Source organism: Sebastes umbrosus, chromosome 24 (assembly GCF_015220745.1).
Source record: "Sebastes umbrosus isolate fSebUmb1 chromosome 24, fSebUmb1.pri, whole genome shotgun sequence".
Lineage (NCBI taxonomy): Eukaryota > Metazoa > Chordata > Actinopteri > Perciformes > Sebastidae > Sebastes > Sebastes umbrosus.
This window is the reverse complement of record NC_051292.1, coordinates 6,178,477-6,322,655: the sequence shown is the minus strand read 5'-3', so window position 1 is coordinate 6,322,655 and position 144,179 is coordinate 6,178,477. Positions and strand designations below refer to the sequence as shown.

At 40.2% G+C, this 144,179-nt stretch overlaps 1 long non-coding RNA gene across 1 annotated transcript; it reads right to left on the bottom strand.

Moving 5' to 3' along the window:
• Positions 1–27,669: 27,669 nt before the first annotated feature.
• LOC119483433 lies at positions 27,670–141,458 on the bottom strand. The gene is made up of 5 exons (XR_005205682.1): positions 141,360–141,458; positions 139,498–139,619; positions 59,558–59,650; positions 42,699–42,802; positions 27,670–27,768 (listed from the first exon to the last, which is right to left on the bottom strand). It is a non-coding gene; the product is annotated as an uncharacterized LOC119483433 (long non-coding RNA).
• Positions 141,459–144,179: the final 2,721 nt, after the last annotated feature.

The following is a 144,179-nucleotide window of genomic DNA, read 5'->3' as shown; positions in this document are numbered from 1 at the left end:
GGTTTATCCAGACTACGGAGCCTGCATGTTATTACTTTATCACCTTCATAAGTATAGGTGCAATTCAGGCGCTACCCTCTTCCTTTGCGCCGTAAATGGAGCCATCATTTTCCTGGGATATCACGACCCCCGTGGCAGACAGAATTGCATAATGAAAGCTTATAGGGAGCCAATCTAAACGCCGATGGTGTCATTATTCTATAGCCATTACATTGTGCAATCAACATTTACTTCTTAATGATAAGTTAAGACAAAAAAAAAATGTGTCTATTGCCACTTTAAAAAGGAGAAATTGAACTCATGTGAGCTTTTCTGGAAAAATTCATTGAGTAGAACATCTGATTATCAAGCGTCAAGTGCCAAGCCGGTTTCTTTAAAAATGACCACCCAAGACTTATTTTATTTATTTAATAACACGAACGTTTCATTTAAGAAAACGCAATCGTTTCTCCACCGGGCTGATTGAAACCTCCACTTTTGTGCATTTCTGTTCCATTTTTCACCAGATTTATGATTACCTGTATGAATAAGTGTTTCATCAGGAACTATTTTTTACTGCTCATCAGGGCTCGGAGAGGCCTTGATTTGTGACGGGCTAGCGTGTAATGACACCGGCAGAAGATGAAGTCGCATTACGGCTGTCGGGCCGCGCTCGTTTGTCACCGGAATTGCGCCATTAACTAAATCTGGTCAGGTATCAGTCACCTGGCGGAGGCGCTTTCATCGTCCTTGTGACACTGGAGTGTCTGCGTAATGTATTGGGGGATTAAAGCGAGATCTAGCTTTGGGATGTTTTTTGTGTGTTTGAAGTACATACAATCAAAAGGCATATTGGACGTATTAACACCATGCAAGTGACATGGATTTCCCTGCTCAGGAAGTATCTCTTCACTTTCTTTGGGAGGGAAACACACACTGTTCCCATCATTAATTAAAGTCCCCGCTATGTCTTTACATAATCCAACGGGCGATGCCCGAGAGTTGAAACCTCAGTACATCGCTGAATAAATCATGGAGGGTAAAAAAAAGTGGAACTTGTCGTTCTTTATTTTATCTTGTGTGAATAACAAGACCCCGGCACCTGCTCGAATTATTCATGCGGCCGCGCGTCGCAAGAAGCCACTGCGAGGATAGTGGCAGGTATCACTCGCTCATGGCATTTTCATCTTCTCTGTGACATGAGATTGTGTGGGTGTGACACCACGCTGATGTATTGGGAGCGATTGCGCCTGGGCTCTATAAGTGCTCGCAGGGCGATTTCAAAAAGAAATCATTCTTCCCCGAGGCTGGATTTTCCTCGAATTATATCAACTTAAAAACGTTGCCTTTAGGAGTGTTATCCCTTTAAACTCCAACCTATACCTGCATGCGTTTGGTGCGATTGAACGGACAGGCTTTTCTCACATCACCCAGCGTTTGTATTTTAAAATGAAACCAGAGGTGCCAAAGGTTCCACCGGCAACAAATAAAGTTAAGGAGGAAATGTAGCTGACAGGGGAATGTAGATAATAAAGGTCTCCCGACACCTCGGTATTCAACGGTGATGTAATTGGCGCTAACATAACTAAATGTCAGATGTAATACATTGCTCGGTGCAGACGCTACAACAGCTTTGGTAAGACGTTAAAAACATGGCTATATATTGTAACTGTGGTTCAGTGAACACAGGGATTGTCCTCCAACAGGTCATTTTGATGAATCAGGGCAGTAAAAAATGCTTAGAGGTGACATTCACAAACTGTACTGTGGCACTAATGTGTCAACTTAAGGGCAGACACCCCGGGTGAATAGGGTAAAAAAGAAATTAATCACCATAAAACGTCTCCAGTTGATTGCTATTAAAGGCAATTCATTTTTATATGACAAGTTTTCTGAAAATGGATGTTTAAAAATGCAAATGAGCTCCTCCTTCACGACAAGCTCGTATGACATGGTTGGTACCAATGGATTCTCTAGGTTTTCACAAGTTGCAATAATGTGTTAAAGAAATGAATGGTGCTAAAACAAATTTGCGTTAAAGCGATAACTTTGACAGCCCTAGTTTTTACACAGGGAATTTGGGATATCTCTTTTCATCACAAACTGTCAACAGTCCATAAAAACATTTTAAAAAATCAATTTTTGACATGATTTTAGTAATAAAATGTTCTATAATTCAGGCTGTGAATGTAATCCCTCAGTAAAAACCTTCAGAATATAGAAAGGAATGAAACTGGAAAGTTTGGTGTATGTAAGTTCTACTGAAGTGGAGATTTCTGGGTCACAGTCTGAGAAAAATCTTATTTTGAGGATACAACTTTTAAAGATATGGATTGTAAAATCCCATACATACTCTGCAGGTGAATAGATGTAGGGTTAACATTTTAACTAATAGATATCACCGTGAAACCTCCCCAGTTGAATACTTACATTAAGAAAGTTATTATTTGCATTACAAGTTTTCTGAAATTGTATGTTAAAATATGCAAATGAGGCATTATCTAAAAATCTATAAACATATAAATGAAAAGTTTTGATGTTTTCTTTCCAAGCAAAATAGCCCAAAATCTCAAAAATGACCAGTGCATGAAAAACTATATTTTTGCCAGGGGTGTCTGCCATATTTCCATCTGTAATGACAGACAAGTACCTTTTAAGAATTATACTCATATTGGATGAAAGTGCAGCTCATGATTTACATCCAGTGCCATCTTCATACAGGATGAAAACGAGAGGTTCGGTGTGCAATGCATCCGGCTTTCCTGTGGGAGAGTTCTCCTACACACCATAAGAAGAAGAAGAAGAACTCAAACATAATGCAGGATTCTGAAGAATCATTCAATAATCAATGTCCTCTCCTGGCAACACGGTTGGTATTTCACTGTGTTGAAAAACAGTGAACTCATTCTTTAAAGGTCCCCTTTTGTATAAAGTGAGATTTTCATGTCTTTTATATTATAAAGCAGGTTTAAGTGATATATAAATACTGTGAAAGTATCAAAACATTCAACTCATGGAGAAATACACACAGCCCGTATTCAGAAACTGTGCGTTTGAAACAAGCCGTCAGGATTTCTGTCCGTTTGTGATGTCACAAATCTACAATATTTAGACCATTTCACAGTTTTAAACGTAAACAAACCGAATCTGTCCCAGTTTATTTCCCATTGCAGTGTATGTGAATGACATCAGCTGACAGGATGTAAACATGGACCCAAGCTGTTTCCTAGCAACACAATTTTGTTGCCATTCCGTTAAAATGCGCTAAAACAGAGCGTTTCAGACAGAGGGTGAATACAGGTATATTCAGACAGACAGTATGAGAAAAATAATGTGTTTTTTTTAACATTAAAGCATGTAAACATGTTCTAGTAGAAACCCAAAATACAAGTATGAACCTAAAAATGAGCACGATATGGGACCTTTAAATGATGTTCCTAACTGGTCAATCCTGAGTGGTCCGTCACTCAACAAACAGAACCCTGCTTGACTGTCACGATACAAGTCCCTGCACTCCACCCGCCCCCCCTGCCGCTTCACAGAAGGGTGTGGGCGAGCGAGCTTGACACGGGGCTCATCTCAGCACACAACACTCTCAGACACATGCCTCCGACACCCACAGGTCTTCACCGGGGCCCTCTCGTAGCTCTAGGAAGCGGCCTGTCACACGGCCTCGCCCGTCAAAAGGATACGCACACATCCTCAAACCACCCCTTTGCCTGCTGAGCAAAAAAGTGCGGTGACCTATCTCACACTGACCCAAGGAGAGGCACTGTCAACAAACATGCTGCTATCTTAATCTGACATCATGTTAGTGGCTAAATACCAACATGTCCTTGCTCTCAGGCTATCCCCTCTTCTTCTTTTCCAAAGCATTCATATCATGAACACAAAAGGGCATAAACATTCAATGATATTCAGAGGTATTCTGGGGCACTCAAAGCACGTTATGTAATTGTCTCATGAATATTGTTTATACGCTCTGAGATCTATAAAGATTTTTTTTTGTCTATGTTGACAAAGCGACAGATAAAAAGCCGCCCCCCCCGCAGTGTTTATCTTTTCTGACATTGGAATTCGATGCCGCGGTTCAAGTGTACAACGCTCTCAGGGCTGATTAAAAGAAATGAGTTTTGTTGGTTTCCGTGCTGCAAAATGAATATGTGTTCCGAGTATCATACGGGTGATAAAGAGTCGGCTCTTTGCTGTGCCATTTTAACGACAACATAATGAAACCTCAGCACTAATGCAAACAGGCCACATGGGCAGTACGTCTGCAACTGTAGTGGTTCAACATATCCTCAAACAACGGTCTGTATGACATCTCATGAAAAGTTATTCCTCTTTTTTTGTGCGTTTTCCCTACGAATGTCCAGCAACAAGCGGCACACGTGTCAATTTCCACTCATAACATGTATACAGACTGTAAAACTGTATAATAACCATCATTTATAAATGGAAAATTGATAGTTTATCAAACTAAGTTATTCTAGAAAAGGTCTTTGTAGTTCAAAGAAATCAAACCAAGTGATATTTGATGATATATACTTTACAACATAAAAATGTATATATGCCCAATAAAAGTTATCTACATGCTAATGTGCAGCCATTTATGAACTGCGAAAGTAAAACAACCTTGGAAAAACCACTGCTCACGCACAACTGCATTCCATTGCATTGTTGCTGTATTTCCATTTTACAATCCTCAACAGTTTTTGCCATTGTAAATATCATAATACACATCCTGCAAAGCATGATGGGTTGCTCCTCTTAAGGCTGTTTACCAGAGTAAAGTTAAGGAAAGGTCACGGGCAGAAAGAAAAAGAAACGTGACAAGGCTGTTGTGGCGGTCCAGTGTTTTTGTGGCCGGAGGCGTTAGCTTCTCCTGGGAGCAGCAACACATATACATGCACCTTCACAATCCCTGTCCACACTTGCTTTCTCTGTTACCTTACATGGACTGCCCACTGCTCGGGTATGATAGCATGCTCACTGGCTGCATCCCATCCCTCTAACTTCCCACTTTCTCCCCTTGTCATTGTACTGTCACTCCCTGAGTGGCTGACCAAGGCATGCTGTTTCTGACTCGTTTAAGACGTTACAGTTAAAATATATGGCTAATCTATATTGTTTCTCTTTGTCAAGACGTCCCATAAAAGGACCAAAGCCAACAATGTATTAGTCTGTCTCTCAACACTCACGTTTCCGCATAAAACGGTTCGTATGGTCTCTTACGATGGTCTTTTTTTCTACGAATGTCCAGCAACATGTGTCAATTTCCGCTTCTTACGTGCCTACAGTCTTTTCAAAATAAACTTCCGTTTTCACAGGAAACAACTTCCTACAAAACTATTTAGTTAGGTTTACTTTAGTTACCTTAAGTATGGAAGTTCCATGACAACAATCAATGTTGACTCATGGCTTCACACGGGGCACCAATATTGGTCTCCTGGGTGTATATTACCAGCCTGCAACACTTTATGACATTCCTTCCCTGCCTCTTCTTGTGTGCACTAACTGTGGGGTTATGTTCTGAAATAATACGTCTGTGAAACTTCACAAAAGTGAAATTAAGTCTGGTACGAAAAGTACAGGCCTTTCTGAAAGCAGGAAGCAAAAGTCAAATTCCAGTGGCTGACGGGCACACTGTCTGGTCGGTGAATGAGCTGCCGTCTTTGGTCCGATTAAGAGATAGGTGATAAGTCAAAAATGCAAAAAGCATTTTTTTTTTAGGTTGTACTGAAAGGATGGGGGTCACGGCAATCATAGATGTGCATCTCGAAGTGGAAATTGCTATTTCGCCCTGAAACAGCCACCGAGTCTGACTGCTACAGAACTGGGCTGGAAAATACTGAATTATACAGACTTGAGAGGTTGTTTCAACGGTGACCTTTTGAAACATGTTGCTAGATGATTGACACATTATCCCCCGTGTCATGGGCAATTACAGTCATCTATTTGTTCTTATGTGATATGTGTTCTTTTTTCCAGCTCATCATCTGTTAAGGTTAAAATGAAAAGTTTGTCTGAGATATCCTGTGTGCAAAGTTGACATGTTGACCTCAGGTTGGCACAAGAGGGAAAGCTTGTTGAATGTCCAGAATAAGAAAGGTTTGTTTTGGGAGCATGAATATGAACATTTTGACCTGATGGAAGGACTAACAGAAAGGACAGGGGGGTCACTTAAACATTAGAAATCATCCTGACTCCTTGTGAAATAGCCACTTGAATATCTCCCAAAGACGCCCATGCATGTTTGCTTACTGTGCGTGCAGCCAAGAGAAGCATGGTCCAACCTTTAGGCTACAGTTACGGTGCCAAAAAAACATCATACAAAGAAAAGTGGATGATATATCGTGTACAGGCAATCACACATATTATACAGAAGGTACCACACAACAAGTCAGTGGTGACACCTTCCAGTGGGGAAAATATAGCTTACTATAGACACCGCAAAACTATCAACTGGGTGCACGGAGACGATTTTGGCACCAACCCACCAGTGGCGGACCCCAGCTGTCTGAAGGGCAGGACGAAAAAATATAAAGGGCACCAGCTGCATGCAATCGAGCACCAGCATGCATGAAGTTTTCTAGCATCTAGGGCAGCCTTTATGGCACTGCATCGCGTCCTTTAAATTTGAAGGCCACCCTAGAGGGCAATGCATCATGTTTTCTCTACTGGAAGGGCACCCTTAAGGCCACTGCATCATGTTTTCTCCATTTAATGGCACCCTAGAGGGCACTTTATCATGTTTTCTCTATTTAATGGCACCCTAGAGGGCACTTTATCATGTTTTCCCGAGTTAAGGGCATCCTAGAGGCCACTACATCAAGTTTTCTCCATTTAAGGGCACCCTAGAGGGTACTTTATCATGTTTTCCCCAGTTAAGGGCATCCTAGAGGCCACTACATCATGTTTTCTCCATTTAAGAGCACCCTAGAGGATACCACACCACATTTTCTCCACTGAAAGGGCACCCTAGAGGGCAGTGCATTGTGTTTGATCTACCATAAGGCCATCAAAGAAGGCACTTTTGCAGCCTTATTTTTGAACATGGGAGCACCCCGACCAACCCGAGTCCATCAGTGCAACCCACCCATGCGCTACACTCCCAAAAAGCCAGTGTTGTACTTTACCTGTAACAGCGTCAATGCCTTCATTGGCCTATGAAGGATGCCTCCAAATGAACACTGGATTTATCTTTAAAAGTGTCGAGATGTGAGGTCTCTACATGAAGCCTGACTGAATGAACTGAAGGACATGACTGGAATGATCATGTCCAACTGTGCTGTGCTGCAACCCTTAGCGGCGTTATCAGAGTGTGCTGCCAATAAAGTTCCAGTTATGAGCTCACGTCATACACCCGGAACCGTCTAAGATGTGCCATTCGGTCGAGAGGAAGGCAACTCATCTATTTTGTGCTTGGAGTGGGTTTGCATCCGGACATCCATCATAGCCGGGGCTATTGTCTGTGTTAGTGTGTGTGTGTGTGTGCGTGCGGCATGTGCTGTTGCTGTCTTATCATCCCCCAACATCATAATATGGGCCAAAGCACATCAGCGAGTGTAATTGCACTTCTATCTGACTCCCCCGAACCTCTCCTCTTCCATTCCCTGCTTACTCACAAGCACAGAGAAGGTAGTGTGTGTGTGTGTGTGTGTATTTAAAAAAAAAAAGGGAAAATCACGGCAGTTACTTTTTTATGATGATATCACAACTGTGCCTGACATCTGTGTAATGGCAGTGTCCAGGTTGCGGGGAGAGAGAGAGCGAGGTGGCGGGTGACATAGTGTCAGATGTTTTATGGAGAGATCCTCACATACAAAGAGAGAGAGAGAGGGGGAGTTTGTGACAGAGCAAGAATCAATGAGAAAGAGTGAGAGGGAGAGATAACATCCCCCCCCCCAACACACTTTATGGTGTGATTGGCAGATACATGGCAGCTTCTCTACCTGCCATTCCACTCAGCCATCTTGTTCTCGACCATCACATAAAGTCACACTGGGACAGCGATAGCGATAGCGGCGCTTTATAGAGATCGCGCTCGCATTATCGTCATCGGAAATGCACAATGGCACTGTTGGTACAGTGATTATATTGCAGTTAGCCATATGAGTGCGTTGTATTTGCTGAAACACTGGGTTGTAGTCAGGTAAAGAGACTTTCCAGAACAGATCTTTCAATTACTACTTTGTATATTACAGCAATTATTGAGGTATTTTCATACTTTTGGGACGTTTCAAGGAGTTATAAAAACATTGTACTCGCAGTAATTGCCGTGATTTTTGGGAACACGGTGACCTTGCTATATCTCATTGGAACACCATGTAGATGTCATAACCAAAACTGTCTTGTTTCCCCTTGAAACTCTGCGCTCACTTCCGCCCATCCCTCTCCTTTTTCTCTCTGATGCATGCTGTCATTACATCCGGATGGTCCTACTGCAATAGCTTTCTTTATGGCACATCATCCGCGGTACGGCCAGAGCCGGAGTTCAGTCACTCACACTCCTGTGACCACATTATTCCACCTCCCTGTCCCACTACGGGGTTCAATTCGAACTCCTTCTCACGATGCCCTCTCTTTCCTCGCCGACCCTCTCCAGCAACCACACATTTCCCCCGACGCCAACCTTCTGCTCATCCGTGGACAAACACCGGATCTGGGGTGACGGGGCCTTCTCCATAGCCGCCCCCGTCCCTCTTAAACACGTCCGTGACAGCGCTGAGTGTTGCTGGTGTTGTGGCCTCTTCAGAATCAGACAAAACAACTCCCTCCAAACTAAACCAAAGTAGGTTCCTTCTTATTGAAAATTACCAATGTGAGTATTTTGTGATTTGGTTAAGAGAGTTTGGTTAAGATTAAGCAACTACAACTAATAATGCATTCCCCCTTTTCATCCTCTAGTAGTAGAGATAGTGCAGGGGCAGAATACATTAGTCTAGTCTGCCTGACTCATTGATCCTTTATCTGACTGAGGTTTGAGTAAGTTAGAATCTATGGCCCCGACCATGAAATATCAGTAGCCTGACGGTACGTGTCCAAAGGCTCCGTGCTTTCCACGCTCTCCATTCATTGTCTATTTAAGCAGCCGAGCAATGCATTCTGGTTGCATGGCGTCGCGATTCGAGAGACTAGGCGTCACGCCGCCCACTCCTTATTTGCATAAAGTTGAGGGCTCGTCTACTTTATGCAAATCACGGGCGTCCGACGCGACTCCGCCTCTCGAAACTCCCGATAATCTTTTAAAATAAACGTTGTCGATCCAAAATAAAGACAGATTCAGCAACTGCGTGGCTTATTTCTCGCCTCAAATGTTTTCATAAACACATTTCGGTGAACTATTTTTGTGAAATAAGAGAAGAAAGTTTCCAAACGAGCCTCCATACTGGTTCCGGTTTGAAAGCTGGGAGCAGCAGCCAACGGCGGGAAAGCGTTCGTCCAATCAGGAGCCGAGTGCCTTGATCTAGGGACAGCCCACTAAGCGTCCAATGTTGGGAAGCGTCGCGTCCCCTCGCGATAAAAAACGCCCCTGTGGACACGTACCATAACTGTCCTATGTAGTGATAAAGCCACGGCGCTGTCCATGGTGCTGAAGCTGTTTGGCTGTTTTTTTGCCACTCTGTATGTTTGTCGATTTATTAAGTTTACATTTTAGATATACAAAATATATATGAAATGTACTCTGCTTGATATTTTACTATTTGTATCTGGGTATTTTTTACCTCACACTGTGCATTATGGAAATTCTATTACATAAAGGTGTAGGCATGATAAAGTGAGGCTGAGCCCATTCCCTAAATCCCCGCGCAATAATTTGCCATTAATATTTGTGCCCCAAATGTTTGGTTGCGAGTTATTATTTATACATTTATCCCTCTTTTTTTTCATAAATGGGTTGGGTGGTTTTCCTCGAGGTTTTTTGGCCGCGGCCGTTTCTGTAGGAGAACTCATCACTCATGGCCCAGATCTCCATTTCCTCATGAATAACATTGACAGATGGAGGACAACTGTCTTGTTGCTCTGCATGGTAAGGAGTGTGTAAGTGCATGTGCGTATACGCGTGTGTTTGCGAGTGAGTAAGAGATAGAGAGGAGTCAGAAGGGAGATGGCACATGTCTGTATATAGACTTGGTGTGAATGCATGTCTGCGTGTGTCTAATCTGTGCCCACATGTATGCATATTCTTTTACATACCTTTATATTGCATGTGAGCACATTGCATTATGAACATGCAGTGTGTGCGTATGTGGCATGTGTGTAAACATGTGATGGATGCTTCCCTGGTACTCGCCACTCCGAGAAAGCATGCCGCCCTCCACTTGTCTTCGATGCAATTAGGTTAAATAATGATAGCACATAAATTCCCACAGCGGGGAAAAGGCTCCCCTGCCCTTGTCGCCCTCTGAAATATGGCTGAATCCTACGTGAATGGAGGTTGAGTTGAAGTGTGTGAGCATCTGTTGTGAGCACGTGTGTGTATATATATAGACTAAACACCTTAGTTACACTTAAAGGGAATCGTATACCTGATTATATTCTAGACGACAGTGTTTTTCCAACTTTATGGCAACAGTTTGGAGCGGGCCCTATTTTGTTTTCGACGTGAAATTAATTGTTTTCGGAGTTTGAAGACACAGAGCCCTGACATCCGCCCCGTCCAACCTTTGGGAGGGATTGGAACACCGGCTGCGAGCCAGGCCTAATTGCCCCGACATCAGTGCCCGACCTCAATGATGGCAGCGAATCCCTGCAGCCGCGCTCCAAAAAAAAGAGCCTTCCAAGAAGAGTGAAGGCCTTTTGGAAGCATATTAAAGCGGGTTATAATCCGGCCACTTGTGAACACGACATGTTGTGAAGTCGATGTCGCGACTTTGTTAACAAACTGTGTTATTCTACAGTTAGGGCAGTTAAAGCTAACACCATAATAATGCAAATTCGTTTAAACGGCACTAATTTCATTAATGCATCTTGTGTTTTTTAGGTTGTAAAGTGAAGATACTGGCATCATATGAAACTATGAAACCTAAGGAATCCATCGGTACCAACCATGTCATACTAGCTTGTTGCAAAGAAGGCTTAATATGGCTCCAAACCTGCGCACAATTTGGGCGAGGAAAAACTGTCATGGCTATTGTCAAAGGTGCCCTTGACCTCTGACCTCCAGATATGTGAGTGTAAATGGGTTCTATGGGTACCCACGAGTCTCCCCTTTACAGACATGCCCACTTTATGATAATCACATGCAGTTTGGGGCAAGTCATAGTCAAGTCAGCACACTGACACACTGACAGCTGTTGTTGCCTGTTGGGCTGCAGATTGCCATGTTATGTTTTGAGCATATTTGTTATGCTAAATGCAGTACCTGTGAGGGTTTCTGGACAATATTTATCATTGTTTTGTGTTGTTAACTGATTTCAAATAAAAAAATATATACATATATTTGCATAAAGCAGCATATTTTCCCACTCCCATGTTGATAAGAGTATTAAATACTCAATAATAGATGGATTGACAGCCCTAACTACAGTATAGGATAGATGGTTATATAGATCGATAGATATGTGGCCGTATTTAAACAAAGCAGACAGAAATGAGGTCTTTGAAAGACAACGTCTGAGGTCAATGTTTCCGTTTCCCCAGTGATTCACCTCGCTGCTCCGCTCAGAGAGGCCAGCCAGCCCACTCACGATTTAAAGAACCCCCTCTAAAGGATAGCGAGACGGAGCGAAAGACAGAGGGGCAGAGAAAGAGAGATGGAGGACGAGAGGAAAAAAAGAGGGAAGAAGGAGGCGGGGAGGAGGAGGGAGAGAGAGAGAGTAGATGCTGTGATGAGGTCGGTTGCCATGGCAACTACCGGAGCAGGGGCTCTGATATATATTGTTCCCCGCGAGGGGAGGAGGGAGAGCAAGTGGGAGACGAAGGAGAAGAGAGAAAGAGACAGGGAGAGTTAGTGAGGAGGGAAAAAAAAAAAAAAGTTGAACAGAAAGAGAGGAGTAAAGGAGACGCATCGGAGAGGGAGGAAACAAGACATGAAAGGAGACACACATGGACTGAGAGGGATTGCCATTAGTGGGACAGTAAAGGAAAAAAAAAAAAGCAGACAGATGAAAGAAGTCACAGTCTCTCAGGTGCTTTATTATTTCCTGGCCATTCTTGCGGCTGCCCGGCTCGTCCCTATTATGACAAATCTGTCTCGTTTCCGCATTATGAGGAGGGCCACTAGCTTTAGCTGGGCGATGTGAATCAGCCTCGGAGGTTAATGCCCTCGCTCTGCGCAAACGCACACAGTCATTTCAAAATTGACACGTGGACATGGGCGTGCCCGGCGGGATCGCGCAGACAAATCCTAATGAGGGCTGAGCAGTGATATTAAAAGGCGGAGCGGGGAGGGACACCTTGCGCTAAATTTAGCCTCAGACAAAAGGCAATATCCGAGCTGCGGTGTGTCCATGCATCTCCATAACAGTCGCACATTATATACATGTGGACACGCACACACACATATACACGTGTCCTATCTCTGCTGTGTCTCCACCCAAGTGGAATCCCAATTGACCTGTCGGCTCCTGGCTGTTTGCTCTGTCTATTAGGGAATTATTTACCGTACTCTTTGCCTTTTACGGCTCAGCCTCTCCTACTTGAAGATATGAATTTATTATATTTCCATAATCTCAACCTAATTGTGTGCTATCAGATGCATTAAAGGTGACATTTGCGGGCGCGCGTAGAGGACAGCGCCGACAGCGAATGGCAAAGGGCCTTTTAAACCGTCGTCGCCGCTCACCTTGAGTGTGAGCCTGAATGCCTCCATTGATGTGCTGAAGAGCGCCGCCTGGTCTTGAACCCGCACGACAAAGAGCGCGACATTGATGAAAAGCCTGACACATCGCTCATTTTGGAGGTTGAAACATGAGCGACACACGCTAAAGCACGTTATCGTGACTGATATGTGTCAGGTTCGGATGAACCTTCAAAAGAAATTGCTAACACTTTATTATAACCATCATTTCTAAATGGTAAATTGATAGTTAATTGAAGTGTTACCAAGAATTTATCTTTTCAGAAAGACGTAGAGTGAGGATTCAGTCGGATTTATACAGGTAAAAAGCAGCATACAGTAAGTTCTTGCCGTCAAATCAAACTGACAAACCGGGCAGGGATATTACAGCACGGTGGTGTTCTATGAGAGCCGTCAAAGCGTGGTGCGTCATCAATCAGCACAGAGCTGTATGAGCTGCCAGGACATGAAGCACGCCCCTCAGCATCCCAAACAGCAGCCAATGTAACATTTAAAAACAGCGGACATGCCAACGCATGCCCATAAAGATGCAAAGAGAGTACGATGAGGCGTCGCTCTACACCATTTGCAACGTGTGCTCCGTGGCACAACTACAGAGTGGCGTGTAACAGGCAGTCACGGGCCAAACGGAAATTAGCATTTTCATGTTTTATTTCCTCCAACTCGCCATCATTTGGAAGGATAAAATGATGCTTAGCAAAAAGAAACGTGTTTCTTTTAAGGCGGCCGGGTTGATGTGATTTATCATTGAAAGACGGCTCAGGTTCGACTCATTTGACTCTTCATTTGTATGGAAAAGCCACTGGCTATCAATATTATTACTCATATAATCCATCATCCACGGGCCTCAGAGATACGCAGCCCGTTGCTTCGCAGCTCGGTTGCTGCTCGGGGCTATGCCTCAAAACGTGAGACTAAAAAATGGTGTCTGCAACCTTCATATCACCTCCAGAATACTTCAGGAAATATGATGTACTCTTGCCTACTTGTCAACACCTTTCCTTACTGACATCACCTCTGCAGTCATAAACGGGTTTATTTTGTTTCACTTCTTCAAATGTGGAAATTTACGAGCTTGGAAATCCACATATTCCTGTGCTTTATGTATGACTTTCCATCTCCTTCCCAGCTCCATCATTCATCGCATTCCCCCTCCTTTATGGCCCACTGCTGCAATTTCCACCTCTGGCTCCGAGGTCGCGACCTCTCCATATCCCGGCGGATCGCACCGTGGAATTATAAAGACGGAATCACAACCTTCCTTACTGCCGGAGACCGTCCACCCGCCGGTGGGAGGAATATTAACGGAATGACCTCAAACAAAATGCCGGTTGCCCTCGGCAGCTGGGTAAACAGGTAATATCCCTCCATTTAAACAGACCATTATAGTAAGAAAACGCTCCCTCCTCATCCCCCTCCGCCTCCCTCCTGCACTCTTTAAACACATCTCTTTGGCGATTGCTTGATGCAAATGCGGGGCGCTCCCGTGCTCGTTTCACTTTGGCTTCCATTACGCTGTGCAAAGATTGGTAGGCTTGTCAGAATGGGGAATCGGCCTTTAATCATTTATGATGGCCATGTCTAAGTTGGGTATGCCCTGAAGTGCTCTGTCGTTTCCTTACCTCTCTGATGTTTCTGTCTCTGTCTACATTCTCTCTCTCCCTCTGTCTCTGTCTCATCTTTTTCACAGTTTGCTTAACTCCTCGGGGAGAGGAATGATTCCTGTTTTTGCCCTTTCCTGAACCACCTCTCTCCTTAGATGCAGAATCTCGAGGCGTGCTAACGCGCCGGGCCGAAAGGAGGTCGCTTTGTAAAACGCTTTGAAAATCTTTTCATGCCTTTAAACGCACCTGCGATTTGTATCTATTTTTTTTGTTTTAATTGCTGCATATTACAAGAGGATAAAAAAGTAGTTGGGCAATTTTCACTTTGTTGCAGCGCACCTTCCAGCCAGGCCTGTGGATGCTTAGCTTGATCAGCAAGAGGCTCTCTGCTTCCCTCTCAAGCTGAAATCAAAGCAGGAGCAGAACAGGTGGGCAAGCTGGGATTGCGTGTGGAGCCTTTTAGATACCGCATGCCACCTTTCTTTAACGCCGCCTTTGACAAAAGGCTACGGAAGGAAACACGCTCCTCTCTCTCTCTCACACACACATATAGACAAAAAACAGCAAACCCCATCATCCGGCATTGTTTTGCATGCCATTTGAGATTGTTTTCCCCCTGCCAAGTCGGACTGCCGTTTGACAATTTTCTATTTCCACATTGTTTCGCTTCTTCAATATTGACTTTGTTTTGTTTTCTTGTCGACACCGGAGCCCCCGCTTCTGTAACAGGATGGCATTTCCATTACTGCACTTTATCTTCTATCGTCAGGAGCGGCGGTGCCACAGCCAGTGTGCCATAATTGAGATCCTCGTGTGGCTGGGAAGCCAAGATACTCCGCCGGTGGAGTTTGATTGCCAGGTTCTTAAGTGTTTCTTAGAATTTTAGAATTAAATATACATGCTGGTAGAAAGCGCAGAGAGGTGGGTCAGGTGGAGTGTTCAAAGCAACACGGTGTCACTCTCAACTCGTCAAATACGGAAGGTCAGTGTCCTTACACTTCCAACTATGACGCTCTACATACCCCCACTAGCAAGTCACTTTCCGCTCGTTACATGCATAGTGTCTTTTCAAAATAGACTTCCATTTCACAGGAAACAGACAGTTTCAGTTCGTTACATGCAGTGTCTTTTCAAAATAAACTTTTGTGCTCACAGGAAACTTACAGTATCAGCTTGTTACATGTATACTGTATTTTCAAAATAAACTTCCGTGTTCACAGGAAACATAGTTGCAGGTCCTTACATGCATAGTGTGTTTTCAAAATAAACGTCTGTGTCCAAAGAAAACGTGAAGTTTTAGCTTGTTACACGCATAGTGTTTTTTCAAAATAAACTTTCGTGTTCACAGGAAACATAAAGTTTCAGCTTGTTACATGCATAGTGTGTTTTCAAAATAAACGTATATGTTCATAGGAAACGTAAAGTTTCTGCTTGTTACTGGCATGGTGTATTTTCAAAATAAACGTACATGTTCACAAGCAACGTACAGTTTACGCTTATTACACGGATAGTGTATTTTCACAATAAACTTCTGTGTTTACCAGAAACTTACAGTTTCAGCTTGTTACATGCTTAGTGTGTTTTCAAAATAAACTTCTGTGCTCACAGAAAAAGTGCAGTTTCAGCTCTTTACATGCATGCAGTCTCTTCCAACGTAGGGTTACATCGTTTTTAGGTTTAGTTACGCAACAAAACTACTTGGTTAGGCTTACGAAAAGATTGTGCTTTGGGTTAAAACGTAAAATAATACGTACGATAGTTACGTAAATGGCGTTAGTAAAGTGTGGAAACTACATAACAAAACTACAACCTCCCCTCCAACCTGCTCTAAACGGACTTTCTTGCTCTTTATACTTCATCAGTTGCTCTGACTGACAAAGTTCAATACATTTCCGATATAGGAGTTTAAAGTTTGGGGAACTGTTACGTTGTTGTTATCTCAGCTTCTTGTACAGTTGTAGGTATTTAGTGCAAGAACACCTCAGCCTCCCGGAAATGACTGATTAACACCGTATCAGAGAGTCTAAGACGAGAACTTCTTTGCTACTTTATCTCCTGCTAAGAATTTGCATCACTGCACTCAGAGCGTTTTTTTTTTTTGAACCTCCAACTGTAAATGATTCTTAATAATTTAGTGCAAACCGATGGCCCGTGTGGGTTTTTGCTGAGCACGGATCTGCGGTCCGGTTTATGAAGGCGCCTCGGTCCAGAGAGGTTTGGCTCGGCGAGAGAGAGAGAGGTAGCGAATATGAGAATAAATGAGACAAATAAGAGATAGTGATGGAAAACGGGACGAATGGGGCGACCGGGGCGAGCGAGCCGGTGCCAAGGAAAGCAAGTGTCCTGTTTAGGAGGGTCAATAAAGCGCAGTCTGGTTCGAGAGAACGAGCCCTACTGCAGTTTTTATGAGGCGAGCCTTTCTCCCTGTTCGTATGGGGTGGACTCTCATAACAGGAGGAAAACAACGAATCAATAATTGAGGAGAGCAGTAAACACTGTGTGCACAGCACCTCTCTGGGGAGATTCCTTCGCTGGTGAATATGTGGTTGCCGTGTGTGTGTGTGTGCATGTATGTTCATGTCTATATGTAACTCTAGTACATAACGTAGCAGAAATGCTACCTAGCTTCCCATCCCGGGGCTTTTGAAATGGCTCAATCGATACAGGTCTGTCATCCCGGTAGGAAAAAGGGGTCACTGTTTTGAGAATTTGAAAGGACTTTGAGAAAGTTAGCATGAATTGCACCTTTAAAACTGGTGCCTGTTGGTCCGGGAGACAGTGTCAAGCCATACTTTAGGTTGTTCGGAGAGTCTAGAGTTGGAGTCAGTTCAACGCTTTACTCAAGGTCATAAAAAAAACCTTTCTACTTCAGCTTTATGCTTTTAATGGGTGACACAGCCATCGATCTTGTTGCCAGGCGCTGGACACATAAGCTCGACGCTCTCTGTAAGACTCCCCCTCCATCCTATGGGCTTTTAAATATCCCCTAACTTCGTCCCCTGCTTCCAGCTGGTAATGCAATCGCACACCGCATGGATTCTTCAACAATATTTCCGCATGGAGATTATGATCCGCGCCAAGAAATCACACGCATACTCTGAATAGAAATGGAATTTCTCTACATACTTTGTCACCTGAGGGAAGAGGGGGGATAATAATATTTTAGAATAATTTTTTTTTTCTCTTCTCTCCATCGAGGAAGAATTACATCCATCGAAGAGTCATCCGCCGTGTGAGGCGAATGGTAACAGCGCTATTAGAGTGCTGATGACTTAGAGAGGGACTGTATGAGCTAATTTGCCCAGATATAATGTCTCCAGAGTGGAGCAGAGCGAGGTGTGTAGGTAAGAAGAAACGGAGGCAGGGAGGGATGGCAGAGACAGGGAGAGAGAAATGAGAGCGCTGTGGGCTGTTGTCGTTGCTCGAACCAGTCAGATTTCACCGCGGCGGTGTGGTTACTGTTGCAGGAATAACAACCAGGGTTGCTCTAGGACAAAAGAAAGGCCCAAATTGCGCAACTGACTGTGAACACTGCATCACAATGCTTGGATGTGTATGCAGTAAAGCATATGTTTCAGATCTAAGAGCATAGAATGTAACAAATGTGTCCAAATCAGGCTGTTCTCAAACACCATTCGTAGCTATACCTATGGAAAGTAATGCACTGTAATTTGTGTACATCCCATGAAATCAATTAGTATGTAATCCCCGTTGATCGGGGTGGATGGGTGGGTATAAAAAAAACAGACTGTCGCCCAGGCGACCGCTGTTCCTACCCCGTGTGAAACCAGAAGTCAACGTTGATTTATTTATCACGTAACTTCCGCACTGAAGTTACGCCACTTCTAGAGTTATTTTAACCCAAACCAAAATCTTTTCCTAACCCTAACTAAGTAGCTTTGTTGCCGTCAAGTAGCTTCCGTACTTAAGTAATGCCACTTCCTGAGTTATTTTAGTGCAAACCACTATATTTTGCTAAACCTAACTAAGTAGTTTGGTTGCCGGGACATAGCTTCTGTACTTAAGTTCCGCCACTTTCGGAGTTATTTTAACGCGAACCATGATCTTTTCCTAAACCTAACTAAGCAGTTTTTTTTTGCCTAAACCTAACAAAGTTGTTTATTGTGAAGACGGAAGTTTATTTTGAAAAGACTGTATTCATGTAAAAAGCGGAAATTGACACGTGTTGCTGGACATTCGTAGGAAAACGCACAACAAATTAGAAATAACTTTTCGTAAGATATCGTACAAACCATTCTATGAGGTTACATTGTCCAATTAGATGATTTATTCATGCAAACATAAATACAGGCCACTATTGTAGCTAAGTGGAAACTTGTACCACCTGAGGAGGAAAACAACCAAAAGGAGTTTTCTTGGGAGAATCCTATTTTAGACTCCGAGCCAATCAATACGCCGACTTCGGCTCAGCAAGGTCTCCATACTTCCTGATGGGAATTTTTCCAGACCTGCTTTGTTTGAGACAGTCTCTCCTATCTGCCCACTCACACACGCACCCGTCTCCCAGCTCACACATCTTGTGCACTGTTCATGTAAAAAGCTCGAGCTAAGGATACCGTGACCCTACATGATCTCAACCTGAAGCAACATAAATTGCCTTAATTTGAAGCTCTCTACCTGTGACATCTTGTACTCGGGTGTCTCATGTTGAGTGGCCGTTGCTAACCAGATGATGATTATCCAGATTGGGAAGTTATGTCTTCGTAACGAATGTTCTTGCCAAGTTGCCTTGGAGACACAAAAAAGCTCTCAAGTCGGACTACTTGAGGCCCTGCTTGTCATTTAAGACACGAGTGTTCGCAGCTGTTTCTCTGAAAGCCAGTTCAGTTGTACGGCGTCATTCTCGCCGTTAAGAAGCAGCCTCCGAGCCTATTTTTTTTTTTGCAGACTCTTGCTGTCAATCTGAAGTTATTTTGTTTCCATACTGTACTGCGGTTGTTAGTCGATAGACACACGCACGAACGCTTGGCGAGAAAAACCACAACCGCGAGTGGCGCTCGTGGGAGCGAGTGTGTACTTGCATATGGATTTCAGTGTCTTCGTGCGGCGTCTGGAGTTTGTGAATGCGGCAGACAGGCAGCTTCAGGTCAGCTGAGCTTTGTTTGGGAATTAGTTGCCTGTTGGCAAAGTCAGAGCCTCGGAATCACTTCGCCCTCGGGCTCTTTGTCACTCCGCCACAAACCGAAAGACAGACACGGCGACAAGCAGACGGCGGGGGCCTCTCGTTCCGTTCAGGGCCATTTCCTCTCTTCCATCCTCTCGACTCAATAATACTTACTCACCACTGCTGCTGTTTGAAAAAGCCCTTAATTCCAATTTTAGACTTTTTTCTAACAATGTACAGTACAGGCTGAACAGCTTTTACGATCTATAAAACTCCCCATTAAAATAATGTATGGTTATTGCTGACACTTTTATTTGTGTTGACTTTTTGGAGAAGTTTTGATGAGACATTAACATCATATAATATTCACTCATTAAGGTTGACTCATTGGCGGCGACTTGACAAAGCCTGTAATTGGAAAAGCATACTGAAAGATAGTCACTAGATGTGTTTAATTAACTCAAAGTGCTGGTGAGTGCAGCGCAACCTTTGCTTTCACACAGTGGGAAGGTCATAGTGCTACGCATGACGACGCGGCATCCCCTGCATTGGAGGCGAGCGCACACACAGAGGTGAAATGTGTGCGAGCACCACCAGGATCTTGTCAATTAACCGCTGAAAACAATCCCTCACTGCCTTAGGGGGTTTAGCAGCTAACTAGGAGGGCAGTGCCAGTCGGAGGGAAATTGGCCGCTCCACTAGGCTGCATGATGATGCTCAGGTGCAGCACAGAAATGCTCATTAATTCCCGCTACCTGGGGGTGGTGAGCATACATGATGAAGCCAGCGTTTGAGGAATTTGCATCACAACCCCTCACATAGAGACAAGTTAGTTAGTTGTTAGACGTAATGAGATTTATTTTTTTTTTTTTTAAATAATGATGAAACAATGAGAAGTTCTACGAGGTTAGATAAAAAAGAAAAGGTGTCAAGCGCCGTCTGAATAGAAGTCAGCGTTGATTTCATTCTGCAAATGTAATTGCGTGCAATGCACGTAGAAATAGTCTAAAACCGGGGGATAGAAAAGAGCTTGCTGGCTGTTGAAATTGGATCCTCACACACAAGCTCTTGCCATTATATTAGCGACGAGGCTAGCTATGCTGCTAAGCAATTTCAAGGTAATATAAAGGCTCTTTGGGTGAAATTGAATTGAATAAGCAAGATAAAACTGCCTTTTTTTTCAACTCAATAAAGATGTTGGAGCATCTCGGCTTAAAGGGCAATACTGGTGAAGGAGCTTGGAAGTGTGAAAGCAACTCAGGGTGCTTCGGTTGAAACAAACAAGGTGTGTTTGCCTGGTTAGTGCGTGTGAAAGCTGTCAATCAAGCCCTGATGCGGAACAAACCACGGAACCGAGGGTCTCGGTCTACTTCCAAGCGGACTCTGGGGACGTTCAATTGTGGTGTGGAAGCAAACAAACCAACTACATGATTTTGTGATGGCAGATATGTGATTTTAGCATGATTTCAAAAGCTAATAAGACCATCTGCTGATCGTGAAATCTGTTCAGGAAGCAATCTTATAATTGATCTTTAAAAGTAGGGTTAGTAATCATCTTAATTTTTTGTTTTTGTTGTTGTTGTATTTCTTGAAATTCTCTTTACATCCCGGCATTAATCAATAAATGAAATTCTTTGCCAAAAAAACAGGAGGCCGGTGTTTTGTTTTGTAAATTACGTTTGTTTGTAAGTGACATTTGTGACGTGTGTTCCATTCTAATGTTATGTTGTTTACATACTTACTTTAAGCCAAACTATAATGTTTTTTCTGAACCTAAGAGGTTTTGTTGCCTCAACTTAACTGAGGAGGTTACCGTATTTTTTTTGCATGGCTAAAATGCAACAATTTTATAATTCCTCCCCTTGGTCCGGACCAAATGGACCGAACTACAGGGGTGAAATCACCCTAAATGTATCATGTAGTAGAACTCAGTGTACTGTGAGCTCCGTGAGGTTAATGCTTTGGAAAAACACTGCATTTAAGAGTTAATTTATTCTTGCAAAAATATTGAATTTTTTGCAGAAATTCTTGCCTGATATGCAAAATTTTGTTATCCATGGTCCACGTCAAACTCAGTGATAAGAAAAAACCCAGAGTTTCCCTCTCTATCATTCACGAGTGATAATCTAGTGATCCCACTGTAGGGTGGGGGGCGGGGGGGACTATCTCATACCAGGGATTAATAAAGGCATTTAAAAGCCATTCCCATCGCTCCGCTCAGCTGCATGCTTGACCTCATGGATCGTCGTCCGTGCGCTGAGACACGGATGCAGAAGTAGCGCGTGTCCTCTTTCAAAGGAGATAAGTGAAGAATGTGAACCGTGAACATGTCCTTGTGATCTCTGCAAACTGGGAAACTTCCAGGAGTGTGAGCTCCCATCTGGGTGTTCATGCATGTGTCTGACTGATCTTACCACGAGGCTGTTAAAGTGCAAATCCACCGATTGTACACATCAAGATCAGTCATGGGGACTCCTACTCCCTTCTGCTACTACTACTGTGGAAATAGATGTCTTCTAGCTCTAGAGGTCCATCTCTAAAGTCTGAAAAAAACATCCTCTTGTGATGTCATCAAGGTTATCTCGGCTTTTTTAATGCTTTTATTAACGAGTAGACTGCAGAGAGCAGCAACTTCAACCCCTAGGCCACCAGGGCGCCCCCAGACTACAAACCTTTAATGGAAAGACTGACAGAAATGAGCAATTCCAGTAGCAGGCAGCGAACGCAGAAATGCTATCGAGCTGCTTTATGGGAAGTGAAGGATTCATCAGATTTGGAGCTTGACCCACACTACAAATGAGGCCTCTGCTGCAACAATTTAGACTCTTCATTGTCTGCTCATTGCAATGCTCTCAACTTCGTACTAACGTAAATACATACTGAGAAGAATACACGTTTAAGTGTCCCAGCCGAGCCACTTGACCAATGACCATCAAATTCATCTTTGTCTCGTAAGACTGCAGGACTCAATTTCCTGTTAAATTGACATTCTTTAACCTCAGAAATAGGTGAAGATTGATTGATGGAGCGCCTTGGTAGCCGAGTGGTTAGAGCCATAGACCGTATAAGTAGTGGATGTAGTCATCGTGACGTCCCCAATGGTTTGTGGACTGCCGTTTTAAAGCCTCGGCATTTTGACCGTCGCCATTTAGTTTTTTTTGGAACCAGAAGTTATATGAGAGGGGTGGAGCTAAACCCAGCTTAATAGGACAATTTTAGGCGACCGAAATGTTACAATTAACTTTCATGAACAGAAAAGGGGTTCAAGTTTTAAGACAAAAAACACAGACAACTCCCAAACCGGACAACGCCGTGATAACGACCTGTCAAACACCAGGTAGCCACGCCTCTACGGCTATTAGAAACAATGCAAGTTTAAGGCACTTCAGCATTGGCTTCACTTTTCAGACCCAGAGGTTGCCGCCTGGTTACCGCCAATGGCAAATAACCGCAAAACCCAGGGTACGATCCAGCCTTTGGACATTTGTTGCATATCATACGCCTCTTTTTATCCCACTTTCCAGGCTGTCATCATCTAATAAAGACTAAAAATCGTCTAAAAATGCCCCAAAAAATAATCTTTAGAAGAAAAAAAAAAAGATTGCTTGCTTTCTTTCAGAGCTGTTATTACAGGCCAGTCAGCTGCTGCCATCCTTTTTTCCCCCCAAATACTTGAACCTGAAGAGTTTTGACGTATCCCCGACTAGAAGAAAACGTACAACCATCACTTAAAAGTTGGTCTGGGGCAGTGGTGGAGGAAGTTAGTCGTCCCAAGTTCCCCAAAAGATTGGAGAAGACCACATCCCCATGCTGGCTTAAATAAAGGTCACTCTAGCTGCCTGACAGAGGCACCCGGACAGCCCGATAAGGGAGGAGCGACCGGCTCTCCGAAGGAAGCTAAAAGGTCACATTTGTGCTGTTAAAGACTCGGCGGGGTCGCAGCGGTGCCATCCGTCCACATGGGACCTCGGCGCGGCCCGGCTCCCTTGTTTGCCGAGGGAATGCACCGAGGTTTGGTTTGTTCAGAGAGGGGAATAAAATGAGTATTGATTTATGGAGTACAGCCGAGCAAAGTGGAATTGTTTGTTTGTATGTGGGTGTACGTTTGAGTGCAGAGTTTACGCTATGTCCTCTTCATCTCCAGCTTCCCTTATCGCTCTCACGCTAATATCCGCTGCTCCCTCTCACTCTTTTTTGCTTCCCGCCCTCCCCCCTTCCTCCCTCAGATTCATTTTACCCTCTCATCATTCTCGCTGTCTTTTTTTTCCCCTCCATCTACCTCTCCCGCTGTTTCAGTAATCTATCCGACGCCGTAGTGAGTGGTTAGATGAGGACGAATTAATCATGTTTCCAAAATGACTCATCTGCAGGAAAACAAGGAGTCGGTAAAGGGCAGATGCACTGCTGAGCTGTGGTGACCCCTGCAAAATGGCTGCACTGAACATAATTCATTACAAATAGCCATGATTGGGTGGTGTGTGTGCGCGTGGGTTTCATTTAATTGCGAGGTAGTCTTTGATTTCCATTTATTTATTGAATTTATTTATGTAACGAACTAAACATTTCCGAAGCTTTTTCTTTTGTAACGGATATTTTCCCTGCTAGTAAACAGGTCCTCATGTCCACAGAGAGTTGCTCATCCCTGAAAGGGTCTTCTGCAGAAGGGCCCTAATTGCCGGTTGGCCATTTTGCTTAGGGGACAAGACAGTGGCATGAAATATTAACCGAAACTCTTGGGATGCGAGCGGGGAGCCCATGACAGTTGGAGAGATTTATAATTAAGCAGGCGAGGATTAAAGACACAGACGCACACTCCCTCCCTCGACCTCTCTTTCCACCCCCCTGTAAGGCGGATACAAGCAGGCACGAGCGAGTATGAAGATTAATACACAGCTGGCCGGGCCAAACTGTACAGTCAGGAGTCATTAACGCCTTCACGCATCCCAGAGTGCGCCACAAGCATCGGGCCCCCATGCCCGGAGAGACACGCTGAAGGTCAGGGGTCGTAAACTCGCAGAATGTTGTCTTCATAGACAGTTAAATTCGGCCCGCCGTCCTTCATGCTCGTCGGGCTGATCCAGGCGGAGAATATTGTGGCGGGAGCTCGCTTCACCTTTTTTGGTTTTATCCGGAGAAACGAGCCGTGCGATCCAAAGCGGTTTGTTCAAGTTTAGAAAAGCAAACCGTCACATATTAATGATGTATGGCTTTTGACACATTTGTCATGTTATTATGGAGTTCTCTGACAGGAAGCAGTTTTATGAGGTGCGTGGCAAATGGTGCAAGAGACACATCCACTCAGACATGGCTCGCATAAAACAACTCTGGGTGGCTTTTCAACCAACATGGATGGATCATGGGAAATGCAGGGAAATTGTAACACCCAGGACTTTCAGATATGTTGGATCATTTGGATACAGCTGTGAAAATTGCTGCTTTTTGAGGTGAGGTGTCTTATAATGGAAGACACGTTCACCCATTTTCTACCGGCTTTGAACGAAAAAGAGAGTACTACAGTAAACGGTTCACTTTTATTCATAAAACTGTGATTGCATGCAAACGTTTGTTGTTGGTGCTGTCAGGTGTTCTTTTCAATAATTCACCCATCAAAAATGTACAATCAACAAAACATGCAAGTTGTTTTTTTGTCATTTACGATGGCAATCTTGGGGTCCTATGTGTAGTCCTCAATATCTCTCAGGCAAGTCGTGGCAAGAAGTTATAGCTCCATGTAGAGCTGGGTTATATAGCCTGCAAATAATTGATATTTTTAGGCTTGATCGTGATATAAGATAGATATCTTGATATTTTCATATTTTCTCTAAAATTATATAAGTGTTTGATTTACGATCGTGATCATTCCAGCAAACTAATCTGTAATTTCTGAGATTTTGTTCTATCATATTTAAGCAAATTTTTGTTTTTGGTGAAATGTATCCTTATTAAGTTTGACTAATTGTTCACACAATTTAAATTCAAATTTTCTCCGGAGTACAGTTTGCACTGCAGGCGCTAGTTTTTTTTTTAATTATCATTAATTTTATTTGTTTTATTTATTATTGACAGACTTACCGACTGACTTATTGAATTTATGTGAAATTACTTTCACCGGAAGATCACTTTTAATTTTAAGTCAGTTCTTGGTCGCTTTTATTTTGAAGCCAGTTTTTACACGCTATTACCGTAACGCCTAATATATAAATGTACCGCAAAATAACGCGGGGTGCTAGTTTGACCGTCTTTTTCAAAGTGGAAGTTGGCATATTCCATCACTTTTCCCGACCTCAACACTTATAAACTCGCTTCGGCGCTTCACTTCTTTGACTCTCTCCAAGCTCCTTCCTCTTAACCTTCCGGATACAAAAACACACGCCACATATGCACATGCATGCCCATACGACACACACACTTTCAAAAAAATTATGTGACAATTAATAATTGTACTCGTTGTTCGCGATATAGCCGTTTACTACATCCCACGTAGAACTAGAAGTGCACTCAGGGAGCACAGACCTCCACCAGTGCAGGATTAATAACTACACAAAGAAGAACTTTCTGCCACCTAATAAGACTGAAGGAACTCGAGGGATTTTAGACAAAACAAATCTTCCAACAGTTGTACGTGTCATTTTGTACTTCATCACATCAAGTTTGAACGCAGACGAATCCACTGTCCAGGGGGCCCTTTCCTAACTACCCACCAGATTTTGTGGAAAACCTCCTGTTTACAGTCAAACCGGAAAAAGACATAATTTCCCCATTGTGAAGGTAAAAAGGATTTATGTTGCTACAGTTACATAAACACATCCCCCTGAGCGAAATTAACACATTGCTCAATTTCTTTTCAAAAACAAAGAAAAACAAACAATTTCTGTGTCATATTCTATTCAGCTTTTAATGCTGCGTTTAGGCGACAGCTCTACCAAATCCCTCCCTCAGCTCTCAGTCAGAGGAACTATTATATCATTTTGTTTTTGTTGTGTGTTTTTTTTTGGTGTCTAAGTACAGATTGTGCCTTTAAACACTGCTGCCAACAGGCTTGCTGCATCTTTACAAAAGTTTGTAGCATTTTCTTTTTTGAAAGAGAAATATATCTGGTGGAGAAATGAGCAGTACGCTGTAACTCTGGCCTGCGGGGCACGGAGCTGTGAAACACAACACATTAGCTTGTCAAAGTGGACAAGGTAATTTGTTTTCTTTTATTACTGAATTAAAAGCGCTGGTGTGAAGTTGCGTTTTTTTTTCGTGCACATGTTTTTCGGGTCTATTTGTGCATGTACTGCTGGTTGTGTTATCCTACGTGTATGTCTTTAGGATGCAAAATGCATGCATGCATCTCCGTTTTCATTCATCCTACCGCTTGCTTTTTCCATGTGTACCGTGTGTATGATTGATAGCATACTTACGATACATAAAGAGAGAGAGAGAGAAAGGAAAATGCATTTTGACCCATTATGCAAGAGTAATGAATCTCCACAGGCCCTGCATTAAGTTTGCTCTGACTTCTCTAAAAAATTGTAAGCACAGCAAAAATGAGTCTGTGCATACTTACATGAACTCAGCAATATCTCTCGGTATCTCCAGCTATTTTTCTCGAAAACCAAACACACACACACACACACACACAGAGAGCCGTGACTACAATTCAACTTGAAGCAAGAGTGAAGAGAAAAAAAAGCAATAATGTTTAGAGTTTGCCAAGAATTTAGCAAGATTTGCATAGACGTTTTATGTCCCAGAGACATGGAGAGTTTAACGGCAATGTGCATGTGTCTGAACACTTTTAAAGGGGACATATCATGAAAAACTTTTCAGTGCTTGTGCACTTACATTTGGAGTGCAACCCACAAACTGTGAACTGAGAGAACCCAGTCAGTTGCATTTTTGTGGGCTGCCTGGATCAGAAAACATGTGATTCAACAAGCCAGTCAGATTTGGCTCCCCTTCTTATGTCACATGCAGGCTCATTAGAATATACGGCCCACAGTTTGAGAACTACCTTTGCAAAGGTGAACTACATTTTTCTCGCAAGCTATATATACTATAAAAATTGTGTCCCATGTGTGCACTATATGCATTAATAATTAAGGCTTTACCAAATAGTCTGACGCTTCATTCATAACGTTGACATTTGAATTATAATTATTAATAACTTACCTTAGTCCACCTTCTCTCTCTCTCTCTCTCTCTCTCTCTCTTGCAGCGAGCGATGCGGCGCTCATTCCTCATCTCTGAAATTGTCTCAGTCGTCACTCCTAAGGTGGAAATGGATTGAAAACAGATAGATGTAATCATTTCCAAAAATCACAACATGTTTTATCTAAAGAACTTTCTGCTTCAATCCATATTTGTTGGCATTTAGCCTTTCAAAAACAACACTTTGTTCCATATGCTACGTTATTACTATTACTACACTGGGTGGCAGCGTGAAAATTGTTTTTCTAAAGATTAGGGCTGTCAAAGCTAACGCGATGCTAACGTGATAATAACGCATTAATGCAAATTAGTTTTAACGCCACTAATTTCTTTATCGCATTAACGGAACTTGCGATTTTTAAGTTGTAGAGTACTCGGCTTTAAAGCTAAAGTGAAGATACTGGTGTCATATGAAACTATAAAACCTAAGAAATCAATTGTTACCAACCATGTCATACTAGCTTGTTGAGAAGGAGCCTAACTTGCACTAAATTTTGGCAAGGAATAACTGGCATGGACATTTTCAAAAGGGGTCCCTTGACCTCTGACCTCCAGATATGTGAATGTAAATGGGTTCTATGGGTACCCACGAGTCTCCTCTTTACAGACATGCCCACTTTATGATAATCACATGTAGTTTTAGGCAAGTCATAGTCAAGTCAGCACACTGACACACTGAAAGCTGTTGTTGCCTGTTGGCCTATATTCCCTTTAAAGGAGTAGTGAGGAATGTTAAGTACACCTGTTGCACCTTATGCCGTCAACAATGCTTTAATAACATTCATTTGCATGTTTCTAATGAAGCACACCAACACATAAAACTGAAATCTGTGCCAAATAGGCGCACACACACACACACACACATCCCACAGGAGCTCCCGTCAAGACATGTCGACTGCACTAGGACACACGCGCACGGCAATGCACCAGTGCACAATTTTTCTTGTCAGATGCCAAAGCAATCATGCCACATGCCAAAGAGCCCCAGACATATGATTTCAGAGCTGTTAGGTGTGTGTGCATGAGTGTGTGTGTGTGTGCTTGTAAGAAAGGGAGAGTGAGCTTGCTCTGTCACCGGATAGAGTTCAAACAGTCATATGTAACTATTGTGCTCTTGTCATATGTAACATGTAACATGCATGTACTGTATCTACTGTTCAGTGTACTGGTGCCTGATTTGGTCGAAGTCTAATCATGACACACCCTATCGGATATTTTAGCTCCCACAGAGTTTAGCAACATATCCTCATACGATATCTTACGATATTATTCCTCATTTTTCGTGCCTTTTCCTACGAATGTCCAGCAACATGTGACAAACGTGTCAATTTCCGCTCCAGTCTTTTCAAAATAAACTTCCATTAAGGCAACAAAACTACTTAGTTAGGTTTAGGAAAAGATTGTGGTTTGAAAATAACTACAGAAGTGGCGCTACTTAAGTACGGAAGTTACGTCACAAATAAGTCAACGATTGGGTTAAAATAACTATGGAAGTTGCGCTACTTAAGTACGGAAGTTACGTGACAAATAAATCAACTTTGACTTTTGGTTTCACATGGGGTCGAACACCAGTCTCCTGGGCGGAACAACGAAGCTAGTTTAGGTTAGGTGTACGCAACAAAATGACTTAGTTAGGTTTAGGAAAAGATCGAATTGGTTAGGTTTTGGCAACAAGAAAAAGAACACCGGAAGTAGTATAACTTAAGTACGGAAGTTACATGACAAAAAGTACTGAGTTAGGTTTTGGAAAAGATCGTTGTTTTGGTTAAAATAACTTAAGTTACGTGACAAATAAATCAACTTTGACTTTTGGTTTCACATGGGGTATGAACACCGGTCTCCTGGGCGGAACAACAAACTAGTTTAAGTTAGGTTTAAGCAACAAAACGACTTAGTTAGGTTTAGGAAAAGATCGAATTGGTTAGGTTTTGGCAACAAGAAAAAGAACACCGGAAGTAGCGTAACTTCAGTACAGTAGTTACGTGACAAAAACTACTTAGTTTGGTTTAGGAAAAGATTGAAAGTCTGATGTTTTTTGACCCACACATCCACCCCAACCTCCTCCCTACGCAGCGTTTGTTGCTCCTTATACTTCTTGGTTCACGATTACGTGGATTACATATGAATTGATTTTTCTGGGTTATATATGAATTACAGTGCATTATTTTCCGTAGGTAGAGCTACAAACGGTGTATGAGAACAGGTTTAGAGGGCAGACTTTAAAACAATTTGCAGCAGGTAGGGAACTAAATACAGGAAAACAGTAGAAAATAACTTTAATTGACAGCTCTATAATTTTCATTTGTTTCGTTGATTAAAATGTGTGGATTAAGCAGATCCTAGCAACAAATCGGGGGATTTAAAGATGCTGTCAATCTGTTTATTATGCGAAAACTAGTAAAACAAACTGTTAATGAGACTTTTTCCACAGTTTTAAGAAGGAAAAATCAATGTGTCTGGGTCCAGTACCTATAGAATCCACCGGAGAGGTAAGAAAATGTGTGTTTATGCATGTCTCGTATTCTGTCTTCCACTCCGTGTGGGTGTTCGCCACCCAAACTTCGCATTCATATGCAGCCTATGTTCCCCCTTCGCAAACTTTCCCAAAAAGTTCTGACCCACTTTTATGCCTTCTCTTTTGCATATTGGTAAACACATTTATGAACATGTAACTTCTGTATAATCAGTTTCCAGAGTTCTACCCCCATAAGGTCATCTGCTTCGCCAACTGCCTTATCTCTATCTTTTAGAACAAAGGGGATGAGAGAGACTGATTAGGGCCTTCAGTTGCGTCGGTATAAGCCTTCAAAACTTGTCTTTTGCGTGCATATTTCGGTGTGTGTGTTCTCTCTCGTGGACCTCTGGGCCTCGAGTGTGTGTCAGCCTTGGACCAGAAACATGAAATTTGCATTCTTTAATTAACATCCAAGCATTCACTGGTGGTTGTAATTCCGAACTTGGGCTGCTGCTAGTTTTTGGAATCACAAAGACAAACAACCCTGGAGGGGATTTTCCGGTTTTCACTTTCTCCCCTTTTTACTGTCTGCGAATAAAAAACAAACAAAAAAAAAAAAGCTGTGAGTAACTTGACTTGATTGGGTGACATTTGAGTGAGAGTTAGAAGCAATTGTGTTAAAAACAACAACAAGGCAGCACAGACGGATCGCCTTCGGGATTTTTTATTTTATTTTTTCTGTTGGAAGATAAAAGGGGCTCTTGTGCTAAATGTGATGGAAAAAAGAGTTTTTTCTCCCCGGTGACGTGGGCGAGAATGTAAGGTGGCACGAGGTGTCAGGTTCGGTTAGCGGCGGGGGGGATGCATGGCTATGATATGTTGTTTCCCTTTGTAATGACACAAAACAAGTAAAAAGCTTTGGGGGGGGAGCGGGATTTCCATTTTCATCCGCGCTTTCAAAAACATTGGCTGCATTTTAACTGCTGCTTCAAGTGACAGGTCACCAGTGTAAAAGCATTTTCCTTTCTGTTCTAAAAAAAAATAAATTCCAATTGTCTTTTCTATTTAAATTTGTGTGTAAATGACAGCTGGTAATCTTCTTAAGGAGGGAAAATGGTTTATTTCAAGCTGAAATAAGCACCATTTGTAAGATGCTGTTGGTGCTATTGAACACCTGACCTCAGCTTTACACATTATACTCAGCTCATAAGAGTCTCTGGGAAAAAAAATGTTCCAAATAGCATCTTATTAAAAGGAGAGCCAACATTTAGCAGCCCTGCAGCATCTATTTGCCTCAATATGTTAGGGTTGTAACCAAATACAAACAGAACACATAATGTGCTCTGAATTCGTGCAGTAATATTCATTTTTCTTGTTTATTTGTTTAACACGTTTGCCTCTAATTCATACCGGTTGGAACTCAAACAGACTCCACAAGCGCACTGCTGGAATCTCTGGGTTTTATAGCAGTGAATCCAATCATCCATAAACTAGAGATCATATAAAGGTGCTCCTTATGAATTCAGATGTTAACGGGTATCTAATTAGTAGCTCATTCAGCATGACTTCCCACAATGCTCATTCACAAAAATGTAATCCAATACGGGGCAAAAAACGGCCCATTTTTGCATATAGCTTTGTTATTATTTTTCCCTTTTCATAGGGAAATACTAGACCTATATATATGACACGGTTCAAATATTATTTTATTTTGTATATTTTGAGAGCAGCTAAACTCATACATATGAACAAGGAAGTATAAAGAGTGACAAATGCCGTGTACGGAGGATGTTGGGGTGGATAGGTGGGTCAAAAAACACTGGAATTTTGCCCAGGAGACCGCAGTTTGTATCCTGTTTGAAACCAGAAGTCAATGTTGATTTATTTGTAATGTAACTTCCTGATTTTAGTTCGCGCCACTTCCGTAGTTATTTTAACCCAAACTTTGACTTATTTGTCACGCAACTTCCGTACATAAGGAACGCAACTTCCGTAGTTATTTTAACCCAAACGTTAACTTATTTGTCACGTAACTTCCGTACTTAAGTTACAACACTTCTGTAGTTATTTTAACCTAAACGTTGACTTATTCGTCACGTAACTTCCGTACTTAAGTAACGCAACCTCGGTAGTTATTTTAACCCAATTGTTAACTAATTTGTCACGTAACTTTTGTATTTAAGTTAATACCACTTCCGTAGTTATTTTAACCCAAACATTGACTTATGTGTCATGTAGCCTCCGTACTTGTAAGAAATTGAGGGATAACTTTTCGTAATATACCGTTGCATGAGGATGCAGTGAATACAGATGTTTTTGTGAAATGAACAGATGCAGATGCAAATAATTCTTTCACAATATGCATCCATTTAACGTTTATAATGGCCAATCAAAACACTCCAATTTTGGAGGCCACAATCACATTTCTTTGCTAAAACACTGACAAGCCCTTACCTTTTAACTCATTTTCCTTGATGGTAATAGCCTGAATAGGATACAGTCTCCCTGCACTCTGCTTCTTTATATTTTTCAACATTGTCTAGAACTACCATTAATGGCGTAGCCAGCCTGTCCTACTGAAGCTTATTGTAATTACTTATCTCCTGGGGGGTACAGCCACCAGGCAAAACCAGCTCAATATTGTCCAACACAGTATGTGATCTCATATCTGCTGCTTCTACACTGGCTGACAATTTCTTTTAAACAAATAACTTCCAGTGCAGTACTTGCGAATCATTTGCATTAGTTTTAAGTCTAAATGGTCACATGGGAATCTAAGTGGATAAGTGGATCTTCGGCGCAGTGATGAGAGAGACTATGCAGCTTCTTTCTACCGGTGATGAGTCAGTCATCTTCCAGTCTGATTCATTCTACTGTTATTTGTGTGCCTGTTTTAGAATCAAGTCACAAACACCTTAGACCACGTCCACGTAATTTAAAGTGATTAAAGACTGCGGCAAGAAGGGAATTAGCCTGGTTTTCTTAATTGCTGACAGATTGAAATTCTGACTGACTGTATGTGTTCTCAGCACCTTGACGTACGTGATTCTGGCTTGTGGTAGCTGCGTGGATGAAAATGTTTATCTGTTTACACATACACAGTATTTATTCTGATTTTTAGACATAGGTCATTTTTGAATAATCTGCTGCAGGTAAATTTTTTTTTCATTTCTAGATAGTTGCAATTTGGGACATTCTTCTACCGACACATTTCAATATATTACAATACATATATATGGTATGTTGTTCTTCCTTTTAAAGAAAGCAGAGCATGCTTGGGTCATCACATTAGTCCAATGAGTGAGCTAGGATACAGTGTCACCTTTCTCTCTTATCTAATAAAAAACAAAAAACAAAAATGTGCCACCTTTTATGTGGAGGTCAAGTCAGCGTTGATGGTAAATGTAGTCAATTGAAGCAATACATTCCTAAATAAGTGCTATATTTACCCAGGAAACTGAGTTTTTCTAAGCAGACACTGTGAGGGCCAGATATTCAAATAATAAAAATGTAGGCTTAATTCGCCAATCACTCTTTAATACTTTCACTTCCTAACAAAATTGTTATTTCTATTAGCCTAAATCAGTGTGGACAGACTCCTAAAAAACATGGGAAATGCATAATGATAGACCTCCGCCAAGGAGGCAGCTCACTGAGGAATGATGGTTAGAATCTCGTAAACACTCATCTTCCTTCGTTTGTTCTTCTTAAATAGAAAACACACGTTTAATATTGTGATAGTTACTGAAAATGACACAGAAACAGCAAGGAGGAAACTTTCAGCTCTCTTTAGCGATCTCCCTCCAACCAGCTGACACCTTATTTAGGTTTTTGTAGTGAAATGAGGACGTATCGTATAGATAACCGGTTGCACCCAACTACATCACTGTCACATCAAATGACGGTGCTGGATGAAGGAAGAAAAACAGATTTTGCAGCTGCGAACTCAGCTTTCTTGAATTGAATTTGAATTTATTGCTTCAATCCAATACGCACATTACCATCCACACTGATTGGATATAAAAGGTGGCGGATTTTCCCTTTAAAGTTTTTTTTTAAGTTTAAGTTTTCTTTAAATGTAACTTCTGCAAATTAGTTTGGGGAATTTTATTTTTTCGGTTTTGGTTTCGAAAATTTGAAACTGTGAAGACCTCTAGTAAAAACAATTCTTGAGCATTGATTGAGCAGTTGTATGCCAGTTTTTAAAAATTAAATAGATCTTCAAAGAAACTCACAGTGGCTTGTTTTTACCGGTGGATGTTCAGTGCAAATATATATACAATTTGTTCCTTAATTTGTTCTTCCTAATTGTTCCATACTGACCTGCACGGTTACATAAAAAGGCTTGAAAAGGCTTTAAATGAAAATATGTGTAAGTATGTGGCGAAACATACCGTGAAGATGAAAAGAAGCAAACTAGCCAGAGTGATGCACTGATGTTGTTTGCAGCACAGCACTCGCAGCCCTGAAGCCTGATGTTAAATGAGCAGCTTTCTGCAGGGATCCTACTTCAAAATTGTGCTCCTCTGTGGCTGCTCTATTTCGGACTGATTGACATCACTGATGTGTCCGCTGCCGCTGATTACATGTGATGGTCATGACAAGGAGGGGGGGGATAAGACCTCGCTGGGAATAGATACACATACACGCGAACTGCACTCACACAGAAAGAACTGAAGGAGGATGATGTCGGAGTCATGCAATATGTAATACGTTTCCAGATATGTTGACGGGGCGACATCAGAGACACATCTTAAAGAACACAGTTGCACAACCACGCTATACATCTTCAAACACTTTACAAATCAAAGCTGTGCAGTTTCTTTTGCCACACACACGTACTGTTCCTCAGCTCAACATCCAGTTTATCTGACAGACTGAAAGTAAGAAAGTAAAAACGAGGCAGCGTGAAAAGAAAGTTGAGTAAAAAAAAAAAAGAAGATAAACAGAAAAAAAATGTGTTTGCGAGCGTATGTGTGTATGACAAAGTGGAGTTAGAGGGGGAGATGAAGGAGGGCAGAATCAGCCTCGGCACGGAGCGATGCACTACTAATGACGTAATATGTTCTCGCTGCTGCTGGTGGAGGCGCAGGAAAACTGGCACTAGCTGTAGGCTACAACAAGCAGCCTGTTGTTTTCTTTTTGTTTTTCAATGTCTTCAACTGATTTAAATGTGGTCTCTTCCTCACCATCATCCACCTCTTACATTAATTTCCATTGCTTTTTCGTATTCTGTCTCAATCTCAGTATCCCTTAATTTCATTGTCTTTTGTATAAGCATGTTTTTGTGAGTGTGAGTGTACATTTGTATCACAATATTCCTGTAATATACACTCACAAATCTATTGCATCTGAAGGTTTCCCACAGATTTGGATATTCTCTGAAATTAAAGTTGTAAATTTACGAGAAAAAAGTCAAATCACTATGCTGGCTACTTCTGAATAGGTCTAATTCACGGCAAACGTCTCTTCAAGTCCAGGTGCTTATTATAATATGGTGGTTCTGGACTAAATTCTAGAGTATTTCATTATTGAAAAGTACGACTTGATTATGTCATCCACTATAGGTAAAATACATGGTTAAGTGGCGGTGTCTGTGATGTGATGAGGTTGATCCAACCATGCAAAGTGAAGTGATGTGGTTCCTTGACAAAAAAAAAAGAAGAAAAAATCAGAGTTTTTATTTTTTTCTCGGAAATTTGTGACTTTAATTTTTGAAAATTTAGAGAGATTTTCTTGCAAATATATGACTTTATAATCTCAGAGAATATTCAAGTTTTCTTCTCGTAAATTTGTGAGTTTTATATCACAAATTTACTACTTTAATCTCATATAATATCCACGTTTTTTTGTTTTTTTCTCTCGCAAATTCACAACTGTAATCATGGAAATTAAATTTTTTTTGGAAATATTCCCTACTCCCCCATTTTTTTTCTTACCTACAATAGCCCTAATGTGCTGTCACAGCATGTAGTTTGGAGACATTTAAGATGTGATAAATTCACATGATAAAGGAACATGTTATGTTCATATATTTCACATGTGCACATAACAATTTCCAATATCATTTCATATGTAGAGCGCATGTGAAATGTGAAAATTCACATGTGCTCTTTTTTAATACAGGTATATCTGGTTTTATCGGGTCATATTTCACATATGATATTTAATATATGGAATGTGAAAACATACGTTTCATCTGTGTTTTTGTTTTTTGTTAGAGGTCATGCACAGTACCTAAAGTATTGTGTGTGTTTGTATTGCATGTACACTGTATGAAGTGTGTGTACAAATATTAATGGAAGCATTGACTTTTTTTTTTAATATTCCGCATTCACTTCAGACCCAAATTAGAATATAAATGTAATTAGAATATATATTTAAATTTTTAATTAAACTTACTCTTTTTCTCCCAGCCTCTTATTATGAGCAATCCAGTCTTTAATATTTCCATAATTTAATCATTTAAAACAATTTATAAGAGCCTGTATTTATATTCTGTGTCCCTTTCATCTCATTTTAATTAAATAGGATATTTTACTTAATTTCTGTTCTCATGCATAGTTCTTTAAGTCTTTTTAAATAATGATGCATATTCTCATCACCACTTCTCTAAATTTCTAAAATCAACACTCAAAACTTAATAAAATTAAATAATAATATGAACTTTTTAAAATGTCTTTTTATAGAATTTGCACATGCTTTGTCTTTAAAACAATTTTAACACGTGTAAAAAGCAGCGATTATTTTACCATAATTTCTACCAGCACTAAAAATATGACAAGTCATTCATTCGTCTATGATCCTGTTCTTCAGATTATTATATTTTTTATTGGGAATGTGTCTGTGTCACCGTTTCAGAAGGAATCAATAATTAGAGACATGTGACATCGGCAAAGTTATATCAGTAATTTCCAGTTGTCACTTGTCAAATGTGACTCGTCACTTTTTTTTTCTCCTCCAGTCAGACTGTGACATAAATAGAAAAAAAAAAGATGTTTCCTGTTATCTCTGTCTCACACCAGTGAGGAATCTGATTGGCTATTTGGTGCTGCGTAAGATTGGTGACATTGCCATTCATGTCTCTGGGGATTACGGGTCTCTCCAAAGAGAGAGAGAGAGAAAAAGAGAAGGTATGGTTTGACATCTTCACCATTATTCACTTAGTGCACGGCTTATTACCGGTTGTATAGAGAGCTGAGTGAGATGACAGAGAGAAGAAGAGAACAAATACTCTGACAAACAGCATACTGCGGTGGCAGTAATAGCATGCAGTAAACTATTTGTTGTTAAATATTATATTTTGCTTCTTGAATTGATTGCCTCTGCAGACAGTAAATATGCTTCTTTTCGTACTTACAATAGAAAGGAATAATCATTTACTTTGAAAAAATCTTTTTTTATAGGATCACTGCATAGTTTATAATGGTTTATTTAGCCTAATACAACCAATATAATTCAAGACTATTTATCGGAGCAGGCTGTTCTCATACACCGTTTGTAGCTATATACTTATGAAAAGTAATGCACTGTTATTCATATAAATCCCACAAAATCAATTCATGGGTGGATGGGTGGGTCAGAAAACACCAGACTTCCACTAAGGAGACCGCTGTTTGCACTTCGTGTGAAACCAGAAGTCAACGTTAATTTATTTGTCACGTAACTTTCGTACTTAAGTTGCGCCACTTCCGGAGTTATTTTAACCCAAATCACAATCTTTTCCTAAACCTAAAAAAGTATTTATTTTTCACGTAACTTCTGTACTTAAGTTAAACTACTTCCGGTGTTACATTAACACAAGCCACACTATTTTCCTAAACCTAACTAAGTAGTTTTGTTGCTTAAACCTAACTTAGCAATCTTTGTCATGTAACTTCCGTACTTAAGTTCCACCACTTCTGGTGTTATTTTAACCCAAACCACGATCTTTTCCTAAACCTAACAAAGTAGTTTTTGTCACGTAACTTCCGTACTTAAGTTACGCCACTTCTGGAGTTATATTAATCTAAATCAGGATAATTTCCTAAACCTAACTAATAAGTTTTGTTGCCTAAACCTATAAAAGTCTTTTTTTTTCACGTAACTTCTGTATTTAAGTTACGCTACTTCCGGTGTTATATTAACATAACCCACAATCTTTTCCTAAACGTAACTTACTAGATTTGTTGCCTAAACCTATCCAAGTCTTTCTTTTTTCCGAAAACTAACTAAGTTGTTTTATTCTGAAAAGTCTGACGCATGCGTCACGTATTGCTAGGTGTTAGTAGGAAAACGCACGAAAAATGAGGAATAACATATTCGTAAAAAATCATATTGTATGAGGATACATTGACTGTATTTGTGTTATAATATAGCTTTTCCTGCATATAGAATAATGTAATTAAAGTAAAAACTTGTAATCATCCATGCACTAAAATACCACATGATGAGGGACACTTAGCTACTGGATCACTGAGCTTATTTCGTCGAGGAATCAGTATTCATGGCAGGAAAGACAAAAAATAAGCATGAAAATGTGAGGCGCAGGGGAGGGAGGAAACGGACAGGGAGAGCAGAGGATTTGCTGCAAGTTTTGACTGGAAATCTGGAGATAAAGCTTTTCGATCTTGGGATTTGGCCCTTCAGAGCCCTTGAGTTCGCCGCCGTGTAGGGGCCAGATTAGAAAGAGGGCCTGACTCAGAAGGCCGGCGTGCTCAAACGTGTCTGTTGTTTGACTCGGCTCACCACTGTTGATCTCTGAAATCCAAGGCAAACTTTCAGATCTGACGCCTTCGTCATAAGCAAATGGTTTTGGGCTGATTAGCTGGTTCACACAAAGGCCACATACTGTAGGTTCATGCATAATAATAAATGTTATGTAACAAACACGGCAGCTGTACGACCATCTGTGATAATAAATGGACTTTGTGCTCAACCAAATAGAGCAATATTTACAGAGAGAATATTGGACATTATGGATATGAAGTTGGATTTTCAACTGCGAATGAAAAGACAGCTTGGTATTCCTTTGAGGACACAGGAAGGGTAAAACTGTACTTGTTGTGACAGACTTGTCTGTCGCCGCCTTTTACACAATTACTGCTCCATTTTCCAGCCGTTGCTAGGATACCCAAATCCAATAGTTTTTCGAGGTCAACTCCCGCGTGTCTCATCCAGAAACAAACGGGACGCTAGTAAATCAAAAATCTATCCCTAAATCCTCTATGACATCGTATCCCTGACTATCCGTTAATCCCCGGTTGTCACAGTCGAGGTAGATCAAAGTAAATAGGAGGCAATCGCCGTGATGAAGTTTTGCCAGGAGCAGGCGTGTGAACAGAGAGGGGTCCACCGGTGCTCCTGTTATCTGCCTGACTGCCCTTCAGCAGGGAGAGAATCCCCTTAATCACGATTATCATGTTGGAAAACTGACTTTTAAAAAAAACATCCTTAACATTCAACTAACTTAAGGGCTTTTTCATACACAAAAACTAGTCCTAGAAGCTGTTTTTGAAACTTAAAAAACGAATTGCTTTGTGGGTAATGTATGTGCCAAGGAAGAAGAATGTGGGGAATAAAAAAATAGGTTCTGCTGCTTCCATTTGTTCCTTTTTTAGGGTTTGAGATTAACCAGATGCTGCACTGCACGACTGAACTTTTGCCCTGTTTCTATCTATTCCTGCTGCACGCTTTCAAAGCGCCGCAATGGACGAGGAATGGCGGATTTGTCAAGTTGTTTATGAGGCGTTATCCTTAGGGATGCGATCCGGAGATTGGCATTAATACTTTCTAGACGCTGTTGGCAGCCGGTGGGCAACACAGTCCTGCTTGGCAAAATAACAGAGCAAACAGCTAACGGAGGTTCCATTGGTATACATTATGATGAATTTACATAAAACTACAATCATTTATTTCCTAATCATTTGAATTGTGTGTTTTTATGGGAAAAATATAGACTGTATCTTTTGTAGTGTGTGCACAAAAAGACTGTGAGAGAACAAAAAACGTATTTAAATAAAAAATTACATATTTTAATTCTGTTAATGTCACAGTTGAGGGTGTTAAGTTGAATTAAATTGCAGTTTACATCTGGGCCACCAGATATTTACTAAATTTAAAAATGTTAGTGTCTGTCCCTGCTTTTTTTTTTAGGGATGCACCGATATTGGATCTGATATCGGGCCGATACTGACTCAAATAGCTGGATTTGGTATCGGTGACACTCGGGCCGATCTTTTCAATTCATTTCGAAGTTTATATACCATATACATTATAGAAAGGAATTTTAATTCCTGTTTAAATTTTGACTAATCTGTTGCTGCATAAAAAGGCTTACAGTTGAATTGTAATTCCTGTTTATTTTTACCAAGTTGCTGGTGTTTGATATATTATTTTAATAATTTAACAATTCAAAAAGTGAATTTATATAAATGTATTTATTTGTTATGTTAATGTTTAAGTCAAGCCTGATGTTGCCTTACACATAAAAGAATGATCCCAGTCACTATCGGTACTCGGTACCGGCCGATACCCAAAGCCCAGGTGTCGCTATCGGTATCAGGACTGAAAAAGTCGGGTCGGTGCATCCCTACTTTTTTTTAAAACTGTCCATTGTGAGTTTGACAATGTTATAAGAGTTCAATGCTAAATTAATGGAGGACTTTAAAAATGTCAAATTGGCACCTCAGTCCCTCATACTGAATATAATATGCACCTACAGCACGGGGTGATTGGCCATTGTGAACGCTACTTTATGTACCGTGGCTCTGTAAATCCTCTGATGGGTACAGGTGTTATAATATGATATGAGCTGTCTTATACTTGCAGGAACAGTCAGGCCACTCACTTGTAAACACATGGCTCAGGGCTGATTGCAAGAAAGTGCACAACTAATGCTGCACATGCATGCAGAGAATGGCAAATTGGATAAACTTTAACCAGTCAGGACATACTGTATCACCTCATCATTGGAAATAGTGATGAGTTTATTTTATTTGTATTAATTTATTCCAGCAGTACAGGCTGCTTATTTTACATTCTTTCACTAAAGGCATACAATTTACAAAAGGAGATTTTTTCGTTCATGTTTTTATAAAAGCCGAGTAAAATCTCAGCGAGGCACGAGAAAAAATCTCCTTCAGAGGATTATAAAGACGGGATAATAAAACCTGGCGATTGCTATGACTCATTTGCATATGTTATTTATTGTCAGTGGTTATGGCGCTGCAAATCATCACGCTGTTTGCATAAAAATGACAAAACAAGGACACCCTTAAGAGGGACCTGCGCTTCATTCTTTGTCCTCAGGACGAGAAGAATCGTCTTTCTAAAGGACACCGTGACTCTGACCCTCGCCGTACTTGTCTGTAACTCTGGTCATGGGTGATTTTAGTAATCGAGTATCTAATTGCAGGTTTCTGTGGGGAAACACCCATCAGCTAAATGGCTAAAATGTAAATGATTGTAGGTTAGTGCTGCACTTTAAAATGTGCCATTAGTGGCTTTGAGACCGGCTGCATGTCAAAGCCGTGATGATCATTGAGACTGAATGAATGGACCAAGATTTAAAAGATGCACGATTCAAAATGAATCAAATATTTGACATGATTGTATCAGAAATGTTATTCATGGTTTTAAAATATGTTTGCGTAACTATTTTCACCTCTGTATATGTTTCAGTAATTGTCATTATTACATCCTGTTTACATTCCGTTTTCCTATCTGAAATACTGTCTTCAACAAAACTACAAATTGACATTACTATTTTATCTTTACTTATGTTCATATTTAAACCTGCAGTAGGCAGAATATGTTTTGGCATCATTGTGCAAAAATTCCATAATAACCTTTCAGCGTATTGTAATTCAAGTGTTCTGAGAGAAAACTAGACATCTGCACCTCCTCATGGCTCTGTTTTCAGGCTTGACGCGTGACGGGAGACTTTGACCAACCACAGGTCATTTCAGAGAGAGAGAGAGCGTTCCTATTGGCTGTTCGTTAAAAGGAGGCACCTGTCAATCACTCACCGATCAAACGGTCAAACTAGGCAGCGCAGATCAAATATTAACTGATATTCTGCTACTGTAATGCTTATTTCTCGCCTTAAATTATCATTTTGCTTTTAGTTCTACTTGTGTAATTTCCCCTAATTTATATACATATTTTATGAGCATTGTTGAAATGTCAAATAATGAACCTTGAACCTTATTGCTGCCCATTTTAAACTAAAATCTTCACTGTACAAAGTGGTTTAAACACATAAAATGATTCTTTTCTTTGACCACATTTCAGCAGTGGGGATGCCTCTTTTTACAATAGGCATGTTGGATTTGAATGTATCGTCATGTCTCTGATGTGATCCGTCTCAAAACCAATTTGCCTCGCACTGGCCAGCACGCAAGTGCAAACAGAGATTTCCACGGCCAGTGCAAATGAAAGAAGTAATCGCCTTCAAAACTCATAAAAAAGACGTTTTTCCCACCGGGACACTCTGAGGAGACGGACCTGTGCAAGCACGGCCTTTATTCATACGGCGCGCACGTGTGTACTGACCTCGGCCGTGTCCATGGGATCCAACCGCCTTGGGAAATCTGCTCCAAATTGGACCATAAGCAGACCTGAGTGCGCTAAATGTGTAGTTGATCAGGAGTACACACCTGTAGCCGGAACACAGGACAGTGGAATAGATTACCAAGCGTGAGCGATATTGACATGCAGGATTATTCTCAGGTCCCCTGTGATGTGGGAAATGAGAGTGATTGAACATGTACATCCTCCCCCCCATGCTTCCCTTGTTAATGTGATGCTGTGTGGAATTCAACCCCCAAGAGACTAGTGTCCCGTTAAGGAAGACGGAATACACAATAGCACACAAACACCCATGGCAAATAGAAACCATTTACACTTGTCAAGTCAAGTATCTGGATAAGATGTGAATCAATATATGTAGTCTACAAATCTGATTGCATCCTTCTTCATTTCCCTGTACTAGATGTAAATGTATTATTTGATTCATTCAGGGGTCAACCCCCGACGCAGAGCGGAGGCGTCTCTCATCGCTCTGAAGGGGATTCTTTCACAACAGTGACCCGCTAGCTATATATTATCCCGCTTATTATACAGATACTTACTGAAGAAATCAATAATTTGACACAAAAACGGTCCGCCAGACTTCGACATCAGAACTACGCCCATAGCAACGGTCTGCTATACAGAAATTACAGACCGCAGAACGCCGTGATTGACCAATCAGAATCGAGTTGTGTAATAAATAAGATTGCCATTATCCAACCGTGGATTCTGGCACGCAGCTCTTAGATCTGCCGTTTTGCTCTGACAAATAGTTCTCGTCTGCGTTCAACATGAGCGTCTGGGCGAAAGTGAAACATAAAAGGAGATGGTTGAGTTTTGACCTGGGAGTGAACCGGTCCAAAAGTCCAGACCTGGCAGCCGCTGTTGGGCTACGGAGAAAATCCACTATCTCCGTCACATATCAACGGTCAGCGATACACACCGCCTTCTTCCTCTCCATTAAGCTCCCTCTACGCTGTCTTTTACTCGATCTCTGTCACTTTCTTCCCCTCTTTCTCCTCTCCTCTTGTCCATTAAAGTCATTCTTTGTGTCACTCTTCCCCTTCCTCTGTCTCTCTTGTTTCCGGGAGACTGCCATTTGCCGCAATTGAAGCCTCTTTGCTCACAAGGTGAAAAAGAAAACAAAATGTTCCTGATTCTCGGAACAAAATCGCTCATTCACACCCATTATCCTTTACCCCCCCTTCTCCCGGTCTTCACTTAGCATCTCACTTTCACCTGAACCCCAAATGCCAAATTTTAAGCACAACTGTGTGTGATTATGAGAAGAAATCTCCCTCTGGCTGCTTTATTTTTACACATCATTATCAGCAGAGTTCATGTGGGGCCAAAGAGGATTTCACTTCTTGTATCTCCTCTGACGACTCATGATGCTGAGGCGCTGCTATCAGGCCGTGCTGGTTAATTGTATTTGACAATTGCAAATAGTACAGCCATGTTCTAATAATTATGGCTGGCAAATTAGAAGATGGAAGGGATACAGGACAAAAAAAAGAGGAGTCCCTTTTTTTTTTAAATTTGTCAGTCCAATTGAAGGTTGACCTGAGGGACACGTAATTATAATTAGCTAATTTTTTAATGATGTGTAAGTCCTGCCTCTCATATTGCACACGCACGGACAGGTTCAAACATTTGCATATGCAAAATATCACTAAAAAGTACACACACACACACGCTTGAAGCCTGACAATAAGTTTGGCTGCAGCTCAACAATCCATTATGCGTGGACTGACCCCGGAGGCTGGAGCGCCCTTTCTTTCTCTTTGGTGGTGACGGTTCCCCACAGCCCGAGCTCAAACTATGAAGCGGCAAGACTTCACAAGTGGGGGTTAAGAGGGGGGGGGAGAAAGTAACTTCAAAGGTCGGAAGATGATTTCCCTCAGATCTCCGCTCAGTGTGGTATCGCCATGACGCACGCAAGGCAATTGTCTGCGCCATTAGACCTCACAGACTCCGACCCTTGTGCCTTGAATGCAGATATGAAATACAATATGATGAAGAAGGCATATTGAATTGCAAAGGTTTACAGATGCCTGGTCAAATTATTTGTTGAACCTTTATGAAATAAGATATTAATATAAAATAATTTAATGCAAATAATTACACTTTTATTTATTTTATTTATTTTATTTATTTTATTTATTTTATTTATTTTATTTATTTTATTTATTTTATCAATTAACAAAAATATTTAAAAAAAAATTTGCAAAAATATGAAATTATTCTAGCTATTTTGTATGTATTATATTATTCTAGATATTTTGAGAATTTTTTATCCACTGATGGGTTAAGAAGAAATGTTCCTGTAAAGCGTAGGGGTGTAAGAAAATATCGGAAATATTGAGTATCGCGATATTATGTTTTGTGATATTGTATTGATTCTCAAAAACACTATCAATTTTTAATTAATAGTTTAATAGTAATTAATAGTTGAAGAACATGCTTATACCAAGATTTATATAATTATGGATAAACATTATTAAGCATCTAGAAAAACAACTATGTTTGATTTGATATAGCTTTTGTATTAGACTCACACATTATGTTAAGTTAAGCTCGTTTGACCACAACCTGCGGAGCCGTGGCTTTAAACCAAGCATGCACAGTTACGACCTTTAATGATTCCATTAGCTTCGCCTAATGTTGTGTATATACAGCGTAAAAGTAATGATCTATCACACTATTATGGTCCTGTTTTGAAATAAAGCAGATATGCCTGTGATAAAGCCAACCATGCCAATCATTCGGAGATGAGTCCAACGGAGCTTGCAGGCCACTGAGGCTGCTTCCCACGCAGCCTAAATATTGTGAATCTCTGGTTCAGTCCGAGGTTTCACCCATTACAGACGACTGCGACGGACACATATGGTAAAATAGACGGTAAATTGGATGCTGATGGAGCTTCTTGCTCTGATGAGGGCATTTGTTCCTTGCTCTGTCCCCTAAACAATACTTTATCTCGACCGTAGTGTACCAAAATAAAACTGTTTTACTATTGGACAGAAAGCGTTATGATGTTGCGATAACGTGCGGTCAAGCCAGCCGCCACTCGCATCTCCGTGGTCAAATCGGCCGACGCTACAACTGTAGGGAACCATATACTGACATTTATGTTAAATGCATTCAAACGGCCCCGATGGAGCTGACCATGGATGTATAAAGAGAACGGAGCTAGCGGAAGAGCTAGAGACGGACTTGGCAAAGTTAGGGGAAGTATACGCATGTAACTACGTCCGTTTTTCAAAATAAGGTGTTAACAAAGGGAACTGTATACAAAATACATAAATGGAAATAAAATTGATTGGATTATATTCACCAGAAGTATAAAACATTACATGCCCCTTATAAAGTAAATAGAAAATACCACTAATTTGTTATGGAAATGTCTTTATTCTTTGATTTTTGGGTTGCTGGAAAGAAATTCATAAACAATGCCTAACAATAACTAATATATATTTGACCTCAGGACATCTCTGACAACATACATGCTGAAAATATATTTTTTTTTACTGTATTAAGTTTGATATTTTGCAAAGTCCCCGGAAGTGTATGTTTCAGCTTTTTCCCACGGTCTAGTGTTAAAGAAAGTTAACAAAAGTCGCAATAAATCGCAATACTTGTAGAATCGCAATACTTAAAAATTGCAATACATATCAAATCGGCACCCAAGTATCGTGATAGTATTGAATCAGGAGATATTTGTAGGTGTATTGTCCTGGCCCTACTACATGTGTGTGTTTTCTCATGCAAAGCTAAGCATATTAAAGGCTTTGAATCAAAGCAAACCTGTCATGTTATGTGTCTCTCCTCTACATTGTCTTGTAATAAACACCCTAAGCAGCCTTTCTACTGCCATATCTAGCCTTTTCCAGTAAGGTAGCCTTGGATTAGGTCTATTTTGGGGTCATGTTGTTCCAGTCAGTGTGTATTTTTTTCCCCCACCTTCGGGATATTTGAACCTTGGCACCGTGTTCTGCTGAAAGTGGCTGATTGTTCCTTGCACAGGGTCATGGAGGGAAATCACACAAGAAGCGGAATTACATTATAGCTTATTTGGAGGCCACAAGGTTTCACGGGAGCCATCCATCAAATGTTTGAGGCGTTTTTTTTTTGCAGCCCATAAAGAGAGGGATTCTGCAAACACTGCATAGTCTCAGGTAAGTTCCGCTGAGCAAATCAAGTACAGAACACAAACGCTCACCTCTTTGCACACGGGCATGGCCGGCAGGCCCGGGTGAAAGATCACACCGGGAACCCGTGCCCTGTGATTACGACTGCAGTTTAGGGATGTAGCACAACACTTCAATATGCATTTTTAATGTCTTAGATGACCCAGACTATCAGCATATTTTGTTTTTTTTTAACTGGATATGACCTCTGAATGAATCCAGTACTAGAGTAAGGGACTCAGCTGCTCTAGGTACAAGTGTTTGTGGTGCAACAAGACAAAAACAACCACATAAGCTCAATTTACTACTCAAGCGAATCTTGCCAATACACAGCCCTATGTATGTTTTTACCTGACAACCGTGTGCGACTATAGGTCATTGGAATAACGTGAGAAATACTCAAGCAGCAGCCTTTTTCACAAGCTGCTTCATTTTGTCTTAGCATATGTTCTATGATTGAATTTGCATGGCTGATGTACTGCGCACACTCATTTTCCTTTTAAGAAGGTAAAACGGCGTCTTGTGTACTGAGGTGCTTATTAATAATGGGGCATGTCCTCGATTGCACTCAGCAGCAGAGAGACGCAGGCTGAGCCACACACCACAGTCAGCCAGTCGTGAGTGCCCTAATGGCGCTGCTGCGTGATACATGACATGAGAGTGGGCAGCATTTTACACTTTGGACTTTTTTATGCCTTCGGATGGTTTTACATCACGTCCGGGCGCGAGGCGCCAGTTAACACATTTACAACTATTATCCCCCTTCATCTCAATAAAAGTTTCAATTACAGGACAGAGATTGGATCAGATAAATGGGCCGTGGTGGTGAAATACTGTACGCTCGTATTCTGAGCGGAGAAAAAAAAGAGACAGCGGTGATTCACGTGCGATGAGGCTGGATTTTTTTGTTCATTAGGAAACAGGCAATGATGTGTACATGCATGCACAAACATACACAAGTGTGTTTAAGCTGGTAATGAAAGTCGTGTAAACGATGTGGAACCGAAGCACTTATGATGCAAAAGGAGTGTCTGATAAATTCGAGGCAATTAAGGTTTGTGTGATGGCGTAAATAAGCTGAAGAAGCGTGCATCAGTATTGGCAGGAAGAGATTAAAAATAGAGGTTTATTTATTTTTTATTGCCGAGTCATTTAAAGTGTGATATTAATTTTGCATCAAGAATATGGCAAGGGAACAGACTGTTGATTATGTTTCCTTTCTGCTTTGTTAAAAAGCTAGATTGACATTAACATAATCACAGATCCATGCACATGTATATCTATAGATTACACTTTGTCTTGGCGGATTTATCTCACAGCTGTGTCTTTGTGTTGCTTAACATGGCATGAGGTATCTGGAGGAAGAGGAGGAGTTAGCTAACAGAAAAAACTCTTTGACAAATAACGCTTTTTTTGTAGCGCAGCTAAACACGGCCAGCATGAAACCCTGGGACTTTAAATCTTAATGTTCAAAAAGGGAAAGATATTGCAGGCTCACGGAAAAGCTTTAAAGTAGATCCGACACAATAATGTTGAAAATCTGTGCACGGCATTCCAACTAGGATGTCTTCCACTTTTTTTGTGTGTTAAAAGCGCCAGTGTTGGAGCAGTTAGAGAAAGTAAAGAAAGAAAACTGATGCTAGAAATTCGACGGGGTCATCCAGTTAAAGTGCTGTAAACACCAGAATATTTAATATACACTCAAAGGATCTAATGGTGATTACAGGATCAAAGGTCTAAGCGTTGCCCACTACAAACAGAATTTATTAGAAACACTTAAAATAAGAACATGAATCATTCATGAAGCGGAGCAGGACACAATTACCTTTTCAAAAACAGCCACAGATTCAGCCACTCCTGAGCTAACTTCCCATGCAATACGTCAAATGATTTGAAACTAAATAAAATATTGTTACCATAACATTCAAAGCAAATCTGCTTCCTCTCTCTAACTGTAATCGCATCATGCCTTCAAGTACCCAATTCTGAATTTCTGTGCAAAAAAATTGAGCAAGCAAAAAAGGCTCTTGAGATATTCTGTCATAGAGTAATGTCTGTGGAGGATGAGGAATAAAATACGTCCCTCAGATCAAGACTCCAATGGGATTTAAGTGCTGCAATTTTGGGCAAATCATAATGCGTACAACGATTCCATATTCAGAGTTTTCTATTGTGTGGCTGACGTAATTGACAGCAGCTCACACACACACACACACACACACTTCAGTAGCAATGATGTACAGTACAGAATGTACTATATGTGTGTCAGATGTGTCCTTATAGAGGTTATGCTGGTTGTGCAATGCTCAAGGCTGTTCTCATACACTGTTTGTAGCTATACCTATGAAAAGAAATGCACTGTAAATCATATATAACAGAATCAATGCTTATTTAACCCATGTTACTGTGGACCAGGAAGTAGAAAGAGCCATAAACTCTGCATAGGGAAGAGGTCGAGGTGGATGGGTGGGTCAAAAAACACCAGACTTTTGGCCAGGAAACCGCTGTTCATGTGCCGTTTGAAACCAGAAGTCAACATCGACTTATTTGTCACGTAACTTCCGTACTTAAGTAGCGCAACTTCCGTAGTTATTTTAACCCAAGTGTTGGCTTATTTGTCACTTAACTTCCGTATTAAAGTAGCACCACTTCCGTAGTTATTTCGACCCAAACGTTGACTTATTTGTCACATAACTTCCGTACTTAAGTAACGCGAATTCCATAATTATTTTAACCCAATCGTTGACTTATTTGTCACTTAACTTCCGTACATAAGTAGCGCCACTTCTGTAGTTATTTTAACCCAATCGTTGACTTATTTGTCACGTAACGTCCGTACTTTAGTAACGCCACTTCCATAGTTATTTTAACCCAAACGTTGACTTATTTGTCACGTACCTTCCCGACTTAAGTAACGCCACTTCCATAGTTATTAAAACCCAAACCACAATCTTTTCCTAAACCTAACCAAGTTATTTCCTATGAAGACAGAAGTTTATTTTGAAAAGACGGTATGCATGTAACGAGCAGATATTAACATGTATTGCTGGACATTCGTAGGAGAACGCACGAAAAATAAGGATCACTTTTAGTAAAATATCATACGAACCGTTGTATGAGGATACGCTGAATGCTCATTCATATGGGATCATCCACTCTCGGTTCTTTCTTATACATTTATTTTGGTGCAGCCTTTGGAGACAAGTGGTCCTAATTCTCAATTTAGACTGAAAGTTCCAGCTGAAAGATTCAAGTTATTTTTTTAGATAAGTGCAGATGGCCATCAGGGATGGTAACATTCCCCTGTCCTTCACTCGAGAGTCCTTCTATAAGGGTCAGCTGGATAAAACAGCAGTGAACCCAATAACACAAGTAGAGTCTTTGCAACTTCTCTCCATTACAATTTCCATTTTACCTTCACACATGCACTCCCGGCCGCTTAAAGCTGGTATAACAAATCTCTTTATCCCTGCTGCTGTCTTTACAAACATAATCTCTAATTCAAGGAGGAAATCATTCATAATGCTGGCCAAGGTTATTTAAATGGGCGCATCAGTGGAGAACGTTCCTACTGTTTCGGGGCACTAAAAGCATATGCTTTAGTAGATATTTCAGCTTAGTGTACTAAAGTTTAAGTCTGATCACACGCTTCACCTGCAGGCATACACGGCATTCTATTATCTCTCATATAGTTCTACCATTCCCAGCTGCTTTGCTACCAGCTGACTAGTTATATCTGTAGCTATAGCTGTTATAAAAGAATGCATTACTTTTTAGTTGGAGGCCCCAATGACTCCTGCACCCCGGTAAAAGTATCTAGGACACAAACAGCTCTTGATTATTTCTCTAGCATCCATGATGACAGTTCTGTACCCTTCTCTATCATTTAAGATCAACATAACATACCGATTTTGCCACGCGGATAAATCTTTCATCATTCACTTCCGCGCTTTTATAAACACTGTCATACCGTACGCATCCTCTTAACCTTCCCCCAAGTCATCAGTGTCTTATTCAATAAGTATGAGTGGATAAATTCTAATCATTGGATACACACTCGATCTCAGGAGGACAGCTAAAAGCCCAGCCCGGTCGCACCAAATTGCGTATGAATGACACTGTGAGGTATTCCATGTAAATGAGAACGCCGTTTTTTGCTTTTGGCGTGCCATTTGACACCATGTAGTCCGTACAGACTGCAATGCAAAGACACTCTGCATAAATTTGCTACGCTCAGAGCTGGTGACTTAGAATAAAAAGTGAGGAAGACTGGAGGACTTTCAACCAGGAGGCCGGTGTTCATGTCCGAGTTATTTTGAAGTTACGTTAGTGAGTAAGTAAGTGTTTTACGTACTTATGTTATGTTGTTTACGTGCGTATTTTACTTAGTTCACGTAGTTATTTTAAACCTAATCATGACATTTTCCCTAAACCTAACTCAAATATACAGAACGCACGACTTCCACCAGGAGACAGGTGTTCATGTCCCAATGTGTTGTTATTTTGAAGTTACGTTTGTGACGTGTTTTACGTACTTATGTTACGTTGTTTATGTGCATAATTTACTTAGTTATTTTAAACCCAATTATGATGCTTTCCCTAAACCTTACTCAAACACACAAAGGGCTTTCAACCAGGAAACCGGTGTTAGTCTGCCGAAGTGCTGTTGACTTATTATGAAGTTAAGTTAGTGACGGGTTAACCCTACTTATGTTAAATTGTTTACGTACGTATTTTACTTAGTTTACATAGTTATTTTAAGCCCAACCATGATGTTTTCCCTAAATCTAACTCAAACATATACAGCACTTTCAACCAGGAGACTGGTATTCGTGCCCCAAAGTGTTGTTGAGTTATTTTGATGTTACATAAGTGACATTGTATTTATGTTACGTTGTTTACGTACCTATTTTACTTAGTTTACGTAGTTATTTCAAGCCCAACCATGCTGTTTTGTTGCCTAAACCTAACTGCAGCCATTGCCATAGTTTTGTTGCCTAAACATAACCGTGACATTAACGACGTGGTGTTAAATGACACGCAGAAATGCGCTGTCATGACACGTGGAATGTCTTTAAGATGTTGTGCTATTTATAGGCCTTCCCATGCTATCAGGTTGAAAAGCCACACACTGCATTGTTTCCTATAAGCACTGGCAAACTTTGACACTCACCCGTGGCCTGTTAAGCAAGGCAGCTCTGTGTGTACACCAACCACACATGTCTACACTTGACACTAAACCTGATAGTGTGACTTTTGACTTCTGTAATCTGAGGCAAACAACCCCCTCCTCTCTCTACCCCTCTCCCACTGCTTTCTCCCTGAGGCGTTGTGGAGACAGAGGTGGTGCAGTTCCAGCTTTACTGTCCGTCAGCGTGTAGCGGGCCCCGAGATCCTCAGTCAGCCAGACAAGGATCTGGGCTGTAATGAGCAGACAGTGGGCCCCCGCGTTAACACTGACGCTAATGGATTTCTACAGTTCAGGGGCACGGCGGCGGCCCCGTGGTCTTAATTCAAACAGGGATTAGCAACAGGAGAGGGAGCGGTGTATGACGAAAGGGAGCAGATGAGGGGAATCAGGGGAGGGAGAAAGGTGGTGGTGTGGTGGAGCGGTTGGATGGTGGTATAGGGAGTTCGTCTGACTGGAAGGTTTTTAGCGTACTTGAGTTTTAGTGTGACAAACAGGTAGAAATAATGAGTTAAACCTCAATATGCAGAGCTGCAGATACTTCCATAGAGTTACATACAATTATGTTAATCATATCTCATGGGTTCCAGTAACCAGATCTCAAACCAGTTGAGATTTTGGAGCGACAAGTCAGGGTCTTTTTTCAGGAATAGCTCCAGTAGAGCTGTGTTTTCTTGCACATAAAACACTCCCACCATGCAACTGGTCATTGTACTTTTTGCTCCAAAAATCAGGCCAGCTCAGTCGTGTAAGTTCCATACATCCCAAATGACCTCAACCTATTTCTAGTTCGCCTTATTAACACTCATCCTCGACGAGAAGTGTAACCGCAGCACTCGCCGCACTACCTGCCGCGTTCGCTGCCTCACGAGCCACATGTACCCAATTAAAGTGGGCTTCCACACCCCCCGCCACCGTGTAACACGCAGCTCCGCTGGCTCTACTTGCCCAGAAAATGTGCTAAAAACTATTCTCCTGCGAATAAGAATGTGCTTTTAGTCAGCTTGTGGTTTTTAAATAAAGGTGTTAAAGGGAAACGTATCATAAAAAACTTACTTTTTCAGTGTTTGTGAACACACAGTTGGGTATCTGGAGTGCATACCAACCCAGAAACTGTGAAATAAGACAACACAGGCAGATTTTGGTGGGCTTTTTGGCTCCCCTTCCTATGTCACATGCAGGCTCATCAGCTTGAGAACTACCTTTGCAAAGGTGCGCCATATTTTGAGAGCATTTTCAGAGCAGACTTGGCATTTTCGGCGCTAAAACTAAGCGTTTCAGTATGAGACAAAATAATGTGTTTTTTGAACATTAAAGCATGTAAACGAGTTCAAGTAGAAACCTTTAATACAAGTATGAACCTAAAAATGATTAGTCCCCTTTAAAGCTTCAGTAGGCAAAACATTTTTGGCATCATTGCGCAAAAAAGTCTATAATACCCTTTCAGCATATTGTAATTCAAGTGTTTCTGCACCAATCTGACCAATCACAGGTCATTTCAGAGAGAGAGAGCGTTGCTATTGGCTGTTCTCCAGCTGGTGGGCGGTGCTTGGTATTTCCTCAACACACAAACTTTCTCATTTTACAGCTAAACAGTACACTACAAGATGATTCTGAAAACATTTGAGGAGAGAAATAGGCATTACAGTAACAGAATATTTATTCATATTTGATCAGCGCTGCCTAGTTTGACCGTTTGATCGGCGAGTGATTGACAGCTGCCTGCGTTGAATGAACAGCCAATAGGAACGCTCTCTCTCTCTGAAATGACCTGTGATTGTCCAAAGTCTCCCGTCACGTGCTAGATTTTTTAAAGCCTGAAAACAGAGCCATGAGGAGGTGCTGAAGTATCTCTCAGAACACTCGAATTACAATATGGTGAAAGGTTATTATGCGATTTTTGCCCAATGATGCCAAAAACATTCTGCCTACTGCCACTTTAAGTCTGCCAAGGGTGCTGACACAGCTGTCTCTCACTCTGACTGTCACTGTGTGCTGATTCATGTGTGCCCGTTAATTTCTAATTTCTTTTTTTTCTTTTCTTTTTAACACTGAGTCCTGAGTTATTCAGTCGATAACATTGTCGTTGCCGGGTCGATCACAGCCGAAAAGACAGTTAAATCACAAGTCTTATTACTGTCTTCTCAAGTCTGAGCAGAGAGAGAGAGAGACAGAGAGTTTAGAGGGAATCCTTCACTGATAAGTCTGTGTCTGACACTCATCCATGTTCAGCAATTTGCTGCCTGAATGCTATATTTACTCCCACAAACATGCGCTTCGCTAAAACACGTAGCTGACGAGCAGAAATGAAGTAGATGGAACAGGGGGGTGGGTGCCGGCTGCTGCTATCGCGCCCATTCGGTCGCTGATAAAATTATTCAGCATGAATTGTTGATGTCTTGGATAATTGCACGTTTCCATGGATACGGTCCCAGTGAATATGGCCTGCTCTCAGAGTGGAGATGGGAGAGAGAGACGGGAGACGACAGCGGCGGTGAGATTAAAAAACAGCCGAGTACGTGGGAAACTTTGCACAGCGGGCTCGGTGTGGGATGCTATCGCAGTGCTGCTGCTCCAGAATAGCAGCATTAGCAACTGTACAGAAGTGCTACTGTGAGTCTGCACCTTGTTTCCTCCTTCCACACTGCGATGCGCACCACATGCTGGCATGACGGCTACCCCCACAAAACATGTGAGGGGACTACTATAGTACGAAATAGGGAGTAGATGTCAGTGTTGGGCTACACATAGACGCATTGAAGCAGTGGTTTTCAATCTTACGCACTGTAAAACCTTGATGACATCTGCTGATTCTTCTGCTCTTTATGTCTCCTTCTTTTACCTTTCTGCCTCTGCAGTATTTCAAAGTGAACCGCTGACAAAAAAGCACTGAAAATGTCAATAACTTTCTGTGTACAAAAGCAGTCAGCTTTAACCTTCAGTGACAAATTCAGCACATTTTCTGAAGCTGCTTCACAATAAAAGTCTCCAAATGTGCCAAATGAAAGGGTTTGAACCAAGGCTGTCAAAGTTAACGTGATAATAACGCGATAATACAATAAAAAGGCGTTTACGCAAATTAGTTTTAACGCCACTAATTTCTTTAACGCATTAATGCAACTTGAGTGCTTCAGTTTTAAAGCTAGAGTGAAGATACTGGTATCATATGAAACTACAAAACCTAAGGAATCCATTGGTACCAACCATGTCATACTAGCTTGTCGTAAAGGAGGTTAAATAACGCTCCAAACTTGCGCTAAATTTTGTCGAGGAAAAACTGGAATGGCCATTTTCAAAGGGGTCCCTTGACCTCTGACCTCAAGGTATGTGAATGTAAATGGGTTCTATGGGTACCCACGAGTCTCCCCTTTACAGACATGCCCACTTTATGATAATCACATGCAGTTTGGGGCAAGTCATAGTCAAGTCAGCACACTGACACACTGACAGCTGTTGTTGCCTGTTGGGCTGCAGTTTGCGATGTTATGATTTGAGCATATTGTTTATGCTAAATGCATAAGAAAGAGCAGAAAGAAGGAGTTGCTTTAAACCTGGAATACAGCCCCAGTACAGCCATAAGAGAGCATTTAGTTTAGTAAGATGTATCACAGTAGACATTTGGTGGCACCCACCTTGTAACTTTGGAACACCGCCGTCAATTTAAAATGTGAAACCTCGTTAGTATCGACTAAATTGTGGGCTTTATTATGTTTTATTCATGTAATCATGGTGTTAGATAGATACTTTTTTTTTTGCCACCTGTCTCTGAGGATTGAGCGCCCAGATGAGCATATCGAAACAGAACATACTGATTCATAATCATTGCATTGCGGGCTAATAGTGTCAATCAACACCCACAGTTAAAACTCAGCAAAGTGCTCAGCAAGTTTACTGAAATTACTGGATTTTTACATATACTTTGCAACTTTAAAAAAAAATGTTAATATCAATGTTTTAAAAATCACCATTTTTCCCTTTAAGTTGCTGACTATGCCAAGCAATTCCTCCCACACAACAAGGTTTATTTGCTTCTGTTGAGACATGTGCAGCTGCAGTCATTAATTTCAAATGGGCAATTAGCATGTTGCTGCATCATGCAACTTAACATGATAAATACAGCCAACAAGCCGTCATCATCTAGTCTCTTTAATTGTTTCCACTATACTTCTTTGTGTCAGTATATTATTTATATGTAACCATTATAACCCACATTGGTTTGTCGCAGAATCATCTTACACTGGACTTAAAGATAGGGTTGGTAGTTTTAAAAAAACAGCGAGAGTTTGCTACATTTTTTAAAATTTATCCAACTAAAAAACTTAGAGCAGCATTGCCAACCCTTTTTCAATGAAAGCCCTAAATCTAGCGAAAAAGTTGTCAAGTTGGCAACACTGACAACTTTTTTTTTTTTGTCAGAGCATTTAATTTATTGATTGCTGTCATGTAATGAGAATTTCACCAAATATAACACAATGTTTTTTGGAGATGATTACCAACTCTGACATTAAATTTAACAGAAGAAACACATTGAAATTTGAGTTTTTTGTTGGCTGACTGAATTAGATACAAAACTATTTTGTTTTATTGTACCCTGCCAAATGGGTAATTGGAAGTTTCATAACAGTTGCCAATGACATTGCGGTGTTGGATTTATCCAATTTCCACCCAGGCTTAGTCACAAAAGGGCGTCCTAGGCAAAAATCAGCGCCAGACTCAACACAGCAGAGATGTTGTTGAAAGGACAGAATGGAATGGGGTGTATGAAAAAGAGAAAAAATAGTTGGGAATGGAAAGGGCAAAGAGATGGGTCTGCGAAACAGCTAGTTAGTTCCAAATGCATCAATAGGCTCTCGTCTTGACTGAGGTGGTAAATTAAGGGGCAAGGCCCATTTTCCTCAGTGGGAGCCTTAACAGGAATTCTCTCATGCGTGGAACTGAGCAGCCTGATGGGTTTTCAAGCTCAAACTGTCAAAGCATTGGAGAGGGGAGTGGGGGCGTTGAGGGGGTTGAGGGGTTCGACCCTTTTTTTCGATGCAAATTGAACAGAGAGGAAATGTTCATGTGCACCGGAAAACTGACCCTCTGTCGGAGGAAAGGTATTTGTGTTTGCGCATGCATGGGAGTGCTATTGGACTTTTTCCGGGTGAGTTGAGGTGAAATTGTTCGCAGGTAAAATGGCAAAGGTTTTCACTGCAGAAGTATGTAGAGCAGATAAATCCATTATTGATTTTGGAGTAGGAGAAGGGGAGGAGTGGGAAAAAATCAGTTTTTCTAAGGCTAAAGTACAGTAGCAATGATTGTACGCGATTTAGTCGGGGACCGCACATGATAAACATGCTGTTTCCATGGGCCAAGATCAATCATAACAGCCTACAAAAGTTAAACACCCAGGGTTTTTATAATTCTATAATGCTCCATGAATCTAATAATGAGGGGAAGCAAAACCCCATAAAATCTGATTGTGTTTCTCTTATGAGTTCCATTGGCGGTGAATTTATCCAACAGCTGGGACCCGTTGAACGAAACCTGCGAGGACTCATTTGTGTTGAATATCAATTCAATGCTCAAATGCATTTCTGAAAGTAGGGGCAATTAACGGGCTAATTATCGGGACCGTGGAGAACATTCTAATCAGGGGAAAGAGCTTAAGTGAAATAGTGTTGTCAACATTGGTGAGGGAGGGAAATGTCTTTGACTGTTGCAACCAGGACTTGACCTTTGTTAAAAAACTTGTGAAAGTAATTAAGATAGTTTAGAAACGCTATATGGTTGAATATTTTGGTCAGATTAGATTTTCTTACATAAAGATAAGAACTCATCCTGGATTTTTGGCTAGTATAGAGTGCTCCAAGGATTACGTATTTTTGTAGGCCTACCAGGAAGTTAGCATCCTGGTTCCCTCGACAAAAGGCCAATGAGATTTTTTCATTGGGTTTTGGATTATTGCAGATAATAAGCTCTGTGGCAAACAAACATTTATGATACTTACACGTTTTGTTCAGCAAGAAAACTTCCACAAATGAACACCACTTCTATGATTTTTGAAGGGTGAATGCAATCGGCACAAGTAAAAATGTATAGCGCTAGTCCCAAATGGGGCTAATGAATGAATGACTTTAGCAAGAAGCTATCGTTTAGCCACCTAGAGCACAATCACTATTGTGTAATCTTTAGTACATCCTTTGTTTTGTGACCATCTCCGATTCCAAGCTGTTCTGCAATCACATGCCATAATCTATCTTTAAATTCTGCCTCTGTATTCTTTTATTTATCTATCGCAATATTTGTCACTGTTTTGTGTTGTTTATTGATTTCCAAAAATAAATATATACATACATTCGCATAAAGCGAGCATATTTGCCCACTCCCGTGTTGATAAGAGTATTAAATACTTGACAAATCTCTCATTAAGGTACATTTTGAACAGATAAAAAACATGCGATTAATTAAGTTTTGTTGTATGGGAATGGTATTTGTTGGACACCAGGCTGCAACAGAAAGAAGAAGCATGTGGTTGGTGTATAGGAAGACACTTTTCCTTAACAGTGTTCTGTTACTTTTCCAATATTCAGTGTGGATCTCTGCAGCTCCCTAGACCCAACTGTAACTGAACCCACCATCTCTCATTGCCTGTGTGGATTTCTTCTGATCTCCTGCCAAATGATACTGGGGCAAGGTGAAAAGTTTAGTTTGGGGGGGGGGGGAATGCATTTATTAAGGCTCTAATGAAAACACTTGACCATTTCTGGCACTGCACCAGGAATAGACACAATGAAAATTTGCTGGACCTGAAGTGGGAGATGGAAATGTTTCCTTCCCGGCAGGTTCACTTCCAGTCTGAGGTGATAGAATATATAGAAACTTTATGTAAATGTGTCTCATGAGGACTAACAATGAATTACATATTTAAACCCCATAACGCTACATTTATGTGTTTGCAGAATAGCTGTATTGGTATAGCCACTTGAGGAGAAATGTACCAAGCTGCTGGCAGTAACCCATTGCACTGAGCTCGAAATTTAGTTAAGCCTGATGGACTCGTTTGTGCTTTGTCCGTAATTTACCTTCTCTCATTTCCATAGCAGCTACGAGCCCTGGAGAAACAGTTAAACATGAGCATGGGCTTTATGCAGTGTACTCTCTGTTCATTTCGCTTTGCAAACATGAGTAGCCAGCTATCGGATGTCAACATCCATCTCTTCATTATGTCATTATGAACACGGTGAGTCGCTCCTTGCAGTTGGCTTGGATTACATTCATTTATCGCACTGTATTCACTCTATAGGATAACTGATACACATAATTCAGGCATTTTGGCTCCTCATGGTTTCTTTAAATTGATCATATGAAAGCCCTGATGCATTGATTAAAGGATTATTAACTCGCATTACAAAATTATGACTATCATAATCTGTCTTGGTGCAGGAGAGGCCTTTGGTGCAATTTTCATGCAATTTTCTTACCTTGGTGTGCAAATCCAGAGAGGAACACTTCTTAATCCGTAGTGGAAACAAGAGTCCAAACTGAAGCAGTCGATGATCACTTCCTGCCCCTACCTGCAGGTTAAGAGTAGTGAGGAGTCAGCAATTAATGACGGTATAAAACAGTCAATACAATATGTTGTCAAAAAGTGTGAATCACTGCAACCACGAGAGATCCTTGAGCATACAGTCATAAATGAGCACTACAAATATTAGGCCGATGGCTCCAGCAGTATGCGAGATTAGCCATGGACAGACAGACAGATGCACACACTCACGACCAAATGCATAATCTCCTGGGGGAGATAATGTCTGGTAGTGAGATTTTTTATTATATTTAATGAACAAATTGGTGTTGAAAAGACCCTTTAAACTACTCCAAACAAAGAAAAACTTTGTGCCACAGACTGACTGAATGGTTGGTCTGAAACATGTTACACTTGTATGACGATACCATAAGTATCTTCAACATTCTCACAAGACAAGACACACGTTTGTTCACAATGACTATGACCTGGCGTACCCTACATTTGGCTTGTTAATACGGGCAGGTTTGGAAATAATTATTCAGCATACTTGTTTATTTGTAATTTGTTGTGAATAGTGTCAGCTATTGTGTCAAAAAATACATTTAGCTTTTCAAAGTCTTATCTTGTCTCTGTGGCCACTCCAAATAGTTCTATATCGAGCTCCTTTCATTATACATCATATCCAGACACTAACAAGCTGTAGCGGTATTTTTTTTTTAGTTTCTCATCTGGCAGATTCAGGCTTCAGCTCCCTAAAGTTTATACCGATAATTAAACACCGGGGACACAATTAAGCGGACAGGTATGTGTGCCTTTGAGTTAATTGACTGATTTAAAGAGGGTAAGTGTACAGAATGATGTTATCTGCTTGGTTACTCATTCTCGGGAGCTGGCTGTCCACGCGGGGGAACATCGTTTATCTTTTGACGGCACATACATTGACCCGCAGTCTGCGGAAGTAAACAAAAGTTATAAACGTCCAGTAATCAGACAGCAAACAGCGTACTCGTACATACTAATTACACCCCTTTGCTGAAGCGTGGATATTAACAATGCAAATTTTCGCAGTATGATACTCTGGAGCTAAAGTGTATCTGTTTACGATGCAAATGTATGCTATGAATTATAAAAAAAAGGGAGTGTTACATTAGTGAACAATTAATCAAATCCACGCCCGATTAAACATGTGTTTGAGGCTTACATCCCATTATCTCAAACAATACAATTTACAGTCTATGTGCATTTTGTGTGTAAGTTATGGGTTTCAATGCGTGCTTACATTGCCAAAAAGTTGTATTAATATGCTTTTAATTCTGCAACTCAGGAAATATTCGACAAAATGTCTGCAAAAAATGGGTTTTTATTCATAGCACAGCGCAAACACCGCTCCCCAGGTATAGGCACTGAATCATTATTTACTGCATGTCACTGATTATTCCGTAATGTCTACACGGACAGAGTCCTGATTGTTTTTTCTTCTGTATATTGAATCACATGTGGCATTTCAGTGATAAAGGACCTTCCCACGCTGGGATCGATAAAGTAATACTGCTACTACTAATACATTATAGATGCTTGTCTTTCTTTATGTTACTGCTGCACACTGGCAATTGTTGGAAATGCAGTGTAGTGTAGTGAGGAGTTATGCATGACAGAGTTTATTCCCCAAAAAGCTCTAACAATGGCTAGAACCAACTTCAAAAGGTGCTAATTAGCAATTATAATTTTTTTACATTGGTCAAATATTATTATTATTAACCCTGGTTGAGATATTGAATGTTCTTGATGTCTAAGCTGGAGAAATTCCATTATTCTCCCTATGAGGTCCAAGGTTCATAGCAATTCCATTCTTTTTCAATCTCCACGTTTTCTCTTAACGCTCGGTAATATTGATTGTGAATTTTTAATAAGCCCAGATAAGATCGGCGTAAGCAAACACAGCTTTTTCAGCAATGAAAATACAATTACGGTTCCATCACGGGAGCCTTATTCTCGGTGTTTGTTTCTATCTGCAAATCCCCGAGTCATTAAAAGGCTGCGGGGAGAAAGGGAAAAGATGTACTTTGTTTGACTAAAGTCGCTATCAGGCCTGCATATGAATAAGTCTCTTTCTATCCAGATCAGCATGCCGCTTGGACGCCCCCATCGCGGTCTCATCAGCATTCAAATAAAGTGAGTCACACACTTCCTGGTATAGAAAACTGTCTGTTACACTTAATGTCATTAAGGGACCCAGATCTGAGTGGATGGGCAGTGAAATACTGGAATTAGCAGTAGCCAGGTTGCCTACATTTTTAACAATGTTATAATAATGTAGAACAGTTTTTTTAAATAGTTGCTCTGTTGGTAAATTGATCTTTTCAGTTCTGGCCATTGCTTTAAATTACAGTTTCTGCACACTTCCCAGCTTGAGCATTGATTTAAGTGGCAGAAATAAGGCTGACACACCGCAATGCTGGCTACCCCACTGTGAAAGTCCTTTTTCCCCGGTTTGTGAGTAAAAGCAGCAGACACATGCTCGTCTAGTAATGGATTATATGGCTGCTTATTAACACACTTGTGCAATAACACATCTGGCTTCCCGGGAGTGTGACTACTATTCAATCAAGCGTATATCCTGCAGCTTCCAATCCTGGACAGAACTGCTTTTACAGAGTTTATTTAACTTCTTTATGACTATGAAGAGTTCATGATTTTTTAGTTTGCCAGTTTCACATTTAATATATTCTTGAAGATGAAGAGAGTGTTGGATCTTCGCTGCACTATTTCTTATTTTGATGTATTTTCTCTTCTTCGCCAACATCCCAAGGATAATATGGCTTGTACCCATTTGAATAATTGCCGCGGATACTCTGCAATACCTCACGGGATCTTTTCAGAGCTTGGGTGACAGTGTTTTCCATAAAGAGCTTGAGTTATTTCAAAAAGAAATACCATTTAATTTATTACTCCTCAGATGTTGTTCCTATGGCCAAGGACAGTCTAACAATTATTTGTGAACATAAAAAACTCTCTCCTTAGCCTAGAAACAAGAGGATTTAAGGCTATAAACTACAGTATTGTTATAACAAAAGAAAATGTGAAGCTCTTGCCAGTGACTGAATGGCAGAAATAAAAAGCTTCTTACAGTTAATAATACCAGCTACAAACAAGAAATCCAACTATCCTCGAAAAATAACCTTGATTCTGACATTTTCCCATTAAACTGAGAACTTACCATACACTATGTTCATCATTGTTGAATGGTCGTGGTTGTAATGATGTAAAGCTGTATACACAACTTTGGATTGTTTTAATTTATCATCATGTTTCCTTCCATCAAATGCTGTAAATGCTCTAAATGTATATAATGCACTTCACAATACCTTTGCATTTCACAAGAGCAAATGCAACAATGTGCATCACTTCTATATTATATCTGTGCCACCTTAACAATTGAAACAATCACCATGATCATTATGTGGAATTGTTTTTGCGTTACAGCTTTTGACAATCGGTATTCTTTAATGGCTGAACAATTCAATCAATCCTGCATTTCTCTTCGCGAACAAGGACGCGCACCTCATTTAAGTTAAACACCTCCATTACTGCATTGCTTGGAAAATTATTTGTAATTCATAGCAGCATTTAACATTTATTAACAAGATTGTAAGTGACTGATAAAATGAGATCGCAATTGAAGTGTTGGGGAACTACCATTTGTTCTGAGTGGGATGTTCATAATAATGTGGGGAAGTTGCCTTGATTCATGCTCCCTCAAGTTGTTGTAGCTCGAAGAAGTATTGATTAAAAGGGAAATTCATGATCCTACAGTCTTAGAAGAGCATGTTCTGTGGAAGCCTGGAGGTGCTGGCAGCACCTTGAGTGTTAAAGCCAAACTCAGATGTAGTTGGACCCCATTTGGAGAACCATTTGTGTTTTAAATTTGTAACCCGTTAGAGCTCTGGAGGGAGCTGTTGTTGTTGCAGTTTGCATATTGATTGAACTGTAAGAGCTCTAGAATAGCATATAGAGTATAATCTTATTTTAGGATGGACATTACATTAAGTACTTACTGGAAGATTTAGCAATGAATATTATTTATGTCGAGCAAAGCCTGTTCAGCGGGGTCTAAAGGAATGACTGCGAGAAAGTGGAATCAAGCCTACCAAATATGCTTCTGGTATTTTGCTCCGAATGTTTGTAAGGCCTAACGCAAAACATGATTATTTGGAGACCTAATGTGATTAGCTTGTGAGAATGTAAACCTCTGTGGACCTTGAAGAGGAAGAGCGGGATCAGCTGTAATCGGATGTTTTTAGCCAAAGATGTTATGCATGAATCCTCCTCTGGTCCTAGAGTGAGAGCGAGGGAGAGGGAGAGAGAGATCACGCTTGTTTGGGTTACTTTTATTAGCTGTGCTAAGAGGGAAAAAAAAGAAAGCAGTATTTGGTTATTTTCTGCCCATGAAATTGCTTGCCTAAATTTCAAGCACACCAATGTTTATCATTAGCATTAAACTGAGCTGTACTGCAGGGCTTGGCAGGCTTTTAACCAAGACTCAAGAGTCACCAAAGTGGTAAGATTTAAGCCAAAAGTTTGTTGGTGGTTGAACTTGTTGTGAACCAATCCACAACCAACTGCAGAATGCTGATTTGTTTTGGCATGAAAAGCTACACTAAGTACGCTTCACATGATTCATGCTCATTTAACTGTAGAGCAAGTAATCTTTGTCTGTGTGTCTTTTGCGTATCTCGAGAACTGTGCAACCGATCTGCTTCACACTTGGTGGGTGTATTGCTGGGAGTCAAATGATGTGCAGTGTTGAAGTTGGTGCAATGTGGACCCGCAACGTATTCAATATAAAAAAAAGTTTGAATAAACAAGTGATAGCCTTTACAGTCGGCGACTCATTGATAGCAGTTCACTTTTTTCTACTGGATGTTGGATATACTAACATTACAACGAAACTCTTTTTCACTTGCCCTTGAGTCAACGAGCAATGAGCGGTTCCAAGAGATTCAAGATTCCTTTATTTGTCATTTTTATGCTCCACATAAAAACGAAATTGTGTTTCTTACATCCACCACTCAGAAATTCAGTGCAAAACAATTGGTGAAAACTATAACGTAATTAACTAATAATTAAGAGCACTAATAAATAAGCTAAAAGTACGCTAAAAATAGAATAGAATAAATGTTAATTTAAAAATATTATTAAAGGAACAGCACTTCCGGGGGCCAGCAGCTAAGCACTCTGTAGTCACGCGAGTCTTTAGTCATTCAACGTCACGTTTCCTAACCCTAACTAAGGGGTTATGTAGCCTAAACCTAACTTCCTGTGAAAATGGAAGTTTATTTTGAAAGGACACTATTCATGTAACTACCGTATATTGGCACACGGCCCCTGGCGCCAGTTACGTGCGTCGTTCTATGATGCCGTGGGGCACTGACCAATCTGCGGTATTTGACATTTGACGAGTTGGGAGTGAGAATGGGTTGCACTAATGGCTTTTTAGTGGTCAGGTTCAAGTTGTAGAGAATATCTACATCAAACTTGACGTGTTCAGCCCTTTGGTTAATCTGGTTTTTGTGTCCAACCTTAGATGTGCATTTCTGCAAAAGCCTAGGTCTCTGTGGTCTTGACATTAAATAACACTACTCTCTTAGGGAGATGGATGATGGGAGCTAACAGCAAATAGTCAGACAGGTCAGTCTGGGCGAGACAAGGATCAGTTTGACAAATCAACATTAGGTCTGTAAGTATCACAGAAAACGGAAAAAGCTTTAATGGAAGACTCTTGCTATTTTGACAGACACAGTTGGTACAGACAGCGCAGGCATACTTTTGAGCACAACAGATTCTGGCACTGTCTGCACTGCACTACTGAACCAGCTACCCCTTCCACATTATCCGTCATGCCTTGCCAACTCGCTACAGTCATCATCCGGGACAGGGCTGCTCAGCTTTAGCACCCTCTTCCACTTCTCTATTTTCCCCTTACACACCATTCAGTGTTTTGCTGGCAGTGCAAATATGGATGCGCATAGGTGGAAAGCAGATACTGATTTGAAGTGCTTATAGTCTCTAAGGGTACTGAAATAGAATTCAGATGCGCCATTATGTGGTGTTCTTGGAGAGCCTAGTCAATATTTGTGAACAACTTTGTCCCATAGACAACGAGGTTGTTACTGGACTAGAAAATGTGCCCACACTACCGGAAAACCCACTGGAAACTATCACAGGGGCTGTAAGAAAAATATGGCACTATTGTTTCCAGCTTTCTGACGGGAGTAGGAGTTCAATTTGTTTTTATTTCCAACACTGTCAGTATTCTTTTACACACAGGATCCTCTTAGGATCACATTTTGTAGGCGGTATTTTGTCATTCAAGATCCTTGGAATAATAACAATGCTTCATCTGAGTCTATGCGTAGGTAGAAGGAAGTTATCGCTTTTATTGTTGTAGTCTGAATAACGTGACGTCATATCTGTTATGTATCCGTCAACCAAAACAAATGGCGGAGGGTCCGCTGGGATACGACCCACACCCTCACATTTTAAATCCAAAGTGGTAAACACTGGATGTATGAAGAGAACGGAGCTAACGGGAGAGCTAGAGACGGACTTGGAGAAGTTAGTGGAAGTATACACGTGTGATTTCGTCCAGTTTTCAAAATAAGGTGTTAACAAAGGGAGCTGTATACACAAAATACATATATGAAATAAGATTGATTAGATTATATTCACCAGAAGTAAAAAAAAACACTACATGCCCCTTATAAATTAACAAGAAAATACCACTATTTTGAAAGAGAAATGTCTTTATTCTTTGATTTTGGGGTTGCCATAAAAAATATAGTAAATAATGCCTGACAATGACTGATATATTTGACTTCTCTGACTACATACATGCTGAAAATCAAACATTTTGACTGTATTAATTTAGAGATTTTCCAAAATAAAAGTCCCTACAGGTGTATGATTCAAGTTTTTCCCATGGTCAAAAAGTAAAAAAGTAAACAAAAATCGCAATACATATCGAATTAGCTCCCAAGTATCATGATAGTATCAAATCAGGAGATAGGTGTATCATCCCAGCCCTAAAAAAAGCAAGCTATAGTTTCCCCAAATAGCAAAACATAAAGCTTTCTTTTTCTCCTCAACCCGCCGTAAGAAAGGAATTTCCACAAGAGCGAGCACTTCTTCTCCTTCTGCCATCTCCACCTCTTTCCATTTCATTACGACATGTTCCGGGTCACTGCAGTATTGCTACACTGAGCTGCCAACAAGCATATCATTTTCCATTAAGATCCCGCTCAATGGTTGCAGTGGCATTATTGGTGGAAGGAGCAGACGGAGAGTAATGGACCTAAAGTGATGGCTCTGTCAAATAGATACTGGTGGAAAGTACCCTATAGAGCTGTAATAGAGCCAAGACTCTCTGAAGAGCCGGCGAAGGAGAATGGGAAATTTACTCAGTGGCAATACCGGATCAGTTCAATCTTTATGTAAATGATTTGATTTTCAGCAAGGGAAGGGAAAAAGACTGTGCATATACATAAGAGAAATTGAGTACATTTTCTTGTTTCATTGTACGAAATTTTATTAAAGAAATAATTTGAATATTTAAATATATTACTTCCTCTGTGCCAGTGCAAAATTAGCAATAATTCACTTGTGAATTCTGATCCCAAAGCTCGCCACCGCCTCTGTCTGAAGCAAGATTTACACCGAGTGGCACTCGCTGTAATAGGCTTGTCCACAATGTTCAGCAGTGATTGATCTCACCCATCATGCCTCATGTGTAAAAGTACTTTGATTTACACTTTGTTAATCTTTCACTACCGTTGCAGAGGCTGCGGAAGAGCTCCCCGGGCCTGATACTGACCTAACAATATGAGCATGTGACTTATGGGAAAAACTAGGTTCATAAACGGTCATAACTGTTGACTGTATGAAACCATATAAAAAGAAATACATCCTCTTCCGCCCGACAAAATTATGAAAAGTGAAGCCCCATTACAGAGGCTGGTAGCGTTAAACACCTCGTGATGGGCTAGAGTGGAGTAGTAATATAACTCTTGTAATACTAGTGTACTCAGATTAAGCCCTGTAATGTATAGAGAGAAACACATAATGATAGTGCTCAGTAATGTTTCATAATAACCCACATAATAACATAAAACACGTCATATATTATTATTTTTTTGACACCGATACTACTATGTATAATGTCTTGTTTTTCATCTAAATGCCAAAAGTCATCATTAAAACGTCATTAATCAAACCGCTCTTCTGTTATACAGGAGTTCCTCTGGGGCCCCATACAGGATTTATGTTAAGAGAGGTAATTACATTCAGAAAGATATTTTTACATAAACCTATGTATCCCTTTGGAGCTTAGGGATTTGGAATTGCCCATCATGCTATATATTGTTATTTTCAGGAAAAGTAAGACTACTCCGACAAACCTATGGAAGACAGAACCTGTCAAAATCAAAACTAAATAAATACATGAATAAATTACTCGATAAATAAATGTCATTAAATGTACCAAAAATAATATTAAAGATACATGCAATGATGTTCTGTTTTAATTTGCTTTATTTGTTTGTATTAATTCACCTATTCATCTACTCTTCTGTTTAATTTTCCTTTTTATTTATTTTACAAACTTAAATTTATTTATATTTTCAATTATCTCAAATTAATTTATTCATTGTTTCAAATGCATTTATTCTTTACAACATTTTGTATTTATTTATGTATTTATTCATGCATTATTATCCCTTTGCAATTTTCCCAAATTTATTTATTTATATTTATTTTCTTTATACATTTAATTTACATTTCTTAATGCATTTCTGCCTCATTATGCAAATGAGGGGTTTGTCATGGGGTCAACAAAGGAAAATAAATAAGCAAATTAAAACAGAAATATCAATTTATGTCACATTATCAATTAATTAATGCCTACATATATTTTTAGCATTGTTTTTAGCGCAATTATTTGCATAGTATTGTATTATTTATCGAGTAATTTATTGATTTTTGATTTTGACAGGTTCTGTCCTCCATAGATACCTTCCATTTGCCTGTCAAAGTTAATACACATGTTCTAGGACGGTTTTTATGAAGAAAAAATAATTTTCTTTTTAGTAAAATAAATAGTTTTTCGCTCACATCACTGTCAATATATTTGCCCTGAAGGTGATGTGTCTGCGTGTGTTCAGGGTTTAAAGGGTCGAAGTGTTTCTGTTGGAGCACCACCGGGGATGAGAGTAAAGCGCATCTAGATTTGGTTTTATACAAACAGATAGCCCAAAGCTGTGATTAATGGCTCAGGTTTGATACCCCGCTGCTGACCGCAGAACAGCGGATTTAAAATTTAAAGCGTTGACCATAAATCATTCATACCTCACATTGTTTACAAACAACCGCATGACTTACTGTAAGAATAGAGCCAATTAGGACTTTTTCTTACACTGCTTCCTGGTTTAACAATTAGCTTTAATGACACCGCATGCCTCATTGTGTTATTTAGGATGTTTTAAAAATCTTAAAAAAATAAGTGTAAAAAATGTTTCAATTTCTTAAAGAGGGTAGCCTTTAAATATCCCTTCAATCTGTGAACTCTGACCTAATCATGTATGAGTCATATGCTGCTGAATAGCTCCAGGTTGCCATTTGATCCCTCACTCTCATTATCCCTCCCTATTTTTATGCACCGCACACACACAAGCGTGCACAATAAAAGGGGAGTATAATTAACAGCGAGCGTTTGAAGACAAGTAGTCATACCCTCATTACAGGGCGGCTACATTGCTCAGAAGGATACGCACACACACAGTTCGCGAGGGCACAATCTCCGCTCGACAAAGGCAGAAATAAGAGTCGGTGACAAACGGATGGACAGCATCTGTTTCTCAGTGTCACTCGGCAAGCCTGGTGCTAATTGCAAATGCCAGAAGACACAAAACCATGGCAAAGGTCTCTGGCAAACTTCTCCTCAGCTGTTTTTTTTTTTTCCCTCCCTTTCTTTCTTCTCTCTTTATGCTCCGGGGGTAAACAAGCGAGAGGGCCCGTTGGCTAGAAAAATCACATTATATATGAAGCGCTTCATGCTATCACTGGTGTGTGTGTGTGTGTGTGTGTGTAATGAATCCCAACCAGAGGCTTTCTATTCCCCAATCACCCTCTAATATGTTTCTGACAGTGGCTGTCATGTTAGGCAGCACATATTGAACGGCTTGGTTCCTGAAAGGAGGATTTATCAGCTCGTGTACAGAATCCCTGGTAACCTTGGTGAGGCTGTGTAATGTATCACATATTTTGTATTTATTTTAATAAAAAATACATAGACGGCATACATTCACCCGAATGAACAGTTATCAAGACATTGAATGTGCATCAGTTGCTATAAGCACCATAGATGTGGATCATTAGGGGTTTACTACGTTGTAAAAGTGAAAGCGAAAAACAAAACACATTCCAACACATTGTAAACATGCATGAAACGTTACTTTTGAGCACAAACAAAACATTTTTTTTTAGGTTTAGGGAACAAAACTACAACTTATTTTGGATCAGGGAACAAAACTACAACTTGTTTAGGTTTAGGGAACAAAACTACTTCTTTAGATTTAGGGAACAAAACTACAACTTGTTTAGGTTTAGGGAACAAAACTACTTCTTTAGATTTAGGGAACAAAACTACAACTTGTTTAGGTTTAGGGAATGACACTATAACTTCTCTAGAATTAGGGAACAAACTGCAACTTCTTTAGGTTTAGGGAACATAATTACAACTTATTTAGGTTTAGGCAACAAAACTACAACTTCTTTAGGTTTAGAGAACAAAACTATGATTTTGTTTTAGGTTTATGGAACAAAAATACAGCCTATTTAGGTTTAGGGAACAAAACCACTCAGTTAAGTTATGTGAAAAATAATGTTTTGGCTTAAAAAAAACTACTTTTCAAAAGAAAAGTTAAACTTAACACCTGTGAACACAAAGGATGTAAACCGTGGTCTCCTGGGTGAAAGCCATGTGTTTTGTGTCACATCCATCATCACTTGACGGTGCCTGACATCTGCTTTTGCTCCTGTCATATTTTCTACGGTCACTAGAGGTCGTTGTCATCTTCTTTAATTCCTTCTTTCAGTGATGAACCATGTGAATCATTGATAAAACCTACTAGTGGGTGTAGCAGGCCCCTACTGACCCACATCTATGAGGCTAACCACTGATAATGCATATTTAATGGCCTGATAGCAGTCTAATCAGCTAATACATGATACAGTAGAAGCCAGGACATCTATCATATCTTTATTTCTATATGTGGATCATGAGTGTATCATAGTGTCTATACAATCCCTGATTTTCTTACATATATTCCACATAAATTATATAATTTATTCCTCTTTCTACACTTCAAAAATCAACTTCCAAACTGCATATCAGGATTTTTTTTTAATTTAGAAAAATTGTCATTACTGTGAAATTGGTACTCCTTACCTCCTCTGTTAGCACTTGAAGTGAGCCATAACGCCCTAATATAACACCACACTCCCAAATTTACCAATCTCATGTTAATAGCAGCTGCGCTCATTTTGCCTAAATATTGTGTAATTTATGTATTCATTACCCTGGATATCCCAGGAGCGATTAAGCGATCATCCATGATAGCCTCTGTGTTCATTTGCGGTTTAATTTCATGCAAGCCATTTATCAACCAGATGTTTCCAATGAGTTATAAGATCAAGTACCTGTGGTAATAAATGAGACTTTATCATTCGTGGAGAGATTTGTGTGGCGAGGAAAAAAAAAATTGCTGCCGACTGTGACGGTAGATTAATTATAGGTCAAAAGAAAAGTCAAGACTATGTGGAATTGTTTTATTAAGGTCAATCAGGGATGACGAAGTTGCTGAATAAAACCAGTTGATGGTTAATTGTAAAATATATATTTTGCTAGCTCTTTGTTTGCATACTGTATGCAAATCTTAAGTCTTATCTATAATGGTTTTGTCATGGACAGCGAACATTGACATTTGATGTAAATCACCTGGAATCATCCAATGTTGGTGTAATTTCTGTGGATGTCGGGCTTGTTCACGACAAAATAGCCATGTTTCCATTACATTCACGAGGTGAGACAGCCCACCAGCATGGCTTCTCAGCATGTCATAAAGGACGGTGGGTGGCCGTACGCTTCAAAATATGTGGTAGTAGTTATGGCTGAAGTAAATGAGGAAGTCAGGTGACGTAGTATAAAGAGCGAAATAGTCCGCTTAGGGAGAAGATTGGGGTGGATGGGCAAGTCAAAAAACAGTTACGCCACTTTTGGAGTTATTTTTAACCCAAACCACAATATTTTCCTAAACCTAACTTAGTAATTTTATTGCCTAAACATAAGTAGTTTTGTTTCCTAAACCTAAATTAGTACTTTTGTTGCCTGAACCTAAGTAGTTTTGCTGCCTAAACCTAACTATTTTTTGTTGCCTAAACCAAACCAAGTTGTTTCCTGTGAAGATGCAAGTTTATTTTGAAAAGCCACTGACCAAGTTGACCTTTTAGACGCATTGGGAGAGAGAGTGTGTTGCTTATAGCTATTTAAGTTCTTATAGGACTGAAGAAAAATTGTATATCATCAACAATTGTGCACCAGTCTTACTGGAGACCCACTTTCTTTTTCTTAATCTCAATACTGTCTGAAGTATTGTAAGTAAGTAAGTAGATGTCAACAATAAGACATTCAAGGAGATCTGTTCAAGTGGTGACTTCTATTATTCAACACTGTGATCCCGGCCCACCCACTCTTTACAAGTGTAGCGTTGGCGATTTAGGAATTTGGTTACGGTACAGTACAGGTCAGGTCAGAACGGTCATTGACTCATAATGAAGTGAAAATACATAATAAAGCTCTGGCAAGGTCACCTGAGCTCACCTGAGAGCAAATGTGGAAGTTTAGTCATCAATCTTTTCAATCTTGTCGACATCAACAATGTTGTTACTCATACTTTAAAGTCACTAATTTTAAAATGTATTTATTTAGTATCATCCATTTGGTCGCCAGCTGCTTTCGGTCATTTCACGCCGCCATGCTTCAGGCTATCCAAGGCCATTTTATGATTATGCATCCTATGATTACTGACATGAAAGGACTTTAGCCACCCCACGCAGCGCTGTTCAAAGGTGAGCTACTCGCAGCTTGACACCAGGAGGCTATTACGGCTCCGGGCTGGAGCACAGCGGCCGATACTGGAAGATTTAATGACCCTGGTGATATGGGAGGAACACTGACAGAAACAGCAAATATCATCATATCTATATATATGTATATGAGTTTATAGATGAGGTTTTTGATCTATAGATTAAAAGTATTATCTCCCTTGGGGTCCAAAGACTTGTGCTTTTTTTTAATGCAAAACTTGTCAGGGGGAAAGGATGTGAGGTTTTATAGAATAAACTAGGATTAACATCTGCATAAGACTAAAAATAGTCTCTTCAGGACATGGAGCTTGGGACGGATGCACGGGAAACAAGAAAATAGCAATATTTGTTAGAGAAAAAAATATATAAATCCAAGGTCAGCTCAAGTATTAATTCATAATTCATAAATGAGCTCAGTTACATTTCCAAAGTAGTTAACATTACGGTTAAGGGAGAGAGCGGTGCGCTCATGAATGATTGACAACCCTGGGCTTCACCCTCCAGCTTCAGAGTTTGCTTCGCTTATTTGGGCGTAAACAAGCATAGCATGACGTCGCACAAACACTCGGTGCTGAAGTTTGCCCTTGATTCTATGCCAGCGGTTGTACTTGTAAAAGAAAGTTACCCCGTTACAACCCAACCTACAGCAACTGCATTAGGATTGTTAGAATTCTACAGACGCGATGGTGAAAGAAAGAAGATAGACTTGTTTATTGAAGCGTGTCAATCCATTATTTCCATGTGAATCTATCAGCAGGGAGTGTGCTGAAGCTTGTACATGACAGCTAACACGTCCCCTCATCTCCATATGTACAGTATTCTATTCACACCAACTTTGATTCCTCCTTTAGCTCGGTCTGACAAGATCCGAGGATGCCGTTTGGACTTCACGATGTTAAGCGAGACGACCTTCTGTTTTCTATCGGCTCATCAATCATGCAAAACCTGTTAGCAATCCTATTTCACCGCTTGTTCTTGAAGGTTGCCCATCATTTCAACATCATGCTTTACCGGGGAATATTTTCTTGCTTGAAAGCTCGATTTGTAACATTAATTATTCAAATTCGATGATGTTTAATAACACATCATGCTTTCCTCTTCAACAGCATCTTCGAGGCGGAATCGTTTGAAGCTCTCACCAGCTTTCAAGTGTCACTTGACTTTATTCTAATTAATTACTTTAAATACCTGCAAAACTACTGACATTACAGGCTTAATTGTTCTTTATGTTTAGTGCTAATTAGAAAAATGTTAGCATCCTAACATCCCTGGAAAAAATGACCAGATTTTGGAGTGAATTTTTAAGAAATAACGGAGCCTTAATATCCGGTAGTCTTTGTATTCGAAATCCAATATCTTACTGTTCCCCTAAATTACCCACTAGTAGGTTTTATCATTGATTCAAATGGTTGATAACCAAAAGAAGGAATAAAAGAAGATGACAGAGACCTCTGCAACCGTATAATTATGACAGGAGCAGAAGTGGAAGTCAGGCGCGGTAGTATAGACATCTTTGTAGTTTGCTGTTTTTGTTGCCTAAACCTAAAGAAGCTATTTTGTTTGTGTTCAAAATGTTGCGTTTCAGTTGCAGTTTTACAACATGTTAGAACTAGGGCTGCCAATCGTTTAAAATATTTCATCGGGATTCACGATTAATTGCACGATCGTTCATAATTAAACACGATTAACCGCAAATTAAATGCATGTTTTATTATCTGCTGAAAATGTACCTTAAAGGAAGATTATTTAGGTTAATTAGAACGTGCTGCTTTTAAGTTTCACTTTCATTTTTACAGCATAGTACAGTAGGTGTAGTAGGCCCCTAATTACCCACATCTACGATGCTTAAAGGGAATGATAACGCACCATTTAGTGAGCTGATAACGGTTGAATTGGTGAAATTACAGTAAAATTTAAGTACAGTCATAAAATAATCCTCATTTGAAACCATAAGGGCAAACAACAAGGGCAAAAGCTCACATACAACTCAAGAGCATGGTACAGTGTAAGCACATACTCAAGCCAGTAAGGACTATAAATATCCCTCCACAGTCTCTCAACACTCTGAATCCCTGTGCTGAGCAGAATTATTAATTTTTCACAAAAACAGATGAGCCTGTCAAAAAGAAAGTCAAAATAAATTAAAAAGAAGATCAAGACTTATTTTGTGGTTAACATAAAGGGATGTTTTGGCATGTGAGGCGACGAGCCGCTGTGTTTTCGGTGGGTGGGCCGGCATTGTTCATTCATGATAAATGTGCATTACGCGCATGAGCGGCTGTAAAGCGATTAAACACGAGTTGAAAACGGCCGTCGGTTCCAACAGTCGGGGGGTGCCAAGTGAAAAGTGGGCTGAAGTCCCGACGTGTTAGCCCAAGCGTATCTTGAGTTGTTTTGATGTTAGCAGTAGTTAGGCTTCTATTTGTTGCCAGTTTCTTTTGCTGTTGCGCTGAATCTTGTTGCATTAATAGTTGGATCTTAAAGCTGAGCGCTACCTGCTCCGGCTGAGGAGAATCTGTTGGCATGGTGTGAAGGGATACTTGGGATTCCCTTACAAGTCATTATCAATCTGCTCATTTTCCTCGACATGGCTATAGGGCACACCATGGGGTGAAAGAGAGACCTCAGCTCTCTCTCCCATTCCTTTGTCTTTTCTCTCACATGCAGGCCCACATAAACACATGCATACTGACATTTGTGATTACAGTGATTACCAAGCGGTGAAATGAAGTCATATTTTGTTTCCAAATAACAGATTGTCAAAGCAACAAATGAATCTGCTCCCACGAGCGATGCGAAATAGACATATTATTTTCAAATTTCAATTTGTTTTCCTGTGAAGGCTGCGGTCTTGTGGGGCTGCCACTCACACGATTGTTTTGCTCAATAGCGTTAGCAATCAGGCGGCGAGACGTTGCCACAGTTTGTCAGGGAGGGAGGGGGTTGTGGGGGGGATTTTTCACCCGTCGCCGCTGTCGGAGAATGTGGTTAAATCACATTCAGACAGACGTTTTAGTGTGTGTTCGCATGAAACGGTGCGAAATTGGCGGGACCCCCCACCCGTGGAGCTTTGGGATCTCCCATGTTGCTTTGGTTTGGGCCCTAAATTATATCTCCTCTGGCCTTTTTTTCTTGCTGCTTCCACATGGGTAGCATCCACAGCACAGGATAAGAGACACTGTTGCCTCATTTTTGTATTTATAATCATATTTTTTAATGTTTTTTGGTAGGGCTGCCCCCTCTTAGTCGATATGTCATTTTTGTCTTAGTCGAGAGATCTTTTGTCGATTAGACATTTTTTTCATGCTGAATTACTTATTTCTAAGAAATGTTCAAGCACATCTCTGGTAAAGTGTGGAGGAACTCAGTTTTACATTTACATGTCTATATATCTGTTTGTACTTCTGTATATGAACACATGTGTGTATGTATGTGTACAATAAAGAAAGAAAGTCATACTATATAGGGAAAAAGAGTTAGAATAAACATCTTTCCCAAAAAGCCCCAAAGTACACAGCGGGCCTTGCACAGAGCAAACTGCTGTAAAGAGCGTTCTATCATCACTGTCAAACTAATGATTAAAAATGGATCTACACTCATTACAGTTTCAGGCGTTCCTCTGTCAGCAAAGGCGTTGTCACGGAGAGGTAATAAAAGAACCGTGAAACCGTTGACAGTTACCAAGGCAAAACAATTTTCTCTCTGCCTGAGATGCAACAGAGAACAAACAATTGATTTCAGACTTATACTTTATTCATTGCAAGGGATATGGAGCTGCCAAACTACAGGGTAACTTGTATGATTCCCAAATCCTCCAACAAAGCGATAAGGAAAAAATCCAGACCCATGGCCCGGTCTGATAATATCTTATCCGATGCTATTTTAACCCAAAGCAGGTAAAGATTCTATTCCCTTAAAACCCTTAGGGCTTGGAGAGATTGTTTCCTCTGGGGGAAGTTATTCTTTTTGTCCTGTTCTTCTGTTTCAATGTCACACAATCACAACAATCATTCATGTAAGATTAACTCTGCGGATGGAGATATAAAAACTATTTTAGTTATGTAATGATGATTCCCAAACCTTCTAATTCACCATATTTAGAAGTCCTGATTACCGTAATATCCTGTTATATTTCAATGGTAACTAAACTCAGAAGTGATCGAACGTAAAGTTGCTGGAGTTTGTCAGTAGTTTTTTCATAATTTAAGTACTACAAATTAATTGTTTTGCATTAGGAACACAAGACTGTCTTTAAAAATACAAATGTTTTTGCTCAGTCAAGGTCGACAGGTTGCAGTTTTGGTCTCAGGTTTGTTTACATCAGGCAGCCCCAATGTCATATTATTTTCTTTATACTTCTTTTCTCTGAATCATCACTCTTATTGTGCTGCAGGGTAGAATAACAGACATTGCAATGAATCATCTTTACTTCATCCTCCCTACATCTCTACTATATCCTATCTAATGGGCATCATTAAGATCTTGTAAAGGCCGAATTAAAGTGCAGATTGTTCCTCACAGTTTGGCTTTCATCTGCCTCTCCTGCTGTTCTGCTTTGACGCCTATTGTTCCGATCTATTGAACGATTGCATAATACCGATCTATTAGCCGAGCGTGTAAAATGTTCTTCACCGCCGGCGCCCACCTGTTTACTGCGGTTGCCAGTGAACCTTTTCATATTGAATGAATAGGAATGAATGGAATGTTATCCAGTGCGTCGATGAGGAATTCTACTGTAAAGGTCGACATTATCTGGCGTTGCAGTACCTCGAGCATTGTGTCAATAAAGTTTAAGGTGCAGGACTAGTAACCTGTTCTTTTAGCTTCCTACTACTTCTGGCATGTAAAACAAAACTATTTTTGATTACCTACGTGGAGCAGTTATAGAGCCTACTGTACCCTGTTCAATGTACAGATCAGAGTATGTACAAGTACACGCTAAGTCTCCTGTCTCTTCTCGGGAACCAGAACGTTGCTGCAAAAGAGACAGTTGGATCCAGAAATAGCATTGCTCTGTACTACAGGAGCTCCTTAATTTCCCGGGGGATGGCATCCACTTCTTTTAGAAAGGCCACAAGTGACTCACCCACTCCAATGAAGTGGCTTGGTACACAGTGTAACTGGAGTGTATAGGCCAGACCATGGCTGTGACAAACAAAAGCCTAACCCCTAAAGAAACATGCAGCAGCTTGAGCATCTTATACACAAAATGAGCGTGCATATGCAGGTTTTAAACATGGGATAACACGCTAAAAATAGGCGATAGAATCCTTTCCCATTTAGTATGCCAATGGTGTAAGTGATGCAAAAATCTCCTTCCTACACTGTCCACACTAAATCCGTTACATGCTCTTCTGTTACATCACAACGAACCACATAGGCTACCTATCAGCTGTGTGCTCAAGATCATACCGGAGACGTAACCACTTATCTTCCTTTGTTTGTTCTTTTTAAACAGAAAACACAGGTTTAATATTGTGGTATTAACTGGAAATGACATACAATATATCCCAAAGATGCACCGATACCGATACTGGATTGGATATATAGTGACTCAAATAGCTGATATCGATGACAGCGGGGCCGATCTATTCAATTAAATTCTATGTTTATATACTATTACATACTGGAATATGAATTCCTGTTTAAGTTTTGACCAATTTTTTTGCTGCATTAAAAAGGTTTACACTTAATTCCTGTTAATTTTGAAGATTTATTTTACCAAGTTGCTGGTGTACAAGTTATTATTTTGATAATAAATAATTCAATAAATGTATATCTATGTATTTATTTGTTACATTTTGTTTTACAAAGTTAGGAAAGCAATATTAAAGTCACACATAAAAGACTGATCCCAGTCACTTCCACACAGTGAGGCATACAGCTTATTAATTAAACACCGATATCCGATCTGTACTTGGTATCGGTCGACACCCAAAGCCCAGGTATCGCTATCGGTATCGGGACTGAAAAAGTTGTATCGGTGCATCCCTAATAGAGCCAACAGCAGTAGGGAACTTTCAGACGATCTCCTTCCAGCCAGCTGCCACCTAATTTAAGTTTTTGTAGTGAAATGAGGAGGTATCGTATTGAAACTCCCCATTTCAACTTCAGCTGCTGTCCATGGTGCTGATCTAAGGCTGGTTTGCAGTCTCATGGTGATCCTCTCCATGCTAGAACGGTCTAAAAATCTACTTTAAGATCTAAAATATCCCAAATACTTTCTTGCATCTGTTCAGAAATTGAATGGACTGAGGGAAAACCATCTATAGCCAGTTATCCCTGGCCTGTCCCTGGTCCTGAGGATTCCAATTCAGGTTTGACTTGAAAACCTCTGTTTGTTTCATCCACTCTGTAGGAACACTGTAGCGCTGCCACATCTGATAACACTCTATCAGGGCGTAAGGAGCTTGAAAGCTCTTGTCTTGCCTATGGTCCACGCTCAGTACACACACACACTATACAGGCAGTGGGTCATTACCTGTTGAGTGACCACAGGTAGCTGCCACTCCACTCCCCATTCTAACTACTAATGCTAAGGTGAGGGGTGCAACGAGAGAGAACAGCACCCTGCCACTCCTGAGTGTGTAAAGGGAGACATGAGAGGGCAGCTAGGAAAAAAGATAGCCGAGGCCGGCGGCAGGTAGCTCATTATTTTGTAATGCCTTTAAATGTTTCATCACTCTTCAGAACAAAACATTTGCAGCACTCTGGATTCCTTTGTGCACGTAGACGTTGATGTTTTCCTCCCCTTTTATAAGGTATCTTGTGTTTTTGCAGATAGGGGCTTAAGGTTAATTTGGCAGGCATCTTTTACTTGGATGAATTCTTATTTGATCCCATATATGAAACAACATTTTGGAGTTATAGGAGTTACATAAAAAATAATTAATCTGTAAAAGAATAAGAAAATACATATGAAAAATATAAAGAGGAATAAATAAAAGAATAAATAAGTAAATAAATAGATGTTTATATATAAAGACAAATAACCAAATATAAAATAATTATTATAAGAATTTTCATTTATTGTTCATTTATTTCTGAATATATTAACTTATATATTATTTACAAATATATTTAATTTTACTTATTCATGTTTGCATAAAAAATTGTTTTATGTAGTTTTATTTTTTTCTGTGTATTTATAAAAAAATGTGTATAATGTAATACACATGTTTATGTAAATATGTATTTAATTTATTTTTATCACTTTACTTTTCTTTAACACATAAACTCTATATTAAATTAAAAATAAAGTAATTTATATGCAAAAAAGAAATGTATATTTAAAAAAATATGTAAATAAATGTACAGAAATAAATGAAAAAATACATGTGAAAGAAATGAAAATGCTTATAATTATTATTTTATAATTGATTATTTGTCTTTACTGTATATTTCCATATTTATTTATTTGTATATTTATGTCTCTTTATAATTCAACATTTATTTCCTTATTATTTTACAGATTTATTAATTTTCATGGCATTCCTTTTGACTCCAAACAACATGGCCACAGGATGTTAAATGAAGATGTAACAAATTGAAGATCCCCACCAAGCAATAACATTAACTAATTTGTTTCTGATTGGCTGTAATCGTTGATTGGAACAACACTGTGACACAACAGTTAGTTATAAAGTAATAGCAGCAACACTGAATACAGGATTCGGAGTATAACACTGCAAAACTGCATATTTAACTTATTTTATTGATCAATCTGTGGATGTATGAATAAATTACAAGAAGCTCCATGCTGCTAACAAGTTAGGTGCTGGAGGGAATCTGAATGTTGACTGCTACTGATCTCTCTGTCCCTTATGGAGCGTGGTTTATACTGTATGTGCCTCCTCCACTAACAGTCTTTTTCTGTATTCTGCTCCCGTCAGTTCATCTGGCACATAATGTATTTGTCAGGCATGGAGGCCCCCAAGCTCGGCCAGGCTGAACTCCAGCCATACGTCTTTCTTTCATTACTTTGTCATAGGGATCCGTTGGCCTCCAACTCCGGCCATTAATCCTAGGCCAAGTCCCCACCTCAAAGTCCCATTTTGTTTTGCAAGTTGAGCCTTGTCTCGCCAGTGAAAATGAGGACTTCCATAGCCCTGAGCCCCAATAATTGTTCCTCTGCTCTTTTCTCTGGTGTTTGCTCGTCAACCATGCGAAAAGTTGCTGAAACCGACACTGCTCTCTCTCTCAGTTCCCGATCTGGTTATTGCCTGAACTGATGTCGTTACAGGCTAACAAACTCCAGCACACAAAAATGCTGTGGTCAGTCGAAGCCACCAACGGCTGTACAAATCACATCCAGTCAAATGAAACAACACTTTCAATAGGTCATTTGGTTGGTCCCAGACGAAAAGATAATCCCATTTAACCCCTTAAAACCCATCTACCCACCTACCCACCAGCGGGTTAGGGTTAAATGATGATCAACAATGTTCTGAATGATGGTAAAAGCTTTTACGGTCATCAAAATGCAGTATGTGCCAATTGCTTTTACTCACTTCTGTGATACTTGATAACATACTGAAGCATTGTGATGGCTTTAAGGCATTTTACCATCATTCAAACCATTGTTGATTATGATCTAAACCCTGACACGCCAGTGGGAAGGTGGGTTTTAAGAGGTTAAGTACTGCTCTCTGTTTGTGCTAAGCTTGGCTAAATAGCTTGTCACAAAGCTATCTCTTTATTGAGCGTACAACGGTGCCATTGATCTTGATCTTTTTCTAAGACATTGTGTCGACAGCTCTATCAATAAGTAAATTTCCTAAAATATAACAGTAACAAAAAGTTGCTAGACTCAATAGCATGAGCTATGTCTTGGTTTATGTGTTACCATCTGTGGCCTCTAAATGCAGAAGTTAATCTGCACACTTTGTTTTGTTGACTTTGAATCAATGCCAAGGAACATCACTGCAGCTTCATTAAAGACATTTCAACTTTCGGGGCCTAATGATCCCAATTTTTGGAAAGATTTCAAGGAGATTAATTAACCTGATAACCTGTGAACTTTATTTACCTCATTGTTGACCACAAAATAGACAGAAAGAAATGTGCCTTAAAATGAAGCTACTTAATCTTTGTTGCTGAAACTTCTTGCAAAGTTGGTTGTTTACTTGTCCTATCCTTGTTCATCAGTAAACAGTTGAAAATACAAGATAGCGGAGGCGGCAAAGAGTGGCTTGAAATTCCGATCAGCACAATAGAGAGCTGTGGTTTGAAGTTAGAAATGCCTCGAGTGAAGTATCCTTACTGATGAATAAACCCAATGACCCCAACAGAAGCACCAAAAGCCTCTTTAACATTACTAAATTGAAATGGCATCAAACAAATGTAGGGCGCGACTTAATCCGTATAAGTATGAGTGTGAATCCCACATTCCTATTTATTACTTTAGTTATATAATTAGGTCTTGCTGTAATCGTTAAATGTTAACATTTTCCGTGTGATGAATAGCAATTTGCAAATTGAGGATAAACATGTGGATAAAGCTGAGAAACCTTGTGTATATATCGGCTTAATCTGGCATAGAAAATCACTGAGAACGTTAATAATTACATTGTGTTGTCAGCCATACTTACTCCATCCTGTGTAATGTGATGGGTGAAGCATTAACGCTGTCTTAGCGGGATGAATAATTCATGATTTAGCTGCACATATCCATTAAATGCTTGTTACCATTACTTGACACTAATAAATGTACATTATGATTGGGCTTGATGGCTGGAATCACAAAACAGAGGGATGTGGTGGGAGAAAGAGTGAGACCTAGAGTGACACAAGTGCTCACGGGGATGTAAAGCGCTTTTTTTTTTTTAATAACATTACCGATAATTGCTTTGAGGAAATGATGATTATCCTGAGTAAAATTAAACCGTAGTCTGTTTTGGCCCGTTGCCAAGCGGAGGTCAGAATTAAAGCGATTTATCAGATTATTTCCTGAAATGTTTTCAAACTAACAGTACGACTTGAATATTTAATACTCTTGATTACATGGCATAACATTATGAAACATTGATTCAGAGAGCGCTCATTTAACTCGCTCGCTGGGAGTGATTGCCTCTGGAGATCATTTGTACATAAGTGGCAACAAATATGTTCAATCCTCTGAGAGGGGAGGTGAGTTGCATTAGTGAGCATTGGGATTATCTTTGTTTACCGCGTTGCTACTCTTAATCTCCCTTTATCCGGAATCCTAACCCTGAGTATGACAAATGTATTTATAATTTGGTTAATTTGTGTTAAGACGTGTGTGTACAAAGCGGCTCGATTTGCCCGAACGCCCTTCACTTTCCTCTCAGCAGCGAAAACAACTAGGAACACTCCTCACTCATCTGCTGTTTCCCCATGCATACCAATAGGCCCGAATCGATGGCATCTTTTAATTGAAAATAGATGGAGCCGTTTATATGCAGACTGATCTGCTGCACCTTTAGCCCCGCTCCTCTCACGCGCTGCGATTGCAGATACATGCTCTGCTTCCATTTTTTTTTACGTTTGTTTGAGGTACAAATCGTCCAGGTGTATTTCTGAGGGTATGGAGCGTTAATGCCATGAGGAGCTCAGGCCTTAATGTCATTAGTCAAAGACGGAATGTTTAATCATCCCCCCGCTCGGTTATTGATTTGCCATTAGTCGACAACTATTTAAAGAAAACCTTGAATAGAATCTCGAGCTTCAGCCGACGGCGTCTCTTAATCACCAATGGACGACCTTGGACTTGTTTAGTCGTATCACAGCACCTCATCACGTATCGCAGATACCTCGCCTCTGCACTTCTCCAGGACTATACATCATTGGGAAATGCCCAGAAGGCTCTCTTGATTGTGCTCCTGAGAGCACATAAGGGATTCATGAGGGAACATAAAAAGGTAAGAAGGGGAAGACGCCGCACAACAGCACAATGAAAACGCCCCCAGGTGCACCACTTGTGTGTGGCAACCTTTGTTTTTTCATCCCTGGGAGGAAACCGTAGTGGCTTTGTGAGCACAGTGGTGTGGAAATAATGCTGAGGTCAGAAGTCATTCTATTTAGGTTTCAATCCAAGGACTCTTAAAGATAGATTTGGTAGTGTTACATTAGTCAGGGCTCAACAATAAGGATCGCCCAACGGCAAGTGGTAAGAAAAGAATTAAACACATGTTTTTTTTCTGGAGCTGATGATGGAAGTAGTTAAGGAGTGAGCCATCTCACTTCCTTCCCATCTCTGTTGAGAGTTGCACATACGCAGCACTGATCGGACACTGGCGAGAAAATGGCAAATTTTAGTTGGATGGCGTTAGAGGATGTCGGTGAAACTCCAACGATGCCGCGAGTTTGAAAGCAAGGTGGATAAAACTGGGTTGTTTTTCAAAAGGCAAGTTTCCGAAAAACGGCGCTGGAGTGCCACAACAAGACCCAATAATTTGGAGAGTTATTTAGCTTCCTTCCCGACAAGCTAGTATGACATGGTTGGTACAAATGGAGTCCTTAGGGTTTTCATACGATAGCGTTATCTTTAAAACTGAGCCCGCTACAATCTAAATATCGCAAATTGCAGTAATACGCTTTGACAGACCTAGTATTGACACGAGTGTAGCTGTAGTGCATTTTATCAATGGGACTACTAGTTTGATTATTATTGCTGTTAGTGTTTCCATTGTTAGTACCTTTTTCAGTGTCAGACCTTCACTGTTAAGCCCTGTATACATTATCAGCACAGCCTAGTTGAATTGTTGGTGGTTATTAATAACCTGCTGTATGTATATTTTATCCCCTATGTGTTTCAGACCACACCTTCATTTGATACATGCTGTATTAAGGATAAATCAGTCACTTAATGGTAAAAGCTCCATCCCGTCTCCTGTCTAGTGCATTCTCACGGACATCCCAGGGTGAGTGCAATCCTAAGCATTTCTCAACCAGTTCCACCTATTTTTCAATTCATTCCCGCTTATCTTTTGCAGGGTCCAATCCCAGCGCTCATTGGGCAAGAGGTAGGGTACTTGCTGAACAGGTCTTGAGGGCTGACACATATAGACAGATAGCCATTAAGTGGCCTCTTCATTACAACATTTGGAAAAGTCAATAGTTTACATTTACAGCATCACCAATTATAAATAGCAGGCACTCTTTACAGCATCTTGCCCCATTAAGGAAAGTGGGACGCAACCAAATTGTGATGTCGCCATAGCAACATGCAAGAACAAGACAATACATAGTCAGTTTGTGTACAATTAGACCTCACTTAATACATTTATATTCTTAATATGATTCTGAATGGCTACTGTATATCTGCATCTAGCTATTTCAAATGTCAAATGATATACAATAAAATAAAACCTATAAATACATGCATTTAATGATTTATCCTATAGCGTTGGATACCAATCTGATCTGTTTATCATTGCAATCACATTTAATGTACTGTAAGTGTAATTGCACATATGCACTTCCCGTGACAAAGCACCCCCACCCTGCACACACAAGCACATGATGTAAAGCTCGCCGATATGGCATGACAGATCGCTTTAAATCCCTTCGCCCCGGCAGATGTTTTGTTCGTCTCGCACCATGATCCATTGCGTGTCGACGGCAATTCTAACCTAGATTTCTCTCCTGATGAGCACTTTCACCTTGATTTGTGAAAGACGCGTGAGTCGAGGCGCATTCCCTGTCACAGGGTGACGCATTTGGCTCTGGGGTTATCTGCTCGAGTGGCATCTATGTGATCGATGCACATCATGGCATCATTATCCGCTGACGTGAGAGGAAAAAATTGATTTTAGAATCCCAACAATTCCATGTGAATTTTGCTTTTGGAAAAATAGTAATAGAGTAACTCGGGGTCTAGAAATATGACACTTGTCACGATCAACCGTCATCTGTCTTTTGCCTATGACTGGGAAAACCACACATTTTCTCTTCATCCACACAGGATAGCGGGGCCAAAAGGCATGGAGAGATTGCATTCAAGAAGCGGGTAATGCCAGGGATCGATCTCTGGCTCAGGCAGGTTCCAGAGTCAGCTGTCTTGCAGATTGCAGCGCAGCGTGTCTTCCTGTCACCGCCATGCAGAGCAATAATTATTGTGTTTGACATTTTGTACTTCTCTATGACTTCTTAAATTTCCCATCAATGTTTTAACACTGTGCAGCACAGCGGCACGGCGTTCAGCGCTGTCGCCTCACAGCGAGGTTTTGAATCCAACTGGGTGTTTCTGTAAGGAGTGTGCACGCTCTCCCCCAAGTTTGTGTAATTCCTCCCAAGGACAAGAAGGTCGGAACAAGTTGAAACTCATAACTGCCCGTAGGTGTCTGTCTGCTGGCTGGCGACCTCTCCGGGGTGTTTCCTTTGCTCCTGAACAATGCATGTCGGGATAGCCTGCAGTGCAGCTGTGACCCTGAACATCAATAAATGGGTCTAGGGTGTTCAAAGTCTGACACTGTGGGGCCCCCCTCAGGCAAAGCTGAGACAACTGCACCCCCTTCAACGCCCTGTGTCTACTCTAGGTGTCAAAAAATATATTTATAGTGCAAAACGTTGTGGGTTTTGCATTATATTTAGCTGCATGCTTTTATCTAAAGCGACTTACAACCTAGTGGGTACCACCCCAAAAAGTGTAAGAATCATGCAAGTAAATCGACTTCATCAAATATGTTAATCTACTGCAAGTGCTACATTTAGAGACAGCAAAGGCGAAATTGCAAAAAATACTCGTGGTTGTGTCTAGAATTGAACCCTAGGATGTAACAAAGAATGTAAAGTAACTTTTGCACGAAAACATGCAAAAACTTGCAAAAAAAACTCCTGCGAGATTAGCTGCCTGACGACCTATACTAACCTTAACCATTCAAGGTCAATGCCCAACCTTTACCATTCAAGATCAATGCCCAACCTTTACCATTCGAGGTCAATGCCCAACCTTTACTATTCAAAGTCAATGCCTAACCTTATCCATTCAAGGTCAATGCCCAACCGTTACCATTCAAGGTCAATGCCCAACCGTTACCATTCAAAGTCAATGCCTAACCTTTACCATTCAAGGTTAATGCCTAACCTTTACCATTCGAGGTCAATGCCCAACTTTTACCATTCAAGGTCAATGCCCAACCTTTGCTATTTAAGGTAAATGCCTAACCTTAACCACCTCTCTGGAGTTTCATCATTTGCGTGTCATTGCTGCATCATTGCTGCATCCTAACTATAACTAACAATAACTATCGCTGGTTTACTTTGACACTGGAGAAAACCTAAAAATGGGATGATTCTCAAGCAAGTTCTGGATTTATAAAGAGTGTTTTATTTTCTGTGATTTCCCAGCAGTTTTCTGGATGTTTATTCCAAATGGACATCAGAGATAATTATATTCTAAGATAGTACAAGTCTAACTGCATCTAAAAATATGTGTATCTTGTATGTGTCTTCAGATTTGACTGAGCAATGACAAGAATAATAATTGCCTCAATTGATATGCGAGCCAAATCTATTACTAACTTCAAATTGTTTTTAGAACACCAGCATGTACCTGTCCCTTTCACCCCAAACAGTCATTTTCCATCACCTATTTCTTCACTGGATGTTCTCCGTTTGCATAAACAGACCACATACTGTACTGTGAAATGACAGATCAATTGCCTGGGTATGTCTTTGTTTGCATTTGCTTCCTAAAACATGTTTTATAATAATAACGCGCTTTGATCAACTATACCAGCTGCAGCTTGTAAAGCCCAGCTGAGGCAGCTGGGGGAAAGCAAAATAGTGGATTTTCCATCCCATCCTCCACGCCTCCCCTCTCTGTTTCTCTCTTTCTGTCTCTCTAGTGGAAATAAACTGTTCTTTTTATATCAGGAAACAGCCACACAGCTGGTCCGCTGTCACACTTTGACTGATTTTCCGAGCCGTACAATTCATAATCGTTGTGATCAATTATCATCTTGTTCCCAGATGACCATCTCTATTTGGTGTACCGTACCCTCTGTGGATTTCCATGCAGTGATGGGAGGCAAAGTCATTCAGGAATATTAGGGATGTGACTGATCTGCAATCCATTATGTTGCTTTATTCTATTACAATTTCTCATTCAACTTTTTTGAGAGCTATATTTCATTGGTATTTTCTTCACACATATATAGCAGTCAGAATTTGCGTTTGTAAACCATTTTTTGCAGCCGCATAACTGCTTACATATAATTTATTATACAGGATATGTCTTTTAATCAGTTTGATCAATACAGAACTTTAACTAAGGTCTGCTACAACAGTGACTTCTTTTAAAAGCAGACTCAAAACATCTTTTTTCGCAAGCCTTAGTTGTGTTTAGTGTGCGGTTAATGGATAAAACCTATTTTAGAATGAGTACTGATATTGTTATTAACACATTTTTCATAATAATAATGCCTTCTTATCTTATTCCCCTTTTATTGTAATGTAAAACCCTCTTATTTTATGTTTTTTTCATGTTTTATATACGTAATACCTTCTTATATGTTTTTATCGTATAAGTTTCATCTTATATGTTTTTCTCTTATATGTTTTATATATACAATACCTTCTTATGTTATATGTTTTTATCTGATATATTTTATATATGTAATACCTTCTTATCTTATATGTTTCATATATGTAATAGTTTTTATCTTATATGTATTTATCTTATCTGTTTTATGAGTTATACCTTCTTACATGTTTTATATATGTCATACTTTCTTATATGTTTTTCTCTTATATTCTTATATATGTAATACCTTCTTATATGTTTTTCTCTTATATGTTTTATATATGTAATACCTTCTTATTTTACATTTTGATCTTATATATTTTATATATGTAACATCTTATCTTATATGTTTTTGTCTTATATATTTTATATATGTAATACCTTATATATTTTATACATGTATTACCTTCTTTACCTTATATTATCTTATTTTATGTTTTTTCTCAAATATGATCTTTGCCTATCTACTATATAAAAAAATTGATTTGATTTGATTTAGTTTGGCTGTTGATCTTTCTAGAACGCACGTCTCGTAGTATTTATATCCCAACGTCTGACCTACTAGTGTTTGGTGATTGACCCGGCTTTAAAGAACAACAACGTTCCCAGCTGACGAAGCAGCTTACATTCACTGCTGTTGTTGATAAGGCTGAGGGAGATTATCACTGGATTGAAGCCTAAATAAAGTAAGTGGACAGGTAGGGGAGATTCATTTGCGATATACATCTAAGAACATCAATAATTAATTCCCCAGATTTGGAATGGCGCTGCAAAGTCCTGCAAGTACTGGAACATATTTTACATTTATCATAACGACAATTCTATACCTTGGTATGTAATGAAATTTGTAATTAATGTACAACACCATGGACGTATTTAATGTGAAATGCCTGACAGAATCGCTGCCTCTCATTATGCAACTCCAGTTCTGGCATCTAACAAGGGAGTAGCAACTAAAATGAGCTTTTCTTGTTGATTTATATTAGCGCTAATGACAGTAGCGCGGGATTGTTATTGATGTTGCTGAAATGAAGCTGGACATTTCTATGTTGCGGGGAAGCTGTCAATGAGCATTTCCAGTGTGTTCGTGCTCCCTCGCAAGTGATTGACGTCCGTGGAGATGCTAATGCTGCAGGACATGGGATCATTTTCTGCCTCGGCGTGAGGGGAAGCATGTGTGTGTGTTTGCGGCGGGCCCTCGTGTGAGTATAGTCGGCCTGGCGAGAAGAAAAAGTCCCCCGCCGGAGAGTGAGAGTAGCTCAGATTGAAACTTTTCATGCAAAAAAAAAAAAAACGTCAACATCGCTGAAAATGATTTTGAGGTAAGTGCGTTAATGGACTCATTTGGGAAGTGTGTCAAAAGCAACTTGTTCGAATGAGATCAAGAGAGAGCGGGCTGATTAATTATTTGCATATATTAGATTGGCGTAGCTGCTAAGGCTAGAGCAGCGTCTCTTGACATTAGCCCACAGAGGATCAGCCGGTCTCCACGCTCATAATATAAGGATCATCACCCATCAGTGATGTCCTGTTTTCATTCCCGCAAGTGTCTTGGATATAATTATTCCATGCAGCTCCTAAGGACACTTTTTGAGTCACCTCGGACTCATCCGCGGGGTGCCTCGAGGTTAAGACTCTGAGGTAATTTTGCATTCTGTAAGAAAACTTTTTTCTTTGCTCCAATTATGCCTCTTGAAGGATTTATTTGGGCGATGCTTAGATACATTCACCTGCAGAATGTGAATTTCCCCCCACCTTTTGTTCTGTATGGTTTAATGCGAGACTCCCCTGAGAACGAACATGCTGCGTCCTCTTTGAGGGGAAGGTGAGACAGAGTGTCAATTAAACTTTTTTTCTTCTTCAAAGGGTGGGAGATACAAGGGGGCAAAAAAATAATTCATTAAGTTTTTTCCCGCCGTAAAGAATGTCAGCGAGAAGAACGACTGCAGACATGCTTCCTGCGTAGAACCTCGGCGAGGGGTCCTTTTATTCTTTTTTCTTATTTATTTTGATTACAAGTGCGCGCAAGTGAAAATAATTCAATGGAGACAGCGAGAATTGTAATTAAATTTCACGCCACATCTGCACCTCTTGGGAGGGATACTTTAATTTAGCTAAAGGGTTTTTTTTCCTTTTCAAACAAGCCTCATCCTGAAACCCCCTGGAGTGGTTTTCTTTACATCCTGCTGTGATGATGACCACCATGTCCATCCTTTTTTCCCCCCCGCACTGAAGTGAATACACAGCAGGACTTTGATGCAATTTATTCCAATTCACCATGCATGTGATACACATTTCATACCAGAGATCTGCATTTATGTATTTCTTTCACCTCCTTCTCTCCACGGAGCTGTTATACTTTCATCCAGCAGATGCATTTAGATGGCATTTATGTGAATGAGGGGCTGAGACGGCCAATGATGCTTCAATGATAGGCCTTTGATGGCTGTCATGTGGCGTGCATTCACAACGGGGGCTCAGTCAGGTCAGGGATTCAAAGGAAAGAAATTGCTTCATCATGCCTTTTTTTTTTTTTTTTTTATATATATATATTTTTTTCTTCTCTTTTTCGATTTTATTTTATTTATTTATATTTCCCCTCACATAAAAAAATATTTACATATGATAATTATGTTACTGCATGTTCTTTTTTATATATTGTTTTGCTTCTTTTTTCATTTAATTTTGTATTTATTTATGTATTTCTGTATTTATTTATTTATTTATTCATTTATTTATATTTCCCCTCACATAAAAATATCGCTTATGGGTTCACATATGATAATTATGTTACAGCACGTTCTTTATCTTATATAATGATATCGTATAATGCAATGATTTCGTATCTTGGAGAACAAAGCACATGTATGGTTTAATTGATATAAATAAAAAAGTTAAAAAAAGAAAAGAAAAAAAGAAATTGCTTCATCCTGTTTTTTTTACTTTCTAATATCCTGACAAATGTGTTTCCTTAACCCAACTCGTGCCCTTATGACATTCTTAAAGTCACAGAAAATACTTCAGCACACCCATTTCGTCCCTATGTGGCGTCATTACAAAGGGCCATTGCGGAATATTCCCCCAGGTAATTGAAATCCATCTCTGTCCGTGCAGTACATTTGTTAAGATCCGCATTAGTTGGCTGTGTAACAATGACATAAGTGGCCTCAAGTGCCTTTTATATTTCAGTGCCCTTGAGTCTAAATTGAATTATCCGTGAACATTTAGCATCTCCAGAGAAAAGCAGCTGACGGGTGGACCTGAGATGAGGTGGCCCTGCACATTTGGGCACATAATACCACCAGATAATTCCAATTTATTGCCGCCACATCAAACTGGTTATTGATTTAATACAGCTTTAGGAAATATGAAGAAAAATAATCCCATCTTATCAGGTCAAATGGGATGGGAAAAGGTGTCCCTCACTAGATAGATCTGACATATTGGTCCAATTGGAACTTTGTTATTGGGTATTGCTTTTGGGCATTTCCTTCCACACTCATCACAACAAAAAGCTGCAATTTTGTATTGCCATCAATGTCCAGACTTTAGTCAGAGTCACATCGTCATGCAGGGTATCTTAAATCAGGCTGTTTTCATGCATCGTTCATAGCTATACCTATGAAAAGTAACACTGTATTTCGCACAAAATCGATTTGTATGTAATCCACGTAATCGTGAAGCAGGAAGAATAAAAAGTAGGGCTGCAAAATGAATCAACATTTCATCAAGGTGACAATATGGCGTTCCCACTACTGTACTGTAATTGGTAAATGAATATTGTAGCCTTGTAAACATTATAAATGAAACATACTGTAATCTTTTGCTGCCTGACAACTCTGTTTGAGTGAAAGTATGAACGCAAACACATTCATGCTGCTTCCATGGAAAACTCTGTTGGTCATGTTTAACCAAAAACACAATGCCAGTCAATACCCAGTTCTGAGTAGATACAGGAGGCCTTATTGAAAGGCTTCCTTTTGTACACATGTAGCAAACGACAGAACAGACATCACCATTAGTCTGATTTCTGCAAAGACAAAAGATGTGGTGACCTTGACAAAAACAGATTCTGGTCCTGCATTTTCACAGATTTGCATCGTTCTAATCCATTTACTATCTCCCATGGTGTATTATCACAAACTAATATGTGAATGCTGATTGCTGGGTCTGTGTGCAGGCTAAGCACCCTCCAGGATCAGATATCAAGAGCTGGAGAAGTTCCAATTACACAAGGACAGGGAATAGAGCCGAGTGCTCCGGTCAACTCGTGCGAGGTGCCCGTCTCCATAGAAAAGCCTAACTTACCAACATAATGGTGATTATACACCTGGCCATTATATGATTTCCATGCACTGAGGGGAAATTACCCTCTGCTGCTGCTCCCTGAATGGACTTATTCATTCCTGCCTGTGTTATCCTGTCATTCAGCACCTATAAATGTCATTAGATGGAAATGATCTGAAATTTATGAATACAGAATTCTGATGTCTAGCATTCATGTGGGTCCTTGTATGTAAAAAGAGTGCTTGCAAAAATGTGCATGCCTATTACGAGACATGTTTAGCAGTAAATCTGTTGAAGTCAGAGCAAAAATAAATCTACACGGCCTAACATTTTCATTACCTTTGAACAAATGGCAACCAGTTTTGAAACAAGCACTGTTTGCCGTTGCATTTTGATAAAAAGTAAGAACCAGTGGTAGGCTAAACGCCAACAAATATGAATGGAAGCAGAATATTTCGTTATAAAAACATGTTGTGCATTTTGGAAAAGATACATCAAGCTAAATTTTTACTTTTGGACATAGGACTAAGAAAGCGGCACACGGCAGCGGCGCCCGGTCCACTGTGAGTGTATTTGTATTTTTTGTAATAATTACTATAGCCTTTAGATCAAGCTTATAGATCGACTACGTTGTCGCGGGGATATAATAAATGGAGGCAAACAGTGAGGCCATGCAAGAGATGACTGGTGTCACTCAACAACAGCATGAAATGGTACCACATATTTATGTTTTTGAGCCGGGATACAACACCTCTGGAATTTTCTTAATGGGGTAGGACATTTTTTTTATTCCGTTTCAGACATTCTCCAAGAGAAATCAAATGTTAACCTTGAAGAAGCTTTTGAAAAGACGAAGAAACACGATCAGCAGAGGCTTGAGTCATAAGAATGTGATGCAAGAGCTGCAGGTCTATAAGAATTTGCCTTCCATATCTATGACTGAAGACTCTGCCAGGTGGTGGTTGAAGAATAGGTCCACTTTCCCCATCCTTTTCCGATCTGTCAGCCAAATGAATATGTGTGCACGCATCATCAACCCCATCGGAGAGGTTGTTTTCACATCTGAGCCGAGCGGTCTAAGATCATTCCTGAGAATGTTGACATGTTTCTTCTCTTCATGCACTGGCACTGTATTGCTCATTTGCTACCAGCATTTTTTTACATTTTCTTGAAGCCACTTGACAATTCGTATTCATCATTTAATTTTTTTATACCGTCCCACAGTATAAAGCTAAAAATGTAAAAAGGGAATGTGTACAATAACACAATTGAAAGGTCAGTTTGAATTGCTGGAAAATACCATTTCTAGCTTGTTAATGCATTGCAATTTGTAGCTAATGGATTTTTGTATTATTGCATAAATGTCATTTTTCAGATGATTATGAAAATGCAACTGGCATTTGTTGCTTTCATGCATTATTTATACAATTTATAAAAGATCAGTGCAAGCATTATATTTATGCGGGAAAAGCCAATACTTACTGATCCTGGGTCCAAAGTTTAGACACAGACACCAAGCAGGGAGCTTAATTAATGCCAGTCACAAATGTAATTTGTCTTTGGGTTTATTTACTCTGAGGTTGGTCAACATTTGATTAAAGCTGGCGTAGGTCACGTTCCAGAGGTTCCATTTCCACAAAATCAAAACTACAGCATAAAGATGTGACTTTTTTTTTTAAATCCACCACCCTAGAAAACAGGACTAAAATGATTCCACACAATTTTGGTTTCAATCAAGTTTCCATTCATTTCACTTTGTAATATGAATTTGGTCTTCTGCTGTGTCTGAGATTTTAAAAATGTCCTCAAAGTCGGAAGCTTCACGGTCATCATTTCCTCACAACTGGCCCGGTGAAGAGTTTAATGAATCCCATTGCCATCCAGAATTTATATATTTTTTTTGCATAAATTCTGGTAAATGGTTCTGTATTTATTCCCAGTGAGGAAAGTACACCAGACCTCCACAGGACCTTTACCTTTAGATCATCTCTTCAGCAAAAAGGCCTTTTGGTGTTTTGGATTTCATCCAAGCACTAAAATGCAGCACTACCGCCTTGAAGCAAAATTCTGTAATGGGGGAAGTCGCTCCAGGCTCAAGAACAGCCAGTGCGGCCTCAACTGAGATCATTTTCCCAGCTTGCATTGCTACCATATTTCAGCCTCAAATCGCTAGTCCAGTTCTAAGGATCCTTTGTGGAAACATTGCAAAGAAAGATGGGGATTATGAGGCGGAATGTGACAGGAGCAGAGTGACACAGGTTTACCACCTCAGCCTCTTCAGGTGGACAGCCATGGAACACAGTTCACTTTAAATTACATTCCTCCTGCACTGTGTGCTGTAGTTGGTGCTGTTAGTCTGGTACACTCTTCTTGTTTATCAGTCTTATCTTTATCTAGGTTGCAAATTATGTAATGCTGGGCTTGCTTTGGAGTGGGGCGGGGAATTGAACTTCAGATTTATGTGAGTGCGGTTTGGCTGCGACCTTAAAGAGGTTCAGGAGTAAGAGCAGGGAGACGACTGTAAGTGCACAAATTGTTGTGAGCCAAATTGAATAGATGACAAAATCAGGTGTTTTTAGTTGTTCATGTGTAGCACCACTTTCAAAATAGCTGGGTTAGTCAGAGATTTGGATGTGATGGATATGGAAACTGGATTGGCAATTTGAAAATTTGAGGTAGCATTGATGGTGATGCTCAATAGCATCTTACTTTTGACAAAAATTGGGGGTTTTCGGGGGTGCTGTTTTTGATACAGTGACTGGAGCTCTTAAAGAAAAGTAGTTGATGTGATAACTTTCATAAACTGCATCCTTTGGGGTTAAATTAGGCCCAGGAAGAGAATGAACTGCTCTGATTGGTCAGGAGTTACTGACATACTGGCACATACGGGTACTTTGCAAAACGTCAAGGCCCGCCCCTTTTTGGGGGATAGAAAACTGAATATCCTATAGATGTCAAAAATATTTGACGTGTGTTTGGATTGTAATTTGGACAAGTTTGTATAAATTAATCTCGTTAAACATTTGTTCTATTATATATTTTTTATGACATGGCAGGGGAACAAATTGGAGATTTTGGGGATTTATTGTTAGTGCAACCGACTACACGGCAACTCTTCCACATGGCGTTATCAATTTAAAGCGGTTTGTGGTGATTAGAGCCTACTCTGGTTGATGTATTGCCAGTCTGATATATTGTAGCTATATGAAAGAGGATCCTTAATCTACATTAAAAAGCACCACATGTAATGTAGTATGTAATCTAATATTAATGTGATTTCATACTCAATGTCATTTTGTCATTATTAATGAGTCTGATTTATTATTCAGTGATTGTTGTCCTCAAAAGCCTTGTGAAGTATTTTTAAAAACAACTACTGTATACACAGTTGAACTCTGAATCCATACTGTAACCCACTTCCATCCAATCCGTATCGATCTCCTACTTCTGTCACCACTGATTAACAGCAGTCTCTAACTGAAACCACCTTTAAAAAACACAATGTACAGCTACCCCGGCTTTTTTATTTAATTCCTCCACAGGGGTGGGCTCCATGGGTACCTTAACGCAATCAACCGTGTGCTTCTGCTGCACACAAGAACCTTTGCCACAAGATAATCCCTCTCTTGTGTGATTTTCTAGCTGTCAGTGTAGTGATGGCAATTACAGGCCCTAGGGTGCCAGGCAGGTGGCCTTTGAGTTTTAAATCAGTCAGGCGGTCTATAGGGGCCATTTAACCTAGCTTACCTTAGCTTACCTTTTAGTTGGAACCACTTTTTTTTTTTCTTGTTCTTCTCATATACCCAGAATGTGTGCATGACTGTGTATAATGTGAACCCACTCTATCCCACAACCACATTTCAATAGACTTTTCTGTACTGTAATGTCCTCGCCTTCATCACTCTCTTTATATTAAATATAATTCCCCAAAGTACCTGAAGTGCCAGCTCGGTCGCACTAAATGGAATATGAATAGTGCGGTAATCAAAAGTCATTTCCCGTGCAAAAAGAACGCCTTTCATGTTTTCGGCGTGTCATTTGTACCCCATGTTGTCTGTAGCGACTGCAATGTAAACACAGCCGCAGGAATATGCTACACTCAGAGCTAGTGACGTAGAATAAGAACGTGAGGGTGGGAGAGGCGGTGGATGGGTCCAACAAACACAGGACTTTAAATCAGGAGACCGGTGTTTGTGTCCCAATTTTGAAGTAACGTTAGTGACGTGTTTTCTTTACTTCTTTTATGTTGTTTCCGTACGTATTTAACTTAGTTTAACTACTTATTTTAAGCCCAACCATGATGTTTTTCCTGAACCTTGCTAACTGGTTTTGTAGCCTAAACCTAAGGGAGTGGTTTTGTTGCCTAAACCTAACTGCAGCTCTTTGCGTAGTTTTATTCTGTGGCGTAAAAATAACACGCAAAAATGCGTTCTAATGACATTCAATGTCTTTACTATGGATAGGCTTTCCCATGAGATGGGGATGGAAGTGCCCTTCCTGCATTTTGGGAAATGAATGCATGCATATACAGTATATACACACACACATATTGTATCTGTCTACATGGCAGTGCATTATAAGTGCCATATGATGACTAATTAAACTGAATTTCTAGGCATTTTACCAGCTAATGAATGTACAAACATGCAAATTGAATTCATTGTGTGCATGTGTTATAAACTGCTAGGTGGAAATAGTGGAAGACCGGTATACAGAAAATAAAAACGCCTCCTCAGTAATTTTGGAGAACATCTTTACGGGACTGCTCACTGAATAATGGCGATTTGCAGAGAGAAATAACTTCATTTGTTCTGCAGCTATTCTATATACAGCTACCCTCATTCCGTAAACAGTCATACAGATTATGTGGATTTAGCTGATCAAGTGAAATGAGGACAAAATGCAGCTACCTTCTAATTCTGTGTCCTCGTCTTACCTCCGACTAAACTGTATGTTTAAGCTGTTACACGGTGGAGCATTAGATGGCATCAAAGTAAATAATATTTCTCTACCTCAGCAGTTCCATATTCTGTTTAACATTTCCCACAGTACAGTATTTCAGCCTTATATGACCTTTTGCAAACTTCTGTGTTGCAAACTTAACTTCCCCTTATTTTGAAGTCTGTTCAAGTAGAACTGCATAATCAAAAAAAATGAGTGTAGATCACAGTATTTATCTTCTTTTTTTTAACGCGTATTATCTTTCTAACGGTGAATGCTCTTGCAGACGTGCTTAGTTTTATTCCTGCCTCTATTTTTGGAGGAACATTTCAAAATAATTGGGCAACAGCAAAACCCAAAGGTCAGGTAAACTCACAGGAAATATGTAACTACCAGAGTCATTTCAACTTTTCCATTAGCTTGTCAAACTGAATTAAAACTTTGTTTTATTGCCCTGAATATTGAATGAAAGTGTTGCTCACTACACACAAATTAAGGATCTAAATTACTACACTTGACCTCAAAACTGCATTTGCAGACAAGATTCAACATAATTACTGCAGGGTTTATTCGTTTGCTGACCTGAATTGACTCATTTTGGTCACAAACAAGAAATAGAAGACTTGGGAGAAATGTGCATCGGTGTTTGGCAATGTTTTTCCGTCATTGCAAAAACTCCCCTTTACATTCCCCCTTTAGTGACTGATGGTGGATGTGGCTGTGAATATGCATATTGTGGTCCTGTGTGCTTTTTCACTTAAATGACTCACTTGAAGAGACAATCTCTCCGGCTACGGCTCACCAGGAAATTTGTCATATCATCTGAATAAAGCTGAGACTGTGACTGATAGAACTCCGGAGATTTTTTTATACCTCAGCAATAATTTTCCACTGTGACAGTGAGCACAACCAAGAGGGAGCTGCCATCACCAAACAAGTCACGTTTACACTGTGATTACATCTGTGCTGCTACTATGTAGATGTATCATGAAGTCTCTATAGTACAAATACAGGCTAACAACCAAACGGCTCAAGGTGAAGCCCATTCATAGCTTACAGACTCCACTGCAACATTTCATATTTTCATGTTTGAACTTCCCAAAAAAGGTCCTTCTTTTCATGGAAAAACACACCACAGGTTGTGGCTAATCGTGGTCAGAAACATTTGTGAAATACACTTAACGGAGGTCATTTCCAAATAGACGTATTAGTCGCTTGCTTCGACATAAACACGAAGGTTGTAAAGTAGAGCATGGATTTAATTAGCGGAGGTATTTTGCTGGCGTAAACATTATTATAGTGTTATAAGTTAGTATCAAGTCTTACACCGGGGAAACACAGTCCATGTGTGAAGTAGATCGGATGAGCGGTTCTGGAGATATGCGAAGGATAGACAGACAGACAGACTTGCTTTATAGATAGATATCAATCTAGCAAATGTTCATTGCAGTATTATGAAGACACCAACTCCGATTAAAATCCCATTTGTGTTTTGTCTCATAATTTATGTAGTACAGATGCATATACTCTATTTATCACAAAGCAGTGTCCTTTGCTGCCTTCTTCCCCTTGCTTAAATTACAGCCTCACTCAAGACTTGTCACCAGAACCCTTCCCTTCAAGTCATTCCTCTCGCTCTGCTTCTCGTCTAGATAACTAATCAACAAAACAGCATGTAAAAACATGGTAGCCAGCAGTATACCAGCACAGTATGCTGATCTGATGTATGTATTAATTGCCATTCCCCATTGCAGCACTTGACTCCTGCAGCATGCTTATTTTTATGCCCACACACCGAGGAGCGACAAAGCTCTCTCCCGCCTGACCCGAGCAGCGGCGAATCACTTTGACATGTTGTTAAGGTATCGTCGGGTAAACATCACTTGTCTTGAACTTTCCAGCAGTAGGTCTTCTCAATACATGGCAATACAGTGACACGACGCTCCACTCCCATTAACCTCTGTCTACAAATATGGCAGTGGATGGGGGGCTGCTTTGCATTTGCAGCGCAGGTTGGGACGAAGAGGAGTTTGAGGTAGATTGAGCATGATGAATGTTAATCGATGATACAGTATGCCCCGAACTGCATAATGAGCTTGTCTCTCAAGTCTTCCACACCTCTGCAAATAGAGTTTGGCTCCTTTGCCCTTCGTTCTGTATTCAAGTGTGTATGTGTACGCGCCATTAAATCTGCACTTGAATAGCTGAAGGAATCTCAGCACGCTGGTGTTGTTCCGAGTGCTTTTGTCATAAATTCTGAAATCCTACCTTGAAATGCAGCCAAGTGCAGCATGAGCCAGGGAAATATTACTTTCGCCGTTCTATTGCTACCACTTTGATTATCATACCAATCAACATGCTGTAGTATTTGGGGGTGTTTTTCACCTAGCTGTCATACAAAACAAGCAATCAAGGTTAACAGTCTGTTCTGTATCCACTGTATTTTTTATGTTTTTGTTGTTTTGAGTCTTTTGTCTTTTTTAGCTGCTGTAAATTGTACCAGACCGTCAAACTCGAAGGTTGAAGCTTGACAAGCGGCAATTTTATAATCAGGCAATATCTCTGCAGATTATTTCACTGATTTCATTTGATTATTACACTGATCATCCATTCATGAACGTACAGTCAGAATCACAATTCGCTTGATGAACACACGGTAGCATCTGAGTGAGGCAAATACGAAAATGATTACCTAAACTGTCTGTTGTGAGCTGTCTACCGGTTTCAACTTTTATCATACCTAAGTGTTTCTTTCGCTTTTGTGGATTTTCCAGTATTCAACAGGAAGTGATTTACGGAGCTTGAGAGTTTGGTGTAAAAGTTTGCACATGTACTGAACAAATCTAAAGTCAATACTGGTATCTTTTAACTTTGACCACAGTTTTTGGAGGAGGTTGCATTGAGTTACATTATGATGCATTCAAGCTCTGTTCAGTAAAAATCAGTCCATCAAAGTCCATAAGTCCAATAGAGATAAATAAAGATAAAGGAATGTGCACAAGGAACAGACAAATGGGGTACTGATAGAAGAGATGTACTGGGATATATACAAAATACATGCGCAGAATGAGTGAGTGAAGCAATGTGTCAGCAATGTCAGCAAATGTAGTGTATAATATTTGTCAATGTTGAGAGGAGAGTCTGGTCAAATCAAAGTCTTTTAAAATACAAATAGCATGCAATGTCTTGTGATAACACAAGCACTCCTACAGTATGTGAAGATAATGCAATCTATTGTATCACTTTCCACAGAGGAACAATAGAAGGTGTCATCTTTCGAAACAAGAGAGTTGATACAAATGGACACGGTGATGAAACAGTGTGAAACATGCGAGCACCCTGCTGGCTTCCCTCGCAAAGGCCATGTTTCTCCCCAGCGTTAATCACACTCGGTGAAGCGACTTGTACCTAAATGAGATTTGACATGTTTGAATAAGGCAAAACAGACAAGCTGCGAAAACTGGTCCTATAATAAAGACCCGGGTCAAATAATTGATGAGAAATGTCTCGTTTCCTCTCATTAGTGTTAACTAGAACATTAGTCAATTTTCCATCATCATAAATAGGAATATTTTAATTATAATGTAAGGTTTCTTTTTATTTTCTTGCAAAAAGTAAACATCCAGAGAGCCTGATTGCTGTTGATTTTATTATTTTGTTTGTTTTATCATTCTATAGATTACAATTGAAGTTAACATAAAAACAATTTAAATATAGATTAAGTTATTCATTAATATTAAGAGAATTTTCCATTGAAGAATTATACCATTAACATTACATTTAGATGGTAAAAGATGACCTTTAGCACATTCCTTATAGAAGGTATCGGTCTTGCATCAAAGTGTGAATTTCACAGTTTGCAGAATGTTGCATGTCTTCATAGTGTTGTAATTTCACAGCTTACTGTCAGTAAATATCACACAGTAAGTATTATTTAAAGCTTTGAACGGGGCGATTTGGTCCTGGAGGTGTGGTGGTAGCAATTGTGCAGTGTTGGCATGGCCTGTGGTGGTGGGACCCAATGTGATATCTTTTCATGGGGCCCCAAAATCCGTGGCGGCGACCCTGGCTGTCGCTTGCCAAAGCTTCTTATGATGTGTCTGTGGATTGAGGCTTGTCTTTATAACGCCTTTTATGTCTTATGTAAAGCACTTTGAATGCCTTTATTGTTGAAAGGTGCTAGACAAATAAACTTTGCCTTTGCTTTTCCATCACATACCGCAGATATATTCATAGATTTAACACTTCTTACACCTCTGGAACAATCATGGAAAGATGATTTACATTTGACAGAATTATAATAGGCAAATCTCCACCATTGACTCAGTCACTTCCCCCACCATTTACTATTTGAATGCATGTGGAAGAATAAATGCATAAATGTATTTCTGGCGGATGGGATGAATAAAATATTGAAGGGTGAATAGCTGGAATTTTGAAAGACTGAATGAGCGAATTCATGAACTGGCATTTGCATTGATGACTGAGTGACGGATTGACTTTCAGCCAACACGTTGGCTTTCTTGTTGCCTAAGCATCTATGAATTTGGTCAATGCAGGGCTTTGAATTCAGAATGGTCACGGCCTGGCTTTACTTCCCGTGTTGTGACAGCAGGTATTCCCCTCCGAGCGCAGCTCCCAGTGGAATAGCAAATTCGGCAAATAAGGGAGAGTTTAGTGTTGGATTCACACCGACCACTCTTGGCAGATGGGAGCATTTGGAACATCACATGGGGCAGGTTCTCCCAGCTCTCACTGCGGGGCCGGTGGTGTGTGCGGAGGCCATCTTGGAGTGCACTCAAACAGCTAGCAGTGACTGATGGGCCCAAGGGATGTTTACCCCTGCCCAGCGGAATAAACACTTTTTTTTTTTAGCTCTGTACAGCTCTGAGAAATCATGTGGGGAGTGAGCCGGTCCCAGAGCCTTAAATGGTACACAGTGAACTGGCACTCAGCCTTGGAATGGAAGTCAAATGCAACCATAGCATTTTATGTTGATGTAAATTAAGTTTTTTTTCTTAGCCTGCTTTCTAAAAGGGGGCTTTTTTGGAAAGTGAGGTTTTAAAAGACGCAATCACTAATGCACCAGCTCAGTTTGAGCTGGATTTACAACTGTTGAATAGTTTAAGATAAAACATCGTGTTACTTCGTGTCAGCCCTTGCACTAAATGCTTAGACAATACTTTTCAAGGTGAGGAAAGCTGCAACCAAGTATGCTTCGGATCTTAAACTAGAATTACCGCCAAGTCAATTTGCAGTTTACATCCAAGTCTGTCCAAAATGCCAACACTGTCATAATTAGCATATGAGTTATTGAGTTATGGCTAAAATGTGTTATGTGAGGTCACAGTGACCTTGACCTTTCAGTTCATCCTCTGGATGTTTGTGCCAAATTCAAAGGCGTTCCCAAGATATCGCTTTCACGAGAATGGGCTGAACGTAAGGTCACAATGATCATTCATCATCAAATTCTAATTGGTTCATCCTTGAGCCCAAGTGGACATTGGTACCAAATTTGAAGGATGTCCCTCATGGCATTCTCGAGAAATAATTTTCAGGAGAATGGGCTGAATGTAAGGTCACAATGACCTTCGACCACCAAAATGTAATCATTTCATCCTTGAGTCGGAGTGGACGTTTGTGCCAAATTTGAAGGATTTCCCTCATGGTGTTCCTGAGATATCGCATTCAAGATAATTGGATGGACGTGAGGTCACAGTGACCTTGACCTTTGATCACCAAGATCGAATCAGTTCATCCTTGAGTCCAAGTAGACGTTGGTGCCAAATTGGAAGAAACAGAAAAACATAATTATATTATAACAATATATTATGTTTTTCTTGAAAAATAAAGAGCTTTAGTGCGTCATGGGTAAGTATTCCTTCAAAAAGTTTCTACACTGGTCACAGAATAACTAAAATGTCCACTAAACTAAATGCTCGTCTCTCAAATGACACAAAACAAGTACTGAATCAATAAAGCATTACAAACACTGTCTTTGTGTTTTAAAAAAAAAGAATTATTCATTACAGACAGAGTGGCATGGCTCAAAATTCGTATTCATATTTTATTATTTGTACTATTCATCTTTTGTTTGAAAATATAGTGCGTCTGAGGGTACGACTTTTCAGTGAATTTGAACACAAACTAAGTGCAATTTGTTTCCTAAATCCAGACATTCCAGTCCAGTCCAGTCTGTGTTAACAATACAACTGAAATCCAGCAATACAGTGTCCCTTTAAAAACTCAATTCCCAAAATAAATAACCCAGTTTTAACAGCTCTCACTGAACTCCGGTGTCCTTACAGTACGCACTTGGTGCGAGGAGACCTATTGTAGCCGTCAGTGAGAGTTTGAAGAGCATCTCAAAGTCAAAGAGACATAAATAACTGGTGACGTACAGCGGCTTAATCTTTTGACCTTGTCATTGTCAGCTGTCTGCCGATATCAGAGATCAGCTTCTCATGTGATGGTGCCACTAGTGAATGCACCAGTGAAGAGGTGAAAACCCTTCTGTGCAATTCCATAATTATCCTTATTCCTGCCCTATTTGCAGAATATTAGAGGGGGAGACACCCCAGGCAAAAACATTGTTTTTCAAAAACTGGTCCATTTTGAGATTTTGGACAATTTTGCTTCAATAACATGTCTTCTTTAAGGCTAAAGGAAAAACAGCATCCAAAAATGAAAAGTAAATTGACACCGACCCTTGATGACAGATCAGACGAACCAAGCTTTCATGCAACATGAATCATTACTAATCATTACTAATCATTACTAATCATGAGATGCAGATGCACCGCACTATAAATCTGCAATACCAAGTGCTGAGATGAGATTTGAACAACCTGTATCTAAACCTATTTATGGCACATATTGTATGGCTCCTGTGCTTCCATCAATCTCTGCTTGGTTTACAGCAAACTGGTCCTATATCAGTCCCTCCAACTACGAAATGTCATTGTGAACCACTACAGCCTAAGTGACAGTTGACATTTTATGATCGGAGCACTCTTAGTAACAGAGTGTCTGTATCTTGTCTGCCGTGTGATGTATAGCTCCGGTGGCTCGGATAGAAAGGTTGCCTGTTCGCTGTCTAAAGAATATCCACGAATATTCAAATTTTAAGCCTGAGCTTCCAAATCTACTCATTTCAGATATAATGCCAAGAAGGACAGTCATCTAAGAGATCATTAAGGGGAGGAATAACTATCATAGCATGGCTGAACTCACACTGAAACAATGGCTTAAGAGATTTTTAATATCATAAAAAGTGTGTCTGCACATCTGCGCCGGCTCCAATAAGAGCAGAATTGATTATGCTAAGCTAATTGCTTGTATAGAACAATGACTCGCGGGCAGACGTAGATGGGTTAAACAGATACTGAATTAATCAAAATCTTTCTGCATATACAGAGAGGATAATAAAAATGAAGTAGTTCAAACAAAAGCTTGGATACCTATGGTGGGTGGCTTATGGAGTTTAATCAATATCTCTGCTACCTTCCTGTGCCTCTGGGTGCCCTCTCCAACCCTGGAGGCGATCCATGCAGAAAGCCAGTAACACAATACCACTGTGATGATACCGAACGGATAAAGTAGGATGTAACAAATCCGCCTTCCCTCGTCGTCTTCTTGTTTAACAATTAGATTTTTGATTGGTTTTGATTTTGCACATAGACCAGCGGTGTGGATTGAGGGGTATTAATTTATGCCCCAGTGTAAATGCGATTTTATTTGAAGAAGCTTGTGATGCAACTGTCCCGAGTCTCTCACTCGCTCCAAACTGTCTCTTTGGGGGTTGAGACAGAGTTCAGCCCGAGAGCCACGTTTTAAATGCCATACGGGTCACTTTTTAAAAGATCAACGTGGATTTTTAACTGACAGATTCTCGTCGGTGCGACAATGAACGCCTCGAGGTGGCGGTGTGTCACCCGCGGACATGTGATTTCATTCTCTTTTAATTGCGTGTGCGGCGAGGAACGGAACTGAGAGCCGAGATTAGAGGGTTCTTTTTAAGAATCATTTCTTTAAAGCACCCCGCCGTCTCACCCATGACTAATTTAGTTAGCGGGCGTTCTCCATACTACTGCTTTAATACAGCCTCTGATGTCATTTCGTGACAAAACCCGACACAAGCAGATGCTTGATGTAATGTGCATGACAGTTACATTCTAATAAATTCACCAGTTATTCAAACTCTTTTATTTTATAGTCCAAAAGTTTATCATTTTAATTATTTGTCCAAAACATATAAAACTGAAACTTTCAAGCCTAAAGGTTTCGTATTCAATCCAAACAAGAATTAAAATATACTGTAGCTGCGGGGCATCATAATCAGCTCTGTGTTTCGGCACAGCGACGCTTTGAGCTTAATGCTAACTTTACCATGCTGATGTTAAGCTGGTACAATGATGGCACTAGAGGTCAAGTCATTGGGTTAAACAGTCTGGGAACCACAACTATCTGTTAAATGTTGCATGGCAATCAAACTGTTGTTGAGATATTTCAGCCTGGACCAATATGGTGGACACGCTGATTCTATTTAGCTCTTTCTCATGGGTTTGATTTAGATCTCATCTGGGAAAAAGTAGATCTTGTTAAAGGACAGATCTCACATCTGCTAGTCAACATCAGATTTAAGCTGGTGGACTAAATCCCCAACTGTCACTTTGGCTGCCTCCATAACTATTTTGTTCCCTTATGGTATGTTGACCTATCTGGCTCGGGTATGACCCGGGCCGACAGCTAGTATGGTAATCCCCACCGCTCTTTGTTTGACCTTTTTCATCTTGATGGACTCACAGGAAGAGGAAGAACATTGGGGATCTGCGGCGAGGGGCGAGCATAGCGGCGTATTGATGTTTTTCTCCAAGTGGTTAAGTGTTGCTGTAAGCCACGCTGTCACTTCACAAACAGAATAAGAGATTCGGCGAAGACGGGACCGCCGCACCCGGCATGGGCGGCTGAAAGGGAATACATACATAGCAAAGCAGGGAAAATGTGGTTGTGAGCGAGCTGCGAGTGTTATTGCATTACCTTAAACTGTGTCTGGCCCCCCCGGTGCATTGACGTCTGCACACCGAAGGGAGTCAAAGGAAAATGTCAACCAAATGATTCCCGTTTAGCAGCATCTGGTCGCATCCCAGCGGATTCTGACCATTTATTATCAGGTAATTGTTTGGTAATCTTACTCCGGCCGTTGGCCTCGCTTTTCACGGTGCCGCGAGGCTTTCCATGAAAGGAAACAACGCCTCCGACAGTGACGGCGTGTATTCCCTTTCACCTCAATCTTAAGAGTTTGGGTTCTTGCAGAAGCCTTTTTCGCTTTGAAAATACATCACGGCACCGGGAGCTGTGGCAGCTGCCCAGGACACGTTCAAAGGAAAACACGCATCCGCCCTCGCGTGCACTATGCCCTCCCATTATAAGCGTGAGAATCTGCTCTTAGAGATACACACTTCAGTCGAGGTTGTGATTATATGTCGGAGGGTGTGAGGCGGAGGAGGTGGGGGGGGTGGGTTGTTATCTTCATGGCTGAACAAGAACTAGATGGGGGAAAAGGGAACATCTTTCAAAAACTCTAGCCAGGACTCGGGAAGATAAGGAGAGAACGCTCCATTGGCCCGGTATTGTGGAAGGGAAAATTGCATCAGAATCATCACAAAAGACCCAATACCCCCCGCAATTTACTCTCCGGATAAGGAGTCATTGTAAATCTTCTGTTAGCAGACACAGTAACCGCAGCTATGTAGGCTAATGTATACATGTGATGTTTCCAATCTTAAACATGCTCTTGTGCTCGCTTAACATCGCCCAGAACATGTTAAATACATGTTTGCACGAAGATAAAGTCCATGTTTTAAACAATTGCATTTAAAATTACTATACTGGAGAGGTCTAAGTTGACTATGAAGCCTGATTTAATGACTTAACACTGAACAGCAGAGTTTTCTTTGATGAGCAAATGGTGAAAAATGTGATTTTAATTGATTTTTACTGATATAATTTGAAGGGACAATGGGCCAATCTCCCCATGATGTCTTAAAGGGTGGGTCCGTTTTCTGAGGTTTTTATTTGGGCTGTCAATCGATTCAAATATTTAATCACGATTAATTGCATGATCTTCCATAGTTAATGGTTAATAGTTTTTTTTAAGTGGTTAAAATATGTCTTTCTGCTGCTCCTGTTCGCAGCCACTTTTTCCCTTTCCGACGGGGAACAGAAGCTGTTATATCACTCTCTTCAAAGCCACCAGACTGCATTCACAAAAGCAGTAATTTTTGTATAAATACAACCCCACTTCAAAAAATCCAAACTAACCGTTTCAGTTATTTCTAACCTTATTTATTAGCTTCGACTGGTTACTTTGATAACGGTAACGGCTGAGTGCGCGTTTCCATTTGAAAAAAAAAAACGGAACACAGCGCAGATGGACAAATAAATGGATAAATCAAGTAATGCCTTCTGATATAACGACTTACTGAAAGCAGAAGCCAGCATTGTTCTCAAAGATTTGGAGCATCCTACAATGAAATGTTGCTCTTGAATTTTCAATTCAAATCAATAACAGGCCTCTCATCTGAAGAAGGAAGAACACCCACAGGAAACCTTAGGTCGGGGAAGAGCTTTTTACCCTGCAAACCTTGCTAGCTCGCTAACACAGATGCCTCACTTCAACCAATATTATTGTACTGGAAATCATCTCAAAGGGGCCGATAAAACCGGAGGTGAACTGAACCCCAGTGCAAGATATACTAGATGTAATTTCAAAAGTTCTTTTTTTTTGTCGCGGAATTTATGTGATACAACGAGCTTTAAACCCACCAAAATAAAAGGCCTCGGTGCAGCTCCCAGCAGGCTGTCACTCGCTCTCTGCAAGGCGTTGCAGAGACAGGAGAGCTGCGGTCCCTTTACAATAATTTCAGTCCAAGCTGCTGGAGCTGCTCGCGGTAGCACGCTGGGGTTGACAGGAAATATGGGAGGAATAACTGCAGCGCTGTTGCTAAGGCACTGGCCTTGAGATTCAAGACTGGAGGGCAAAAGATACCACCTTGACAATAAAATTAAAGACAGTGGATTACAGTGCATCTTCCTGTTGTTGAAGTTTTCTTGAGAGAATATATAAAAAGAAAATGATCCCTTTGTGGTGTTCTGGATATTGAAAAGTCGAGGGGAGAATATCCAGGTGATAACAGAGTACGAGTCAAAGCTTTGCCATATTAGCACCTTGAGCTACGGGAATACATGTGTGAGGCAAGTGCAGTGTTGCATAACTGGCCTTTACAGACAGAACAATGTGGTTCTTTTGAAACACAATGTAAGATACAATAGTAGGTTATAAGGTACGATGAGGAGATATGCAATGGGTTGAATTGTTGGATACAGGTTTTAAAGGTTACAATGGGTAAGGATTCTCCTTCTGTATGCTGGTGCCATGGAATGACATAAGCTACCTCATTTAAAGTTACAATCTCAAAAGTTCTCCATTTCATTCTCTTTGGCGGCACTTACGGCAATAAACGTTAATTGCATCGGGTATCGAGAATCGTGGAATTTCACAGATTTTGGTATTGACTACTAAATTTATGGTATTATGGTACTTGCAAATGCAAGGGCTTTCATTAGAGGGCCATAGGCTCAATCACCATCGCGTTGCCTCATTGGGCGATAGATCGTGACTTAACATGAAAGTCTTCGAGATTATTACTTTAATTAAGGAAGCGTCGACTCCTCCTCCCTTTAAGGCAAAAGTTAAATAATGACTGCTAGATGGTTTCCCTAATAGAAGGTGAATATCGTAATGTATTTTTATAATTTGCCCATTACTTCAATGATGTCACAGCTGTTGTCTTTTATTAATTGCTTTATTGTGATCACAACCGACTCACAATCAAAGATGTAGTTTTGCCAAAAGTAGAAATAGCGGGGGGGTGATATATAGCCATTCTGTGATGTCAATTTCATGTAGAAGACATCTCATTTTGAAATGAATCTCAACCCCTTATTTTCACAGTTTGAGCTCAGTCCCGAGTTTAGCTCGTCAGCTGGGTTCCCCTCCCCACCGATGTAAACATCCCAACGCTCTGCTGCTACCACTTCTTGGCGAGACAGCCCGAATTGTGCTCTGAACAATCCAAGCAGATGAATAAACAAACAGGAAGTCTGCCACTCCGTCCGTCCCCTATAGGAGAAATACTGCTTTGACTTTGCTCTATGGTTCTATATGATGATGTCATCCTCATTTGTGAAAGCTCAATTCAATGTACAGTAGGCCACAGGTGTGTGATAACACATTTTACATCCCTAAAATACAGAATCTAAGGGAGTTAATTGGGTCTTCTGGGGATCTTGATTACTTGACAACCTCAACTGGCAAAGTTTGGAGTGCTCTGACCTAAAAATCAGGCTGGATAGTTACTATTAATGATCTATTGCTGCCATTTCACAGCAGGAAGCAGAAACTTTGAGGATAAGCTGTGTGAATTATGAATGCAAAGTATCTTGCAAACTGCAAACACAGTTATTTTTAGGGATTAGCCTTACCTTGGACACTAATGGAGCAGGATAATCGGATTGAAAGTGAGATCACAGCCATCCGATGAGGAGGGGTGGTGAGCTGAAAATTGCAAGTTCTCTTAATAAAGTGATTTGTCAACTGCACTTAAGTATTTGACATTATTTGTTATTTTTTTCTGCTAAAATTAGAGGGCATTTAAGTGTGGTACTGTCTCTAGAGAGTGTCTTGATGTACAACGCTACGTACACGATGATCACGAGGCACTCGCATGAATGCGACCACGTGAAATTTGAACTCAAATACGGTCGCATTTGGACGCAGTCTGGAGCCCTGCTACTGTAAGTGCAGGCTGAAGCGTGTCAGGGAGCAGTAATGTGACTAGTTAAGTATTCCACAAAAAGCTTCTCCAGTGTAATTCAGGCCCCGAGGCTGCGCATTTGTTAGTATATAAAGAGAAGAGGCTCCAGGGCAGGAGAAGCACTTGTTTTTTTACCTTCATCTTGATCCTTGAAACTTTCATTCGTTGTCATTCACGGTTCATTAGCTCGGGAAGTAATCGGAGAGTGACATTTCTTGCGACCTTAACATGTTTTCATTCCTAATAAAATGCCATCCGTCTTTTAAAAAAACGCACCTCGGATCACTCGGCTCAATGAAGTCTACGAGGAAGAAAGAGGCAATGAGCTTGAGATGAGAGCGTCGCAAAAAGTCCAAGGTAAACGGCACTGAAGCAGGTGCTAAAGCTCTCATTACATCCACTGCAAACAAGGTGGCAAGAGGCTTTTCAGTACACATTCAATCTGTGTCAACCTTCCTCTGGCAAGGCTATCATGCCACTCTGTATGTGGCAGATTGTCAAGACAAAGTATCGGATATGCTCAAAAGATCAGATTATAACGCTTCAGAGAATTGAAGCCTTAATAATGTATGGGCTGCTAAAAACCTGATTCATAAAGCTCACCTGATTTTACATGTTCAAAGCGACGTGAAAAAGAAAAATATAGGCCAGCGTGTGATTGGTGGATTAAATGTGGAACACATTTAAGTGAAGGGCTCTAATCACGCGCTATTGAGTTGCTGTTGTGCAGCTGATTACAAATTACATTCCAGGCTACCGTGTTGCCTTTGGGCTCAACCGCAATTGAATTAGACTCGTCACCGTTCAGACATCTCCGACTGGAGTGTGTTCTGTCTCTGACAGGTGTTCTTTCTCCGAGACAGGTGAGTATGTTGTCGGAGACGTCTCCGTTGCTTCTAATGACGCTTGCTGCTAATTTGATGGGAATGTGCTTAAGTGTACTGTTTAAAAGGAATTCTGGTGTCTGAAGGATATAGATGAAAATAAATACCCAGCTGTCAGCGCTTTTCTCTCGCATATATATGTCCATTCTCCAAAAAACAGTTCTCCTATCTGCTTCTCAAAGTCTCCAGCTTCAAACATGGATGAAATGCGCGTTTTTTGACATGTTGACTAATAGCAAGATGAACCAATCCGCTCGTGCGCAAGCCTCACATAAAAACCGGGCTGCTGGGACTGAAGATTGAACTGCCAGGTTCGCAATCACATCCGTGCAATGACAGAAGGCTGAGAAATTAAAGGAATGGGAAATAATAAATGTGGAGAAACATAACAAAATGCAGCTGCTTCCATACAGGGGATGAAATCTCACTGAATGGTTTTAGAAGTGTGAAATTGATGTGAATCATTCGCTATGGCCTTCGCAGTCAACAGCTCTTAACCCAGCTGAACACTTGTAGGAGTATTTTTCAATATAATAAATGACAATCGCATCATTCTTGCAACGGGTTTTATGATATAGGTGGTGTTCAAGAGGGTAAAAACAAATTTGCAGTTAAAAGTTACAGAAGCTCTTATATCTCTCCTTCAGATCTCTTTGTTTCAAGCCTGGTTATCACTCATTCAGAACTCTCTCTGCGCTTCCTCCAAAACAGAGATTTGACTAATATAAAGTCCACACTAAAATCCTGTGTTATGTCCACAGCTTACGTTACAAGTGTACTTATTTTAAACCAAACCATGATGTTTTTTCCAACCTTAACCGAGTGGTTTTGGCGCCTAAACCTATACCGTAGGGTTGTGCTGCTAAACGATGATCTCTGGGATCAACGATCGTCAGAGCAATCGCCAATAGTCGATGCCTTTGCTAATGTCAAGACAATCTTTGGCTTGTTTTCCCATTAATGTATTAAATTACTATTGTTAGTATTAGTATTATAAAATTAAAATTAAACTGAATTTGCGCCGTCATAGTTTCCCGTCAGCATCCCCCAGATATATCCGACATTTGCGACACCAACACAAAATTTATGACGCTTTTATCTAACGAAATATTAAGTTTCAATCCATATTTGTTGCCGTTTAGCCTTTCAACAGCTACACTTTCACTGCGGGTGATCGAAACGGGAATTGGCAATCTCACTGGGTGACGATGGGACATTCTGACTATGAATAAGATCGCCCAACCATACTACACCACACCACAACATTAGCCACGACCGTTTCACAACGTTAACCACGCGCGAAACTTCAGCGCCAAGATACTATGCAAAAAGCTTCTGGCCAAGAGGTAAAATATGAGGGATTCAGATGTGTTGACTGGCTATGGTGGCTACATTTGGCCAGAGGTCACGTCTAAATTTGGCAGATTTGGTGGATTAAAGACTGTGTAGGAGGATATTGGAGGGCCAGCATTGGTGATATTGTTTTGTACTGTGCTTTCAAACAACTATATAATACATTAAACAAAATTATTGCCTGCAATTTGCTCACATCTATGTTATTGATGGTTGCATTTAAACTGCCTCGTACCGACTCGCATCATCGTTTTACACCTTGTGACAATAACTTTACGAGGTATCACTAAGAACCAGCGGATTGTCATAAATGCTCTCATGATTGCCAAGTTGGGATCAATATCTTAACAAGGAGGCTTTCGCAGCCCTGTAGTGAAAATTAAACAGTTGACTCTGCAGTGTTAAAATCAATACCCTGCCCTTTCCTCTTAAACACACCACATATTGCATGACGTCCAATCAAAACACTGAGGGCTTTTATCACAGTCATCACAAACGCTCACATGGAGAAAAATGTATGCATTTCTGGATTTATGTAATTCCGCCCTGAGTTGCTGTTTTTTTCCATGGGGAACTATTAAACAGAAACACATTTTAGAATCTGCTGCAGAGTGTGTTTTCACAATTACTTGCTTCCCCGTGTAATCTGCCTTCACGCCAGTTGTCAGGGGAAATGACAGCGTCCCATATTGTGCTACACTAAAAGTGGAATTGTGCATGTTCTAATCACTGATTCTGCTAAATAATACATTAATTGCATCAACGGTGGCCGCGGCAGAACTAAGCTTCTTAGGCGAGCTGCTCGCATTGTGTCTGTTTTGCTGGCCCATTATATGAAGAGTGGAGATCAATGCGGCGGCCTAATGGTTATGCTGGTGTAGTGGAGCCAGTTGGAGCCAGTGGTATGTGTGTATGACGGAGGGTGCATCCCAAGTCCCTTATTTGATATTCCCCTGCTCCTCAACACGCCCCCTTATTGGATATCAGTTATTGATTGGACGCTGCAGCTGATCGGTCTGATCTCACACCTACAAGTTATGTTAATTGTTAATAATCATAGGACATCATTTTAAAAGCTCGCAGCTGATGTTATTTTTCATTTAGTAGTTAAATTACATGCTATGGTGCTGCTAACACGTGACCTACCATCCTTTAGTTATATAAGATATTATAGATACATGCTATTTTTGTATCTGGTTTATAATTCTGCTGAGTATAATTCTGTTCATTGGGGTCATTGTAACTGATAATAATTATTAATATATTCATATGCTACAACCCTACGTAGGGTTTAATCTGAGTTACATGATGTCAATTTCCCCTGAAACATTAAATAAGTAATAACTAATAAGTAATAGTTTTCAAAAGACACCATGATCATATTCTGGGTTATTAATTTAGTTTCCTTACATCTCTCCATGCGTCCTCGGCGGGAGGGACTAAGACTCAAGTGAAGGAAACGTGAATGCAATTTAAGAGACTTGGGATGCGTCCTGAGAGAGTAGTCTCTGGGAAGGCTAGATCCTCTACAGCAGGACCCTTGGGGGTCCGCCAAGGCCTTTGCGGCTAACGTGATACCATTCCAGCACACATCAATGGAAGACGTTTATTCTTTATGTCATTTAATATCTATAACAACAGCATGATGCATGATGCATGATGCATGTTGCCGGTTTATTAATTCCACATGGGTCATAACATGCGGCGCAGAAGTCATGCAACATGGCATATTGGATCAATTATTTAGTTAGACGGATCTATTCCAGTCATGTCGCTTTAAATGGCTCTCATTAAAAAACAATACAGGCTATTTCTGATATGTATGCATGTGCTTAAAGGAACAAATTAGATGTTGAATTATAGAAAATATATATTCTTATACCTCTGCACACTGAAAAGACTCTCTCCTCTCTGTGTACTGATGTTATTAGGTGCAGCTCTTATCATTATGACGATTCAACCTTTACAACGGCGCTGTACTTTTGACGACTTTTGTTTTTTCTGATGTTTCCCCCTCGCTAATGAGAAGGTATCGACTGTTCCGAGCGAGCGTTTTCGGAGAGCCTATATGGAAGCTGGAAGTTTTTTTTCGAGTGCAGCCACATTATTCTGTTTTCCTTGCGAGACGCCTACATACATCAGGATGATCCATCTCCAGAGTCATTAACGGAATCACTTTAGCGCGGTTCTGACAAGCCTCAGTGATTGCCGCTAATGAACTTAGCACATCAAAGATAAATCAAAGCTGGGAAAAAGGGACTTAAGTTTATGCACGGCTCGGAAAATAGGCAAATAATCTGGGGTATCTAGTTGGTTTGGGGAGATCAGGACGTTGCCCTTTAGAAATCCACTCATCCATCACATGAACAAACAGAAAATTGCTGTCAAAAGGTTTTGTTTGCACTCTAAATGACATAATGCTAATGTAACAGTTGTCATCCACAATGGCATTCTGTGTCACTTAAGATGATATCTGTGTTTTAAAGAGAACATTTCCATCTGTGGTGTTGCTTTAAAAACATACTGCTCCGGCATTTTATGCCTAATTTACATCCGTCAGTAAACTGACAGCTGAGAAAAATGTCCCTGAACAGTGGGATGGCTGCGAGCGCGAGTTTGATAAACTCTCACCGCGAACGCCCCTCAGCGAAAAGACGTGTAAGCGCTTTTGCATAAGTCGAGGAGGATCGCGCGACGCCTTCTGGTGCCATTCATCTCGTCCCGGAATCATTAGTATTCCTCGTCGACGGCGCCTCTCGGGCGGCAGCCACGGGTCTGCTTACAGTACGACTGTGTTTTTGCATTAGTAAAAACAGTGTTCGCACGTACTCACTGGGTGAGGGTTGGGGGCATCTTGAGCTGTCTGCTCCCAAACAACCTCCACGGATCTTTGATTCATAACTTCATGTAAATTTCATTTTTGGGCTTCCTTTTCCTTGTGCATCTATATTTCAGATCACCCCCTCCGTTGCTGGTTGAATAAAAAGCAGGTTCATATAACTGTCCGTGTTGCATGATTTGTTCCAGGATTTTTGTCTCTTCAACTTCCTAATTGCTACACGGACGCCACGCAGCGATATTTTTTTTATTTTAGGTGGTGTGAATTCAGTCATGTACAGGAAGCTAAAGGTTAAAACAGGCTGAAGAGAGCTCATTAAATGAAGTCCAAGTAGTGAAACCGAATGAAATCATCGCACAAAGATCTGTAAAACTACATAAAGCAGAGAAAAACACTCTTGACATCAGAATTTATGTGCCACGTTAGCCCATAATTCTTGGAAAATTAGTTTATATTGCAATGGAAATTTTTTTAATCTTTGAATCAAGGGCCTTGGCTCCGATCATATGGGAGAGGTAAACTCTCAAGCTGTTTTGGGCTGGACTGCGCATCCATATGTAGATCATCTACATCATGATGTGTGTCCAGAGTCCAAATTAACATTTAATTCAGTACCAGAGTGAGCAGTTCCCTTTGGCTTCTTCAGCTGTTGAATTTAAGGAATGGTGATGATGATTCACCGCTATCTCAGACATGATCAGATTCGCCTTTTTCGCTAAAAACTGCTCACAAACATGAGGCAGATTTTACATCATCGCTTTAGCGAGGGATTTCATACCTAGAATAACTGCTAAATCAGGACTGTGGTTCCACACCGTGATTACAAAGAAACCGGAGAGAGAAGACATCCTTTTAGGGTAAGTGAACCTCCTTTTGAGCTCAATTATAACTCTCATTATTGAATGTGAATAAATGAGCAGCCGGCCTTAGTGCAATTAGAGAAGACAAGAGGCGAATGAGCAGCGAGGAGACGTAAAGGGCAGGTTCACGGTGTTACACGAGCCTTCGCAACCTAATTGGAGCTCTCCAATTTTAACACAATACAGCCCTTCTGAACCACTTTGCATGTTTTGGTTTCTGAAAAAAAGGCCCGTGGTGTAAAAATCACATGCGAAATAGCTAAAATGCGCTATCATGACATATGGAAATGTCTATTTATACACCTTTCCATGAGATCGGGTGTTCCTACACGCTTTGTGCTATAAATATCAATCAAACATAAGAACTTGCTGCTCATTCAGGAGAGGTGTGCTTGTACTTTTCAAGCATATTCCAGTGATTTATGTATAACGAATATGTGAAAATCATGATATCATACCTGAAATGTACGAGAGGAATAATTCAACTCGCTTCAGCTGACTTTGAAGGACAACTGCTGTGACATACATTGGACTTGTTCCAAATTTAAAAACACTCAGGAGACTTTGAACTTCCAAAGTTGTACTTTCTATTGAGTACAACTTCATTGTACTTTATTGAGTCTCTTTTATGGTTCCGGAGCAATTTATGTCAAAAAAGTGACAGTTTTTTACAGCCGCTTTGAGACTCCATTACTGTCGTGCGATCAGTGCGGAGTAGTGTTTTTCTTCTTGACCAGAAAAAGAAATTCTGAACTGCTTTCAGTCCCACACTTTGAACTCTTAAAGCACATAAAATACCTTAAGAAGCTAGTTCTTTAGATCTAAACCTTAATTGATAGGTAGACAATGCTGCTCATATCGCCTTTGCTGTTTACCTGCTCTTCTTCTCTGATTTAAAACCTAATTTTCCCTTTCTTCAACTTGCACATTCCCCTTTTAAATTTAACACTGTGTAATCAGACAATATATTCTCATTCTCAACTACTGCTGACACAGCTAGACACTTTAGTTTACGGGCAATTACACTGACTTCTCCTTAAAAAAATGTCAACTTATGATGACTTGTTCTGGTAGTTGCGTTTGACTTGGTAGTTAGAACAGCAGTCTCATTATCATCCGAGTTCAATCCCCCATAGAGGGCAGACGTTCCTCACAGCTCCGTTCTGATAATAGAAGTTGGTTGACTGGATACAACTTTATGCATTCACATGATTATCCCTCTCACAAAGGTACATGGCTGTTGGCCTTTATTAGTCATTGACTGCCATCTGTTCATAGGAGAATCACTATTTATACCAAACTATGCACATGCAGTATGTACCATAGACTGTATTTAAGAAGTGGACGTAGTCGCCATGACGTCACCCATTGGTTTGTGGACTACGGTTTTGCAACCACAGAAGTGGTTATTACAAATATTGCAAGTTTAAAACACTTCGGCTTCACTTTTCAGACCTGGAGGTTGCCCACTGGTATGTACTTTTATGATGTTTCATATTGACAACATCACTAAATAACAAAATATGACAATTCGTATGTGGTCTCTAAATCAGCTCTCCAGCTGACACCTCAATTTAACAATTGAACACATTGATTTGCAGACATAAAAAGGCCTTTTTGTAAATCATTGCCATCATAAATATTTACTTCTCTTATTAAAGGAAGACAAAACTAGCCATTTCTTGTTTGAGACAAGTGACCCTCTTCTTCTCACTAACAAAGCCTGAGCCCATGGGTTTGCCGACAGCAGAGAGATCTCTCTTTTCCCCCCCCTTGCATTTCAAACAGAATTTGTCCAGTGCACAAAGGCACTGTCCCAAAATCGCAGCCTAATGAGACACAAAGGATTTTAACACAGCTAGTGAGAATACATCAGACTTGTAAAGCAGATGCTTTGAAGATCTTTCACTTCTTTTTCCCGCCTCCGCTCAAAGCCACGCTGTCCCCTCCGCCACCTTCCCCACAGCAAGGCCGCATATTTCTGCAATATGTTGATTAGGGGAAAAGAACAGCAGGGACTCATATTACTGACATTATTCTAAGTGTGATTGATGCCGCCGTCGATAAAACTCTGCAAGATCACGATTAAAGCAACTTTCTGTGTGTAAACAATGGCTTCTTATTGTTGGCTTAGTGCTATCTCTAATCAAATTCATTCAAATGTTCAATTATTCAAATTGAGAGCTGCCTTTGGACTGGAAACATTGAATGCCCCTGAAGGTATTTGTGCTGTCTAACTTATTGTCTAACTTGTGTGCATATCTTTGATATTCAACTTGTTTTGAGTTCATAAAACCAAATACTTGATTGTGCTCCTTATAGTTTCTGAGATGCAGCCATTTTCTTATCATATTATATTCAACCTCACAGGAAGGCGTATAAATAGCACAACATTACACAGACATACCGCGTGTCATGAGTCATGTGTCATTTGTATGCCAATTTTCACGTGCACCACGCAAAAGTCCGCAGTTAGGTTTAGGCGACAAAACCATTAGGTTTAGGAAAAACATCATGGTTGGGCTTAAAGTAAGTACGTAACATTAGTAAAATACGTACGGAAACAGCGTAACACAACTACAGAAAACACGTCATAAATGTCACTAAAAAACATGTGATAAACGTCACTAATGTAACTTACACTGGTTTCCTTGTTAATAGTCCTGTGTTTGTTGGATCCATCCATTTCCCCACCAGCTTTCTCACTTTTTATTCTACGCCATTAGCTCTTACCGTAGCATTTACACGTGGATGTGTTTACATTGCACTCAATACAGGATACATGGCGTGCAAATCCCACTGTTTGCATAAAAAAAGTAAACTTTTTTTACCCCGATTTGATGCATATGGTGGTGTGTTCTTTATTAGATCCTGCAATATATCGCCTTGCTTATAGTATCGCGTTATATCGCAATATATAGAATCGTAACCCCTGTATCATGATACGTATCGTATCGCCAGATTCTTGCCAATACACAGCCCTAACGCTAAATGCCTTGCGCATTATCGTTGCATTCATACGCCTTTTTGTGCATACAGGCTGCTATATTGTATTTGGGCACAAGGGACTACTGTTTTTTCCTAAAATATAATGGAGTTTATTGCAAAAACTGTATTTCCATGTGCCCAAATATTAGATATAGTAGGACGGTTTGACCGATTTTGAAAATGTTCCACTTCCAAAGGATATAAAAAATGTCAGTCGCGGAAACAAATGGGTTAAAATGGTGATAAAGTTATTCTAAGTACTCTTGGTAGAGCGTTGTTAAGCTGCACCTCTTCCCACCATATACTAAGTTAAGCTTATTCTCACTTATTTCCTCTTGTCCTATTATTGTCTGTGAGACTGGGATGACTTTCTGAGAAGTATTTGACATTTAAGGATACAAATTCCCCCTGTGAAGAATATTGGCTACCTGCATTTGTCTGTCTTTATTGCTTTTTAGAGCCATTTCTTTTATCCCAAAGGAGAAGTTTCAGCATGCAGAGCTCCAGCAACGTTTTAAAGTAAAAAAGTGGCAAATTTGCTCAGGATTTGTGGATAATTGCAGCAACCATAAGCGACACGTGTCTTTTTTCTCTGAGAAATGACAGTGATCCTGACCTCGCGTCCCACCTGCTGGCAGACGATCACACGGAATTTGATGAGACACGCTTGCAGATTTAAGTAGTAGAACACTGCGCTTTGAGATTATCGCAGACAGGTAGAGGCTTTATCATCAAGGGGGCTGTTTGCGCATTAACTCGCAAAGCACACACCACCAACACTCTTCTGCATTATAAGAAAAAAAACCGACTGATTGTGCTTGACACCGCTCTCAGTTCTGATGTTTCAAGAGAACTTGACCCTGTTTTTGTCAACCCCCCGCCACTCGCTCTCCTGTCCCCGCTGCTGCTGCCTTGTAGGATAATCAATATTTCCTGTGTGTGCAGCCACAGGCCTTATCGCGGGCATAATAGGCCTTGGTGAAAATGTAACATTCAGACTCTCACGAGGAGACAAATCTTTCAGCGAAAAAGGAGCCGGGCTGCTAACTCGAATGAGACAACGGAGGTGGGGGGAGGAGGTGAGCGACGGCGCCACAAGTCGTCCCTATAAGACAAAAGGCTTCCCCTTGGTTAAAAACACAGCTGCACTCTTTGTTTTTGGCACTCATTTCACAAGTCTGATGGAAATTTGCAGCTGAGGCATTCATTCCCGACTGCATGGGGAGAGAGAAAGTGATTGAATGGGGGGAAGGAGGAGGAGGAGGAGGAGAGCGAGCAGGGGAATGCAGAAAGTGCAAGGACCATTATTCATGCAACACAACATGTTGACCCATTTGTTCCAAAGATTTTTTGGAGAAACCCCGATTATGGGTTTTGCGTCGGTAATTGATTCCCCTCCCTTTGAGAAGGAGGACCGGGCTACATGTTTGACTTGATTTAGAGGATTATCGAGCTTAAAATGGAGAGAGGCCTCAAACTGTATAGCGTGAAACGACAAAAAATCCCCTCATTTCCTATCATCTCCTCATTTTGCCTGCCTTTGTAATTAAACAATTCGTATTATTTGGCTCCGTCGACCCCGGCGAATTTGTTCACACAAAAGAATCCCCCTGAATCCGTCCAGGGCAAGATCTCAAAAATGGCTAATTTCTGCGTTATTACCTAACAAAGTGCAGCAGTGTGGTCCTCCTGTCTTCCCCCTCTTCTGCAGCCAGCTAAACTCAGAATCCGTAATTGGTTCCCTAGCCCTGTTGCACCTCAAAAGGATTACCATCATTACTGCCATGCAGAAGAACGAGAAGGAAGAGGGGAGCAAGATTCCCGACAATTATCTGTCCCTAGCGAGCGGGGCCTGCGAGAAGAACTAAGGGGGAAGGCATGAAGAGGAGAGGCATATCAAAGAGACCCCGTGTTTCTTTTTTCGTCATGCAAATGTGCCGTCATTTTGCAGCCGAGGAGGGAGATCCTAGGATTGCTGAGGTGTGGGGGGGGGATTGCATCACTGTGTTGTCTTGGAACAAAGACGTCCTTTCATGCAGCGACAAAACTGTGTTTGTACATGTTTACAGATAAAAATGATTTCTGGTGTGGAGGTTTTGGAGAGAAGTGCATGGCTGCTGTACAGTATGTCTTAGTCACTGCTGTTTAAAGGGGACATATCATGCTCATTTTCAGGCTCTTACTTGTATTTTGGGTTTATAGTAGAACATGTTTACATGCTTTCATGTTCAAAAAACATATTATTTTTCTCATACTGTATGTCTTAATGTACCTGTATTCAATCTCTGTCTGAAACGCTCCGTTTTAGCGCCTGTCTCTTTAAGAATCCCTCCCGAAAAAGCCCAGTCTGCTCTGATTGGCTTGAAAAATATGGTGCACATTTGCAAAGGTAGTTCTCAAGCTACGGGCGATATATTTTAATGATGATGGATGTAGTCCCCGTGAAATAACCCATTGTTTTTTTTGTGGACTGCTGTTTTGACGCCTCAAGTTCAGGATTTTGTCCGTAGCCATCTTGGTTTTTTGGAACCAGATGTGACACGAGAGGGTGGAGTACGATTAAGACATTTTTAGGCGACCAAAATGTTACAATTAAATCTCATGAACTGAAAACACACTGTGAAAGTGTTAAAGGTCAAAGACAACACCGTGGTAGCGACCTGTCAATCACAAGGTAGCTACGCCCTAAAGCATCCCCTGCTTTATGGTCTATTTGACCCTAAATGGGACCATAATTTACTAAATGAACATCAGGCTGTATTGAAGAAGACTTGAAACTAGCGATTGAGACCATAAACTCATGTTTACAATGTTTACTGAGGTAATAAATCAAGTGAGAAGTAGGATCATTTTCTCATAGACTTCTATACAATCAGACTTCTTTTTGCAACCAGAGGAGTCGCCCCCTGCTGGCCGTTAGAAAGAATGCAAGTTTAAGGAACTTCAGCATTGGCTTCACTTTTCAGACCCGATAAGTCCCTATAACATAAGCACCCTATACGTCTCCCATGCCAAATGTTATGTGACATTCTCCAGTCTGTTAATGTTTCCTGGTTAGGCTTGTGCGAGCAGGGGAATAGCTTAAAATGTCCACGCCGCCACAGGAGATGGTTGAAGCGCAGTCGAAGCCCGAGCATGCTCCACGTGTGTTCTGCGGTTCATTTCACCCGGCGGAGCCGTTAATACCGTGTACCTGTGATGCATGCAGTCATTGAGATCCGACTTCCATTTACATAAAAAACGCTGTGCAAAGTGAGGTGACAACTCGTAAAAATGACAACTCGAGATGTGCAATAGTGTGATGACATAAATGTCGCACGGCTCATCACTTGATTTAGTTTTCCATCAGCTAAATGCGGGTTGGCAATAAATAAATTAAGTTTTACCTGCTTTTTTCTGTCACATTACCGCCATTAAAACTGTACAGAACACAGCAGGCTAGTGGATGTCAGAACATTAACATGTAGAATCAAAATGTAATAAATACATGAACTGTTTTATACAACATTGCATAATTATAGCTTGAGTGATACATTTAGTGCCATTTCTACATTTTTTAATGTTTAATTGATAACATAACTCAATACTTTACGGGGCAGTTAGTCCAATAAATCAGGTTTATTATAACACTGGTTTTATTAACCGTTCTCCGTCCTTATGATGTGCCTCTTATTAATTCATTGTACTGTATAACAATAAACTGTGCAACATTTATTTAATATATTCAATCGGCAGTTTAAGATCGCTTTGGTTTTCTTGTTTTACAAGTGAAAAATCTCTCGCATCTCGTATTATTATTAATACACTTGAACACTTGTGTGACCTTTGTTATCTAATTCTATCTGTAAAATGTGATGGGGATTTATAACAGACACTTTGGGCAATAATTAAACAATTTCCCTTCTCTTTCAATATGTTTACCAACCGTCTGATCATCTGACGGCTCTTGTTTTCATGCCCTGTCAGACGTCTTTTTAATGCAGGCTTCTTTTGTCACCATGTTTCCAGATCTCTGCAATTAACTTCAAAACAATGTTTGGAATGACGGCCAAAACTACAAAATATAAGAACAAAGTCGTAAATAATGGGAATTATCATTTCTGCCTGTATTATGTAATCTAAATAAACAAAAACAACAGATAAAAAACGAATAAAAAATTAGGTAACGCCAATACTAGAGTCTTTGGTAAGAGCATTTCAGCCTTTTATCATAAGCAATCTGAAATGGTGCTGTAAGTGTGCATCTCATTATTAAAAGAAGGCGTACAAGTGCTCAGCGTGCCACAAACAGCTGGGACAATTGCACACACTTCACTCTGACAATTAGGGGTTATTTGGAGATTTGGTAGGGGGCGGGGGGGAGATCACTTCCACTGTGGACTATATCCACTCTGCAGGATGTCACAGTGCGTCGTTTGCAGCGGCTGTCACGCTGTGATGGGAAACCATTACATTTGTGTTCCCGGATCTCTTTAGCCGTGGCGAAGTGTTCAGTGTACACTCCAGCAAAAAAAAAAAAAAAAAAAAGTTTCTATTAAAGCGGTTTTTGAGCCCCTAAGAGGCTTTTTCCTCACAAACGTGTGGGATGAGGGAGAGGGTCTAAACACCATTAAGGGAGAGTCAGCACCTCTGGTGCTTTAGAGGCTTCATACTTTGTAGTGGAAATCTCAGCTTTGACAGGTTCAACTTGACACAGGGTCCTTACGATACGCTTAATATGTGCAATTATCCGTCCATCCATCCATCTGTATCTCTCTCATCTGCAAGTCTGAGTCTCATACCCACCCTGACTTCCCTTTATCATCCATATATCAGGGCTCCAGACTAACTTTTGACATTGGTTGCACTGGTGCCCCTAACTTTTTCATTATATAAATATACATAGATAGAATACATAGATGAAACTTTAGTGAATAGTTATTAAAATAATAAATCGCACACCAACAAATTGGCAAAAAGAAATTCAAAACACATCTGCAAGTTTGAATCCCATACCCACCCTGACTCCCCTTTATCATCCATCCATCCATCTCGGCGGCGTTAGAAAAGTAGGACACACTTTAAACTGCCAACCACCGCTGCTTAATAAAGTGGAAATCATGCACGCTCGCCTGCTTATCCCAAAATTAATTAGCAGAAAAATACCTGTCGTGCGTGTTATAATTACTGGCGGCCACTCGCTCTGAATGAGGCTGCCTCCGGCACGCGCTGTTGACTACGAGATGACTTGAGGAAGAAGGGAAAACAAGTTTGCTTTGGTGACGCATAGTTTTCTTCCTCGTTCGGAAAATGCATATCATCGTTTGTGTTAACAAGGAGGTTGCCATCCTCTCTGCCCCGCATCCCAACAGGCTTCCCTCCCTTGGGATCCCACCACCAAACAATTAGTCGCAGACTTGATAAAACTGTATTACCACAGCGTGTCTCGGTAAACACGAGCCTCTGGAAAGAATTCAAAGAGGTTCCAACACTCCTCTAATATTGATCTACTTAACATAATGTATGGGCCTCTTGTTTGGGGAAATGTTTTTTCAATTCAGAAAAACAATTTATTTTGTATTTTCCTCTAATAGAAATGCAGTAATTTGCTGTAACAGAGGGAAAGTGACACAAATATTCCAGTTTCATTATCAAGTGCACTTCAAACTCATAATTGGGACTCTGAATAAAATGTTCCTAAAAAGACACACGTTTGTTTCACTACGTTGTGAGGCTCAAGCAGCAATTTAAATACAGTATGTCACCATGAAATTTCTGCTCAGCGCTGTAATTATAGGCGCTGATGAATCTGATCTAAGATGTTAGTCGTCTTATCACCTTTAATCAACAGATATATGATGTGTTTATCAGTTCAGCCCTGCATCTTGCGTACACACATGCCTTTTTTTTTAATCTCCGCTGCTCTCCCAAACACATTCTTCTGGTGTGCAGGGGCTGGTTAAATAGTGTGACACTGATCTGGAATGATTAAAACAGAAGAGACCTCCTTTCCCTCCCGTCCTCCCCTCCCTTCCTCTCTTCCTCCCGCCCCATCCTTCTCATCTCATCTATGCTCCAGCAGTCACATATTCTTTGAAGGAGAGATTTAATTGGATCCCCTCAGAAGGTGCTGTCGGATTAACCAAGCAGAAAAACAGAGTTTGGCTGGTCATGCTTCTATCGGGGGGCCCTCAGATTGCTTCCGACAGACAGTGATCCCAATAATCCCGCCGCAACATGATAAAGGGGGCAGAGATATTGGATCAAAAGCATATATGCATTTTGACTAGGCTTTTGAAGGCGACGCGTGGCGAGGGCGATGACGAGATAAGTTTGCGGTAATTATGTGTGGCCTTGAAATTGAATAGGATGTGGAGACTTTTACCGGTATGTTTGTGTTGAATGCTGAATTAAATTTGTCTGCTTTTTTCCTCCACTGAAAACACAGCAAGGGGTAAACAACACATTAATGTATACTGCATGTTTGAGTGAAATTTAAATGCTCGCTAAATGCGAGAGTTCTGTTATTCAGTTCCCTCTTGACTTTCTATCATTTTACACTTTCATAGATTTCTATCCCGCGCTCCGAGAGGTTTTCTTCTTTACGGTTACTTTATGTATATCCTTTGAAAATGTCCTGTTGCCATGGGGACAGTGTAGAGGCGTCGTATGCCCAAAAGAAAACTCTGGAGCCGCCATCCATACTGTATGAGCCTCAGTTTGGCATTCCCCAATGCCACTCCAATCAAAGCTTGTTCGCAATTTGACTTTTTGGGATTGGAGACGGCCACTATTATTAGAAAAACTGATGAAATGTGGCAACTAATACATATTATAAACAGTGAAAAACTGCTTTTAGAGGGGGAATGTGAGGCAAAAGTAATTCAGTTTAGAAGAACCGCAGAACTTTTCCTTTCAATTACAATTTCATTGCACCAAACTGTGAAGTCGCCACTTTATTTCATGGACAGCGTAACAAAATTGGGACCCCAAAAACTCCAGAGATGTATAGTTAAAGTGGCCTTCACATTAAGATTGCTTACTGTTGGCAACAGACGATCACCATGGCAGGAATGTACCGTACAGACGTGTACAAAACTGTCAAAATGCAAGGTAGTAAAGAACAGGTACAAGCATTCAGGGCAGGACACTGTTTCTAAAACTGCTAAAGCAAATTTATGATCTGATGAGGAGCAGACATAACCTGAGCTCCATCTGAAATGGGATGGGACGCTCTCATAGAGACTAAAACTGACTTTATGACTTACTTTAATATGGGGCATAATCATGATTTAAGTTTTGGGGCTACAGTTCGCATATTTTATTTGAGTCTAATGTTGCCTTGGGGTTAGCTGTGGGCTCCGACGTATTTTTAGCCTATATGTGTTTACATTTTGGCAAAGTGGCCCCATTAAAAGTACGCTGAATTGCAATGTACCCATGAATGTACAGACAACTATCACTGGACTACTTTGATACTCAAAAAAAGATTAATTCTCAGGCAAGTTCTGGAGGTATAAGGAGTGTCTTTTTCCTAGTACATTTATGGACGTTTATAACAAATTGGCACCTGTCCCTATAGTTCCTTCTCACTCGAATAGGTCAATAAAGAACTGACCAACCCACAGTGGCTTATGAGTTACAGTCCACAAAAGAAGACACCAATTGTGACCCCAAGATTCAGCCAAAGAAGACTTTATGTCTTTGGCACTTTCGGAAAGTCGTCAAAATGTGACAGCATTGTGATTCATTATGACATATTCAGTCTTGAAGTGGATACTTCTAAAGGTAGCTCTCCCTGCTCTCCATTCCTCATCATGCTAGCAGAGTGGCTCACGTTGGTATTCGTCTCATCTCGTCCACAAAGCTCTACGTCCTTTCTTCCCCCATCTCAGCTCTAGAAGCGAAATAAAAAAGGACCTGGATTGACAGCTACCAACAATTGTTTTCCCCATTCAGGCCATCAGCTCTGTTAAAACTCCCCTTGAAAACCCAGAGGTGTTAATTACACGGTTCTCAAGTCTATTACCACAGTGCCTTGGAACAATGGGCATCATGTTAGATTGTTTTAAACATCAAAATGACTTTGAAAAATGCCACATCACTTACCAACAAAACTTTTAATCTCAATAATCTTGTTTTTTTTCCCTTTAACATACTGCTTGTTGATCAAGCGCAGCCCCAAACATTGCATATAGCAGATCATTTGGTCCCATTTATCACAAAAGTATCAATATCCTATCAAGTATAACACAACACAATTCAACAGTAGCACAAACTACAGCCTCCAAAATGACCATAAAGTTGAAACAATAGCTCTCAAACAGTTTCAATTGATCCTAACCTTCACAAAGGTCACATTTATTGTAGCACTGTTCTCTTAGGCGGCATTGTTTTAGCTAGTGGTACTGAATAAACTGGCAACTGAGTATAAATATACATGTATACATTCTCTTGTCAAACAATATCAGTGCACATCATCATACTTAGTATAGATAGGTTACCATTAACACAATAGTTTATACCTTTACAGCATTAGATGATTCCTAATATATTTTAGGGCTGTCTCTTTTTCAAAAAATCAAGTTTAAATGAATTTGAACTAATTCATATACTGACATATCGTTGAATGCACTAGCTACTACTTCAACTATTCTGTTGCACTTATTGGCTGTAAACTTTAAATTCGAACAAGTCAGGAACAGGTCAAAGTTGTTTTTCTTTGAATAAAAAGTCTATATTCATATATGGTCTAAGAATAGCGAAGTTGTCTCCATTTTTCATCCAACAATTGTGTTGTGTAATGAGCAGAACAGCCTCACAGGGCTATAGATTTATATATAGCTATTTTGTCTCTCAGAGCTGCTGTTGGTAGCAGCGAGGTGCCCCATTAAAACATCTCCCTTAGGGTGTCCTTGAGGGCAGGGTCAGCACTGCATAGCACGGTAAACTAGGATGCTGTTTTCATGCTATTTTGCATCGTGACCTCTGGTCAGCGCAGCCTTAAATGATCATGACAGCTGTGCCTGGGGCTGTGGAGTATCAGTGCGCCGATATTGATGGGCGACTCTAGATCAAAGTCCAGCTCCATCTATTTGTCCGGTCCATCCCTGGTTAACAGTGACGATGATGATGTACTTGTTTCGACAACATTGTTTAATAAAAAAGACTTCACATACATGGATACTAATCTAAAACTGCACCTGTGTGTGTGTTCACACATAATTATATTAAATGCTTCAGGGTTTTTTTGATATGAATAATACATGCCGATGACTCCCCCTCAGGATGTTATGGAAATTTTAATCAGGGAAACGTATGAGTAGCATGAAAAATATTTGTATCCCCCTTGTCTCCACTTGTTGTATGTGTGGGTTATAATGTGATCGTGATTGGGAGCGAGGCTATAGATTGCCGACGTGGTAGACAAACGTCTGTTGACAGTGATATCTCACCCCCCCCTGTTGTGATTAAGCAGTCCCCTTCTGGCGGAGATAACAAACTGCCTACATAATTGAGATTCAAACAATTATGTATAGTTTACGGCCTGTGGGGTGGGACCAACAATGGGATGGAGAGGCTAGCTGCTTCTGCAGGAATACTCAACGAATGGGTTCATCACAGAGAGACAGTGATTCATTAATCAAACCGGCCCTGACTAAAGCAAACAATCGATTGTGTTTGCTGGAATGCCATGTAGTGAGGGATTAAATATCTTCAAAAGCTGCAACTTTGCTCATTGGTGCTTCAGCAAGAGGACAAAAAAAGTGACAACAATAGCCTGCAATGTGACATCGGACTGCACACAGGAAGCTCATGTTTACCAACTGAGCTGGTCTATGATCCCACCGGACCACAGGACACCTACGAGATAAAAGATCTAGGCGAGTCCGGATTTCTCGAGACGGATGGGGAAATAAAGCCTTTTAAACACCCTATACACTGATAGTGTCAATTTCCATTCTCATAACATCTGATCTCGTCTCTATTCATAGTACAGTACAATGTAAGGGATATGAACTAGGTAATGAAAAACTCAGGAGACAAGGCCTTGTTTCAGATATGCACGTCCCAAATAGACAGGAAAGTCGGAAGGTCATCATACGATCTTTGTTATTGTGAAAGAGTATACTTCACACAAAAGTTATGATCTTGAATTGTTTAGTTTTCAGTAGATAAACTTATAAGTGGAAGTTTATGGGCGTACCATAGAGCAGTTTGTTTTTGGTTTTCAACATCTTATAAATGTGTTTTTAAAGTATTATTGTTCAACTTAAGATTTGACGGAGGTTTGGTACTATATGAATATGTCAAAAAGTATGGAAAACATTTACCAATCTGCATAAAAGACATGGGTATTGAAGTATAGAAGACATGGGTATTGAAGTATAGAAGACATGGTATTGAAGTATAGAAGACATGGGTATTGAAGTATAGAAGACATGGGTATTGAAGTATAGAAGACATGGGTATTGAAGTATAAAAGACATGGGTATTGAAGTATAGAAGACGGGTATTGAAGTATAGAAGACATGGGTATTGAAGTATAGAAGACATGGGTATTGAAGTATAAAAGACATGGGTATTGAAGTATAGAAGACATGGGTATTGAAGTATAAAAGACATGGGTATTGAAGTATAGAAGACATGGGTATTGAAGTATAGAAGACATGGGTATTGAAGTATAGAAGACATGGGTATTGAAGTATAAAAGACATGGGTATTGAAGTATAGAAGACATGGGTATTGAAGTATAGAAGACATGGGTATTGAAGTATAAAAGACATGGGTATTGAAGTATAGAAGACATGGGTATTGAAGTATAGAAGACATGGTATTGAAGTATAGAAGACATGGGTATTGAAGTATAAAAGACATGGTATTGAAGTATAGAAGACATGGTATTGAAGTATAGAAGACATGGTATTGAAGTATAAAAGACATGGTATTGAAGTATAGAAGACATGGGTATTGAAGTATAAAAGACATGGGTATTGCAGTATAAACAGAGTGGCAATACCCATGTCTATTTGCAGATATGGTAAGTACCATGTCCACTCATAGAGTAGAAATGATAGTCTAGTCCTTTATTATTAATATTATATTTGATGATGGCTACAGGATAACTCTTAAGTAGTTTATCCCAAACTGTATGAAAACAACACAGCCCAGTACAACTTGTAATATATAGATATGCTTTGGCTTCATGTCTGTTTGCATGAGAATGACTTAATGTGAGAACATTGCCTCAATGGACATCATCTATAATGTAGACAGGACATATTTTTACACTTAACAGTATAGCCTCGGTCTCTTTGACTTTACCTTATAGCGCGGCGCTGTACGTGTGAATGAGTCATACGCTTAATGGAGGAATGTGTCCATTACGCTGGCAGCTGCACAAAACCGGCATACTAATGGAGTATGTGTGTTTTCTGCTCCCGGCAGATGTAGCGACAGCGAGATGGTGCTGTTATTTCAACCTCTAACATCCCAAATATGGTAATGCATATGCCTATTTCTGCAGTCCGTGTCTGTGTTTTCTGTGACAGGCCAGATTGGGAGGTCATGCGCAACATTTAAGAGCGGGCGGTGCAGGCCTTGTTAGGTATTTTCTGTTTTTCTTTGGAGAATCTAGTGAAGGACAAATTTGAGTCATTCTAATAACTCCCTTCATTTTTTCACCTCAACATGGACGCACCTCATAATTAAAGCATTTGATGAAATGCTCAAGTGGTCTGCTCCTTTGTCTAGCTAGCAAATGGATTTCTGTCTGGATAGTGAATCATTATAACTATATTCTGCATGTATAAAAGCTTAGAAATCTAGGAAATTCCTAAATTGGATGCTGAATAACGCTCCAAAGTTACACTAAATTTGAGTCTCCCCTTTACAGACATGCCCATTTTATGGTAATCACATGCAGTTTATAATAATATATCACCTTGCTTACAGTAATGCAATGTATTGCAATATATTAAATTGTTACCCCTGTATCATGATATGTATCGTATCGTCAGATTCTTGCCATTACACAGCCCTTTATACTTGTGCAAAACAGAAGGATTGATCATGTTTTGGATAAGATTTACAGCCGTGCAGATCTTCTTAGGCAGGCTGTATTATGTTCTTGTAACATATGGTGAAAAATACATTAATACAAGCAAATAACCAAGCACTGTTGGTTGCAGCACGCCGCAGCAAAACAAATCTTGAGTAAAACCCATTACGTTATTTATCATAGCTTTCAATCACCCACATAATAGCACACTAATTAACCTTTTCACAGGCGAAGATGTACGGCCAATTACCCCACTGGATTGGCACACAGACCGTTGATCATCAAAGATGTAAAACGGGGGAAAAGTGATAACCGCGGCTGGCAGTGCTGATGGGTTTTGACGCTGCCCGGTGCTCATCAACAAAAAACATCAGCCCCTCGCTCTCTGTGCGCCGCAGAGTCTCATCACACTGCTACATACAGTATAAAGCACGGAGATGCAGTCCGCCTCTGCAGAGAAATGACCAACTGAACCCAGTTAGCCGATGGTGTATAATGCATGGGGTCCATGTGGAGTATGATAAAATCCCCTGTTGAAAATTACTTTTGATAAAAGGTCATGCGGTTAAAGATTTGCTGGATGCTACTCACATATTTAATTTTCTGCTGGCTGCTGCTGCGGTGCTGTACTTCCACTGTCCAGCCGACGGTCGGTGGATTGTCAGGACATTGAAAGAGCCTAAAATTGCACATATGTGTTGTCCTTTTGAAAAGGAATACACTAAAATAATAATACACTAAATGGGCAAAAGCATATGACATCTGAACGTTACGCCCCTATGTGATTGTTGAGCATTAGTGAGGTCGTGCACTGATTGGGGACGGATGGGGCCAAGGTCAGGGCTCTGTGCTGAACACATTTCTTAATGTAAAGTTGAAACATAAAAGACCCTTAACAAAACTGTTGCACCAGTTGGAAAGACATTATTATTGTCCAAAATATAATTGTATGCAGTAGCATGAGCAGTTAAATAAGACTAAGGGGCCCAAAACTAAAAGTAGTCAGACATGCCTCCAGGTGACACATCTACACAGTCTCTGTTTCCGATGGGGAACTGAAGGCGTTATCTATGCTCCCCCCAAAGCAACAAGACTCCATTGAAAGAAACTGTAATTTTCCCTCGCAGAACACTGGAGGTGCTGGTTTAGTTTGTTTGTGTCATTGTGTGACTTTGGTTAGTTTGGATTCACCAAAGTCAGGCAGTGATAGATCAGCAACTCCAGTGTTGTGCGCGGTAAAATTACAGGTTTTTTTCAATGGAGTCTGGTAACTTTGGCGAGAGCATAGATGGAAAGGGCTGTCTAACGGCAAGATAAACCAGAGAAAATATTAAACTGATATTGATATTTTAGGCAGCTAAATTCCGTTTTTGCCTCCGGCCTCGTCGACAGCAGTACATTGCTTTACTTCCGTGCTGCTTCTCCAACTGGAGGCGTGCCGACCGTCATCTACTGTAGGTAATACACTGACTATGGATACCTCATACAACCCCATATTAAAACATCCCAACTCTCCCTTTAAGATACACATCCTGTACATCAAATGATATCTCTCTATAACATTATTTGCACTTCAAGGTCACAGAGTCAAGTCATGTGAAAAATCGGGCTTTGGAACCTATTTAAGACTTCAAAAGAAAGTATTGACCGCTCTATATAGATCCTCCACTGGGATCAGTGTCTTGGATAACAGTCTCGCTTCCCTCCGCCAAGACGACCCCCCTCCGTATTAACAGTCTGCGACGTGTAAACAGGCCAGCTCTCAATCCGATGCATGCATCTCCTCCCAGCGGACCGACTGACACTCTGTACTTTGATCTTCGTGGTCATTTGTCATGTCTACAAGTAGCGAAAAATGCACCAGAAGAGTGGACTCTCATTTTGAAAGGAGGGGGGGAAAGCAGACGTGTCCTTTAATGCTACGCGGCGGGTGAGGGCGATTCATCTTCGCCTGTGTCTTGTTTCCTAATCAGCTCGTGAAGTCGCAGTGCCTCGCGCGGTTTGTGAATGGAAGGCTGCTTGGCTGGTCGCGCGCTCCATCTGCCATGATCGACGCCGCCAGATTGGAGACGCTTCCTGGGTCTTCTCCACATGTCCGTGCTCTCTCTAGATGACTGGGCCCACACCAAATGACTTGTCACTTTGATACCACAGCAAACATTAGCCCCCTGTTAGATTTCACAAGCGCCAAAAAGAGTGCAGTATAGCACGATGCTTAGCAACACATTTACTACACATTCTGCATCCTGGATCATATACCATGTGTGATTAAGTCCACGTTTCCTCCATTTTTTAATCACACTTGAGTCTCAGCACTAAGCAGGTATTACAAGAACAAAGACACGCTGCAATATAATGGGCTTTGTGCTTTTACTGGAGCTGAATGGAAGCTTTGAAGTTCACACTTCCATATGTAAATAGTACTTGTTAGAACTAGACAGTGATACGGAAATAATTTGAGTCAACATCATTCACAATACATTGCATTAGTCAGTGACTGTCGTAGCTTGTGGAGGAGTGAGCGTAATGAAATTAAAGCTATGTTTGATTGTTGAATATTAAATTTAAAAAGAGAATAAACACTATATGAAAGGAAGATTTTCTGCGGTGAAATACTGATGCCTTTTCACCACAAAAAAAAGCTTTGAAATCCAGGGCTGTCCTTGATCTTCACTGCTACTTAGAGAAGTGGAAAAAGGGCAGTGAGACATTGGGTTTGGGCATCATCCTACATAGATTTCATCAAAAGAAAAAAAGACTTTGCGGGCAGGGAGTCAAAAATATACAAAGTTGAAATTGTCAAGTCCGTTTGAGCTGGGACTGTAATGGAAGTCGCCACGGCGAGAAAACATAAAAGTCTAGTTAAGAGGGGCAGTAACATTTTGGTTTTGAGCTGTATTCCATGTGGACTTGAGAGATCGCTTTGAATGATGGGATCATAGTTCTGGGACTTTGAGCTCAAACATGATGCATAATGGACATAACCTAAGCAAATATCAGTGTAACCTTTCAAAAAAGATTAGATTTCCTTGCAACCTTTTTAGTAATAACACCAAACTCAGTACCAACAATTTATGTTTTAATGGTTAACCAGGTCGTGTTTTCTCTGAAGCGAAACTCAAAGCATTATTCTACATTAATAAAGAACCGGCAGGGTTCATGCACACCTTGAATGTTTGCTTCTTTTCATCTAATCCCAAGAGCATTTAACACTCTTGGTAACAATGATTCCTGACTTTATAGGAGCTGCACACTAAACAACTGTGACCCAGCCTCAGGATGTGTGCGACATAATGGAAAACCAATCCGTTCCCACTCCCAACTCATCAAATACCAACGCTTGGTCAGTGGCCCTCGGCGTCTGAGACCGACGCACCACCGGGCCTTCAACTAACTCCAATGTAAACCCATCCACGTTGTTATTAGACGGTCAGAGCAACAAACGTAGTTTTAAGAGCGAGGAAGTCGGTGTGCATGGACGAGTCAAATCCACCACTGTTTGTGTCAAGTTAATGTTGACATATTTTACCTTACTTTTGATACATAACTTACGTACTTAAAGGGACTGTTTGTAACTAAATCCTTGCGGGTCGGTGTCCCATGTGCACTCGCTTGTGGCCACGCTGTTAAGAGAAGACTCCAACACAAACTACACGGAAGCACCAAAACCGCAAAGTCATATCTAGTGAAGCCCGTCTTGCAAAACAGTGTTGGCATTTTCTCATAGACTTCTATACAATCAGACTTCTTTTTGCAAACCGAGGAGTCGTCCCCTGCTGGCTGTTAGAAAGGATGCAAGTTTAAAGCACTTCAGCATTGGCTTCACCTTTCCTGACATCCAATGTCCATCCGCCTGAGGCAACAGCAGTTGCACTTTGGCAGCGGCAATATGATGCACAGCAATGACTAATTCATGTACTACTTTAGATTAAGAATTGATCATTTCATCAGTAATAAATCAAAAGGTATTTCAAAAGGAGAATTCCGCGATTTTACACATCAGTGACTCTCGACAGCAGGGTAGGATCAAACGTGACACCGAGATTCTTGGCTGTCACATTCAAATCACACACTTTTGATCAGCACGTCGCCCTTTTTTTCACCTACACAACACAGCTTAAAGTAGCTCCCTTTCTGCTCATAGTTGATGCAGACACCCATAACATGCTTTTACTTCATCCAGACGCGATTACTGTAATTGCCAGGCTTGCCACATGCTACAAGTGTTCAAATGGTTCAGGATGCTGCGGCGAGAATTCTAACTAAAACCAGAAAATTTGACAATTTTAGCCTCTCTCCACCGGCTCCCTATCCATGTCAGATCAGACTTTAAGATGCTTTTGATGACTTACAAAATTGTAAATGGGCATGCCCCTTTCTACCCGTCTGATCTCCTTAAACCTTAATCCCACCCCGTGCTCTCGGCTTTCAGAATACAGGACTCCCGTCTGCCCCTGGAGTTAAAGAAGAGGCTGCAGGGCCTTTTTTCCTATCGTGCCCCCTTCCCAACCTCCCTGCTGATATCAAACAGTCTGACTCTGTTGGGGCCTTTAAAGCCAAACTTACAACTCATCTTTTCGCCTTAACTTTCAGTTAGTTGCGGCTTTGATTACTTCAGGCCTTGTACCTGAAGTACCTTTTTGAAAGCTGTAAAACTTTCTGAAAATCTCTCTAACTCTTTGTTTGTGTACCACAAGCCATAATCAATCTTCCACACTTTTTCTCCCTTTATTTATTTCGGGGCTATTTCTTGTCCGGATTTTGCTCTCTCTTAATGAACTGCGCTCCCAGTTTGCCTGAAAGAGAACCAAGACTTTAGGCGGTCTCAGTGGGGCAGTTTGGTGCGCACCCTAATTTCGAAACGGCTTTGTTTAACGAACTGAACCAAACGAAAGGATTGTGCTCCGCCGTCTGAATAAACTCACGCTCGGAATGATGCACCCTAAGGCAGATTCAAGCAACGCCGACAGCTGTTTGTGGCTGAGCCCCCTGTAAATTACCTTTATTTGCGATAACCTGACAGATACCTGCGGCGTTAATAGGTAATTCCCATCTTGGTTAATGAGTTTACCATATGTTGGGGAGGTGGGGTGATGACAAATACAAAGCGGGGAGATTTCATCATCTTATGAACAACAGTTTTCTAAAACACAGGCGGGGAGATAAGGCTGGATTTAAACACCAAATCTCCCGTGGAGTTAATTGGAATTATAGTCAAAAGTAATTAATTCTGATTCTTGTTGATAACTCAAACATTATTCAGCGTATGCAGTGATGCATTGCTTTGATATTCAGTCGAGTTGATAAGCTTAAAAAAAATGTGTTCCTGCACAAAATGAAATAACTTAAAGAGGACTTATTATGCTTATTTTCAGGTGTATACTTGTATTATGGGTTTTGGGTTCAGACAGCTAGACTGGAGGTTTACGGAGTGGAGAGATATTTGACAGGGACAAAAAGAAAAACAGACGATGCTTCGGAGACAAACAAGACAACGTGCTCATCTCCATCAAAAGAAAATATGACGAAGTGGGGCCGCGTCGAGTTCGAAGCTTCTTTCATAACGTTGACATTCTAATTATTATTAAACTCACAGACACATTAGCCTTCATTCCACCTTCTCTTGTCTCATCTCTCTCAAACACAGACGCGGCGCTCCGTTCGTCTCTGTAATTGCCTCAGTCCAAAAGTCAAAATTTATTGAAAAAAGAGAGCGATTGTGTTATTTTCCAAAATTCACTACGTGTTTTTATTTTATGAAATATTCTGCTTCGGTCCATATTTTTTGTCGTTCAGCCTTTCAAAAACAACAGTTTCTCTTAAAAAAACTGTATTAACGGGTCAATCCAGCAGCATCATAAATTACAGTTATATAAATATAAATAATAATGAAGGCGATGGGAGATGAGGAGAGACCAGTGTGTATTTTATGTCTGAAAACTCTGGTAAAGACAGTGTGAGACCAAATCTAAAAGACATTTAGAAACATTACATCCCAGTCACATCAATAAAAAAAAGTTGTTTGATAAAGTTAAACTCTCACCCTACCAACCTATTTAACATACTAGGACTGCCGTTTGAGAACAACTCTACTAGAACATGTTTACATGCTTTAATGTTCAAAAAACACTTGCAAACGTGTTACTTTGTGACATCACCGCGTTACGGAAGAAAAGGCGGGACTTTAAGCGAGGCGTAACTCCCTTTAGTGTAGACTTTTGGAACTTTGCAGACCTTTTACATGCACAAAAAACTATATAACACACTAAAGGAAAGGCAAAAAGTACAAATAACAGATCCCCTTTAAAGTACATGATGCAACATGTCATTTACTGTAATGCAAATGTGTACATTTAAGACAGCACAGGTGTAGCGGTGCATACACTGAATGACACACACTGCATTATGGGTATACTCCAGGCTGCAGCTGAATTTTACAAATCAAAGCTGTGAATGTTCGTCGACAAAAAGAGACGTTTCATTACTTCCGCGGGAGCCGCAGTTTGCACGCATACAGTATTAGAGATAAGTCCCTGTTTTAAATGACTCAATACATGCATATTTTAACAGTGAGCAGATTTAAATGAGCCACTCTCCAAACACAATTGGCTAATTATGGAAATGAGCTTGTCTGATCCAAATTTAACTCGTTCGGATTCATTTCATCAGATTGTATTTTTTGCCTGCACAGCAATGGGCTTATTTGTGTTTACCAGCACGGGCAAATGTTGAATATTCCGTAAATAATCATTTACTGGCAGAGAATTGGTTTAATGTTAATCAAGACGTACAGTACATTTAGAATAAAGCATTATGAAGACATTCATCTGAAGGGGGACTTGAAATAGACTGTCAAGAACGTTACACTCATTAGGTTTATGGAAAACAAAAGCAAATCCGCCCCTCGGCGACTGCCGTCTATATTCACTGAACGAGCCAGTGTTCGCAGGTCATTCAAGGACTTATCAAAGCGTTCATGACTCACACAGCTAGATGCAACATTCCCAGCAGCTTAAAATTGACTAGACACCCCCAAGGTCGGCCAGTTATTGGCTCGCGCCCCTCAGCAAGAGTCAAAAATGCGACGGGGGATGAGCTACCATCGCTTTTATTTGAGGTGAACAGTGTGCTGCAAGTCATGCTCAATGTCAACGGAGAGAAAAGGCCTGGCTTTCTGGGGTTTGAAAAGCCATTAGTGGGGCAGCTACGTTGTAAAGGACAGACAAGTGTACAGTATGTAATACTTTCAGTGCTGGATTTACTTCACATCACTCAGAAGCACCTTATGCGATGTCGTCGCAGGGCAAAAATGCCAGATCGGGCGAGACACAAACCTCAAAGTGTTTGTTCACATCAAAAGGTATCAATGCATGTATCAAATACATGACTTACACACTCTTATCTATATATGTTTTTGAATCCGCTTGGCATTCAAAAACAACCTACAAGGCTACAGCTTCGGTGTCCAGGCAAAAAAGATACATTACATAATAAAACCTTCAAACTAGGGTTGCACAATTAATCGAATATTAATCACGATCACGATTTTAGCAAATAAATGAAGATGATCGACTGCGATATTGACGTTTAAAAAGCGTGTTCCCCTCATAATTTTTTTTTTAAATAAATATATAAATACATAAATAAATAAAATTTAAAATTAAAAAATTAAAAAATTAAAGAAAATAGATAAATTAAAAATTAAAAAAATTTAAAATAACTATGTGAAATCAATCGCTTCCTAAACTAACAACCAACCATCAAGATGTTTCGGCTTCACTTTTGGGGAGCTGTCATGCCGCTGCGTGCACACCTGTGAAAACTTACCTTAATGTTGTGTCTGCAGTCCAGAGTAGAGGAATAATTTACTGTACAATACTTAACTTAACCATCAAAACAATAATGCACTGAATTCAGATGAAGAAGAATCTTATTTTAAGTCTTATTTTGATGCAAAGATTTGTAACATTAGCAGGAATGTAGGACAATATGGAAGTGAAAACAGTGCAATAAAAATATTGTGTCCCTAAAAATCAATGATAATCGAGATCTCAATATTGATCAAAATAATCAGGATTATTATTTGGGCTGTAATCGTGCAGCTAGTAAAGAGACAGACAGAAGGTGTATCTGACTCACATTTTGACGTCCTCTCCTCTCAATCATGTCGAAGAAGAAGTGTCCAATGATGTCCCACTGCACTTGTTACTGTGGCGGCCGTCTTGCTTGTTGACAGAACTCCTCTCTCCAGTTGCTGCAAGCTAAAAGAAATAAGTATATTAAAAAAAAATGCAAACTTTTTAGCTTGCATCACACAACAAGTCAACAGGTGACTGAACAACCAATAAATGTGTGACACCACAGCGGCTTCAGTGTCCAGGCAGACATGATACATCGCATAATAAAACCTCCAAATCATCAACAAGAACACAGCGAGCAGTTTAATACACAATCTGCTTCTCGTTTCCTGATTTTGTGCATCCTCGTCTCCTCCGACTTGTGACCCAGAAATCGAAGAGCGAGGATCGAGGAGGCTTGCCGGAGGAGCTATAAGCAAAGATGCACCGGTGTATCCTTTGCGGTACCTGCAACGTATAAGAGGCATAACACACAGCTGGAATAATCTCAAACCATGACAGGACTCTACAAATGTAACTGTTTGTCATTCATAAGTTGTAGTTATTTAAGTTGATCAAACTCTCTGCCCTGTGCAAACAGTGCAAACAGCTGCTGGCAACAAATTATTATGTCGATAAGAACATCTATTTTGCTGTATTTCATGTTGTCATATAGATAGACAGGAGTGTGTTGTGTGTGGGATAATATACTGTATATCACTATATATAATGTCACTCCTCATTTGTATTGTATATTACTTTTCATACAAACATCCGTAGTGCTTCACACGATACAATTTCCACATCATGCCACGTTGTGAATTGAATTAGTGATAGTAAATATAGCCTATACGTTGTCATGAACACTGTTCTGCTCATCTGACAGATCAGATCATATAATACAGCGGTATAACAAAACGATAGACAGCTGATGCAGCTGTGCCATATGTCATATTTAATTGACGTTTCTTTAAAATGAAGACTCCGAGGCGAGGATGTCTCATTCGTTAAATGCCTGTTGCCTCGACTCCTCTGGCCTCCTCCACTCGCATCTCCCGTGGGAGGGACTAAGAGACGAGGAGAGGAGGCGACGAAAGGAATCGAGGAGTTGCAAACTCGGAAATGGGAAAGGCCCACACAGACAGCAGAGAGAAAGTTAGCTACCAGGGAACAAAGCAGCTAGCAAAGAGACGGACAGAAGGTGTATCTGACTCACGTTTTGAAGTCCTCTCCTTTCTTTCATGTAGAAGAAGACATGTCCATGTTCTTTTAGCAGTTTTGTCTGTGTGGACAGCAGCAACAACACAGCAGCTTCAGTGTCCAGGTAAACAAGATACATTGCATAATAAAACCTCCTGCTCAACTTTTCAGCATATTGTAATTCAATTGGTCTGAGAGAGACTTCTGCACCTGCTCATGGCTCTGTTTTCAGGCTTTAAAAAACCTAGCTTATGACGGGAGACTTTGGCCAATCGCAGGTCACTTCAGAGAGAGGACGTTCCTTTTGGCTGCAGATGCAGATGCGCGTGCACGTCCCTTCAGATAGTGTAAACGGCGGGATATCCTGCAGGAAAAGTTGCTATTTCAGCATTGGCAACAACTGCATACACTGCAAAGCAACCCGAAAAGGGAAGACGGACTCATCAAAAACAGTCCGACATTATTTTTGTACTTTAATACTTTTATTTCCAGAAAGCTGCACACCCTGAGGTACCACCTGTATTACAAGATATTGAAGGGAATTTTTCTCCATTAAAGCCAAAAATAAACTGCCTCCCCCAGCTTTAAATACACAGAGCAGCAGAGAGAAGGTTAGAAACCAGGAAACAAACCAGCTAGCAAAGAGACAGACAGAAACACAGACAGAAGGTGTATCTGACTCACATTTCGACGTCCTCTCCTCCATGTCAAATAATGTCCCACTGCATTTGTTCCTCTAGCAGCCGTCTTGCTTGTTGACAGAACTCCTCTCTCCAGAGCCCTGTTTCAGAAAGCGGGATTAGTGAAAACTCGGAGTTAGTTAAGCCTGAGATGAGGTAAACTCTGGATTTTCAGTTCCAGGAAGAGAGGTGACTTAAACTCTGGGTCATGGCTGCTTTATTTCCTCATTCAGTCTGCATCAAAGTGCGTATCGAAGCGCATTAATTAGCGGAAGAATTCAAAGATATTAGTTTGTTACTCAAGACTATCTAAGGTTACAGCTTTTATGAGCCGTCAGTCATTTCTTTGAACAGTTCTCACATTCAAATATCACACAACATCAAGTCCCGCTCAAATCAGAATAAAACCTCAGATCAGCTCTTACTGCTTGTTTTCCTTCGGTCTGTGAAATCCTGCAGATGCTGTTAGGAGAACCGGAGGACACAGAGGAACATGATTTCGCCTACTTCAGCTTTAATGGACAACACTGAATAAAACTTGATTGTATTATTGACACTTTCCCCTGCTCTGATTATTTTTATAGATAAATGTGCACAGTCAGCATATGCATTAATATCTCTACCAAAAAGTATAAAAGCAAAGAGATGAAACTCCGGTGCTTTTTTGACAACAGCCGCTGCTAATGCTTAATATATATACAATATTTCATTGATCAACACAGGCCATTTAAGTAGATTATGACAATAAAGTAGAAATAAATTAGTTTTAATTCTGTATAGCACTTTCAGGTGGAGGTTTTACTGGCTTCCTGTAGTCGCCTTCAGTCCAAAATGGCAGTCATATTGCTAGTTTCAGAACTCCTCACTCCAGTTGCTGCTAGGAAACATAGTAGCTGGCTGTCATTAGCAACACTGCAGAACAAGAACACTTCACTCACAATTCACTGCAGAGTTTTTGTTTTCCTCTGAGTCCTTCACTCAAAGTTGTCCAACAGTTTTACAGCATGACAGTGACTCCTTCTTCACCTCTTTTCCTCTTTAGTAGACTCCTCTGCAGCAGAGCTCTTTCACAGTAAAGGTAACAGCAACAGGTGTAACTGATGATGCTGGCAATGGCTCTGTTCCATTCAGGTTTCCCAGCATGCCTTGCCACTGAGCCAGCATGAACAATAACAGAGCCATGGAGCTAGCCTGCCTAAATGGTATGCAGCCGGTAAATAAATTAATATGCCATTAAATGTGCCAACAATAATACATGTAGGCATTAATTGATTGATTGAAATGTGACTGAAATATATCTATCTATCTATCTATGCTTCTATTTAATTTTCCCTTTATTTATTTATCTATTTGTTTGTATTAACTTTTGAATTGATGTATCAATTTTGGCATTTATTTTTCATTGATTATTGAAAAAAAATACTAATATTATATAAATATAATTATTAATGTCAATAATAATAAATGTAATCATTAATTAATTGAGCAAATGTGACTGACACTAATATAACTTTTTTCTGTTATCTACTCTTCTATTTAATTTTCCCTTTTATTTATTTATTTATTTTTATTAACTTTTGAATTTATGCATTTATTTTTCACATTTATTTTTCATTTATTATTAAATAAATTATTTTTACTATAATTAAATTAGTATTAATGTGTAAAGAAAAGAATACAGGAATAAATAGGTTTGGGGAAATTAATAGGGAGGAAATGCAAAGGGAAAATCATGCAGAAATAAATAAATACATAATAAATACTTTTAATAAGAAAAAAAGTTAATAAAACATAAATAAATAAAAAGCAAATTAACTTAAAGAGGAGATCGAGAAGGGCATTAATACAAAGGTAAATAAATCAAAAAGCAAATTAAAACAGAATTATGAATTGAATTAATGCTTACATTTATATTTAATATTATCTTTAGTACAGTTAATGGCATATTTATGAGTTATTTATATATTTTTGATTTTGGCAGGTTCTGTCCTCCATAAGAGTGGGCCACTATATTGATTTTCTTCTTGCTTTATTTATTTATTACATTTTTAAATATTATTTGTATGACCGTAACAGCTATTTTGGATAGTTAGGGAGACTTTCCCTAGTTCCTGCATTTCAGGGGGACCACAAGGGCGTTATTATAATTAGCAGGCTAATTAATAACCAGTAGTTACTGTTATCTAGCTTTTGCTTTTGATAATCAACTCCTCATAAAACAACTAAACATTTGGAAGGTAACCAAGTGTCAGGGCAAATTACGTCAGCTGAAGTTGATTTAGTGAAATACCAGAACTGAAAAAGTAACCTTGCGTGTTTGTGTTCCTCCACATGTTTGTTGACAGAAAACCCATCACCATCACACAAGTGTCTGATGTGGAGACGCCGTGGGCATGTTGGGCTTTAAAAAGCAGTGGGTCTATAAAGACACTTTGATGTCCTCTGGTTTGCCCCCAGAGTTTTTGAAGCGAGCACGCAAGAAGGAGAGCTTACGATGGCTATGTTACGTTATATAAATGTTTCATATAGGGGGTCAAAATGATGCTCAACTGAGTGAAACGTTCTGTCTGATAGATTTGCACACAACACGGTCCAACAAACGTGGTGAGCATCATTCTATAGTGACCTTAACCTTGTTGTTTACTCGAGAGTCAAAACGTGTTCTTTTGCGAAGCGCTTGAATAATACATGAGGTCACAAATCATTGAATCCATTTTTAATGCTACAAAACAAGCCAAAATAAACATTTATGATTTTTTTCCACCTCATGATTTAAACAATATCCTTTTTTTGTTACACCTGGGCCGTTCTTGCGAGCTGCTGT